This window comes from Scyliorhinus torazame, chromosome 4 (assembly GCF_047496885.1).
Source record: "Scyliorhinus torazame isolate Kashiwa2021f chromosome 4, sScyTor2.1, whole genome shotgun sequence".
Taxonomy (NCBI): domain Eukaryota; kingdom Metazoa; phylum Chordata; class Chondrichthyes; order Carcharhiniformes; family Scyliorhinidae; genus Scyliorhinus; species Scyliorhinus torazame.
In genome coordinates, this window is record NC_092710.1 from 258,177,837 (window position 1) to 258,322,015 (window position 144,179).

The window sequence follows — 144,179 nt, forward strand, 5'->3', positions numbered from 1 at the left end:
GTCCGCTCCCTCCACACCTTCAGGAAGACCAAGAATCCTCAGGTTGTTCCTCCTTGCATTGTTCTCCAGTGCCTCCAACCTTTCCACACATAGTTTCTGATGTGCCTCATGCATCTCCGTCTTCACCACCAGGCCCTGTATGTCGTCCTCATTCTCGGCTGCCTTTGCCTTCACGACCCGAAGCTCCCGCTCCTGGGTCTTTTGTTCCTCCTTTAGCCCTTTGATCGCCTGTAGTATTGGGGCCAACAGCTCTTTCTTCATTTCCTTTTTGAGCTCTTCCACACAGCATTTCAAGAACTCTTGTTTTTCAGGGCCCCATGTTAAACTGCCACCTTCCGACGCCATCTTGGTTTTTGCTTGCCTTCCTTGCCGCTGTTCTAAAGGATCCACTGCAATCCGGCCACTTTCTCCTCCTTTTTTCATCCGTATCCAGGGGGGATTCCCTTCTGGTTTACCGCACAGTGTTTTTAGCCGTCAAAATTGCCGTTGGGGCTCCTATCAAGAGCCCAAAAGTCCGTTTCACCGGGAGCTGCCGAAACGTGCAACTCAGCTGGTCATCGCCGCACCCGGAAGTCATTTGTATCAATTATGAGCACACCACCTTACAATACAGTGTGATTGGTAACCATCAGAAACTAACACCCTCAGATAACCACCATCAATCACCCTGCACTCTACCGAGATCTGCGAACCTCTGCCACCTTCTCTTCTCTTGTGCAACTCTGCATTGTGGTTTTAGACACACATCACATCGTCCCCAGAAGGCACCAAATTAAACACACATGCTGGCCACCTCAGATTCTGGGATAAAGGTATTATTATAGAGAGGAGGGGGAGGGGGTCAGTAAAGAGCACGAGCCAGCATCTGGTGGGTGGGATAAGGGGAAGAAGGAATCAGATATTGGGGAACAATAGCAGATGCTACCCTGATCTCTTTTCAGAATGTATTACGCACTCGCGGTATGCTGCTTGGGATTCTTCACCCTGGAATGGACATGAGGATACAAACAAATAGAAGAAAGGACCCGCATCAGGAAGATCGAATTAACATACCTTAGAGAAGGAACTAATGCAGCGCCTGGATGTGGAAACCGTGATCCAGCACCATAACAAAGGGATATATTAAGGGCTCTCACCTCCAAAAGTTTTTTTTGTATTTATCTGTAATTCCTATAATATATTTTGACATCAGAGCAGTCTAATTTTGCATTATATTTATGATGTCTACAGAATGTACATAAAGGATGTGCAGATTAGGTGGATTGGCCATGCTAAAGTACCCCTTAGTATCCAAACGTGTGCAGGCTAAATGGGGTAACAGGGATAGGGCAGGTGAGTGGGCCAAGGTAGGGTGCTCTTTCAAAGGGTCATCTTTCAGTGCAGGCTTGATGGGCCAAATGACCCCCTACTGCACTGCAGGGTTTCTATGTTGGGAAGAGATTAGGATTGTTTGCCTGAGATTCTGTACTCGGCAAGTGTTGTGTGATCTGGTTCACTGGATCAAGAGAAGGGATTGTTTGCCTGAATCTTAGGCCCAATACAGAATTGGCCACTTTAAAGCCACAGTCAGAACCACAGTCACGCCTGATGGGAAGTCAAACAGCTAAGCTCAATTACACTGGACAGAGCCAGACAGCCACGGCAAGTCTGGGCTTGTCCTATAAACTGGAGATTGGAAGATCGATCCATTTAAATGGAGCTATTGTTCTGGATTGTCCAGATGAAGCCAGACTTTCTGGTACCTAGATCACTTTATATGGGGTAAGATAATGGGCAAACAATGCACCCGAGGATGGACCTCTGGGGGGAGTTCCTGGTGTTCTGCAGAGTTGCAATCGGCAACTCTATTGTGTGTTAAGACCCCTGCCCAGCTGAAGGCTGGAGAATCTTCTGGAAGGGTAGGATAATAGGATACACAGATACTCTCCCCAGCGAAGACCCGACGCAGCGGAGAAGACTCAACGGTGGACTAAAGGATGGACTGAAGCAGTGTGTGAGATCCACCTTCACAGACAAGGGCCTCGAGATGACTGAGACTCAGAGGATTGGACCCCCAGCTCAATCCACTTCATTGGCAGGGGCAGTATTAGAATCTTAGGTATATTATAGTTGGGATAATTTGGTGGGGGGGGGGGGGGGGGGATGTTTTATTGGGTTTAAAAATAAACGGGTTGAATTGTGAATCTTGTGTTTTGTCCTTTGTTCATCTTGCAAATAAGGGTAACTGGGTAAAATGTTTGATTAATAAACTGGTCGAAAGTGTCTGATAATTTACTGACATTGCGCTGTTGGTGTTGCTCCACATCATGGTCCAGCCAACTGAGATAACTGACTCTCGTGATGTGAACTGACCTACTGTTTGCTACGCATCTTAAACCAAGCTTTTGGTGACTTGCCCCAAATACCACTTTGTGCAGCAGTGTCCAATTTTGCTTAATAAGCTGCTGTGAAGTGTCTTGGGCCGTTTGATGAGATTAAACGTTGCTATCTAAACACAAAGTGTTGTTGTATTGGCCATTTCATTCGGCTATTAAATTTCTAGAACAGCTGATTAGGCAAGGAAGGTTCTGAAGAAGTCAAATTCGACTCCAAACATTACCTCTAGAGTCCCCTCTCTCTCCACAGATGCTACCAGACCTGCTGACTATTTCCAGCTCTTGCTATTTTTATTTCAGATTTCCCGCATTGGCGGTATTTTGCTTTCATTACGTAAACGATCATGACGCGGTTTGGAAAGTCCACCCACTTGCTCCGGAGTTGTCCAAGATTGGGGCAACTCCCTGTTCCGAGGGGAGTGTGTCGAAACAGTAACCTTGAGGGACGTACAGAGAGAGCGGGGCGTCGGGCAGAATGTGCTGCCGCCGGGTCTGGGCGGTCGCTGAGGCGGCCTTGGAGCGGAGCTGAGATCCATGAAGCCGCGGAGAGACTGAAGGGAGCCAACCGCTGGATAAAATGTGGCGGAGCGGAGTTCCAGTGTCGAGTTTGCTCTTCTTCCTCTGCTGCTGGGACAAGCGTGCATTCCAGGCACTGGGTAAGTGTCCCATCCCAAACACAGCCCAACAGGGTGGGGTGGGGTGAGGGACACTCATCTCTCAGCACCCCCCCCCACAAAAAACCCAAGGTTGATGGATAAAACTGAGGAGGAAAAAGTGCCAGTAGGGGATTTCCAACAACCCATTCCCAATGACATCCTGTGCCTATTAATTAAGTGGGGGAGGGATTGTATCTCGGGATTGAGGCATTAAAATCAAGTTGGGAAAATTACGAGGGAGATTTTCTGCGGGCTTCAGTTGCCTTTCATACTGAAAATCAGGCCAGGCTGCTGTTCCCCTCATGTTAGCTCCTGTCTTTGTTTGGGGCCTCTTAATCTCTACACGTCACGTACAGTAAAGTGGGCAGTCACATCCTCTTTCGGCTGGTTTGCAGATCCTTTCTCCGCCGGGTTTGCAGATCCTTTCTCCGCCGGCTGGTGGGTTTTTATTTTGCCTGTGCGAAGGTAATCTGATCTGCACAATCTCCAGAGACCATTATTTACTTTATAATCTCAACAACGCAAAGCCCTTTTAGCATTTTAACGTCTCTCTCCCCCCCCCCCCCCCCCCCCCTGTTTATTGGAACTGCGTTTCGCTTCATCGTAGATAGCTGTAAGAAAGTTACTCGTCGGGTGGGGTCAGCAATCTTGGTAACAAAAGGAGCAATGTAAAATCAAATCAAAAATAACAATATCTTGAACAGCAATGCTGCTTCCCAAATGACAATTATGATAAAAACAATAAGAAGTCTTACAACACCAGGTTAAAGTCCAACAGATTTGTTTCGATGTCACTAGCTTTCGGAGCGCTGCTCCTTCCTCAGGTGAATGACGAGGTATGTTCCAGAAACAAACATATAGACAAATTCAAAGATGCCAGACAATGCGAGCATTAGCAGGTGATTAAATCTTTACAGATCCAGAGATTGGGTAACCCCAGGTTAAAAGGTGTGAATTATGTCAAGCCAGGACAGTTGGTAGGATTTCACAGGCCAGATGGTGGGGGATGAATGTAATGCGACATGAATCCCAGGTCCCGGTTGAGGCTGCACTCGTGTGTGCGGAACTTGGCTATAAGCTTCTGCTCGGAGATTCTGCGTTGTCGCGGGTCCTGCAGGCCGCCTTGGAGAACGCTTACCCGGAGATCAGAGGCTGAATGCCCTTGACTGCTGAAGTGTTCCCCGACTGTTCGCGCGATGTCAGTTCATTCGTTGTCGCAGCGTCTGCATGGTCTCGCCAATGTACCACGCTTCGGGACATCCTTTCCTGCAGCGTATGAGGTAGACAACGTTGGCCGAGTCGCACGAGTATGTACCGCGTACCTGGTGGGTGGTGTTCTCACGTGTAATGGTGGTATCCATGTCGACGATCTGGCACGTCTTGCAGAGATTGCCATGGCAGGGTTGTGTGGTGTCGTGGTCACTGTTCTGAAGGCTGGGTAGTTTGCTGCAAACAATGGTTTGTTTGAGGTTGCGCGGTTGTATGTTTCTGGAACATACCTCATCATTCACCTGAGGAAGGAGCAGCACTCCGAAAGCTAGTGACATCGAAACAAACCTGTTGGACTTTAACCTGGTGTTGTAAGACTTCTTACTGTGCTCACCCTAGTCCAACGCCGGCATCTCCACATGATGAAAAACAAGGCCATGGAATATTACAGCAACATTTTAAAAGGATCTTTATAAAAACGTGGATAATAGAGTCAGAGTGTTAATTTTTCACCAGTGTAATGTTGATAAGAACATTAAAAAAAAAAAAAGAAACAAGCCATCGAATGACCACCAAAATCGATTTGATCGGTTGAGGTCAGGAGCTGCCCGAGCCCTTAACGAGTGGCATGCAGCTTCTGAGCTGCAATTCACAGACCCCTGTTCTCAGGACTGGCACAAATAACGATATAGGCCCAAATCTCCCAGTCTCTGGATCATTGGAGATGGGGAGTACAGTGGGAGATGCATGTCACTGATGGGCTGATTTCCATTTCCTGGGACCCTCTGTTAACATTTCTGACCCCGAGCTCAGGGTGGAGACTTGAGCCAGATACACGGGACTTACCTACAAACTTAGCCTGGAAATGCTAAGTTTAATACCTTTTTCAGAGGTTAGCCAGCATTACTCAACTGAGCACCACAAACAACAACCCCCACCCTCCCCACCAATCATCCCTCTGAAGTGGCCCGACACCCCGCCCGATCATCGGATTAGCTCCCTGATCCTGACTACCCACCTCCCCATTCACTAAATTACTCACTAGCTGAACGGCCTGAACTTTTAAATGCTTACCTGAATACAGCAACTGTCGTCATGAAAAGGGAGCGTGTCGTCCATTCTTCTGTCTCTTGTGCCCAAAGGTCTTTGTTGGGGGTGGCTGCACTGACCCAGCGATGCATTAGCTGGCATCGGAAGTTACGGCTTAAAAGTCATCAATGGTTGAGCCACAGCAGTGCACGTGGGTAACATCTACCTACTCAGCATCGACCCTGGCTGAAGATTTGGACCCTTCTATTTTGTAGTACATTGGTGGGGGTATTTGGAACTCCACTTCTTAATGGAAATAGTAAATTGAAGGGTGAGCACCAAGATATGCAATGTATTTCTTCACAAGTATTGAATGCTTTTTGAATCCAGATGAGACCGACACTGCGTTTATAGTACTAAAAGGGTGGATGAATGCAGAACCCAATTTTGCCACATGGATAGTTGTACTTTTGGCAAAATAAAAGCAAAATACTGCAGATGTTGGAAATCTGAAACAAAAACAGACTGTTGGAAAAACAGGTCCAGTAGCAACTGTAGGGAAAGAAAACCGAGTTAATGTTCCAAGTCCACATGGCTCTTCAGAGCGTAAGAGAGGGAGAGATGTGTTGTATCCTGTATGCGGACTGGAACAATTGGAACAGAGTAGAAGGTCAGTGAATAGTGGCAGCTCAGAGAGATTTCAACAAAGATGTAGCAAAACTTAAAAACCAGCTACAGATAGCCTGGTGGGGGAGGGAAGGTTTATGCGTTGGGACAGAAAATACATTTGGGATATATCAGAACAGATGTGTTGGAAGCGGAGAAACTGGGAGAATCGGATGGAGTCCTTGCAGGAAGTAGGCTCGCAGGAGCTGTAGTTGAGGTGGCTGTGGGAGTTAGTGGGCTTGTAATTAATATTGGTGGTCCGCCTGTCACTGGAAATGGAGTCAGAGAGGTCAAGGAAATAAAGGGAAATGTTGGAGATGGACCATGTGAAGGAGAGAGGGGAATGGAAATTAGAATCATCCAGGTCCAGATGACAGCATGAAAGACCACTGATACAGATATCATTGTAATGGAAAAAGAGTTGCAGGAGTGGGCTTGAGTAGGACTGGAACAAGGTGTATTCCGCATAAAGGGAGAAATTGTTCAGTGACAGAACATTTTCAGCCAGGCAGAGGATGATGAGTGGTGGTGATGTTGGTGTTGGATGGGGATTGTTCAGGGCTCTGCTCAAGGAAGAAGCAGAGAGCCCTCCGACCCTCCTGGTGGGAAATAGAGGTGTAGAGGGATTGGACGTCTGTAGTGAACAGGATGTGGTTAGGGCCAGGAAACTGGAAATTGTTGATATGACTTAGGACATCAGATGATAAGTGTAGGTGGGAGGAGACTGGACAAGGGGAGAGAGGGCAGCACGCTAGCATTGTGGACAGCACAATTGCTTCACAGCTCCAGGGTCCCAGGTTTGATTCCTGGCTTGGGTCACTGTGCGGAGTCTGCACATACTCCCCGTGTGTGCGCGGGTTTCCTCCGGGTGCTCCGGTTTCCTCCCACAGTCCAAAGATGTGCAGGTTAGATGGATTGGCCATGCTAAATTGCCCTTAGTGTTGGGTGGGGTTACTGAGTTACGGGGATAGGGTGGAGGTGTGGACCTTGGGAGGGTGCTCTTTCCAAGAGCCGGTGCAGACTCGATGGGCTGAATGGCCTCCTTCTGCACTGTAAATTCTATGAAGCCAAGATAGGAAGAAGAGTTTGGTGGTGCAGGAAAAGGCTGATAATAGTGGGTCTACCTGGGCAGTCCTGTCTGTGGATTTTGGGAAGGAGGTAGAAGCAGGCTGTGTGGAGTTCAGGGAATATGAGGTTGGAAACTGTGGAGGGAAGATCTTCAGAGGTGATGAGGTCAGTGGCAGTTCTGGAAACAATTGCTTAATGTTTGGTGGTGGGGCCATGGTCCAGGGGAGATGGGAGGAAATGTCTGAAAGTTGTAGAGGTCAATACGTCAGAAAACAACTGCAGCAGGTTTGATCACAAGGTCAGGATTGGACTTAAGAGAACAGAGTAGAGCAAATCAGCGGGAGGCAGGTTAGAGTGGGTAAGAGGTAGAGAAATTGAGATGACCAATGAGAACTGTCAGCATGACAATGAAAAGATCAAGAGCAGGTAGGAGGCAAGATTTGGCAAAAGTGGCACTGACGGCCAGGTCAAGGTTGACTAAATGGAAAGAATGCAAAATAAATTCAATATCTCTGGCTGTTTTAAGAAAATTCAAACCTGTCTATATTATTCACTTACTATGTGAGCATATATTGTAAAATATGGATATTGACTTTCTTTTTAAGAAGAATGCAATTAGTTCAGTGTTACACATTCAAAATTGTTGATAAGTCACAGGTGTGGGTGTGGTGGTACCATTTTATTCACATATACAGATTTTGGGTGCTATTCAACAGACCTGAGTCTGCAGAGCGACACATTTAGCAGGGTGGTTCTTGGTGGCTGCAGCGCCGAGAAACACCCAGCTATCCAACGACACTTGCTACTTTTTTTGGCCTTGGGGAAATTCTCTCTGCCAAGCTGCACTTCGAGAGATTGGAGAGATCCTCTCCGATCGGGGCGCCATTTTGACTGACTGTCCTGATATTCTCCATGCCCCACCCCCTCCTCATTTTGCAGGTCCCTCTCACCCCCCAACCTTGGGGAGGCCCCACCCCCCTCTACCTGGCAAGGCCCTCCAGGGCCTGACCCTTGACAGTGCCAGTCTGGCACCAGGGCAATTCCACTGACACCCTGGCAGTGTCACTGGCAGGGTGCCCTGGTGGCAATGCCAGGGTGCCACCTGCCCTGTCCCCAACCACCTGGGGGTTTCCAGTGGCCAGGGATACCCGCCCAGTTATGCCTGGTTCACATTTTTGTGACGTCTCCTAGGCAAGGCTGGTGAACCCTGGGTCCTGTGTAAATATAGCGAACATATATTTAAATAAGTCTGATGAGTCATTTAAATATGAAGATCTGGATCTCCATTTAATCTTGCAAGGCGCTAAGCATCGTGAATATTGTGCGAGGCATCCCATGAGATTAACGTCCTCGTCCCAACACCAAGTCGGACACGGCAAGGTTGCTGAATCATGCCATTTAGTTGGAAATTCATTCAATATAGTCACAATATACATTTGAGATGTAGCTGTTTAATTACTGAACAAATCTACCATCATTGAGTATCTAAAGAGTGATTTGTATTTGTTGATGATTCAGTCAAATGGATTTGCATGCATCGATGAGAATGTTTAGCGTGGCCTCAACATGGTTTATAGTAAAAACTGATTCACCTGGCATTGTAACTTGACTGGCTGGACCTTGTGATGCTGTGCAGTTTTTCAATTGTGACAATTTTTGTTTCACTAACTTGCTTCAGTATTTCCGCAACATGCCTGCCAACGTTGGTACCTTGTGTTGCCCTATTATGTATTTTCTTTAATTTCCTTTTCTTTTCATGTACTTAATGATCTGTTGAGCTGTTTGCAGAAAAATACTTTTCACTGTACCTTGGTACACGTGACAATAAACAAATCCATCCAAAACAAGAGATCTAGTGGGATCTCGCAGGACTTCGCGATCTGAATCCTGCCCATTTTGGGCGGGATCGGCAATGAATATTAGACTGAGGCAGCTAGTCTCACTTTAATATGTCCTCCCCTGATCTACTGAGACACTGGGATCTAACTTCTTTGCCTCGGGTGAGCTCCATTCAGTACTGGGCCCTACAAACGGGAATCAGACGGAATGGCACTTTGGGGGGGGGGGGGGGGGGGGGGGGATCAGAGGCCCGCAGGTGGTTGCCCTCTGGGCAGGATGGCAGGATGCTGGTGTTGGGAACTCTGACACTGCCAGCTGGCAGGGGCACAGCTAGGCTGGCAGTGCCAGTCTGGCATATTTCCTGCATCAGAGATCAGGCCTGGGGTTGCCCTGCTCATGAGGTCGGGGGGGGGGGGGGGGGGTGCAGCGAGAGATCGTGACGTCCCGATCTGCTTCTACACTGGGTGGTTCTGGCGAGCGGAGCTCCACAGTGCAGGAAACGATACTAAGTATGGCCTTGGCGGGGTGTACCCCGCTGAAGTCCCGGATTGCAACAAAGACCCATTGGATAGCATGGCCTTTCTCGGCGCTGTGAGTGCCGGGAAACACCCAGCTAAACATGGATCTTTGTTGCAATGCGGTTAGGCCACGCGCAAGGTCACTGAAGCTGAGGTTACTTAGATAGATTGCTGACTGTTCTCCTTGGAGAAAAGAGGAGATTTGATGGTGGTATTTAAAATCACAAGGGCCCCGGACAGAATAGAGACGGGAGAAACTATTTCCATTGGTGGATGGATCAAGAGCCAGAGGGCACAGATTTAAGGTTGTGTGGCAAAATGGCGGATCTTATGAACATCTTCAGCGAGCAACTCGGATCTGGAATGTACTGCCCGACAGTTATATGGAAGTCGGTTCAATTGAGGTAGCACTGTCAGAAAAGGAAGAAATGTACCAGGTGATTGCTCCTGCAGTGAGAGTACCAGCTCAGACACTCCAGGCTGAATAGGGATGGGCAACAAATGCTGGCATCCCACAGTGCGTGAAAGAATAAATTTAAAAAGGAAGTGTCCCCCTTCGGTGTTGTGACTGTTCTAAGATTCATTCTGGAGCACTTCATAGCGTTGCTGGTTGCGACATTGATTAAAGGCGGAATGTTATTTCTTTCAGTTGTCTTGCTTATTTCGAAAAGCATATTTTACAGAGATATGAACGTCGATAGAATCTTACTCCAAAGAAAATTAATTCTGAGCAACACCTGAATTGCTAAAGAATTTCTAAAGAGGCCCCATCATAGAAACATTTCCATCAGTAAAGCTGGGATTTTTGTTGTGCAATAATCTTGAGTACAAGTGAGAGGTTGTCTGTTTTCAAAGGAAAGAAAAATAAGTCAGTCAGGTTTCCACTTGTAAGACAATATTCACTTCTATTATTTCCTCACTCCACTAATCTGATTTCTTACATAGGATCCAAAGCTTTTTTTTCCCTCATTCTTCGACCAACCCCTCCAGAATCCTGATTTGCCTACAAAACCGTGTCATTCAACAGCACGTCTTGATAGAATGTTCCGACCCCCAGTGCAAAGTATGACTGCATGTTCAGCTTTAATGCAACTGATTTTATCAGTTTTCCAAGTAGTCCGGACATAGAATTACAAGAAATCTGCAGCACGGAAGGAGGCCGTTCATTCCATAGTACCTGTGCTGGCTCTTTTGAAACAGCGACTCATTTAGTCTTGCACCCCAGTTTTTCATCCGTAATCCTGCAAAATAGTCCTTTTTTTCAAGTACCTGTCCAGTGGCCAAAGTTCCTATAACAGCTGATGCCACCACCCTTTCAGATTGTGCACAGTAGGTCTTAACAACCCTCTTATGAAAAACATGTCTTCATTTCTCCTCCAGTTCTTTCACCTTTTTAAATCTATAACCTCGTGTTAATGACCCACTTGCCACAAGAAATAGAGCAATCCCCTCATAATTTTGAATACCTCTATTCACTGTATTAGGTGACACCTTCAATCCCTCTACTATAAGAAGGACAAACCCAGCTCCTCCAAATAGTTCACGTACCTGAAGTCAGTCATCCCTGCTATCATCACCCAAGATTTTGGCAGCATTTGCCAAGGTGTGTTTCCCAGAATTGAAATCATACATCACCTGTGACCTAAAATCAGAGATTTCTTGAGGTTGACTTCCTTGTTTTAGTATTCACTGTCCTTATTTTCTTAACTGCCTTGTTAAGTTATAATGGATGCCACATCAAAGTGAACTACTAATCTAGAGACACGAGTTCAAATCCCACCACAGCAGCTGAGGAATTTAAATTCAATTAATTGAATATATCAGTAATGATGAGTGTGCAATTACTAAATTATCATTAAAACCCATCTGCTTCACTCGATACAGTCTGCCTATATGTGACTCTAGCAATGTGTTTGACTCTAACCTGCCCTCTGGTTTGCTAGACCATTTCATTCCATTGATTAGAAACTTAAGTGGATCAGCCACTTAAAAATTTTGTAAGAACAGATCAGAGGTTAGGAATTCTGTAGTGAGTGACTCTTCCTGACTCCCATAACTTGACCGCAAGACAATGTCAGGAGCATAACTCACCTTAATGAGTGCAGCTCAAACAACAGTGAAGTTTGACACAATTGGCAATAGACAAACTTGACAGAATCTTGATTGGCACCCCATTCACACTGGCTCCAGCACTGGCACGTCATGACTACCATGTATACCGTCTACAAATACACTGCAACAACTTGACGAGGCTTTTTTGATAGCACCTCAAACCTGTGACCTCTTCCATTCAGCAGGAAAAAGACAGCAGTCACACAGAGACACCACCACTCCCACCTGCAGGTTCTTCTCCTCGAGTCATGCAACGTCCTGATGTTGAAATCAGTCACTGTTCTTTCATCATTGCTGTGTCATAATTCTGGAACTATCTAGTGTACCCTCACCATACAAACTGGAGTGGTTCAAGAAGGCAGCTGAACACCACCTCTCACAAGCAATTAGAGATTATATCATAGAATCCCTACAGTGCAGAAGGAGGCCATTCGGCCCATCGAGTCTGAACCTACCCTCCAAAAGAGCACTCTACCTATGCCCTATCTACGCAACCCCTCGGCACCAAGGGGCAATCTAGCCTGGCCAATCAACCTAACCACATCTTTGGACAGTGGGAGGAAACCGGAACCTGTACAAACTCCTCACAGTCATCGAGGTCGGTATCACACCCGGGAACTGGCGCTGTGAGGCAGCAGTGCTAACCACTTGTGCCACCGTGCTGCCCTTGGGCAATATATGTTGGTGTTGTCAATGATGGCCACATACATCACACAAATGAAGAATTTTTAAAAAAATACTCTTCAAACATTTGTAAATAGATATCCCAGATCCTTTGCTCTTGCTAATCCCCTTCCAAACTAGTTGCAAACCCCTTCCCCCAAAAATCACCATTTAAATTTTAATGGCTCTCCATGTTGTTTCTCCAAAGTACATCACTTCTCACTTAATTATATAGATATGTAAATGCTGTGCGTTAGCCCACTTCACCTTGTGAAGTCTGCTTCGATCCTTTCCGATATTTCCTATATTGTCATGTATCCACGAACTTTGAAATTGAACTCTCTATACCATTTGTTTTTATATATAATCTTTATTTTGGCCCCTACGGGTCCTCACTGCAAGCATTTGTTTAGTATGAAAAATGTCTGTTCGCCACTACTCCTTGCTCCCTACCAATGTTACCGCTGTCCTTTTAATATCACACGCTCCTAATGCTGAGTATATCTGTTCTGTGATACTTGCTCTTTTATATTTACAATATCTACAATACTACATCAAAGAACTCCAATCAGGCTAAGGGAATTCCTAATTCAATGATCTCCTAATTTTCCACCACCGATATTAGATTGATTGGTGTGTAGTTACAATTTTAATCTTTCGCCCCTCCCTGTTTTTGAACAGATCCTCCAGACCTTTGACAGTACTCCTGTACACGTTTGAACTTGTTTGTGTAAAAATTGATGAACTTTCCCATGGCGGTGGCAACATATTGTCACAACAGTCAGGGTATGCCATTGCTGAATGTTGTCCAATGCAGTAGCCACCATCCATGTTACTGGACGGTGGTAGATATTTGCGGAATAAATAAACACGTGGAGTATATTTACCCATATTTTATGTTGGAAATTTTCTGCTACAATTTGTGCATGTAGCTAAAATAGTGTTGCTATAGGCATAACTGAGTTTCTATTGGATGTGGCTGCCGTTGGCAGTGCCACACTTTCTATGAGCTGAAACTTGCACATGTGGAGTCCTCCTGGGAATGGAGTCCCAAGTGTCAGGATTGCCAGCTGGAAGCAGTGGGTAGGTAGAGTGCTTGAATGTTTAAATTGGGACTCTAATCCCCCTTTCAGAACTCAGCTCACAATTCATCGCTGACTGCGTGTTGCATGTGCTGCACACACACTGCACAGTTTTTTCTGGAATTGCAATGGTCCTCAAGGTAACTGCTGCAAACTGCACAGTGGGTACCACTGTTGCTTCACAGCTCCAAGGTCCCAGGTTCGATTCCTGGCTTGAATCACTGTCTGTGCGGAGTCTGCACGTTCTCCCTGTGTCTGTGTGGGTTTCCTCCGGGTGCTCCGTTTTCCTCCCACAAGTCCCGAAAGATGTGCTGTTAGGTAATTTGGACATTCTGAATTCTACCTCAGTGTACCCGAACAGACGCCAGAATAGATTGATGACTCCAGCAGAGCAGAAAAAGCAAATGGCTAATATAGCATTTAAACCAGTGGCAACCAAACCGGTGGCATCCAAACCAAAAGGATGGGTTTTGCCGTAACAAGTCGCAAAACCAATGGCTCACGAGTTGAGGCTGGCAGCTCGAGAGGTGAAGCCAGTGGCTCATGGAATTAAACGAGCAGTTCCTGAGATGAAGCCAGTAGTTAGCCCATCCCACAGGCCTCCCCTCTCTCCAACGCCGATGTTGTCTCGATGACTAGGGAATCGGACCACTCTTCCTCTTCCTGACTGACATCGGGCACAAAAACAACATCAGGTTGCAGCCGGAACGTGGCGACTTTCTGCGAGTGGATTCTCACCCCACCACATTCTTCCTTATTTTTCTTTATCTCTTCTACCTGTTGGGTGAGAAATGTGAAACTACTGTCCTCTCCATCTGTGGAATTACTGATTGTAACTGGAATGATAAAAAAGTGCGCATTTATTTTGCGCCATTCAAATCAATGGATATTTTAAAGTACTTTACAGCCAATGAGGAACTTTTAAAGTGTAGTCACTGTTGTAATGTAGAAAACATGGCAACCGATTTGCACACTATAATGTGATGATCTGTTATTGTGGTATTGATTGAAAGATAAATATTGGCCAGAGACCCAGGCTAATGTTCTGCGTGCATCAGTTCAAATCCCACCATTGCAACTGGTAGAATTTGAATACAGTTAATAAATCTGGAGATAAAGTTAATATCATTGATGTTGATCATGAAACTATTGCCGATTTTCATAAAAACCCATCTGATTCACTAATGCCCTTTTAGGAAAGGAAATCTGCCGTCCTTACCTGGTCGGGCCTACATGTGACTCCAGACCCACAACAATATGGTTGACCCTTAACTGTCCTCTGAAATAATCTGGCGAGAGCAGTTCATGGGCAACAAATAATCTTTATTATCGTCGCAAGTAGGCTTACATTAACACTGCAATGAAGTTATAATGGAAAGCCACTAATTGCAACACTCTGGCGCCTGTTTGGGTACACTGAGGGAGAATTCCGAATGTCCAGTTCACCTAACAAGCACGTCTTTCGGGATATGTGGGAGGAAACCCACGCAGACACAGGGAGAACATGCAGACCCTGCACAGACAGTGACCCAAGCCAGAATCAAACCTGCTAACCGCTGTGCTGCCCGCTGGCCTGGCCAGCGATGACCACATCCCATGAAAGAATAAAGAAAAGAAAAAGATGCCAAGGATAACTCCCTGGCTCTTTGAAATTGTGCAGTGGGATGTTTTGCATCTGCCCGAGAAGGCCTACGGGCCTCAGTTTAGTGTCCCAATTGAAAGACAGCATCTTTGTGAGTGCAGTTCCTGGAATGTCCAGCTTGATCTTTATGCTCAAGTTCTGGATGGAACTTGAACATGGAACTTTCTGACTCAAGGGCAAGAGTGTTACCAACCGAGCCATGGCTGACAAGCAAAAGGTACACACTAGAACACACGAAATAGAAGCAGGAGTAGGCTCCTCAAGCCTGCCCAATACGATCATGGCTGATCTATGCCGGTCTCAACTCCTTTTCTGTGCCATTTCCCATAGCCCTCTATTCCTCGATCTGTCAAATATTTATCCACCTCCACTTTAAATACTTCCAATGATGCACCCTCCACCACCCTCCGGGGCAGAGAGTTCCAGAGATTCACCACCCACTGTGAGAAGAAATGTCTGTGCATCTCAGTTTTAAATCATCAGCCCTTTACCTTGTAGCTATGTCCCCTTGATTGAGACTCTCCCACCAGTGAAAACAACTCCCCTGTCAAACCCCCTCAGGATCTTGTATGTCTGAATAAGGTCAGCCCTCACTTTTCTAAACTCCCAAGGAATACAGGTCCAGACTATTTAATCTTTCTTGATAGGACAATCCTCTCATCCCAGGAATTAGCCTGGTGAATCTCCTTAGGATTGCCTCCAATATTACTATATCCTTTTTTGGGTAAGGGGAACAAAACTATAGGCAATGCCTCACCAATACCCTGTACAATTGCAACAAAATCTCCCTATTTTTAAACTCCAACCACTTTGCGATAGAGGCCAAAATGCTGTTTGCCATCTTAAGGACTTATTGGACCTGCCAGCTAGCTTTTTGTGATTCATGCACGAGAACACCTAGATCCCTCTACTTCACTCACCTAGAGTCTCTGTCCATTTGGATCATCTGCATTTTAATTCCTCCTACCGCTGTGCATGGCCACACTTCGCCACATTAAACTCCATTTGCCAGGTTTTCACCCAGTCACCCAATCTATATCCCGTTGCGGAATCACAATTTCCTCATCACAACATGCCCGTCACACCTATTTTCGTATCATCAGCAAATTTGGAAACCTTCCATTCTGTTCCTCCTTCCATTCTGTTCCTCCCTCTGGGTCATTAATGTAACTAGTGAACAATTCCGAGAACTGATTCCTGTGGTACATCTTTCCACTCCTAAAAGGACCCAGTTATTCCAACTTTGTTTTCTATGTGACAGCCAATTTTCAATCCACACTCGCATACTTTCTCCAGTTCCATGGGGTTTTTACTTTATGCACCAGCCTCCTACGCACAGCAGAGAAAGTGTGCATGCAGCAATGCAGCCAGATTTGACTTAGTCTCAAGCTGAAACTAAAATCAATTATTTAGAAAGCTGACAAAATTGGTAATGCCTTGTACATTGACAAAACTGTACATTATGACTTTCTGCTCCAGCACCGTACATGATGTATCACGCTGGAATATAGCAAATAGGAGCAAGTCAGTCAGCCTTGAGCCTGTTTCATTTGGATTACTGCTAATCTGTACCTCGCCTTCATTTACCTACATTTCATAGAATCATCGAATTTACAGTGCAGGAGGCCATTCGGCCCATCGAGTCTGCACCGGCCCTTACAAAGAGCACCCTACTGAAGCCCACGTATCTACCCTATCCCCGTAACCCAATAACCTCCACTTAATATTTTTTGGACACTTGAGGGCAATTTAGCATGGCCAATCCACCTAACCCGCACATCTTTGGACTGTGGGAGGAAACCGGACCACCCGGAGGAAACCCACGCAGACGCAGTGGGAACGTGCAGACTCCGCACAGACAGTGACCCAAGCGGGAATCGAACCTAGAAGCTCTGCTTCCCTTGATAACCTTGCCTAATTTTTAAAAAATCCATCTCAATCTTACAAATTTGAATTGACCCAGCCAGCGCCCATAGCTTTTTGCGGGAGGGAGTTCTCTGCCTCAACCACTTTTTCCTTCTGTAGGACACCAATAAAAAAACTGCCTCTTTGATCAAAACTTTTAGGCATCTACACCAATACCTTTGTAGCTTGGTGTAATTGTGCTTGATAATTATCCTTTGAAACACCTGGGCCTTTTAGGATGCTGAGTTCCAGATTGCAACAGTTTCTATTATGACAAGAGGTCCTAAATTATAACTGCGCATACACTTCGAAAGTAGTCCATTGGCTGTGAAGCATTTTAAGGATATCTGGTTCATGAAAAACGCTATGAAAATGAAAGCCTTTTCTCCCCGACAGAGATGTAAATTGTTGTGGGAAGTGGCTCAGGCTGTCAGTTAATGGATGAATGTTTGAAGTTTTGTAGTTTTAAGCATGCATACTGACTATGAGAGAAACTGGGTTTCGGGGACCACAAATAATCTAAACAGACAATTGATGAGTCATAAGTTATTTTATGAGTTTATTGAGAAACAATAATTAAGATCTGATGCAGCAAAATTAGACAGAAAAAGTATACCTCCCCTAACAATCGAAATTCCAGGCAGCAGGCAAGTACCTTCCAAACTCACAACCACTACCATCTAGAAGGGCAAGAACAGCAGGTACCTTGGAACATCACCACCTGGGGGTTCCCCCCCAAGTCACTTACCACCCTGACTTGGAAATATACCGCCGTTCCTTCTTGTCGCTGGGGCAACATGCTGGAACTCCCTCCCTAACAGCACTTTGGGTGCACCTACATCTCCGGGACTTCAGCGGTTCAAGAAGGCAGCTCACCATCACCTTCTGAAGGGCAACTAGGGACGGGCAATGAATGCTGGCCTAGCCAGTGACACCCACATCCCAAAAATGAATAAAAAATATTTTAAAATATGATGTGATTTCCTGTTGTCGTTTGCCAAGGGACCTAGTCCTGGATGGGAGAACTCTGCACAACATTTCAGATCAATGACCTTCCATCAGAAATGATTGTGCTCCAGTATCGTTCAGACTTGTCTCAACAACCTTGTGACTCACAGGCGAAAGTGTCTGCGGTACAGCTGATACCAAATGAGCAATACAGTAATGGTTGGAAATAGAATTTGCTTTTTTCTGTAGGTGTTTTACTGCAATATTTTCACTTTAACCGTAAAAGATAGAGATCTCTACAGGAATTGCAGCTATTACAAATTGTGACCTACATTAAAACAAATTTTTTAAATCAAAAGTTTTAACATTTAAAGTACACAACAGTATTAAGTAAAACCACCCCCCCCCCCAGTAAAAACAAACCCCATTTCTTATGGGAGTCTTCACTCGGCCACCCTGAGAGAAATTTTCACCTTTTCCCAGTGCAAGAACTCCATTAAATCTCCCAGCCACACTGAGGCACATGGTGGAGAGACGGACTTCCACCCCAACAGGACGCTCTTGCGAGCGATCAACGAGGCAAAGGCTAAAACATCTGCCCCCACTCCCGTCTGCAGCTCTGGCAAGTCCGACACCCCGAATATGGCCCCAGAGGACTAAGCTCTAAATCCACGTGCAAGACCACCGACATGGTGCTGAAGAACGACCTCCAAAATTTGTCCAACTTTGGGCAGGACCGGAATATATGTATGTGATTGGCAGGACCTCTCCCAAACCGCTCACCAATATCCTCCACACCCTCCTGCAACTGGCTCATCCTTGACTTTGTCGGATGAACCCTATGCACTACATTTATCAAACCCAGCCTCGCGCATGAGGTTGAGGCATTCACCCTCCGCACACACGCCTCACACCACAGCCTCACCTCCAGCGCCATCCCCAACACCACCTCCCATTTGGCCTTAACCCCCTCCAGAAATGCAATATCCTCCCCCAAAATTCTCCCATAGATCACCGAGATGATCTGTGGTTCCCTCTAGTGATAAGCATTATCATTAACTTGTTAACTCTTTACATCCCAGTCAATATACATATCATGACACTCACTTTTACCCAAATTCGACTTGTAGTCTGAAAAAGTCCCAAATCTCCTAAGCAGTACCATTATATTCCCCACTGAAGAACCCAGGTTGGAGATATACAGCAACAGATCATCCGCAAACAGGGACACCCGATCATCCGCAACCCCCTCACTATCTCCCTCCAATTATCTGAGCACTTCAGTGCTATGGCCAAGGACTCTATTGCCAGTGCAAACAGAAGACGGGACATGGGGCAGCCCTGTCTCGTTCCCCTATGCAATGGAAAGTACCCTGAATTAATCTCTCATGTGCGCACATACGACACCGGATCTTTATACAACAATTTCACCCTTTGCCACAAACTTCGGCCCAATCCCAAACCTCTCCAACACAGCAAACAAATAGCTCCACTCTAAATAATCAAACACCATCTCTGTACCCAGCCACTTCCAACCCCCTCCCTTCTGCCAGAGAAAGCACTACATTCAATAGATGCTGCACATTTGACAATAACTGTCTGCCCTTTATGAACCCCATTTGATCCTCCCCAATCACCTTCGGGAGGCACTCCTCCAACCTGAGCATTAGCACCTTCGCCAAAATCTTAGCATCCACGTTCAACAGAGATACTGGCCTATACGACCCACACTCCACCAGATCATCCTTTTATAAGCAGCAATGAAATGGATGCCTGTCCCATTGTCTCTGGCAGTGCCCCTTAGCCACCACGTCTTAAAACATCTCCACCAACAGCAGCGCCAGCTTATCCAGAAAACTTTATAAAACTCCAGGAAAGCATCCGGGCCTGGTGCCTTACCAGTCTGCATGTTTCCTATTGCCACCTGGAGTTCCACCCCCACGGGCTCCTGCAACCCTGCCCTCTCCTCCTCCCCTACTTTGGGACACTCCAACCGTCCCAAAAACTCCCTCATGTCTGACTCATCCTCCAGAGGTTCTGACTTATACAATTTCTTATAGAACTCCAACGCCTTGTTCACCTGCTCGGTGCCACCACCAGCTCCCCTGCCCCACCCCGGACCGAAAAATCTCTGGCCGCCACCTGCTGACCTCCACCCATCCTGCCTTCCCCATTTTAACCCCTGTAAGTACAGGAGCCCATTCCCACTGGTCAGCTCATATTCCTCCTTCAGCTCCTCTAAAATTGAAATACTGCCCCCCCACAAACAGGTCACCAAACCACTCAATCCTCGCCCGTTGCAACCCCCGAAATCCCGTGTCCAACCCCCCGGTGCAAATCTATGATTCCCACAAATCGGTGCCCAGACCGAGGCACCACCGCTGGGCTCATGGAGTACTTGGCAGGCGAGAACGGCAGAGGTATCGTCAACAATGTGCCCTTACAAGAGGCTGCCTCCATTCGCTCCCACGCCACACCCTCCCCCACCACCCACTTCCTAACCATGGCTATATTCAGTGCCCAAAAATAATTCATTATATTTGGCAAGGCAATCTCACCCACCCCCCCCCCCCTCCCGCTCACACCGTGTCCCCGTTCCAACAGCACCTTCTTTACCCGTGGGGGTTTCCCTGCCCACACAAACCCCGAAATCAGTGCATTACTTTTCCTGAAGAAATATTTTGGAATGAAAATTGGGAGGTTCTGGAAAACAAATAAGAGTCTTGAGAGTACCGTCATTTTCACTGTCTGCACCCACCCTACCAGTGATAACAAGGGCATGTCTCACATTTTAAAACTCCCCCTCATCTGTTCCACCAATTGCGCCAAATTCAATTAGTGCAGTTGTTCCCATCCCTGTGCCACCTGGCTGCCCAAATACCTGAAGCTTGCCCCCACCACCTTAAATGGCAGCTCGCCTGACCTCCTGTCCTGCCCCCTTGTCTGGATTGGAAAACCTTACTCTTCCCATGTTTAACTTGTATTCCCCCCCCCCCCCCCCCGGTACTATCCCTCTCCAATTTCCTGACGCTCTAAGTGCCATTGGCTCTATTGCCAAGGCAAAGAACAATGGGGAGAGTGGGCATCCCTGCTTGTCCCATGGTGAAGGCTGAAGTACCCCAAACTTACCCGATTCATCCATACCGTTCGCGACCGGAACCCTATACAACAACTGGACCCAATCCACAAACCCCTGCCTGAGCCGTCCCAGCACTTACCACAGGTACTCCCACTCCACCCGATTGAACGCCTTCTCCACTTCCATAGTGACCTCCACATCCTGTCCCTCCGGCGGCATCATTACCACATTTAATAGTAGCCTAACTTTCGCCGTCAGACACCCCCGGCACACAGTCCTCAATCCGCGAGGCCAAAATCTTTGCCAGCAATTTGGCATCAACGTTTAACAGCAATATCGGGCAGTAGGACCCACACTGCTCCGGGTCCTTATCCTTCTTCAGTATTGAGGATATCGAAGCCTGCAATAATGTAGGGGGAAGATCCCCCTTCTCCCTCACCATTATATGCCCCTAACAGCAGGAGTCCTAGATCCCCAGAAAATCTCTAAAATTCTACAGGAAATCCATCTGTGCAGCACGGTAGCACAGTGGTTGGCACTATTGCTTCACGCTCCAGGGCCCGAGGTTCGATTCCTGGCTTGGTCACTGTCTGTGCGGAGTCTGCATGTTTTCCCCAGGTCTGCGTGGGTTTCCTCCAGGTGCTCCGGTTTCCTTGCACAGTCCAAAGATGTGCAGGTTAGGTGGATTGGCCATGCTAAATTGTCCTTGGTAGCCAAAAAGGTTAGGTTTACAGGGTATGGGGATAGGGTGGAGGTGTGGGCTTAAGTAGGGTGCCGCTACCAGGTCCAATACTACTCGTCCCCTTCCCATCCTTCACCCTTGCAATCTCCCTCGCCGCCTCCTGGTTCCTAAGTTAGTGAGCCAGCATTCTGCTCCCCTTCTCCACATATTCACCCCCCTGGCCCTCTGCAACTGCCCTGCCTTCCCCGTGGACACCAATCCAAACTCCATCTGGAGCTTCTGCCACGCCTTAAACAATCCTGCCTCCGGGGCCTCTAAGTACCTTCTATCCACCATAGACTTTCGGCCACCAGCCATGCCATCGTTCCACCTTGTCCCTATGCGCCCGGATTGATATAAACCCCCCCCCCCCCCCCCCCGACCATTCGTGCCGGTCGAGACTTCACTCATCGTTAAGCTCCTCCTACCCTGGACACGACCGGTCCAAACTTGCCTCTATGACCATATTGAACCCCCACCCCCCTACCCCCTCTCCCTGCAGCAAGGCCATGTCCGCCTTCAAGCTCCTCAAATGCGCATGCACGTGCGAACGTTTGAGAGGCCCATTCAGCCCCCTCTCATTCTATGTGACCAACCAGGTCGGGGGCGCCCCGATCAACCATCGCCCTTCTTGGGCCAGACTGCGGCCCATGTCACATGGCCCCAAAGGCCCACCCTCGGATGTCCATCGTCCCCCCCCTCCTTTCTTACTGCGTCACGGCAACCTCACTTTAGTCAGCAGTACCCCCCCCCCCCCTCCCCCACTTAAACAAAGCACCACTCCCATCCCCCTCTATTACAGTAGCCACCGGTTCACCCCCCACGTGCTCCCATTAACTAGCCCGCCCAACTAGCCTGGCAGACCCCGCCTATGGCACCAAACCATGTACCCCCCCCGCTCGCACACCTCTGTAGCGTGAATAACAATGTAAATTAACAAAAAGATGCGCTCATCCTCCACGTTCCCCAAACATCCCACCACAAACATCTCCAAGAAGAGAGGTTCTCCCCTGACCAACAACCCAAAAAGCAATAAAGCAAAAAAGCAGAGAGAACTAACATCTTCTCACACTTACTCCAGAGTTCAGTGTCCTCACTCTCCTGCCAATTCATTGTCTCCGAAAAATAATGCTCATGGCCGTTTAAAATCACCCAGCAGCGGATGATATAGCACCCCGATCTTCACCCCCTTCTTAAGAAGGGCAACCTTGACTCTGTTGAACCCTGTTCTCCTCTTAGTCAGTTCCGCACCCAGGTCTTGGTACACCTGGAGCTCATTACCTTCCCAGGTTCACCTCCTCATCTGTGTGGCCCACCGCAAAATCTTCTGCTTGTCAAGGAATCTATGAAGCCCCGTCACCATCGCCCTCGGCAGCTCGTTCGCCTGCAGCTTCCTCGTCAGTGCCCTATGCACCCGGACGACCTCCAGGGGCCGGTCAAAGGCCCCCTCCCCCATCAGCACCTCCAGCATTTTGGCTACAGCATCCACTCCTTCGATACCCTCTGGCATCCCAACAATTCTTACATTTTGTCTCTAAAACCTCCACCTTCTTGCCGCTTCTGGGTCTCCCGCATCATCCCGATCTCGGCCGCCAACGAGATAAGGTGCTCCTCGTGCTACCCCATCGCCGCCTCCACTTTCTGGACAACCTGGCTGTGGGTCTCCAGCTTCTGCTCCACCCAAACGATCCCAGCTTTTAGCAGTTCTACCTCCTTAGCCAGGTCCTCCTGAGCTACCCCCTCTGCTGGCTGTACTTCTCATTCAAAAAGTCTACCAGCTGCTCCAAGACCATTGGGCTGGTAGGGCCAACCCTAAATCCAATGCCATCTTCACTTGTGGTGCACAAAGAATGTCTTGCTCCAACAGCTCCTTCCTTCTCACCTTCTGGTCCACAGATCCATCCACCATTACCACCAGTGGAGCTTTACTTGCCTCTACCACCTCTACACCATTTTCCACCAAAAAAACACCTCGAGCTGCCAAATGTGCGACCACTCACTCCATGGCCGCCACTAAAAGTCCCTTCTCCCCATACTCGTACACTGCCCCGTCACCCGCCTCAACTGCTGAACTGCTTTTCCTGTGGACAGAAGGTCAAACCTCGCCTGTAATTCCTTCCTCCTGTGTGGAGCATGGTCCGAGATAACAATCGCAGAGTATTCTGCCTACCTAATTCTAACCTACTTAACATAAAAAAAACAACCCTAAAACTTAAATGTCAGTGAGCTGCCTTCTTGAACCACCGAGGTCCCTGGGGTGACGTTACACCCAAATTGCTATTGGTTATATCTCACTACAGGAACTGGTTTGACAAAATTATACCTCTTCAAGGAATGAGCAGAACTGTGAGGATGTTTACGACCAGGTTTGCCAAATCTTATCTGAAATTTCAGAGCACTTTGCGTATGTATAAATGCCCAAAGTTGCTGTTAAAGTGAGGAGCCCTTATTGCAGCAGATACTGGAAATTGAGTCTGATAAATATCTGGAATTAAAAGTCGACTGATGACCATGAATCCATTGTCGATTTTTGTCAAATAAAACCCAGCTGGTTCACATAAAAAAAGTAAATTTGCAGGTCACACCATCTGCCTCCAAATCCACAGCAATGTGGTTGACTCTTCAATGCCTAGAAGCCTGAAAAGGAAAGAAACCGGATGGACCATCCAACATCGACCTAGGCACTGGAAACGATAACGGCAACCCAGTCCTGTCGGTCCTGCAAAGCCGTCCTTATTAACATCTAGGGCTTGTGTCAAAGAGCTGTCTCTCAGACCAGGCAAGCAACAACCTGACATTGTCATACTGACAGAATCACACCTTACAGATAATATCCCAGACACCACTTTCACCATTCCACCGGCAGGACAGATCTAGCAGAGGTGATGGCACAGTGGTATACAGTCGGGGCACAATTGCCCTGTGAGTCCGCAACATCGACTCTGGGGCCCCATGAGTCTCGTGGCTTCAGATGAAACATGGGCGAGGAAACCACATACCGTTCACCGTTGGCTGAAGAATCAGGGCTCCTCTTTGTCGAACACCACTTGGAGGGAGCACTGAGAGTGGCAAGGGCACAGAATGTACTTTGCATAGGGGACTTCAATGTCCACCACCAAGATTGGCCCAGTAGCACCACTGCTGACCGTGTCTGAAAGGCGATAACTGTTAGACTGCGCCTGCGACAGGTGGTGAGGGAACCGACATGAGAGAAAAACATACTAGACCTCATCCTCACCAACCTACCTGCCACAGATGCATTTGTCAATGACAGTATCATTAGGAGGGACCACCGTACAGTTCTTGTAGAGACAAAGTCCCGTCTTCACATTGAAGATACCCTCCATCGGGTTGTGTGGCACTACCACCGAGCTAAATTGAATAGACTTCAAACAGATCTAGCAACTCAACTGGGCATCCAGAGGCTCTGTGGGCCATCAACAGCAACAGAACTGTACTCAACCACAACTTGTAACCTCATGGCCTGGCATTTGACCGAATACAGCGTCAAGGAGCCCTTGCAAACTGGAGTCAACGGAATCAGGGGGGAAACTTTCCATTGGTTGGAGATATACCTAGCACAAAGAAAGATGGTTGTGGTTGTTGGAGGTCTGCCATCTCAATTACTGGACATCACTGCAGGAGTCCTCGGCCCAACCATCTTCAGTGGCTTCATCAATGACCTTCCTTCAAACATAAGATCAATGTGGGGATGTTCGTTGATGACTGTTGGTGACTGCACAAGGTTCAGCACCATTCGTGACCCCTCTGACACTGAAGCAGTCCATGTCCAAATGCAGCAAGACCTGAACAATATCCAGGCTTGGGATGACAAGTGGCAAGTAACAATCATGCCACACAAGTGCCAGGCAATGACCATCTCCTATAATCAAACCATTGACCCTTGACATTCAATGGCATTACCATCACTGAATCCCCCGCTATCAACATAGGGGTTACTATTGACCAGAAACTGAACTGGACTAGTCATATAAATACTGTGACTAGTCCAAGGCGAGTTTTGCAGTGAGTAACTTGCCACCTAGCTCCCCAAAGCGTGCCCACCAGGCACAAGTCACTTGCCTGGATGCGTGCAGCTCTAAAATCACTCAAGAAGCTCAGCAGCATCTTGTACAAAGCAGCCCCTTGATTGGCACCACTTCCACAAACATTCACTCCCTCCACCACCGACTCACTGTAGCAGCGGTGTGTACCATCTACAACAGTGTTTTTCAGACTTTTTTGCCCTGACCCACTTTTGCCAACCGGCAGACCTTTGCGAACCAAGCCAGCCAAATTTGGCGACCCACCACTTTCGCTTAGCTTCAATGTGACAGATGAACCTGCTTGGCCCTCACGATCTCACTTGCTTTGTTACTCAATGTTGCATTTCTGATAACTTCAGCTGACGGTTTCAGTTCTCACTGCATCCATTGAAAAAATCAAGAGGTTTGTCCCCAAACTCGCCATGCTTAGTCTTCAAATGCCTTTGAAGTTTTGAGGGTTTTAAACTTTCATTTGCCAGCACTTCCCTGCATATAACACACATGGGCTTTGCATCCTGATTTGCGCTGTCAGAATTCATAAACCCATATCTCAGATATTCATCTTTATGCTGCTTTGCTCCTGTTTTTAACTTCCTCATCATGGGTTGTTCACCAGAGGCCCTGGTATTCACACCAGCACTGCTGGCAGCTGCAAAATGGAGGAATCTCTCTTGTGCCCAGAACACGTGACGTCCGCGTATGGGGTACGCCACCTGCTCTCTGCCACCGCTCGACTCAAGCGATTTATGAAAATCTGGAGGAGGCGGCGCTCTGCCTCACTGGGCTCCTGGTCTGCGCACTGCTGAGGGGGCACGCATGCACGAAATGGCCGGCATTCTGAAAGCTGGTCGTGGCTGGCATTTAAAAAACAAAACCGTTGTGCTGTGGGCACTGCTTCCCACGATCAGAAATGCCGCAGCACATGACCCCGACACCCGCCTGCAACCCAGCCTCTGGTCGCAACCTGGGGTTTGAAAATGAATGATCTACAAGATGCACTGCAGGAACTCACCAAGCCTCCTTGGGCAGCAACTTCCAAACCCACAACCACTACCATCTAGAAGGGCAAGGGCAGCAGATACCTGGGAAAACCACCTCCTAACCCTAACCCCTTCAAGGCACTCACCATCTTAACTGGAAAATATATCTCCATCATCCCTTCAGTGTCACTGGGCCAAAATCCTGGAACTCGCTCCCTAATAGCACAGCGGGTGTACCTACACCACATAGCCTGCAGCGGTTCAGGAAGGCAGTTTACTACCACCACCTTCTCGAGTGTACTTGGGGATGGGCAACAAATGCTGACCTAGCAATGCCCACATCCCACAAAAATGATTTAAAAAAAAAAAAAAAAAAAAAAATTTTGCAGCACAGAAGGAGGCTTCTCAGCACTTAGTATTTCTGAAAAGCATGTTGCCAAATCTTTTTGTCTTGCAGTCACCAGGATAAATATAAGTTTGCCACATTTCAAACACTCACAGTTTATACCACAGCAGAAAGATTGCTGTGCAGTCAGCAAGTCAACTCTGATTGGCCCACATGTTGCCATGGAGAAAACAACACCGAAATATAATAGGCTTCCAAAATTCAATAGACGACACAATGCTTGAATAATGTTCTTTTTGTTTACGGAGGACAGATCCCTGCACATGAATAAATCTCACTTCTGGCCAATGTAAATGAGCCTCGTTACCAGCTCAATTAATCAGTTATTGGTTAATTGTCTTTATCGGTGGTTAGTTTGGCTATTAACACAGTCTGGATTTGCTCTCCTGCTTCCTTTGGGCCTCAGAAATTAGAGAAACAAGAGAGCTTATCCATCATTATGCTCATTCTTCACTAATCACTTTTATAATTTTCCATCTTCTGTTCTAATATTGCTAATAATCTCCTAATACAATCTCATTCCTCTCCTTGTGTTTGTATTCCTTTCTTCCTTCTTCTAAGCTATCTAAGTGTAACATCTTGCACTTCTGGCAGAACACTTTACCTGAAATGTGACCTTCTATCCTCTCTCCACAAATGTTGCCTGGCCTGCTGAACGTTTCCACCATCGTACAAGATGGGGATGAATTTAACTGCACATTGGTGTTGAATTTACTGTTGGTTAAAGTGGTGCTATTTGATCATGATTAATCTAAAACTCAACCTGCTTTAAACGTAGGCGGAATTTCTGCAGCATTGTTCATAGTTTCTGAGTAAGAAGTCTTACAACACAGGTTAAAGTCCAAAAGTTTATTTGGAATCACTAGCTTTACCCTGGTGTTGTAAGACTTCTTACTGTGCCTACCACCCCAGTCCAACGCAGGCATCTCCACAACATGGTTTCTGAGGAGGAAGTAGGGTGTATTCTTCCCGTAAGCAGTCAATGTACCATTGTTTTGTCTGTTGTCTTTATAAGAAAATATTTATAAGTGAGGTAGACTAGCCACATTTTTGTTATCAAGCATTTTTTATGTTTGTTTCGGCATATTATATTTTGATATGATTTTTTGCAGTGCAACTTCATTCTAGCGATGAAGTTCTTTGTATATTTTACTGCACCTGTAGAGATGTTGAGCAGCCCCCAACTGATTTTGGTGGAAATCGGCAGTATCAGAGATGGAGTGGATAAAGGGTTGAAAGCTCAATTCTGAATCATAGAATGGTTACTGTGCAGAAAGTGGTCATTCGGCCCGTCGTGTCCATGCCAGCTCCCTGCAAAAGCAACTCGGTTCAGTGAAGAATGAGCCAATACTTATCCGAAGGATGCCATACTTACATCCAGACTTGCTCACCTTGTTGAAACTACCATGGCACTCTGTGATTGTTTGTTTGTTTGTTTATTTTTATTTTTATTTTATTCGTTCTCGGGATGTGGAATGTTGCCCATCCCTAAATGCCCTTGAACTGAGTGGCTTGCTAGACCATTTCAGTGGGGGGATAGTTAAGAGTCAACCACATCACTGTGGTTCTGGAGTCACATGTAGGCCAGACCGTGCAAGGATGGCAGATTTTCTTCCCTGAAGGACATTAGTGAACCAGGTGGATTTTTTACGACAATCGGCAATGGTTTCATGGCCATCTTTATACTTTTCATTCCAGTTTTTAAAAAAATTCAAATATCACCATCTGCCATTGTGGGATTTGAACCCGGGACCCCAGAGCATTACTAGTTTCTGGATTACTAGTCTAGCGACAAAACCACTACACCACCGGCTCCCAACATTCAGTCAGGTGTCACTGGCAAAGGCAACACTTAATGTACATCCATGATTGTCCTTGAGAAGGAAGTGGTGAGTCACTTTCTTGAAATGCTGGAGTCTTTGTGGTGGAGGTACACCCATAGCAAGGGGGTTCCAGATTTTCACTCAGCAAATTTGAAGGATTGACAATCTATTTCCAAGTCAGGATGGTGTGTGACTTAGAAAGAAGCTTGCAGTTGTCTGGCAAGGCAGCAGAGATCAGTTGTCTGGGAGTCACAAGTGCTGCCAAAGAAGACTTCTAAATGCTGCAGTCATCTGCTGCATGGTGCAATCACAGTGTACCAGTGATGGAAGGAGTGAAGGGAATTGATAAAATGTCAGTCAGGTGGGTGGCATTGTCCCGGATGAGGTCCAGCACTTTCACAGTTGTTGGAACTGCACCCATCCAAGCAAGTGGAGAGTGGTTGGCAGATTTTGGGAGGTCAAATGGTGAGTCATTCATTGCAGAATATCTAGCATCTGACAGTCTCTTGTGGCCTCGGTATTTATGTGACTGTTCCAGTTGCGTTTCCCTCAGTAGGGTCATTCTCTATATGGGTGAATGATACAGTGGGGAGGCCCACTGAGTATATGTTAATGTATTTAAATGGGGTTCTCATCATTGCATGTCACAAACCCTGTTATGTCAAAGAAGAACAAAGAAAAGTACAGCATAGGAACAGTTGGACTCTGAAAACAGCGCGGGAGCTGAGTGAGCCGGGACTCTGAAAACAGCGCGGGAGCTGAGTGAGCCGGGACAGTGAAAACAGCGCGGGAGGTGAGGGAGCCAGGACAGTGAAAACAGTGCGGGAGCTGAGTGAGCCGGGACAGTGAAAACAGCGCGGGAGATTTAAAAAGCGCGGGAGCTGCGAGTCGGAGCGGAGATTTTAAAAGATCGCGGCCTAGTTTCGGGAGCCGTTCGGAGGATGAGGAGGAGCAGTCTCTGTCAGGGAGAGAACCTGAGAACATCTAAGACACTCAGAGGGTAAGAAGGTAAGTAAGTGATTTTTACTCATTTTTACTTTTATACCTTTTTCAAATTGTGTGTGTTGGGGGGGAAACTGAAGTGACATCACAGAAAAGCTGTGGCCTGAGTGGCTGGTTGGGAATCTACACTAAATTTAAAAATTAAGCATTGGTAACTAATTAAACATAATTACTTAATTATAATTTAGAGGGATATCTAAGCCAGAGATCGGAGAGTACTATATTTAGCTTTCGCATTTCTATTAGAAATCTAGTGCTAGGAAACAGATAGTTAACAGTAACTTTGAAAAATTTTTAAAATAAAAATTAATTTTAATTTTAATTAATTGACGCAATGTCAGTTAGAGGGGTGCAGTGCTCTGACTGTGAGATGTGGCAGGTCCGGGAGGCTTCCAGCGTCCCGGATGGCTTCATCTGCAGAAAGTGCACCCAACTGGAGCTCCTCACAGACCGCATGGTTCGGTTGGAGCAGCAATTGGATGCACTTAGGAGCATGCAGGTGGCGGAAAGCGTCATAGATCGCAGTTATGTAAATGTGGTCGCACCCAAGGTGCAGGCAGAGAAATGGGTGACTACCAGAAAGGGCAGGCAGTCAGTGCAGGAATCCCCTGTGGTTGTCCCCCTCTCGAACAGGTATACCCCTTAGGCTATCCCCCCCCGACAGTATCCAATCAGGGGAAAACAGCAGCAGCCAGAGCAGTGGCACCACGGCTGGCTCTGATGTTCAGAAGGGAGGGTCAAAGCGCAGAAGAGTAATAGTAATAGGGGACTCTATAGTCAGGGGCACAGATAGGTGCTTCTGTGGACGTGAAAGAGACTCCAGGATGGTATGTTGCCTCCCTGGTGCCAGGGTCCAGGATGTCTCCGAACGGGTAGAGGGCATCCTGAAGGGGGAGGGCAAACAGGCAGAGGTCGTTGTACATATTGGTACTAACGACATAGGCAGGAAGGGGCATGAGGTCCTGCAGCAGGAGTTCAGGGAGCTAGGCAGAAAGTTAAAAGACAGGACCTCGAGGGTTGTAATCTCGGGATTACTCCCTGTGCCACGTGCCAGTGAGGCTAGAAATAGGAAGATAGAGCAGCTAAACACGTGGCTAAACAGCTGGTGTAGGAGGGAGGATTTCCGTTATCTGGACCACTGGGAGCTCTTTCAGGGCAGATGTGACCTGTATAAGAAGGACGGGTTGCATCTAAACCGGAGAGGCATAAATATCCTGGCCGCGAGGCTTGCTAGTGTCACACGGGAGGGTTTAAACTAGTATGGCAGGGGGGTGGGCACGGGAGCAATAGGTCAGAAGGTGAGAGCATTGAGGGAGAACTAGGGAATAGGGACAGTGTGGCTCTGAGGCAGAGCAGACAGGGAGAGGTTGCTGAACACAGCGGGTCTGGTGGCCTGAAGTGCATATGTTTTAATGCAAGAAGTATTACGGGTAAGGCAGATGAACTTAGAGCTTGGATTAGTACTTGGAGCTATGATGTTGTTGCCGTTACAGAGACCTGGTTGAGGGAAGGGCTGGATTGGCAGCTAAACGTTCCAGGATTTAGATGTTTCAGGTGGGATAGAGGGGGATGTAAAAGGGGAGGCGGAGTTGCGCTACTGGTTCGGGAGACTATCACAGCTGTACTGCGGGAGGACACCTCAGAGGGCAGTGAGGCTATATGGGTAGAGATCAGGAATAAGAAGGGTGCAGTCACAATGTTGGGGGTTTACTACAGGCCTCCCAACAGCCAGAGGGAGATAGAGGAGCAGATAGGTAGACAGATTTTGGAAAAGAGTAAAAACAACAGGGTTGTGGTGATGGGAGACTTCAACTTCCCCAATATTGACTGGGACTCACTTAGTGCCTGGGGCTTAGACGGGGCGGAGTTTGTAAGGAGCATCCAGGAGGGCTTCTTAAAACAATATGTAGACAGTCCAACTCGGGAAGGGGCGGTACTGGACCTGGTATTGGGGAATGAGCCCGGCCAGGTGGTGGATGTTTCAGTAGGGGAGCATTTTGGTAACAGTGACCACAATTCAGTAAGTTTTAAAGTACTGGTGGACAAGGATAAGAGTGGTCCTAAGATGAATGTGCTAAATTGGGGGAAGGCTAATTATAACAATATTAGGCGGGAACTGAAGAACATAGATTGGGGGCGGATGTTTGAGGGCACATCAACATCTGACATGTGGGAGGCTTTCAAGTGGCAGTTGAAAGGAATTCAGGACCGGCATGTTCCTGTGAGGAAGAAGGATAAATACGGCAATTTTCGGGAACCTTGGATGACGAGAGATATTGTAGGCCTCGTCAAAAAGAAAAAGGAGGCATTTGTCAGGGCTAAAAGGCTGGGAACAGACGAAGCCTGCGTGGAATATAAGGAAAGTAGGAAGGAACTTAAGCAAGGAGTCAGGAGGGCTAGAAGGGGTCACGAAAAGTCATTGGCAAATAGGGTTAAGGAAAATCCCAAGGCTTTTTACACGTACATAAAAAGCAAGAGGGTAGCCAGGGAAAGGGTTGGCCCACTGAAGGATAGGCAAGGGAATCTATGTGTGGAGCCAGAGGAAATGGGCGAGGTACTAAATGAATACTTTGCATCAGTATTCACCAAAGAGAAGAAATTGGTAGATGTTGAGTCTGGAGAAGGGTGTGTAGATAGCCTGGGTCACATTGAGATCCAAAAAGACGAGGTGTTGGGTGTCTTAAAAAATATTAAGGTAGATAAGTCCCCAGGGCCTGATGGGATCTACCCCAGAATACTGAAGGAGGCAGGAGAGGATATTGCTGAGGCCTTGACAGAAATCTTTGGATCCTCGCTGTCTTCAGGGGATGTCCCGGAGGACTGGAGAATAGCCAATGTTGTTCCTCTGTTTAAGAAGGGTAGCAAGGATAATCCCGGGAACTACAGGCCGGTGAGCCTTACTTCAGTGGTAGGGAAATTACTGGAGAGAATTCTTTGAGACAGGATCTACTCCCATTTGGAAGCAAATGGACGTATTAGTGAGAGGCAGCATGGTTTTGTGAAGGGGAGGTCGTGTCTCACTAACTTGATAGAGTTTTTCGAGGGGGTCACTAAGATGATTGATGCAGGTAGGGCAGTGGATGTTGTCTATATGGACTTCAGTAAGGCTTTTGACAAGGTCCCTCATGGTAGACTAGTACAAAAAGTGAAGTCACACGGGATCAGGGGTGAGCTGGCAAGGTGGATACAGAACTGGCTAGGCCATAGAAGGCAGAGAGTAGCAATGGAAGGATGCTTTTCTAATTGGAGGGCTGTGACCAGTGGTGTTCCACAGGGATCAGTGCTGGGACCTTTGCTGTTTGTAGTATATATAAATGATTTGGCGGAAAATGTGACTGGTCTGATTAGTAAGTTTGCAGACGACACAAAGGTTGGTGGAATTGCGGATAGCGATGAGGACTGTCGGCGGATACAGCAGGATTTAGATTGTTTGGAGACTTGGGCGGAGAGATGGCAGATGGAGTTTAATCCGGACAAATGTGAGGTAATGCATTTTGGAAGGTCTAATGCAGGTAGGGAATATACAGTGAATTGTAGAACCCTCAAGAGTATTGAAAGTCAAAGAGATCTAGGAGTACAGGTCCACAGGTCATTGAAAGAGGCAACACAGGTGGAGAAGGTAGTCAAGAAGGAATACGGCATGCTTGCCTTCATTGGCCGGGGCATTGAGTATAAGAATTGGCAAGTCATGTTGCAGCTGTATAGAACCTTAGTTGGGCCACACTTGGAGTATAGTGTTCAATTCTGGTCGCCACACTACCAGAAGGATGTGGAGGCTTTAGAGAGGGTGCAGAAGAGATTTACCAGAATGTTGCCTGGTATGGAGGGCATTAGCTATGAGGAGCGGTTGAATAAACTCGGTTTGTTCTCACTGGAACGAAGGAGGTTGAGGGGAGTCCTGATCGAGGTATACAAAATTATGAGGGGCGTAGACAGAGTGGATAGTCAGAGGCTTTTCCCCAGGGTAGAGGGGTCAATTACTAGGGGGCATAGGTTTAAGGTGAGAGGGGCAAGGTTTAGAGTAGATGTACGAGGCAAGTTTTTTATGCAGAGGGTAGTGGGTGCCTGGAACTCGCTACCGGAGGAGGTGGTGGAAGCAGGGACGATAGTGACATTTAAGGGGCATCTTGACAAATACATGAATCGGATGGGAATAGAGGGATACGGACCCAGGAAGTGTAGAAGATTGTAGTTTAGTCGGGCAGCATGGTCGGCACGGGCTTGGAGGGCCGAAGGGCCTGTTCCTGTGCTGTACATTTCTTTGTTCTTTGTAGGCCCTTTGGCCCTCCAAGCCTGTGCCGATCATGATGCCCTAACTAAAAAAAAAAAAAACCTTCTGCCCTTACACAGTCCGTATCCCTCTATTTCCTCCCTATTCATGTGCCTATCCTGATGCCTCTTAAATGTTGCTAATATGTCTGCTTCCAACACATCCTCTGGCAGCCAGTTCTAGGCACCCACCACTCTGCGTGAAAAACTTACCCCGCAAACTTCCCTTAAACTTTCCCCCTTTCATCTTGACCCTATGCTTTGTAATTGACACTTCCATCCTTGGAAAAAGCCCCTGACTGTCCGCCATGTCTATGTCTCTTATCATTTTGTAGACTTTTATCAGATCTCCCCTCAGCCTCTGTCTTTCCAGTGAAATCAATCCTAGTTTATTCAACCTCTCCTCATAGCCAACACCCTCGAGACCAGGCAATATCCTCCTGAATCTTCTTTACACACTCAGGCAACTTACTGGTGAACATTCTTTGCACTCTCTCCAAAGCTTCCACGTCCTTTTGATAATGTGGTGACCAGTATGGCACGCCATACCAAATGCAGCCTAACCAAAGTTTTATATAGCTGCAACATGATTTCCCAACTCTTGTACTCAATGCCCCGGCTGATGAATGCAAGTATACCATTTGCCTTCCTAATCACCTTGGCCACCTATGCTGCCACTTTTAGGGAACTGTGGACCTGCACGCTCAGATCTCTCTATATAGAATCATCCAATTTACAGTTCAGAAGGAGGCCATTTGGCCCATCGAGTCTGCACTGGCCCTTGCAAAGAGCACCCTATTTAAACCCACACCTCCACCCTATCCCCGTAACCCAGTAGCCACACCAACCTTTTGGACACAAGGGCAATTTGGCATGGCCAATCCACATAACCTGCACTTCTTTGGACTGTGCGAGGAAACCGGAGCACCCGGAAGAAACCCACGCTGTCACAGAGAGAGTGCAAACTTCACAGTCAGCCGAGGCCAGAATTGAACCCGGGACCCTAGAGCTGTGAGGCTGCAGTGCTAACCACTGTGCCACCGTGCCGCTAATATGTTAATGTTCCTAAGGTTTCTGCCATTTACAGTATAATTCATAACCTAGATTTGATCCTCCAAAATGCATCACCTCTCATTTGTCCGGATTAAACTCCATGAACTGAAAAATGAAATGAAAATCCCTTATTGTCACGAGTAGGCTTCAATGAAGTTACTGTGAAAAGCCCCTAGTCGCCACATTCCGGCGCCTGTTCGGGGAGGCTGGTACGGGAATTGAACCGTGCTGCTGGCCTGCCTTGGTCTGCTTTAAAAGCCAGCGATTTAGCCCAGTGAGCTAAACCAGCCCCTGCAATTTGCCTCCGTCTGCCATTTCTGTGCCCAAGTCTCCAGTCTATCTATATCCTGTTGTATCTTTTGACAATCTCAGCACTATCAGTCACTGTTGGCCATTGCAGTGGGCGGTTAAGATTCAAGCAAATGGGCAGCACTGTGACGCAGTTAGTCCTGCTCCCTCACGGTGCCGAGGTTCCAGGTTCGATCCCGGCTCTGGGTCACTGTCTGTGTGGAGTTTGCACATTCTCCCCGTGTTTGCATGGTTTTTGCCCCCACAACCCAAAAAGATGTGCAGGCTAGGTGGATTGGCCACGCTAAATTTGCCCTTAATTGGGGAAAAAAGAATTGGATACTCTAAATTTAAAGAAAAAGATACAAGCAAATTGCTACGAGCCTCTAATCACACACAGGTCGGATCAGGTGAGGACGGCAGATTTCCTACCCTAGAGGACATTAGTGAACCAAATGGGGTTTTGCGACAAATTGCTACGGGCTTCTGATCACACATAGGTCGGATCGGGTGAGGACGGCAGATTTCCTACCCTAAAGGACATTAGTGAACCAAATGGAGTCTTGCGACAATCAAAGATAGTTACCGTGGTCACCAATTCTGAGAGAGGCTTTCAATTCCAGATTTATTAATTGAATTCAAAATCAACCAGATGTTGTGGTGGAATTTAAATCCGTGTCTCCAGAACATTAACCAAGATCTCTGAATTACTAGTCCAGTGATGTTACCACTACACCACCACCTCCCCTTGTAGAACTGAATACTCTGCAATCATTGGCAATCGGCCCCAATTCTGACCTTTTGTCAGAGAAGGAAAATGATTGATGAAGCAGGCAAAGATGGTTGGGCCCAGGAGACTAGCCTGTGGAACTCTTGCAGCCATGTTCTGGGATTTGACAAGATTGGCATCTAACAACCACTATAATCTTTGTGCTGAATATGATCCCAGCCAGTGACGTGTTTCCTTTCTGATTCCCAACTGACTTCAGTATTGCCAGGGCTCATTGATGCCATACTTGATCGTATGCTGCCTTGATGTTAAGGGCAGTAAGTCACACCTCACCCCAAGAATTCAACTGTTTTAACTATGTTTGGGCCGAGGTTGTAACGAGGTTTGGAGGTGGTGGAACTCAAGCTGAGTCTTTGCGAACAGGGTATTTATTGGTGAAAAGTGCCATCTGATTAGGGTGCTTTCCTGATGATTGAGGTTGGACTGATTGGGCGATAATTGGCCAGATTGCATTTGTCCTGCTTCCTGGAACAAATGGGCAGATCAAAATTCAGTGACTGTTTCCATCAATTTTGTCTGCTCCTCCATTTCCAAATCACTGTGAAAGGAGAGGCACAAATACATCCATTCTCATTGCTGGTTCCAGTTTTACAAATCCACTCGACTAAAATGAAAGACATTGCAGAAGAAAAGAGAAACAGTATTATCTAATTTCCATACAAATCAATGTTACTCCTGGTTCAAGTACAAAAGAACAGGAGTGCACCATTCAACCCCTTGGGACTGTCCCACCAATCAGTGAAATTATACCTGATCTGTATCCTAACTTCACCCAACTACTTTGGTTCCTGATCGGTTAATATCCAAGCTAGCAAAAATCTATTGACGTCAAATTTAAAATGAGTTACTGAACCAGTATCTACTGCTTTTACTGGAACAGAGTTTAACACTTATTCTACTCTCTGTGTAAGGTCTCTTTGAATGTCTCTGCTCTGATTTAAGAAATTGATAAGATAACTGAAAGGAATTGATGAGATAAAGATACAAAATCTGGAAAAGCACGATCAAGTCATCTCTTAACCTTTATTCCAGATACAAGTGCAGTTTGTAATCTCTCTTTATAACATAACCCTTGGAACCCTGATAACGTACTGGGGAATCTTCACTGCACTCATCCCAGTAAACATGGTGCTGAGAACTATGCAAACTACTCTAGCTGCAGTCTGAACAGGGCTTATTGTTGTAACAAAACATCTCCCTTTTAATATTCTAGCTCTCTTGTTATAAACCGTTAACCTTTTTAATTGGCCCTTGTATCTAACTGCTGCATGGACCCGAGACTCTATGGAGTGTCATTGTTCCTAGCTTTTCGACTACCCCTTTTGTTTTCTAATATGGACCTGTAACTTCCTCAGAGTGACAGTCTCCGGCAGATTGCCACTCTGGATGGATTTACCCCTGTCTCGCCCGGCCCCTCAAACTCAGGCTGGGTGAGGCAGGAACAGCGAAGAGCGATTCCTGCTGCATTGACATGGAGTAACTGGGATGCGCAGTGGGGAATGGACGGACCACGATATGGGGAGAGGGCATGGTCAGGGTAGATTGGGGGGTGTGGGGGCGTGGGAGATCAGGTCAGACCGGGAGGTGGGCTGTCGCTCGGTCTGAGTGTTTAAATAGTTACCCGAGTTAAAAGTTACATTTTTTTCTTCCTGAATTCTTCAGAGTAACAATCAGGGTTTAAATTTTTTTTTTTCATGGGATGGGCTGTCGCTGGGTGGGCTAGTATTTATTGTCCATCCCTGAGGGCAATTAAGAGTCAACCACATTGCTGTGGATGTGGAGTCACATGTAGACCAGGACAGCTAAGGATGACTGCTTTCCTTTCCTAAAGTACATTTGCAAACCAGATGGGTTTTCACGACAATCGACAATAGTTTCCTGGTTATCTTTAGGTTTTTATATCCAGATCTTTTATTGAATTCAAATTTCACCATCTGCCCTGGCAGGATTCAAACCCAGGTCCCCAGAACATTACTCTGGGTCTTTGGGATCACTAGGCTACTACCACTGGGTAAAACTGGCAGAACCATCCGAAGTTAGCGATTTAAATAACTTCTGTCGGATGGTTCCCAGCCAAGTTCAGGAGAAGTTAACGCTTCTGGGCTATTTCCAGTAAAATGCATACATAGGAACATCCTTGGGAATTCCCCAGCGCTTCATTGGGGTATCCCCTGTTTGTGACACTGGGGAACCAGGAAGCGTTGGGCCATTGTTATAAAATAAACTTATTGCACTACTAAGCAACACGGTAGCACATGTGGCTAGCACTGTGGCTTCACAGCACCAGGGTCCCAGCTTCGATTCCAGGCTTGGGTTGCTGTCTGTGCTGAGTCTGCACATTCTCCCCGTGTCTGCGTGGGTTTCCTCCGGGTGCTCTGGTTTCCTCCCACAGTCCAAAGATGTGCAGGTTAGATGGATTGGCCATGCTAATGTTTCCTTTAGTGTCCAAAAAAAATGGTTAGGAGGGGTTATTGGGTTATGGGGATAGGCTGGAAGTGAGGGTTCAAATGGTTTGGTGCAGACTTAATGGGCCGCATGGCCTCCTTCTTCACTGTATATTCTATGTATCTATGTAAGCACCAGGAGAGGCAAAGGCATATAGAAGACTGACAATAAAGGAATTGATTGGTCCATGTTTGTATGCAATATACCGTGGATTAATTCATTCATTGGTTTGGAATATTTATTTTGTGGTAGCTTTTGGTTTTGCTTTGATACTAAGCAGATACTGTAATGGTCAGTGATAGGCGGAGGATTGCTGGTGAATGGAAATTACAGTTGCATTTGCATAATTTCAGGATGAGGGAATAGCTATTTGGACTAGAGGGTTATGACCCCTTTGAATCTTCACCCCCAAAACTGCATTTTTTCAATGATTATATTCGAGGCTTCAGTGCGATACGATTTTGACTCCAAGAGAACTGAGCATTCTGGATATTGGGTGAGAAAACATAGAACATAGAACATTACAGCGCAGTACAGGCCCTTCGGCCCTCGATGTTGCGCCAAACCGTGAAATCACTCTAAAGCCCATCTACACTATTCCCTTATCATCCATATGTCAATCCAATTACCATTTGAATACTCTTGGTGTTGGCGAGTCCACTACTGTTGCAGGCAGGGCATTCCACACCCTTACTACTCTCTGAGTAAAGAACCTACCTCTGACGTCTGTCTTATATCTATCTCCCCTTGTGAATTTGTTTCTCTTCAGGCCGGATGAAATAATCAATCGAACATCAAGTTTCTTAATCGTATGTTTATTCTCGGCCGGTGCTAAACCCACTGTATCTCTGAGAGTTACAACAGTAAGCCAAAGTCAATACATCTAACAGCAGTTTATATACATTTTGATACTGTTTCATTGCTGAGGACAGCCCCCTCGCATTCTGTCTGTGCTTTCAGCTCAGTTATAATTATCCTTAAAGCTAGCAACCATTCCCAAGGCCGTTACTGCAATTTGTCCGGTACAAAAGCACAAGTGATTACAGCTTGCTGCAAAAAGCCTGTCTTGACATTCCTGCACACAAAGCTTTATCTAACATTTTGGTTTCCCATAAAGTTCCAATCCATCTTGAGCCAAAGTCTCATTCCCCCCTGTTATCATTTCATGATAACTTCTAATCCATAGCTACTCGTCTCAGTCTCTCCCATTCTATCTGTACTTCTATCATTTCCTTATGTTCCTCAGCACTTTCTTTTACCTCCATTAACTCTTCACGGCTCACTTCATGTTGCTGCATTAACTGTTGAGAAATTACTGCTGCACTGACACTTTTACACAAACATTTCATTGGGAAGCTAAGCATAATTATTACAAGTATTACAACTACCAGGATTATTAATCCATGCACCAGGTAAGACCCCCATAATCCGGCAAACAACCAATCTAACCACGCATCTCTTGATATTTCATGCAGTTTCTTAACCTCTGCGGATATGATCCACGAGGTGGGTGATGTTCTCCGAACTATCGGGGATGTAGGTGCAACATTCCGAACCGATCACGGCACAAGTCCCACCTTTGTTTGCAAGGAGGTAATCGAGGGCCATTCGGTTTTGTAGGGCAACGTTCTTATTGCCACCATTTCATTATTTATCTCAGTCAATGCTTCAGTGGTGTCGTTTGCTACCTCTTCCAGGATTTTTGCTATCTTCCTTATTTCCTTTATTGCAAGAGCTACCCCGATAGGGGGAAGCAGGATCCCAAAGTATTGTTGCGTTTCGGTTATTGCTCTGTTTTGTCGCTTCATCATTTGGTAATGGTCGCCTAAATTGGCGGGGTGGTGTATAAAGGGAACTACATGACCCAGATAACAGGATCCCGTCCAATTCTCTGGCAGCCAGGGATATGCCTTGTGGCCACAAAAAAAGTATTTCCCATTGTACGAAGTGAGTTTGTCCACATCAAACCCTTCAGACATCAGGGAGTACTTGAAGGTACCTGTCCCGTTAGCGTAGGGGACGTCCAGTGTACACCCATAAAACTGAGGAGACGTATATACAGGATAGACCTCGGATATGTTGGCCACCACAAATCTGTGCTCGCATTGACTAGCACCTACAAATATCCCTTTAACCACATTCCTTACTAAACATATTATTCCCAGTGGTCTTCCCATGTTTGTGGTATTAGTGAGGGTAAGAAACGGAGGCTGGTGGGATTTGTTATAACTTGGTTGGTACCACATCTCAAAGGTGTTCATTGGATAGCCCCCCCTCTTTCCAAGGTCTTGGGGATATGGGGAGAAACGATAAACTAGAAGCTGCCCCGCCATCTGGGTGTCTTACCATAGATGCAATTCTTATAGTCCTGCGGGATTGACGAGTACCATTCTGGTAAATATACCATTCTACTGTTTCTGACAGGTTAAGTGGAACAGGTCTGAGGGGGATCCCTCCCTTAGCATGGGTCGGGATATGTGTACATACCCAGCAACCAGAAACATTCATGTCCTTTGCGTACACATGACATATACAGATACGTGTTTACATGTAATTCCCCTTTTTTTTCGCAGCCTTACCCTCCCTTGGTCAACGCATCCCAAGGGTAAAGTCTTTTTTTTGTTTCTGCAGCTATAGTCCCATTTACAGTTGACCCGATGACAGGGTAGGTTGCCCTTGGTCACTCCACTGATGAGTATGGTCCGATTGCATCGTTGTACGTAGGCCGAACATCCGTCCGCAGGGGTCGCGTTCCAAGGTCCTTCTCCTGGGCCTTGACTGGTGCATTGTAAGGTGTCTCCTCGACAGAGGTGATGAGTCCGTCTTCCCTTGGGGCCACAGGTTCTTCGCTTGGCCTCTCCTCCCGTTTCCAAAAGTCCCAGCAGGGTTACGATAATAAGGCTGTCCTTCATCCCGTGAATGATGCTGAAATTATTACCTAGGGCTCGAAACAGAGGATTATTCTCTATTGCATTTTCACAACCTTACAATGGTGGACGTGGATCCAGGCATTTCTGCCTTTTACTTTTACAGCAGTGGGAGTAGTGAGTAGAACCTGGTGTGGTCCTTCCCATCGGGGTTCTAATCCTTTCCTAACCCAATTACGAATCAGAACATACTTCCCCGGATTAATAGTGACAGAACTGGATAAGGGAGGTATCTCCTCATAAGCAGCTCGTACCCGTGAATGGAGGCCTTTTAGTACTTTAGTCAAGGCTATCACATAGTTGGCCATTTCAGTGGTCATATGGTGAAACTGTACTTCCTTATGTTTCCCTTGATCCCAAGGAGTACGCAAGGGTCTTCCGTATAAAATTTCGGCGGGACTCAGTCGTGTCGTTCCAGCTGGGGTTGCACGTATTTGGAAGAGGGTAATAGGCAATAATTTGAGCCAAGTGGCTCCAGTCTCTGCCTGTAGTTTTGCCAGTTTCGTTTTTAATGTCTGATTAGCCCTTTCTACCATTCCCGCTGCTTGGGGTCGGTATGCGCAATGTAATTGTTGTTTTATTCCCAGCTGAGTACAAAATTCCTCATTGATCTGTCCCACAAAATGAGGTCCATTATCAGAGCTTAATCGATATGGAATCCCAAATCTAGGAACAATTTCTCGCATCAAAACTTTTACTACCGTGGAAGCTTTGTTATCTACAGTGGGGTAAGCTTCTATTCATTTGCTAAATACATCAACAATAACCAATACATGTTTATAACATTGGCATCTTTCCTACTCCATGTAATACATCTGGAGTGTCTCAAAGGGACCTTCCGGTAGTGGGGTTTTACCCATTTCACAAAGTATTGCTTTTCCAGGATTATAATGCTGACATACTAGGCAACGACTGCTAATGTTTTGCGCTATGTCCTGCAGTCTTGGATGCCACCAAGTCTTGAGCAATACATCACCCGTAGCTCGCGCACCACAATGTGTTGCAAAGTGAACACATTCAGTGACCCAGGCTGCTAATGCATCGGGCATACAAGGTTGCCCTGCCGGGGTGACCCACAATTTGTTTACAGGATCATAACAACATCCAAATTCTTCCCATAGTCTTTTTACACAGGCAGGAGCGTCCTCCTGTAACTGAATGACGTCAGTGATGGTCGGCATTGGTTTTTCAGAGGGAGACTGACCCTTAGAGCTTTTAGTCTAGCTCATCATTTTTGGTACCACCATGTCTTTTAAGCAAGAAGCCTCTTTGGCTTGGTGGTCCACCAGGGTATAGCGTACCCTGATAATCTATCCCCCCTTTCGCCGACGGAAGCACTGCCGTCGGTGAAAACAGTTAAGTCTGCATCGGGCAGGGGAGTGTCAGTGAGATCATCTCGCACGGAGGCTTCCTCTCTGAAGAGCGTCAGGGAATCATGGCCCGGCTGTGAGCATTCCGAGGGTGGTTCGGAGAGAAAACTTGCTGGATTGATAGTGGTGCAGTGGCGAAATTGGAGCTTGGGATTATTCAGGAGATAATACTCGTATTTGTTCTGCCGAGCCATGGTTAAATGTTGGGTTTGGAGCTGTCCGAGTAGAGCCGTGACAGAGTGGGAACTGTAAACCACAATGTCCTGCTGGAGGGTAAGGTTACCCGCCGACTGGAGGCTGTTGTAAATCGAAGCAAGGATCTGAGTGCAGGCGGGATAGCCAAGAAATGTCAACTTAAGAAAACTGTCATTATTCTGAATAATGCTTTATTAATTTTAAGAAATTAACATATCTTTTTAGTTGTGCTTTCTTTAGTAGAATCGACGAATTCATCTACAGAAAACCTATATGTTTAATAAGTTATTGTGTTTGATATTTAAAATAAATGTTTAAAATTAGCCTGGAAATTAAAACTTCAAACAATGTGGAAGCTGGTTTTAAAAAAAAACCCAAACAACTCTGATTAACAGAAAATCTATATTCCAGAAGAACAGATCGTTCAAGGACATTTGATAACGGGAATTTGGCAGCAATCCAACTTTTACTCCAAGTCCATTTGAGTGACAAATATTTTTTTTTAATTTTAGAGATGCGAATGGCATCATTCCAAGCTATACGCCTCTTTTTGTCTCTGCAAAAAAATTAACCCTTTCAACAAGCTTTTGTGTATAATCCAGAAGATGTCAAAGTGCAAAATGTTGCACTTTCATTCCCAATAACTCTAAAGAAGTTAAAAATTTGGCATTACATATCCAAAAAGAAATCAAAAAACTTGATCCACCCCAATTTATCTCTCCCTGGAATAAAATTTGTTGGTGGCTTGGACACACTGGAATGTCCACAATAAGAATAATCTTATTCTCCTGTGTAGCTGTATTCATCATTTACATAACATACCAATGTGCTAAGTGCATAAAAAACTATTCGCTAACCGCAGGGGACTAACTATTCAAATGATTCAAACTAACCCAACAGTACCCCCAATCGATGAATTTGAGCTGAAATACTATTATTGAAATGTTACTGATCAATCAACTGTTTGACTGTATTATTAACATATTGTATAATTTATTAATACTGAATCAGTAGTATCAAATTTGATTAACTTATTAATTATAATAATTATTTTGAAATGCCTGGTTGTTGGGCCCCGGGGGTTGGCAGGGTTGTATGCTATATTGGGAACTTGCCGGACGGGGAACTGGCACTGCGGCTGATAATCGTCTGGGTAATCAGGGAAATCCATCTCCGGTGCCCCCTCTTTTCCCGGGACTAACTCTTGATTCATCTGTGGGAATTGATTAGCATGGGTTTTAGAACGAGTGCGAGTCGCCGGACCTCCTTGCGACGGCGATGGCGGAGGTGGTGGTAGTGGCGGTGGGAGTGGTGGATAAAGGGCTTGAATGTAAGGTGGAGGCGGTCGTAGTGCCGGGGGAACGGTCGGTCGTCCCCTATATTGCCAATTTTCAGGGTCATCCTCATCATCTCCCTCGGTCAAGGCAAGGCCGGCCATTTGACCGCACGGTCCTGATTTAGAAATGGGGGTTTTTACAGACTTGGGTCTTTTTCTATGGTGGGCACATTCCTTTCTCAAAACCTCCGCAGTCTTAACAATTCCCCCTTCTGTTAATTCAATACCCAACTTTAACGCGTTAGCCTGCCAACTAGCCAATAAAGATGTATCTTTTAATTTTTGGCAGTACTCCCGCCATAACTCAATCAATTTATTAGCCGTGGAGCTACGGTTATGTCGCCAAATAATCTGCTGTGCCTCCATAACCGTGGGCAAATCTTTTGATCCTCCCAGGGGCCATTTTCCCTTTCCCAAATTCTTATGCAATTCCCCCGACAACTGCCACAGCTGCTTAGAAAGTTCCGGATACTGTTCACAAAGAGTCTGAAGAGCGCTTCCACTATCAGAGGTGCTATCCAGAGCATTACCCATTGTCTCCTATCCTCGGATGTTCCTTGTGGTTACCTACTTAATTTTGATAGCGATCCTAAATCGCTTATTCAATCAAGAATTTAAACGGGGTTATCCTGCCCCGTTACCCAATCAGGAGGCTTAGGCAATTGTTTGAGTGTTCCGACAGGGTACGCGATGGTGAAACCCTGTTTATTGTGGAGTTTAAGGCGTCATCCGCACCTAATGGGAAGTACTATAATTTGGACAGAGTTATCCGTTCTCCGCTGTAGCCAATAGTCAACCCGGAGTGTCGAACAAGTCAAGACACTGGTTGAGACAATCACTTGTGTTAAGGGCAACCTTTTATCGCGAAGGTATCAAGCAACCAGAAGGATCATCATCAGCCAAGCAACTTTCTTCAGCCGAGGGCCTCTAACCCTCGCGCACGGGCCTTCAACCCTAATTCGAAGAGGACTCTAACCCCATACGGGCCTCTAATCCTGTCTCTAATGGGTTTGCCGGACTGACCTGATCTCGTAAGAGTCTCTCCAGAAACAGACGGTAGGACTAGGTCGCGCTCGGTACTGCGGAGGGGGAAACCAAAGTGGTAACAAGGGTACTCACATTTGGGGGCCCGATCCCTCTTTCGCCTCCGGACACGATCTGTCAGTTACACCGACTGCTCCTGGCGAGGCTCGTTGGGATCCCTCCGCTGCCACCAAATGTGAATTTGTTTCTCTTCAGTCCGGATGAAATAATCAATCGAACACCAAGTTTCTTAATCGTATGTTTATTCTCGGCCGGTGCTAAAACCACTGTATCTCTGAGAGGTACAACAGTAAGCCAAAGTCAATACATCTAACAGCAGTTTATATACATTTTGACACTGTTTCATTGCTGAGGACAGCCCCCTCGCATTCTGTCTGTGCTTTCAGCTCAATTATAATTATCCTTAAAGCTAGCAACCATTCCCAAGGCCGTTACTGCAATTTGTCCGGTACAAAAGCAGAAGTGATTACAGCTTGCTACAAAAAGCCTGTCTTGACATTCCTGCACACAAAGCTTTATCTAACATTTTGTTTTCCCATAAAGTTCCAATCCATCTTGAGCCAAACTCTCACCCTCAATTTAAAGCTATGTCCCCTCGTGCTAGACATCATCATCCGAGGAAAAAGGCTCTCACTGTCCACCCTATCCAATCCTCTGATCATCTTGTATGCCTCAATTAAGTCACCTTTTAACCTTCTCTCTAATGAAAACAGCCTCAAGTCCCTCAGCCTTTCCTCATAAGATCTTCCCTCCATACCAGGCAACATTCTGGTAAATCTCCTCTGCACCCTTTCCAATGCTTCCACATTCTTCCTATAATGCCGCGACCAGAATTGCACGCAATACTCCAAATGCGGCCGCACCAGAGCTTTGTACAGCTACAACATGACCTCATGGCTCCGAAACTCAATCCCTCTACTAATAAAAGCTAACACAGTACAACTTCTTAACAACCCTCTCAACCTGAGTGGCAACTTTCAGGGATCTATGTACATGGACACCAAGATCTCTCTGCTCATCCACACTCCCAAGAATCTTACCATTAGCCCAGTACTCTGTCTTCCTGTTATTCCTTCAAAAATGAATCACCTCACACTTTTCTGCATTAAACTCCATTTGCCACCTCTCAGCCCAGCGCTGCAGCTTATCTACGTCCCGCTGTAACTTGTAACATCCTTCCGCACTGTCCACAACTCCACCGACTTCCGTGTCATCTGCAAATTTACTCACCCATCCTTCTACGCCCTCCTCCAGGTCACTTATAAAAATGACAAACAGCAGTGGCCCCAAAACAGATCCTTGTGGTACACCACTAGTAACTGGACTCCAGTCTGAACACTTCCCATCAACCACCACCCTTTGTCTTCTTCCAGCTAGCCAATTTCTGATCCAAACTGCTAAATCACCCTGAATCCCATGCCTCTGTATTTTCTGCAGTAGCCTACCATGGGGAACCTTATCAAAAGCTTTACTGAAATCCATATACACCACATCAACTGCTTTACCCTCATCCACCTGTTTGGTCACCCTCTCAAAGAACTCAATAAGTTTGTGAGGCACGACGTAACCTTCACGAAACCGTGTTGACTATGATCAAGATCAGCCACGATCGTATTAGGTGGCACAGTGTGCCACACGCGATACACCAGAGCAGATCATTGACATTTGGAAGCAATGCTTTTGCAGCCTAGGCTGCTCTGAATGAACCTTGACATGCTCAGCAGAGCGTGTATCTGGATTTGCAGTGGTTTTCTGCATGCACAACCTCACCACCTCAAGGCCACAACCCTCAGTCTCAGCCCTGGGTATATGATGAGAGCAGGACAAGGAAGAGAAAGAGGAGGAGGAACAGGAGAAAGGAGGTAGAAGAAGGGGAAGGAAGAAACAGCATGAAAACAAAAAGGCCCCTTTCTGACAACAACAGTAAGCTATACACCTCCGGGAGCTCTCCTCACCAAGATGGCATCAGGTGCAGCGAGCACCAGAAATGTCTGCACATATGTCACAAACTCCCTTTAGGTGGAAAGTTGGCACTGTGCCTAAATATTGGGAGCTCTAGAACTGAGTTTTGCAGCCTTTGTTCTTATTCAAAGCAAGTAACCTTTTAATTATTTTTGACCAGGGCATCCTGAACTTCATCCTCCAGAGAACCTCTCTATAACGTCTTCTGATTTCCATACTGTTTTGACGTGGGATGTCGTAGCCACATCTAGAGCCTCCAGGTTTAATGTTGAATTTCTTGAGTACAGGTAAGTTTTTATTTTGATTTTTATATGTATTTTAATTGAAAGACTAATATTCTGTGCTACAAACTAACAAAAACACCTGTTTTACAGATCTGGAAAATGGAAACCTTTTGAGCCTTGTTCAAATATTTCAATGCATCAATGTGATCTCAGTGAGGCTTTTATACCTGTAAAAAATGGGAATGGCTATTGCGCTAGAGTTAATGCTGTTACAAGTTCACAAAAGTCGAATTGTTCACACACTTACCGATTCACATTTGGCAATAATGGTAAGTGAGAAGTTAAAGGATAAAATAGAATAAAGCTTTCCGTACTTTTACCTTTATTTTGCTACTGTATAAGTTCCAATTCACAATGGCAAAATTTAACCCAAGCCCGGAAGGGTTGTTGGCTTTGAATGTTTTAAATTCCGCTTTGAATTCTCAATGTTTATAATTATTCTTCTGTGGAGTTTTTTCCTCTTAAATTTTCTATTAAAAGTGGTCGAGTAGAGCTATCCCACGTTTAGCAATCCAAATGTGTTCCTTAAAAAAAACACGCTAAACAAAATCACTTCCCCTGTAATAAAGACCGGTTATGTTCCTGACCTGTATCTTTTACATTAAAATCTTATTGGCAGTCCTTGGCCCAATAAACTTATTAACCCAATAACGTACCGACTCAAAATAACTATCTTTTAATTAATTTTAAATAATTGACTAACTTTTCCAACTTTCCTCCTGCTTGCCACCTCTCACTTCCAGCTTACCGCCTCTCCCGACTCACCAGAACATCAGCTCACCCACCCTTCGGCCTTTTGCTTCCCTCCCTGACCCTCCCACTCCATTTCCAACCATCCTGGTTGCCACGACCTCGACCGCTCCCTCTCGCTCCCGAGCACCCACGCCTGAGCCCTCGTCGTGAGCGGAGGGAGAGTCGGGGAGGAAGGCGAGCACTCAGGAGAGTTGGTGAATAGTGAGGATCGTAGAGGGAGGCAGCAGTGAGCAAGAGAGTCGAGGAAGGAGGTGGTAAGTAGGAGGGTTGGAGGAGGGAAACAGGAAGGGGGGAGGGAGGCAGGTAATGAGTGGCAGTTTCTTTAAAAAAAATTTCGGACGGAATTTACCACTGTTCACGCCAGTGGGATATTCAGGTTCCACCGGCACACGGGTTTCCCGGCGATGAGGTTTGCAGTCAATGGGAAATCCCTTGCCAAAGGCGGCACCAGAAAATCCCGCTGGTGGGCCATCTCTACTGCCAAAAAACATGTGAGTAAATCCATGCCGGTAAGTCCCGCAACTTTGTTTTAGAGCGGTTACTAGGGCATTGCTCCTGGGGGAAATGCCTAATTTCCCAACCATGCTGAAAGGGAAACAGACCATTGGAACGCACTTAAACTGGGAGACACCTGTTACCAAATTTCTGATTATAAAATAGTAAATGTGACCTAGTGTAACTTCAGTTTTTCTTTTCCCGACTTGTTCCTTGCAACTGAAGATTTAATCATCACCTGAATATAAATTGCACATTTATTTCCTGTCGTAGTTAACAAAGGGTTAAACAAAGGTTAACAAAGAGTTGGACTATTTTAATCGACCTGCGCATTCCAGCATGCTTTCTGTTCAAACGTAGTGAACTATTTCTTCCTGCTAGCAGATAGCATTAAAGGCTGAATGTAATTATTTTCCCCATTTTCCAGTGGTCATTCCTCGCATACAGCTTTAAGTACTTAGCATCAGCTAACTGTGATGCTGTATATCCTATCTAGACTTTTCTTGTGATGGGCCAGCATGAAGGCAGTTTGCAGGAAAGCTGCTGAATAGTGAGAAGGAGGCATGTTTTTTTTTTGTCCCTCCAATGCCAATTTGGCCTGAAATCCGGTAATGCGATGCAAACACACATCTAAGATTGCTGGGTTGATTTTCTACAGAATTATAGAGATGTCAATTTTTTAAAAATTAATGCCTTATTTAAATTGTGCCAGGTGAGGGCAATTACAGTGTTTGCAAAAGGCACTTGGCACAAGCTGCTGTTTTTAAAAATTATTTTATGGGACCTGAGCATCAATAGCATTGCTAACATATTTTGCCCATCCCCAAGTTTCATAGAATTTACAGTGCAGAAGGAGGCCATTCGGCCCATCGAGTCTGCACCGGCTCTTGGAAAGAGCATCCCACCCAAGGTCAACACCTCCACCCTATCCCAATAACCCAGTAACCCCACCCAACACTAAGAGCAATTTTGGACACTAAGGGCAATTTATCATAGCCAATCCACCTAACCTGCACATCTTTGGACTGTGGGATGAAACCGGAGCACCCGGAGGAAACCCACGCACACACGGGGAGGATGTGCAGACTCCGCACAGACAGTGACCCAAGCCGGAATCGAACCTGGGACCCTGGAGCAGTGAAGCAATTGTGCTATCCACAATGCTACCGTGCTGCCCAACAGTTTGAACCACACACTGAGCTGTGAAGCCGTGTGGGCTTTTCTCCGGGTGCTCCGGTTTCCTCCCACAGTCCAAAGATGTGCAGATTAGGTGGATTGGCCATGATAAATTGCCCTTCGTATCCAAAAACGTTAGGCGGGGTTACTGGGTTATGGCATAGAGTGAAGGCATGGTCTTAAGTAGGGTGCTCTTTCCAAGGGCTGGTGCAGACTCAATGGGCCGAATGACCTCCTGCACTGTAAATTCTATGATTCTATGAATAATAATCTTTATTAGTGTCACAAGTAGGCTTACATTAACACTGAAGCGAAGTTACTGTGAAACTCTCCTAGTCGCCACACTACGGTGCCTGTTCAGGTACACTGAGGGAGAATTCAGAATGTCCAATTCCCCTAACAAGCACCCCTTTCTGGATTTGTGGGAGGAAACTGGAGAACCCAGAGGAAACCCACACAGACACTGGAAGAAGGGTGTGTCAGCATTTTGGCCCACTGACTGCAAAGGAACAAAAGTTTAGTTCCAAGTCCGGATGTAGGGGGACTTGCAGGTGGTGCTGTTCCAATGTATCTTCTGCCATTCTCCGAAGTGGTAGGGATCACAGGTTTGGAAGGTGCTATCAAAGGACAGCTGGAAAGTTGCAATGCATTTTGAACACGGTACACACTGTTACTACTGTGCACCAGTGTTGGAGTTAATGAATGTTTTGCGTGGCTTTCTGATGAAGCAGGCTGCTTTGTCCCGGATGGTGCTGAGCTTCTTTAGTGTTGTAGGAGCAGCACTCATCCATGCAAGGAACGAACATTCCACCACACTCCAGAATTGTGTCTTGTAGATTGTGAAAAGGCTTTGGGAATCAGGCAGTGAATTACACGCAGCAGAATTCCAGGCCTCTGACCTGCTCTTGTGCACACAGTATTCATATGGCTGGTCCAGTTTATTGATCGTGGGGAATTCCACAATGGTAGTGCCATTGAATGTCGAGGGGCAGTGGTTAGATTCTCTCTTGTTGCAGATGTTCATTGCCTGGCACGCATGTGGTGCAAATGTCAATTGCCACTTACCAGACCACATTCACATGAACAGCTTTGTCTCTGAGAAGTTGCATATGGTACTGAATATTGTGCAATCATCAGAAAACAGCACTACTTCTGACCTTTTATAGGGAGGTCATTGATGAAGCAGCTGAAGATGGTTGGGCTTAGGGCACTATCCTGAGGAACTGCTGTAGTGATGTCCTGGGACTGAGATGATTGGTCTCCAACAACCACAATAATTTTCTTTTGTGCTAGGTATGTCTGGGGAGTTTCACGCAATTCCCATTACCGTGGTTTATTTTAAGGGCTCGGTGGTGTTCATGGTGTACCATCATGCAATCATATAGACATTGCAGTTAGGGCATAGAGAGGAGTGTGTTCGGAATAACTATCTCCATTGAGTCTGAAGCATGTAGACAAGCCCCAAATCTTATGCTAATCGCTGACAAAAAACAATCTTGCTCAAGGAAATCATGGACTGGTTGTTAAAGCGAATAGAAAATATACACTTGCAGAAGGGATACTTTTACTTTTTAAAAAAATATATTTTATTGAAATTTTTTTTCCCTGAGCAACATTTTTCCCGCTTACAAAACAAGCGAAACGATAACCGTAACAAAACAGAAATTTTAAAACTTTTTAACAATAATAATAATAATAATAATAATATACAAGTAACAAAACCTCGTACTCTATTGACCTATACTCAACTGAGCCTCCTTCCCCCCGGGTTGCTGCTGCTGGTCATCCGTCTTCCCTCTAACGTTCCCCTAGGTAGTCGAGAAATGGCTGCCACCGCCTGGTGAACCCTTGAGCTGATCCTCTCAGGGCAAACTTTATCTGCTCCAGTTTAATAAACCCCGCCATATCATTTACCCAGGCCTCCAGTCCGGGGGGGTTTCGCCTCCTTCCACATGAGTAGGATCCTGCGCCGGGCTACTAGGGACGCAAAGGCCACAACGTCGGCCTCTTTCGCCTCCTGCACTCCCGGCTCTTCCGCAACTCCAAATAGAGCTAACCCCCAGCCTGGTTTGACCCGGGCCTTCACCATCTGTGAAATCACTCCCGTCACTCCCTTCCAATACCCTTCCAGTGCCGGGCAGGCCCAAAACATATGTGCGTGGTTTGCCGGGCTCCCGCCACACCTCCCACATTTGTCCTCCACTCCAAAGAACCTGCTCAATCTTGCCCCCGTTATGTGTGCTCTATGTAGCACCTTAAATTGAATCAGGCTAAGCCTGGCGCATGAGGAAGAGGAATTTACCGTGCTTAGGGCATCAGCCCACATACCCTCCTCTATCTCCTCCCCTAATTCTTCTTCCCACTTTCTTTTTAGTTCGCCCACCGACTCCTCCCCCTCTTCCCTCATCTCACTATAAATCTCTGACACCTTGCCCTCTCCGACCCACACCCCTGAAAGCACCCTGTCCTGTATCCCCTGTGTCGGGAGCCGCGGAAATTCCCTCACCTGTTGTCTAGTAAACGCCCTCACCTGCATATATCTCAAGAAATTCCCCCGCGGTAACATACGTTTCCTCCAGTGCTCCCAAGCTCGCAAAATTCCCATCTATGAATAAATCTCCTACCTTCCTAATTCCCAACTGGTACCAGCTTTGAAATCCTCCATCCATTCTTCCTGAGGCGAACCTATGGTTGTTCCTGATAGGGGACCCCACCAGGGCTCCCCGCACCCCTCTCTTTCGCTTCCACTGTCCCCATATGTTCAGTGTTGCCGCCACCACTGGGTTCGTGGTGTACTTTTTCGGTGAGAACGGTAGCGGCGCCGTCACCAGCGCCTCTAGACTCGTCCCTTTACAGGACCTTCTCTCCAGCCTTTTCCACGCCGCTCCCTCACCCTCCATCATCAATCTACGTATCATTGCCACATTGGCGGCCCAATAATAATCTCCCAAGTTCGGTAGTGCCAGTCCTCCTCTATCCCTACTGCGCTGAAGGAACCCCCTCCTTACTCTCGGAACTTTCCCTGCCCACACAAAGCTCCTAATGCTCCTATCTATTTTATTGAAAAAGGTCCTGGTGATTAAAATAGGGAGACATTGAAATACAAATAAGAACCTCGGGAGGACCATCATCTTAATTGCTTGCACCCTGCCCGCCAGCGATAAAGGCTGCATGTCCCACCTCTTAAAGTCCTCCTCCATTTGTTCTACCAGCCGTGTCAGATTAAGTCTGTGCAAGGTTCCCCAGCTCCTAGCGATCTGAATCCCCAAGTATCGGAAGTTTCTTTCCACTTTCCTTAGCGGTAAGCCTTCTATCTCTCTACTCTGGTCCCCTGGATGTATCACATATAATTCACTCTTCCCCATGTTTAATCTATACCCCGAAAATTCCCCGAACCTCCTCAAGATTCGCATAACCTCTGTCATCCCCCCCGCTGGGTCCGACATGTATAGCAATAGGTCATCCGCGTATAACGAGACTCTGTGTTCTTCTCCCCCTCTAGACACCCCTCTCCATTTCCTGGAGTCTCTCAGCGCCATGGCCAGAGGTTCAATTGAAGCGCAAACAACAATGGAGACAGCGGGCATCCCTGTCTTGTTCCCCTATATAATCGGAAATACTCCGATCTATGTCGACCCTGTAACTACGCTTGCCGTCGGTGCCCCATATAGTAGTCTAACCCAGCGAATAAATCCGTTCCCAAACCCAAACCTCCTTAACACTTCCCATAAATACTCCCACTCCACCCTATCAAATGCCTTCTCTGCGTCCATTGCCGCCACTATCTCTGCCTCCCCCTCCACTGAGGGCATCATTATCACCCCTAATAGCCGTCGCACGTTAACATTCAATTGTCTCCCTTTTACGAACCCTGTCTGGTCTTCGTGCACCACCCCTGGGACACAGTCCTCTACCCTCGATGCCAGCACCTTTGCTAGCAGTTTGGCGTCCACGTTCAATAGTGAAATAGGTCTATAGGACCCACACTGCATCGGATCTTTGCCCCTCTTCAAAATTAGCGATATCGTCGCCTCCGACATTGTCGGGGGTAGTGTCCCCCCTTCCCTGGCCTCATTGAACATCCTCGCCAACAACGGGGCCAACAAGTCCACATATTTTCTGTAGAATTCCACTGGGAACCCGTCCGGCCCCGGGGCCTTCCCTGCTTGCATGCTTCCCAGTCCCTTAATAACCTCGTCCACCTCAATCGGCGCCCCCAGGCCTGCCACCGCCTGCTCCTCCACTTTCGGGAACCTCAACTGGTCCAGGAACTGCCGCATCCCCTCCTCTCCCCCTGGGGGCTGAGACCTATACAGTTCTTCATAAAAGGTTTTAAACACCTCATTTATCTTTCCTGCCCTTCGCACAGTGTCTCCCCTTTCATCCCTAATTCCTCCTATCTCCCTCGCTGCTGCTCTCTTTCGCAGTTGATGCGCCAACAGGCGACTAGCCTTTTCCCCATATTCATACCTCCTCCCCTGTGCCTTCCTCCACAGTACCTCCGCCTTTCTGGTGGTCAGAAGGTCAAACTCGGTCTGGAGTCGTCTCCTCTCCCTGTACAGCTCCTCCTCCGGGGTCTCTGCAAATTCCCTGTCCACCCTTAAAATCTCCCCCAGTAATCTATCCCTTTCCTTGGCCTCTGTTTTCCTTTTGTGGGCCCCAATAGAAATCAGCTCTCCTCTGACCACCGCTTTTAGTGCTTCCCAGACCACTCCCACAGGGACCTCGCCGTCGTCATTGACCTCCAGGTATCTCTCGATACACCCCCTCACTCTTGCACACACTCCCTCATCCGCCATCAGTCCCACATCTAATCGCCAGAGTGTTCTCTGCTCCCTGTCCTCTCCTACTTCCAGGTCCACCCAATGTGGGGCATGATCCGAAACCGCTATGGCTGAGTATTCAGCTTCTTCCACCCTAGAGATCAACAACCTTCCTCAAACAAAAAAATCTATCCGGGAGTACACTTTATGGACGTGGGAGAAGAAGGAATACTCCCTAGCCCTGGGTCTAAGAAATCGCATGGATCCACTCCCCCCATTTGGTCCATAAACCCCTTAAGTACCTTGGCCGCTGCCGGCCTTCTTCCAGTCCTTGAGCTGGATCTATCTAGCCCCGGGTCCAGCACCGTATTGACGTCCCCTCCTAAAATCAAATTTCCTGCCTCCAGGTCCGGAATACGCCCCAGCATCCGTCTCATGAACCTCGCATCGTCCCAATTTGGGGCATACACATTAACCAACACGACCTCCATTCCCTCCAGCCTACCACTCACCATTACATATCTACCTCCACTATCTGCTACGATGTTCTTTGCTTCAAATGCTACCCGTTTCCCCACCAAAATAGCCACCCCTCTGTTCTTTGCGTCCAGTCCTGAGTGGAACACCTGTCCCACCCATCCTTTCCTTAGCCTAACTTGGTCTGCCACCTTTAGGTGCGTCTCTTGGAGCATAACCACGTCTGCCCTTAGTCCTTTCAAATGCGCGAGCGCTCGGGCCCTTTTTATCGGTCAATTCAGGCCTCTCACGTTCCACGTGATCAGCCTCATGGGGGGCTACCTGCCCCCCTCCCGTGTCGACTAGTCATTACCTTCTCTAGGCCAGTCCCATATCCCGCTCCCGCTCGCTCCCCCAGCGTCGCATTCCGCCCCCGACCACCCTCTCTTTAGCCATTTCCTTTTGGATTTCCGCAGCAGCAACCCAGTTGTCCCCTTGCCCCCCCCCGCTAGATCCCTATCTAGCTTGATTGCTCCCCCCATATCACTTCCGTAAGTCAGCTGACTTCAACTGACCCCGGCTACTCCTGCTCGCTCCTCGGCCCCCCGGTGTGAGGGAACTCCCATCCGCCTTGCGCCTGTTTTCCCGCCTTATTCTTTCTGGCGCGGGAACATCCCTTTACCTGATCCGCCTCTTATGGCGCAGCTCCCTTTCCCCTCCCCCTCTCCTTCCCCATTCTCTGACTATGTCCCGCCTCTCCCCCCTCACCGGCGCCCACATTTCCCCAGTGTCCCCCCCCCTTCCCTGTTTACTTCTCGATTAACTTTCATCATCCCATTAACAAAAACAATAATAACAACAATAACAGTTCCCTGCAGCATCAGTCCCTCAGTTCCGGTCCAGTTTCTCTTCATTGATGAAGGACCATGCTTCCTCCGCCGTCTCGAAATAATAGTGTCTCTCCTGATGCGTGACCCATAGTCTTGCCGGCTGCAGCATCCCAAACTTCACCTTCCTTTTGTGCAAAACCTCTTTGGCTCGGTTGAAGCTCGCCCTCCTTCTCGCCACCTCCGCACTCCAATCCTGGTAGATCCTTACCACCGCATTCTCCCATCTGCTACTCCGCACCTTTTTAGCCCATCTCAGGACCTCTTCTCTGTCCTTAAGGCGGTAGAATCGCACGATTATCGCCCTCGGTGGTTCTCCCGCTTTTGGTCTTCTCGCCGGGATCCGATTTGCCCACTCCACCTCCATGGGGCCCGCAGGGGCCTCAGCACCCATCAGTGAGCTCAGCATCTTACTTGCGTACGCTCCACAGTCCACTCCTTCCACACCCTCCGGGAGACCTAGTATCCTGAGGTTCTTCCTTCGCGCTCCATTTTCAAGGGCCTCAATCCTATCAGCACACTTTTTATGAAGTGCCTCGTGCGTCTGAGTCTTGACCGCCAGGCCCAGGACCTCGTCCTCAATACCTAATACCTTCTGCTCCACCACGCGAAGTTCAGTCTCCTGGGTCTTTAAAGTCTCCTTAAGCCCCTCAATTGCCTGTAACAACGGGGTCATTACCTCCTTCTTCAGCAGGTCCACGCACCGTCTCACCACCTCGTCCTGCTCAGGCCCCCATGTCACCTGTGGTTTCTCCGCCGCCATTTTGCTCCACTCCCTCTGACCTTCTGGCTGCAGATCCTTCGGGCTGCAGCCGCCACCGCCGGTTTTTCCCTCCGTCGTTCGGGGGGGACTCCCTTCCCTCGCGCCTCGCACCGGGTTTTACGGCCGTCCAAGTCCTCGTTGGGGCTCTTAAAAGAGCCTGAAGTTCCGTCGGAGCTGGAGCCGCCGAAACGTGCGGCTAGCTCATCCCTGCCGCAACCGGAAGTCCACAGAAGGGATACTTTTACAAGGAGGAATTAGCTCAAACCTTTAGCAAGGAGCAATTAGCTCGAACCTTTAACACAGTTATCCTGCCTCTCAACATGAATTGTTTTATTGTTCTTGCAAAACATATTGTGATACTCGCTGTTTAATATTTATTAAACATTTCATGAGTGTGTGTTTATAATTGTAATTTTGATGTCTCTTACAGCCACTTTAGGTCCTCCTACTGTACACCTTACGGCTGATGAGAATAAATTAATAGTGGAATTAAATTACACAGTCCCTCATTCCACAACAAACAAGACTAAAAGGATTTTGAAGTATTTATCGTATAATATTTACTACTGGAATCCTGAAACTCCTGAGGCGGCAAGTTTTTAATGTTTGTTTAATGTAGCAGAACCAGGGTATTGAACTTGATGATCAGCCATGATCATAATGAATGGCCTCCTTCTGCTTCTATTTTTGATGTTTCTATGTTAGGTTATTTTCTTTCCTAATATTGCTACAAATAATATGGGTTGGTGTATATTAATTCAATGTACTTTTAGGGAAGAAAACCTACTGATCTAATTTGGTCTGGTCTATAACTGACTTAAATCCTACATCAATGTAGTTCACTTAACTACCTTTTGAAGTAGCCTAGCAAGTCACTCAAAGAATAACAAGAGTCAGATCACAGAGGTTCAAGACGGAGGTTAACTACCACCTTCCCAGAATAATCACTAATGTGCAATAAATGCTGAGCCAGCCAGAAACCTTGAGTGAGAATTTTTAAAACTTGTATAGCTGTACAAATTAATACTAAATTTTGAAAATGTTCTTCGTATCTACTTTAGAAATGCTATTGCAGTTAATTTTGCTCATGTTTGTATTTGCATGGTTCTTTAGAGAGTACCTTCCAAACCTACGACCGCTACCTTCTAGAAGGACCAGAGCAGCAGGCACCTGGGAACCCCACCACCAGGAGGTTCCCCTCCAAGTCACTCACCACCCTGACTTGGAAATATATCACCGTTCCTTCACTGTCGCTCGGGCAACATCCTGGAACTCCCTCCCTAACAGCACAGTGGGTGTACCTACACCTCAGGGACTGCAGCGGTCCAAGAAGGCAACTCACCACCACCTTCTGAAGGGCAACAAGCAAAGGACAATAAATGGTGGCCTAACTGGCAATGCCCACATCCCTAGAGGAATAAATAACTTTTTTAAATAGAATCATTTTTGTGGAAACTGTGATTAAGTTAAACAACTTCCACATACATTTCTCAATTAACATTCAACACTGCCTCATCTCAAGCCATGTAAACCATTGATTATATTAGCCTAGGCTATGGATCACACTGGGCTAAAAGAAACCCTGGTCACAATTTGAAATACAGCTGAAAAATTGAATTCCTTAGTTTGTAGATCGAATATTAACCATGCTTCAAAATTGTTGTAAACTCCCAACTGGTTCACTGTTGTCCTTTTTGGACAATGGGGGCGCTGCCCTTCTTGCTGGCTGTATGATCCATGTCAGCACTGGGTGCAGCTCAAACCAGGTGAGAAAGGTCGACTGTGAAGCCGGTGAGTTTCACACAGTTTCCTTGCCTGATCCAGTACCTTGTGTATTAGGAAAACTCCACGCAGGTGGTCTGTTATCCCTGCTAGTCTGACCTACATGTGACTGCAGTCACACACTTGTAGTTATTGCGTCATGATTCTTGCCGATCACTACAAAGTTGTCCTCCGTATTACCCAGGGACTGCTGCCCAAAAGTTGGGAGAATAGTCCTACAGACTAGATCATTAAAAGCCTGACATATCCGTGGCATTCACCTTGTCATGAAATTGTAGCACTCCAGCCCTGAGTCACAAGGTCATGGCTTCAAGTCTGACTGCACATCATCTAGGCTGAACGTTCTGTGCAGTGCTGAGGGAGTGAAGAGATACTGGGCCCGATCTAAGAGCCTCATCATGCCCGACTCAGGATGCGATGAAGTTGTTAAATCTCCGCGAAACTTCTCGCAAGATTTGCGACACTTGGTATGCCTCGCAAGATCTAATGAGATCTCATGAGACGTCATAATCTGGATCTTGCACTCGCTGGGTGGGATCCAGATTTACATAATTAAGTGAGCAGTTAGGTTTGCTTTAATATGTCGGCGCTTGATTCTGCTAAGGCCCGGATTGACGTGCGTGCCTGGGAGAACTCGCCATGGTACTGTTTAGCATTGGTCCACACGGCAGCACAATGGTTAGCATCGTTGCTTCACTGCTCCATTGTCCCAGGTTCGATTCCCGGCTTGGGACACTGTGCGGAGTCTGCATGTTCTCCCTGTGTCTATGTGGGTTTTCTCCGGGTGCTCTGGTTTCCTGCCACAGGTCCCGAAAGATGTGCTGTTAGGCGAATTGGATATTCTGAATTCTCCCTCATATACCCCAACAGGTGCCAGAATGCAGCGACTAGGGGCTTTTCACAGTAACTTCATTGCAGTGTAAATGTAAGCCTACTTGTGACAGTAAAGATTATTATTAGTATCACTGCACCTGGGGGCGGGTGGGCTCTCCCAGGCCTTCTGACGCTCCAGGTGGTTGGGCTCTGGGCAGGGTCACACCCTGGTACCCCATGCCATCTGGGCACCATGGCAGTGCCAGGCTGACCGTGCCAATGTGTCTGGGTGCCAGGTTGGCACTGGCTGCCATGCCCTTATGAGCTGGGTGAAGGGTGGCTCGAGACCCCTAACGTGTCTGTTGGGGGGAGTCTAGAAGATGCAATGGGAGTACAGAGATCAGGTTGGCATTTTAAAAAGATGCCCCAATCTCTTCCTGCACTGACAAGTTGAGCTCGTCAGTACAGGAAATTTAGTTAAGAGCGGTCTTGGCAGGGTGTTCCCTGCCAAGGCCGAAGAAAGACAGTGCAATTTGATAGCGGGGTCATTCTCGGTGCTGCGGGCACCAAGAAACACCCCACTAAACTAGCCTAAAACAGCCACTGTCTTTTGGCTGGAACCTAGCCTTTACTCCATTTCTCATGTGGACATAGAATATTCAATAGCTTTGTTGACGATGAAGAGGGAAGCTATCCAATATCCTAACCAAAATGTATCCTGTATCATTAAAACAAATTTATTGCATTGTTATTTGTGGAATCCTCCTGTGTGAAGAATAGAATAGACAGCTGTATTACTCTACTTTACTTTAATAATAATCATTATTATTATTATTGTCACAAGTAGACTTACATTAACACTGCAATGAAATTACTGTGAAAATTCCCTAGTCGCCACACTCCGGCACCTGTTCGAGTACACTGAGGGAGAATTCCGAATGTCCAATTCATCTAACAAGCACGTCTTTTGGTACTTGTTGGAGGAAACCCACGCACACTCTACATTAGTGTCTCCATGCCTGTGCTGTGCTTTAGGATGTCCTAATCGTGTAATGTGCTTTATAGATGTAAATTTGTTGATATGTTCTCTCTCTCTCTCTCTCCCTCTCTGTTGCCCATTTTCTCTCTCACTCCTATCTATCAACCATCATTCCTAACTATTAGCACCATGTACCCACCTTGATGGACAGTAATGTGCCAGGAGTCCTAAACAATGGATGAAATCTTGAGCCTGCACTCGCGGGATCGGCGATCAGGAGGAAAATCTCATTTTCCCTGTCCCTCGCTGGCAACATCCTACAAAGGACGTGAACTTCATTTTAATACATTTCTGTCCTTTAAAGACGGCATCTCAATCACTTTGGAGCCAGTTCCTGGCTCTGAGGCCCCAGAGTGACGGTGTAAACCAGCTCACTTTTCTTTTGGTAAAGAGGCTCTGGAGAATTACATGCCAGTGTCTTGCCTGAGCCTGATACTCTGCCATATTCTGGTAGGATTCCACCCAATGAGTTTTATATATTCAGATTAGATGAAGCCAATAAGACCTCCACCTCAAGAGATCACCACTTACTGGACCCCCCTCCCAAATCAAAATACTTGTTGAACAAGATATTGTGAAACATCAGTTCCTGTACATGTGCAATTATGTGGAACAAGAGCATTATCCCCATCTCTAATCAGAAAGACCTGTACAATGAGTGATGGTTTTCAAGGCCTGTTAAGTACCTGGAGCCGCGAGGTTTACAACGAACAAGCCACTTACACCAGGACACTTATTTACTGTACACTCCACGCGGTGCTGGTTAGTCTAAAGCTATTAACCAGAAAGTCAGTCTACTTGATTGTCTGATCATGTATTTAATTTGTTACAGATAACTGAATTCTGCAGAGAGAAGTATCCGTACAAGAAGATTACCGTACCGGTGGGAGTCACTTGTGTGTCTGCTGAAGTACGTATAGACATCTTAAAATTAAAGGGGAAGAGGTCACAAAAAAGATGTCTACCAATTCAATCAAGTAATCAAGCAGGTAATACAACTCGCTGTACACTTCTAATCTGATGTGATTTGTTGCTCAAATCCAAAAAAGTGCATCTTTCCGAATATGTACAGTTATGGAAATTGGCAGCAAAGTGCACTGTAGATATTTACTGTAAACGTTTATGGGATTTGTCAAATATATCAAACTACCCCAAATGAAATTGTTGTACTGAATATCTCTCTCCAATTAGTTCTATTTGGCAGTGCTGGTATTCTGAACAGTGCTGTTACAAGTAACTGCTCATGCCTCTTTTATTTTTAAATCTTGCTAAGACCGCTTTGAAGCTGTTATTTCAAATTTCATGTTTGCTATTTGCTGCTGATTGTACTGGCAAGCCTGCAAGAAGCCTCTCTGTCGCTTCTCAGATTCTCGTTCATATGCTGATCATAACTCTCAAAATGTTGCAGTTAGTAGGATTTGCCACCTTCCATACCATTTAACATCACCTGGCACCTATGGTGATTCAAGCAATGTTAGTTTTCAGTGGAATTTGATCAAATTTACTTCAGATTAGCTTTACATCTTATACATGTATGCCACACAAAATGAATGTCGCCATAGTCCACGGGGATCATAGGTTGCTCTCCCCTTTGAGAGAGCTGATTGGTGGTGAGGTTGAGAAGTCATGGCCTTCATGGATAACCTCCGCCGACACGGGCATTGAACCTGCGCTGTTGGTAATGCCCTGCATCATGAACCAGCCATCCAGCCAACTGAGCTAACCGTCCCCCTGACACATGTGGTGTAGTTTAATTACATGCTTGATGCATGACAAACTCCTAATTATGGTATTTGAAATGAAATGAAATGAAAATCGCTTATTGTCACAAGTAGGCTTCAAAATGAAGTTACTGTGAAAAGCCCCTAGTCGCCACATCCTGTTCGGGGAGGCTGTTACGGGATCTGGTAGGTCTGAAAGCAGGAAATGCCTCTTCACTCAATATGTTATCAATATATGAAATAGACTTTCAGGATGGAATTTCCTGGTCCCGCCATGACTGGGAGAGAGACAGAAAATGTGGCGGTGATTTAAATGTGTGTTGACTGCAGTGCCAGATGGATGTTGGAATTTAAGAGCCTTCTGGTATAAAGATGGGAACATATTCCTCCTCATCATTATTACCCTGTGAATAATATGGAACACTTGCAGGACATGGTAAGATGGTGAATGGCAATTTCAGAGACATCAGAATTATCCTGCATTATTTCCAACTTTTTCTACCTCCTAACAAAGATTGGATAATTTTCCAGTAAATTACCTCAGTATTTTGTCGCAAATTCCATAATGTTTTGTTCAGAACCTATTGCAATTCTTAGCTGCTAGTTATTTGGATAGCCAATCAACAGAAAATTAAAGTCTTTACAAATGCTTGTGACAATTACCACCATAAATCTCCCAGGATGGACCAAAGCAAATTGGCCAATATTTACTGGCACTGATGAATTCAAGTATTTTCCTGTGAATGGATCACCAAGTGGAGGCAGTGACGTAGTGGTATTGTCACTGGACTAGTAAACCAGAGACCCAGAGTAATGCTTCAGGGTCCCAGGTTCAAGTCCCGCCATGGCAGATGGTGAAATTTGAATAAAAATCTGAAATTAAACATCGAATCATGACCATGATACCATTGTCGTAAAAACAATTTGGTTCACTAATGCCCTTTAGGGAAGGAAATCTGCTGTTCTTACCTGGCATGGCCTACACATGACTGCAGACCCACAGCAATCTGGTTGACTCTTAACTGCCCCCTTAAGGGCAAGTAGGAAAGGGCATTAAATGCTGGCACAGCCAGCGACGCCCATGTCCCATGAGCGAATTTTTTAAAAAAACTGCATGAGGTGCTCCTTGCCCTCCTGCCAGCACACACACTGCCAGCACTCTCACTCCCACCCGTCATCTGCAGAGGGTTGAGGTTATCTTGCTTCAGCAGAGGAAGCTGCATCATCAATATATGATGTGAATGGCAGATTAGCTTGTCATAGAATTCAATTGAACTTAAAGCGCAGAAATATGCCATTCCGTTTATGCTTCCTTCCCCCACTACTTTTTTCAACCCTATTCCTTTCTCGTGTAGCTATGCAGGTATGTTAACAGACAACCACGATCTAAAGTAGTACGACCTTGGCTTAAACTTCCTTCAAAGGATGTCATAACTTGCTTAAATGTGTGCTTAGGTTTCCTCTTAACTTCATCTTTTCTTCCTGCCATCATTTAACACCTTGTTCCTGTAGCCTTGATGCAGGCTTGAGTTGCGGTCTCTTTTCAATCTCTGCAGACTTTCAAAATGTTGTTCCTTTTTCAAAGTCTCCCCATTCTTTTCAAATTTAACTGCCAGATTTATGGAATGAGGTTATTTGTGTCTGTGGGTGTTCTGAACTTCCTGAAACTTGCCAGTGATAGCAAGACAATAACAAGGTGGCAGTTGAACGGCTGAAGCAGCCTTGTAGGCTAAACTGCACTAAAGGAGTATTTGTCAACAACAGGGGCTTCTATCCCACATGTGAAGCTGGTGTGCAATCACTAAAAGATATTTCTGTATGCGTGCACAAGATTCATGGGAAATTGTAATGATGCTTTCATCCTGTAGCAGTTCAGGCTCCCTGACCTTTTTAGACCTGCCTCCGGATGAAACCTTCAATACAACTTCCCAGGAATGTGGCACACACATAAGGAGTGGCTGCTAGGAGATGATTGGCTGCTGAAAACAGTCACCACGCTGACCATTGAAGCAGTGCTGCAGTGAACCAGATGTGTGATCAACAAGACATCGGCATGCTGAAGATGTGCTTCAGATAGGTTTCAGTGTTCACTGTCAGAATCTTTAGAATAGCTGTGATGCACTGTGCTCTGCGCAACATGGCATAGCAGCGAACATGGCTGAGTAAATCGGGGCTATACACTCTCTGGTTTAGAAGAATGCAAAATTACCTCATTGAAATGTACCAAGATTTTGAAGGGGCGTGACGGGATAGACACCATTGTTATTTCAATGGCTGGCGAATCCAGAACATGAGACACAGTCTTGGGATAAAGGGTTAATCATTCAGGATTGTGATGAAGAAACATTTCTTCTCTCAAAGGGTACCATGTCTTTGAATTGCTCCACCACAAAGAGTTGTGAATGTTGCAGCGTGTTTTTAAGGCTCAGATAGCCAGATGTTGGAATGAAAGGATATGAAGAGAAGACAAGAAAGTGAAGTTAAGGCTAATGATAGCCATAACTGTGTTGGATGGTGGAGAAGGATTGAGGGGCTGTATGGTGAAGTCCTGCTCCAATTTCATATGACTCCGTTTTGTTGCAATTGCTTCAGGCTGGTCACTATAGACCGGAGAGCCTAACGTCAGTAGTAGGGATGTTGTTGGAGTCAATTATCATGCATCAGTCACTGAAAGTAAGCACGCAGATACAGCAGGCAGTAAAGAAGGCAAATGGTATGTTGGCTTTCATAGCAAGAGGATTTGAGAATCGGAATAGGGATGTTTTACTGCAATTGTGTCGGGCACTAGTGAGGCCACACCAGGAATATTGTGTGCAATTTTGGTGTCCGTATCTGAGGAAGGATGTTCTGGCTGTGGAGTGAGTGCAGCGAAGGTTTACCAGGCTGATTCCTGGGATGGTGGAACTGTCATAATGCGGGGAGAAAGTTGGTTCGGATTATATTCATTATAGAAAGAGTGAGCGGGGATCTCATCGAAACTAATAAAATTCGAACAGGATTAGGCAGGTTGGTTCAGAAAAAATGTTGCCGATGGTGGGGGAGTCCAGAACTAGGGGTCATCGTTTGAGGATAGGGGTAAACATTTTAGGACTGAGATGAGGAGACATTTCTTCACCTAGAGAATGGTGAATCTGTGGAATTCACTACCACAGAAAGTAGTTGTTGCCAAAATATTGTATAATTTCAAGAACGAATTGGATCTAGCTCTTCGGGATCAAGGGATATGGGGGGAGGCTGGATCAGGGTATTGAACTTGATTGGCCATGATCATAATTAATGGTGGAGCAGGCTCAAAGGGCCGAATGGCCGCCTCCTGCTTCTACTTTCCATGTATGGTCATTCATTTCTTTGACTTTCTCATCAGCTTCAGGTTTACCAGATTAATATATGGAATGGGTGGGCTGTCTTAGGTTGGACAGGCTGGGCTTGTATCTGCTGGAGTTCATAAGAGTAAGAGGCAACTTGATTGAATCATGTACGATCCGGAGGGTTTCTGATAGGGTGGATGTGGCGAGGATGTTTCCTCATGTGGAAGAATCTAGAACTGGGGTCGTCCATTGAAAATGGATATTATGCAAAATATGTTCTGAGGGTTGTGCGTCTTTGGAACGCACTTCCTGATAAGGCAGTGAAAGCAGAGCTGGATAGAAAGCAAGGGGTGATAGGTTACCGGGGCTAGGCGGAGTGAATATTTTCCGATCAGCCATGATCTTATTCAATGGTGGAGCAGGCTCAAGGGCTGAATTGGCCCTCTCCTGCTCCTTATTTGTGCATTTGTATGTTCTGCCTTCCATTTCCAGAGTTTCATTGTTTCACCATCAGACGTTCTCCAGTGATGCCCTCTCGATGACTGCCTCTGACTGCACAGCTCCCAACTTGCTACTTCCATTCCCGAAATTTCCATGTTGTTTTGTCTGCTACAAATGTCCTCTCTTCCCTTTCAGGGTCTTCAGTCTTCAATTCATCCACAGTTTCTGCGATTGAGTTTCCAAATCTCCATTTGCATTTTCTTATCCGAGTGGTTGGGATTGGCCTTCCACATCCACTAAGTTTGCTGCCACGATGCTTCTAATTTCTGCACATGTCTTTACTAACTCGAGCACGGTGCTGATGGCAATGACAAAAGACATTGCCCCCAGACTGTATCCTTGCCCATGTCCTCGTTTCTTGTTTAACCTTCGTTCAAATTCTTGTTGGACTCTTCTGTTACTGCTTGGAGTACTTGGCTACATCTGGCTTGTAATTCAATTCTCATTTTCTGCCATTGTGTCCAAGACAATTATGTTAGATACACTGGGCCTTTCTACTGTGACCAGTCCTTTTCCAGATATTCCCTGCATTTCTTCTAATGCCAAAACCCAGGAGATGACCCAGTCTGGGTTTTAGGCACATGAGTCAATCATAGAGTCATAGAATTTACAGTGCTGAAGGAGGCCTTTCGGCCCATCGAGTCTGCACCGGCCCTTGGAAAGAGCACCCCACCCAAGCCCACACCTCCACCCTATCCCCTTAACCCAGTAACCATACTTGACCTTTTTGGACACGAAGGGCAATTTAGCATGGCCAATCTGCCTAACCTGCACATCTTTGGACTGTGGGAGGAAACCGGAGCACCCAGAGGAAACCCATGCACACGTGGGGAGAAAGTGCAGACTCCGCACAGACAGAATTCCCAAGCCGGGAATTGAACTTGGGATCCTGGAGCTGTGGAGCAATTGTGCTAATCATTATGCTACCGTGCTGCCCATGCTACCGTGCTGGACTGGGAAGCCATAATTTGATCATCCCTTTCTGTGAGGTGAAAGGGTGGACAGTGGGACATCCATCACGAGCGGGGATGTACATCAAGTATTGAATCCACTGCCTTACTTCAAATCTTTGATAATATTTATTAGTGTCACAAGTAGGCTTACATTAACACTGCAATGAAGTTACTGTGAAAATCCCCTAGTCGCCACACTGCGGCGCTTGTTCGGGTACACTGAGGGAGAATTCAGAATGTCCAATTCACCTAACAAGCACGTCTTTCGGGACTTGTAGGAGGAAACCGGAGCACCCGGAGGAAACCCACGCAGACACTGGGAGAACGTGCAGACTCTGCACAGACTGTGACCCAAGGCGGGAATTGAACCTGGGACCCTGGCGCTGTGAAGCAACAGTTCTAACCGTGTCGCCCATATGTTCGGATTAGGAAAGGTTGCCTGATAGTGATTCCATAATTGGCCTTCAAACACATTCAGGGGTTACTAGTCTCCTGATTGCATTCCAGAGGCGTTTTAGGATGTTGCGATCAGAATCTGACCCATGATCCATGGCTTTCCACACTACCTCTTAAAAGACTTTTACCCGGAGCACCAATTTCACCTTTTGTCCCTCAGTCATTTTGCAAGTCTGTTACTTGTTCAGAAGCATCCCAGCCTCAACTGGAGTATCACATCTAGTTGTGGGCACCACATTTCAGGAAGGATGCAAAGGCATTAGTGCAGAAAAGAAGGATTCAGTTGTGTAGATAGATTAGAGAAGCTGGGGCTGTTCTCCTTGTAGTAGAAAAGTTTGTGCAGGGATTTCATCAAGGTATTCAAAAACATGAGGGGTCTGGATAGAGTAGATGAGGAGAAGATTTTCCCATTGGTGAAAGGATTGAGAACCAAAGGACACCGATTTAAGCTGATTGGCAAAAGAAGCATTGGTGACATGAGAGGAAAACTTGAATGCACTGCCTGAGTGTGGTGGAGGCATATTTGATCGTGGCTTTTGAAAGATAATTCTGTAGTTATCTAAAGAAGAAAGCTGTGCAGGGCTGTAGGGAAAAGGCAGTGGAGCGCAATGACATAACTTGCTCTTGCAGAAAGATAGCACAGACATGATGGGTGGAATGGCCTCCTGTGCTATAACTGTTCTACAATTCTATGTTCTATTGCAATTATACAGGTTTGCACATCCTCGCTCAGTTTAATCTGTTGGATATTCTGAGCTATCTTTTAATTGCAGAGTGTCAAATGGTACAGTGGCAGTTGCCACATTCTCCACTTGCATCTTCCTTTGTTACCTTAATCTGCATCATCATCTTTCAAGCCGTTGTTATCACAGTGCACATTCAGGTCACCCTGTTCTCCCTTATGTATGTCTATTCCCACACAACGTTTGTTATATCATTGTCGTCGTGTCTTTCCCATTGGACCTTCCTGTTCTCAAACCCATCATCAATACGTTAGTCAAATCTGTTTTCAACACACCACGTGATTGCCTCCCTTTCTAGCAGTTTTCTGGTCTTCCACTTGCTGCTTAAGGAGACTGGACAGCACCCAGTTCATCAGTTTTAATTTGATATTGTTTTATCAATTTCTTCTCTCCCCGTTCCGCCTCAAACTGCGTCAGCAGTTTAATCGTAGCCTGTAAATGATTTCAGATGGAGACTCGTAATGCTGATTTGTATTTACTTTAACTTCACAACCTCACACATCCTGTTCTTATTCATCGCTGCCATTTGCTTCTCTTCAAAACCATGAGGGGGGCTGGACTGTAGATGGGGAGAAACTGTTCCCCCTCGTAAAGGACCAAGAACGAGAGGGCACCGACTTAAGGCGATTTGCAAGAGAAGCAAAGGTGATGTGAGAAAAATCGTTTCCACATGATGAATGGTTCAGGTCTCGAATGTACTGCCTGATTATGTGGTGGAGGCAGGTTCAATTGAGGCATTCATGGGGGCATTGGATGATTACTTGAATAGAAAAAATATATTGGGGTATGGGGAAAAGGCAGCGAATTGCACTAAACCATAATGTTCGTTTGGAGAGCCAATGAAGACATGATGGGCCAAATGGCCTCTTTCTGCATCATACCAATTCTGTGATTCTAGTTATTCTCTAGGTTTGCTGCAGAATAATCAAGACTTTACAATTATACTCGTGTTACTCTGCTACCTGTCCTCAGACCTCTGCTCCTAAATTCTTGTCTGCATATTTCTCAATAATACTGGCCAAATCTTCTGTCGTGTTACCTAACCCCAGTATTCAACTTGTTACCAAGTGATTACCCACTAATTTATTTCACTTGGTCACAAACCTTTCCTTTTTATAATAGGAACGTTGCAAATGTAATACTTTCAAATTACCTAAGGGACTCTCCATTAATTCATTCCACTTAGTCACAAACCAGACCACTCATTGGAATTATACCTATCAATACAACTTTCATTTATTTTAGTACGTCAACTCGAGGCAAGCCAGGGACACCAATATGAAGGAATCTTCCATTCATTAGTTAAATGATTCCTCACGGTTCATTCTTGTTTATGTTGCCCAAATGTAAGGCACAAAAAGGCAGTAAATTATTATCATTATTTCTGTAGGAGCTTTTCCTCTGATTCCCTGTGAGGTATCCCAAGAAGGGCCCTCACTGTTCTCGGGCAGTCCTACTTATTCCTCCCACTAAAGTCCAGAATTTTCACCTGATGCTCCCTCTGTATAAACCTCCAGGCTGTAACATAATGGCGGTTTCCATGATGCAAAGGACCAGAATAGGGGACACTTTGGTTTCTTATCCATGGCCTTCCTACCTAGCAGAGAATGACTGGTTAGGAAGTATAACAGCAGATTCTAACAACACTGTAAAACCAGGATTAAGGCAGCTATGTAAGGTGACAGTCACGTTGTTATCCAAAGTCAGGATGAATGTGGTCATGTTGAGCTTGGACTATTTTGACTGGAGTGATTGACGTTACACAGTTTTTTGACAGTCTTCTGCTTTGTGGAACAATGGTCTCACTCCTGTAAGAGGAGTGCACAGAGGACACAAGCTTGGTGGACTCACAATTTTGTGTTCCCAGTCAGGCTGCTGTTATTCCACATTCTTACTCGGCTTGGAGAAAACATAGAATCCTATCATCATAGAAACTACAGGAAGCCATTCAACCCATCTCGTCTGTCCCAACCCTTTGCAAGAGCACTCTATCCATGTCCACTCTCCCGTCCACCCCGCCCTATCCCCATAAATTAACCTGCACATCTCTGGACACTAAGGGGCAATTTATCATGGCCAATCAACCTAACCTGCACAACTTTGAACTGTGGGAAGAAACCAGAGCACCTGGATGAAAGCCATGCAGACATGGGGAGAACGTACAAACTTCACACAACTGGTGACCCAAGACCGGAATTGAACCTGAGTCCCTGGCACTGTGAGGCAGCAGTGCTAACCATTGTGCCACCGTATAGCTGCAGCTTTTGCAATGTGTGTTGATTGCAGCATCAAGTGACTGATTGTGGGTCCTCGGTTAGTGCCATGTTGTCAGTGTTAATTGATGGCAGTATGGTAACATCCTACACACTCACTGGATACTTAACGCCTTACTGCAATGTCTTGTGATATTAACCACTCATGCTTGTATCGTCTATCCTTTCCGCGTTCTTGTTCAATGTGCTTGGAATGTTTGTCAGTGCTTTTGCACATTGTCTGATCCTGCTCAGTGAACCTCCTGTAATGAGAAGAGTAGATCTGAGTGAGTGTGATAGTATGCATTCACCTGAAAGTTATCCTCATCAAATGCATTCCATCTATGAGGTGCAGGCACGGGATTGGATTAACAATAATTGGCAGCAGTGGATGAATGGATGGAGATGTGAAGAAATGCAAAGAAAGAGAAGGATAAGTGGGTACACAAAGTACATGAATGAGAGCTGTACTATGATGGAGGGACTTGACAAAGCAGAATGAGGGGGTTGGTCTTGTGCACAGATTCCGATAGTGATGGACGTGTCACTAAGCTATACCCTTTCTTGTGGAGATGCCGGCGCTAGACTGGAGTGGACACAGTAAGACATCTCCCAACACCAGGTTAAAGTCCAGCAGATTTATTTGAAATTACAAACTTTTGGAGCGCTGCTCCTTCTTCAGGTGAAGTGGAGGCAGGTTCACGATCACAGCATATATAGGAGAGACGCAATTTCAAGATAATTACAGCTTGGCATGTGAAGAATGGTTGGAATGTGAGTCTTTACAGGTAAACAAGTCTTTACATGATCAAATAATGTGAGTGGAGTGAGTGATAATCACAGGTAATCGAGGTGTGAATTGTCTCAAGCCAAGACAGTTAGTAGGATTCTGCAAACCCGGGCCGTATGGTGGAGGTTACATGTAATGTGACTTGAACCCGAGATCCCGGTTGAGGCCATCCCCATGCTTGCGGAACTTGGCTAGTTTCTGCTCGGTGATTCTGTGTTGTCTTATGTCTTGAAAGCCGCCTTGGAGAATGTTTACCCGAAGATGCGAGATGGAATGACCTTGACTGCTGAAGTATTCCCTGACTGGAAGGGGACACTCCTACGCAGTGTCCGTTCATCCGTTGCCGTAGCATCTGCATGGTCTCGGTAATGTACCACGCCATCGTGACATCCTTTCCTGCAGCATACGAGGTAGACAACGTTGGCCAAGTCGCACGAGTATGTACCGTGTACCTGGTGGGTGGTGTTCTCACTTGTGATGACAGTGTCGATGTCGATGATCTGGCATGTCTTGTAGAGATTGCAATGGCAGCGGTTGAGTGGTGTTGAGGTCACTGTTCTCCTGAAGGCTGGGTAGTTTTGTACTCAATGGTCTGTTTGCGGTAAGGTGGTTGTTTGAAGGCAATTAGTGGAGGTGTGGGATGGCCTTGGCAAGATGTTCATTATGATCAATGACACGTCGAAGACTCCGAAGAAAATGTCGTAGTTTCTCCGCTCCATGCAAGTACTGGATGATGAAATGTATTCTGTCCCATGTTCATCTTCTGAGTAGGTCGGTATGGTTTTTCACTGTGGCGAGTCGGAACCGTTGATTGATGAATCGAGCACCATATCCTGTTTTTTCTAGGGCGTCTTTCAGCGTATATAGGTGTCTGTTGCATTCCTTCTCGTCTGAGCAGATCTGTGCATACGGTGGGGTCTTGTCCATAGGGGATGGCTTCTTTAACGTGTTTAGGGTGGAGCATCATGAGGTTATCAGTGGGCTTGCGGTAGAGTGAAGTGCTGAGGTGTCTGCGCTTGATGGAGATGCGTGTGTCCAAGAATACAACCACATCTGGAGAGTAGTCCATGGTGAGTCAGATGGTGGGATGGAACGTGTTGATGCCATCATGTAGTTGTTTCAGTGATTCTTTGCAATGAGTACAAAGGAAAAAAATGTCAACAATATACCTAGTGTATAGTATTGGTTGAAGAGGTCTTATTCGAACTTGTGCATGAAGATGTTGGCTTATTGAGGTGCGATAAGCCATGGCTGTTCTGTATGTCTGGATGAACAACTGGTTGTCGAAGGTGAGGACGTTATGGTTCAGAATGAAGCAGATAAGTTGTAGGATTGATTCTGGAGATTGGCAGTTGTCGGTTGTACTGAGGCTGTTGCATAAATGCCGTCGTCATGGGGGGTGCTGGTGTAGAGTGCTGAGATATCCATTGTGACGAGGAATGTTCCTGGTTCAACTGGTCCATGGGTACTGAGTTTCAGATGAGGAGGACCATGACAAACTCCTACAGAAGCTGAAAGACACCCTCCGAAGAATGGGATATGGCGCTCGACTCATCGATCAAGAATTGCGACGCGACACAGTGGAAAAAACGCCCTGACCTCCTCAGAAGACAAACACTTCCAGTAATTTTCCTGGAGTGGAGAAATTATGACATCTTCTTCTCAGCCTGTCAACAATGACGATGAACATCTCGTTGCGGCCATCCCCACACCTCCACTATTTGCCTTCATTCAACCGCCTAACCTCAAACAGACCATTGTTCACAGCAAATTACCTAGCCATCATGACACCACACAATCCCGCCGCAGTTACCTCAGCAAGACATGCTAGATCATCGACATGGGCACTACCATCACAAGTGAGAACACCACCCACCAGGTACACGGGACATACTCGTGCGCTCGGCCAATGTTGTCTATCTCATACTCTGCAGGAGAGAATGTCCTGAGGTGTGGTACATCGGCAAGACCATGCAATGGATGAACAGACACCATGCAAGAATCGCCAGGCAGGAGAGTTCCCTTCCAGTCGGAGAACACTTCAGCAGTTAAAGACATTCAGCCTCTGATCGTTGGGTAAACATTCTGCAAGGTGGCTTTGAAGACACACAACAATCGCCGAGCAGAAACTGGCAGCCAAGTTGCGCATGCATGAGATTGCCCTCAATCAGGATCATGCCAAATTATATGTACCCCCCACCATACTGCCCGGGTTTGCAGAATCCTCCTAACTGTCTTGGCTTGACACAATTCACGCCTCAATTACTTATGATTGTCACTCACTCCACTCACTTTGTTTACTGTAAAGACTCCAATTCCAACTATTCTTCACATTCCAGCCTGTAATTATCTTGCAATTGTGCCTCTCCTTTTTAAGCTGTGATTGTGAACCTGCCTCACTTCACCTGATGAAGGTGCAGCACTCAGAAAGCTTGTGATTTCAAATAAACTGGTTGGACTTTAACCTGGTGTTGTGAGACTTCTTAATGTGCTCACCATTCTTGACCTTGTTAATTACATTTTGAACTAATCTAGAAGTTCTCCTTTCCTGCTGCCACTGAGATGTGAGTCCTTCTGGAAGTTGAAGGAAGATGTGCGTCAGTTTCTGTAAGCAATAACAAACAAACCATCATGCTGGCAAAGAATGACCTTCGCATGGCCAACACTTGACCAACCATGTGAAGGCAAACATCGTTCATGAATGCCATGCAATATTTTGACAGATTCAAGGAAGTCGACAACCCCAAGGAACATTATTGCCCTGAATGAAGAGCAGAATTGCCCTTGGAAGGAAGAAGACAAAGAATCTGATGTGTACCCGGAGCCTGATTACCAGGATTATGGGGACCAGTATTATGAGTACTTTGATGAGAAGGAAGGCGAGGACTACTTGAGCACGATGTATCCAGTGAAAGATGAGAATTTGGAGAACTCCAGAGATGAGGTGGAATCTGAAGCTGTTTCCAAATCGCAACAAGCCAACACTGATCCCTCCAGAGGTATGTATACCCTATTGAGCAATGTGCTTAGTATGTTGCCTGATCAAAGGTTGTATTTTGTTTCCTGCACAGATATTTAGTCTTGTTGCCTAGCAGGTAAACTTCAGCTATTGAAGTAACTGTGTGAAGAACATTTTCCTTTCTTCATTCTTCATAATGAACTTCTGAAATGCATTCTTCATTTAAGTTTATGATTTCATTACAAATGATGAACAGATGAAATTCGCAAAGAATGAAAATGCCACGTTCAGTGCAACAAGCTAATGTACATTTATGTTGTGTTAATTCCTGTCTATGGCTGGCTCTTCATTTTTTCTCCCTCGTGTGCTTCATCTGATGCTAGTTCTTGATTGTGATGCAGTTTCTTTCCCCTCTGTCTGTGCCATCTACTCCTAAACATTTTTTTAAAAACAAGTTGCTCTTTAGAAATGTCAACATGTTAAATTGTGAAAATTACAAATGCTTCAATAAAATATTTTCTAAAAAAAAAAACAAGTTGCTCGATGTTCCCTGGGGATATAGAAACCTTTAACAGAATGAATCTCCTTTCTGAGAGCATGCTTCATCCACACCACTGCAGAAGAACATTCCTACTCTTTCTCCCCTGCGTGTGTACTTGGTTTGGAACCAGCGGAAGAACTGGGACAATGCCAACACTCTTATTAACCATTCGAGCTCAACTGAGTCAAATGCTGCCCAAGGTACATCTGCACTGCTCAACTTCAGCCACTGTACCTGAAAACCTTCAGAGCGGTCTGCCAGTTCACGGTCTGCTTCTAAAATAGGTGAAGGTGAAGTTGAACATTACCTCTGAGTATACATAGACAAAGCATTCAACATGCGTAATCCATGCAGAATAACATCAACAAAACCAATGATCCTGAGCTGAACTTCCAACTCCATATCCTCGCCAGCATACTTCACTTGTATAACATTGCGTGTCCATGCCCCTGCCCCAGCCCCCTGCTGAAACCCTCACCCAGGTCTTGGTTACCTCCAGACTTGATTATTTCAGTACGCACCTATCCAGCTTGCCATCTTCTATCCCCCATAAACCTGAGCTCATCGGAAACTGTTGCTTATATTCTAAACCTCACCCAGCATCCATCATGATCTGTCTCCTTGTTTCTCTCGCCTCCACCAATGTGTTCATCCAATTCTAGCCTCTCTTGTACATCATTTGCTTTCTTTGTTTCACTGTGGTCATGCTTCATCCATCCAGTCAATCTCTGGAATTAACTCCTTCAATTTCTCAATTTTTCTCTCCTTTGACCATGATTTTAGTTGCCTCTCCTGTCATAATATCTCCTTCCTTGACTAGCTGCCAGTTTTTGATGTGTTACGCTCCTGTGAAGGACTCTAAAATGTGACTCATTAAAATGCTGCATAAATGCAAGTTGTTGGTGATTTTAGAAAAGGCTGCATAACCTAAGATATGCAAACTCTATTTTATAACTCATCGCAAAACTTGTGTAACTGTACAGACAATACATAATGAGCAATTAAACGGGTATCAGTACATCAAAGAGCGTCGGAATGGTTTGTCAAGCGTAGATCATCTGACTAATGTAATTTTTTAGAGTAGGGTTTTTCAAATGGGAGGCATGGTAGCACAGTGGTTAGCACTGTTGCTTCACAGCTCCAGGGTCTCAGGTTCGATTCCCGGCTTGGGTAACTGTCTGTGTGGAGTCTGCACGTTCTGCCTGTGTCTGCGTAGGGTTTCCTGCCACAAGTCCCGAAAGATGTGCTGTTGTGTAATTTTGACATTTTGAACTCTCCCTCTATGTACCTGAACAGGCTCTGGAATGTGGCGACTCGGGGCTTTTCACAGTAACTTCATTGCAGTGTTGATGTATGCTTACTTGTGACAATAAAGATTATTATTATTAATAAACTGCGGGTCGAGTGCGGATGTCGGATGGGTTGTGGCGTTCCCAATTGCGGGGGAAACGCTGAACAGCCGCAACCGGCTTTTAAGTTGAGAATGTCGGCCGCAAGTTGCTTTTGAATGGAACAATGTGGCCTTCCGGCCAGAAGAGGCGAAAGAGAGTAGGTCACGTGCCCGGCAGCTACACTGACATCATGCTTTTGGTGCAAAATCATGGAGGAGAGATTCCATTTTCTAACTGCGAGCAACCAAGGCAACAGCTGTGAAGAATTGAAGATGGATCATTTTGCTATAAGGAAAAGATGGTCAGACACAAACATCTCTTTCTAGGTGTAGAAGAGATGTTTACAGTTGTCTTCATAAGGGTTTTAAATAATTAATCTGATTTCCCAGGCCAAAGGAAAGTTGAAAAGCTAGTAAACTGGGGAAGGTCTTAAAGTGTCCCCTGTATCCATTTACTTTTCAGATCAGGTTTGGGAATTGAAGTTAATTGGTTGGAATCTCTACCTCTGTTGCGTGTGCCAACCTCTGCATTGGTGACCGCTCTGTCCTCGGTCACCTCCATCACTTCCAGGGCCCGTTTCTCAAAGATGTGAGGATTCGCAGAGGTTAAGTTTAATTCTCCTCACTGTTCCTGCTTTTATCTGAGGTGTGAGATTTCTTGGGGGGCTTCCACTGACTTATGGCTATGTGACCCTCCAACTCTTACTCAAGATGCCACTGGAGCATGGCGACTCTTCTGCGAGCTCTCTCACCCAGACCGTTTTCTTTTATCTCTTATCACTTTTATCTCTTATCACCGTTCTGACTTACAAAAACTCTTACTCTGTTGATTATTCTTTTTTTGTCTATGTACGTACTGTGTACGTTCCCTCGGCCGCAGAAAAATACTTTTCACTGTATTTCGGTACATGAGACAATAAATCAAATCGCATCAATCAATCCTCTTGAGCTCCTCATTGTTGTGAGCAGGTCAAATCAAGCATGGGGTCTCACTGCTTTCTTACTCAGTGACTCCACAATTAGTCTTTGGACTCATCTACTGCTTAGTACCAACTGCTGGCAGCTTTCTCTCTCTGCCTGTTTCCAAGCTGTTCATAAAACTGCTTGTGTCTGTGAGAAAAAATGCAGCTAAATCCAACCAGCTCGCAATCTACCTCAATGGCAAAGTGTCATCCACTGGGCCGCATCCGGAGGACCTGTGAGTTGTTAATGCCGTACACATCCATCCATCCCGCCCACTGACCACATGTCCATTCTCAGCAAGTCTTCCAGCCAAGAGCGCCGGCACATCTGGGGTGGCTCCTCCCCTGCCTGCCATGACACCACCTCAGATGAGAGCTCCGAGGATGCCATGATCGACACATCACCGCTGTCATCCCCAACCTCCACCAGCGCAGATGCATGCACCTTGATGGGAAACATTAGTGGTGGTCAGGCTTCTGGGGCACAATCTGGTGAGCACCACACAACTCACCCAGCGAGTTGGCCATTCTGCTGAGGCTCTCAGCCACGGCTGTCACCGACTGCACGACGCCTTGGACACCTTCACTAATGCTGCTGAAGTCATGCGCCAGGCTCTCCACTGTGGTTGGCACTCTAGCAGTGTTTGCGGATCACTGAGGGTGCCAGGGACGTGGGGGTGGGGTAAGAGTGGGGCAGCACCATTGGGGGAGTGGAGCACTGTTGAACACCTATCGCACATTAAAAACCCTTCACGACAACCCGTATGATGCCTCCGTCACTTTGTTCCACAATGCAGGTCAACCCCTGAACCCGTGGCCCATCTCTCTTTGCATTCCACCCCCCCTTCACCGGACACACTGCATGCAGGTGATGGGTGTGAGTGACCACTCAGCAGACAGGAAGGGGTCAGATTATGACATAGATTGAGGAATGTCGGTGCTCAGCTCTCTGCGGGTTATCATTACCATCCTGCCTTCGACCGTGACCTGCTGACGGTGCCGACTCAGTTCCAGCACCCTGGAGTGATGTTACACATATCCTAGGAGGGTGGGAGTGGTGGTGGTGGTGGCGGGGGGAGAGAGGGGAGAAAGGTAGCGATGATGGACCAGGCCATATCCTAAGTGAAGCAGTTGAGATTGAGGTGGCCCTGCCCCTCTGGTGGTTCCTCCCTGGGTTCGTCCTCCAGCCCTGGCTGGTCCGGCGCCTAATCCTCGATCTCCTCCTCCTCGGAGGTGGGCACATGGTCTTCATTCCCAATCTCCAGCATGTTGTCCCGCTACTGTGCCAGGTTGTGGAGGATACAGCAGACCACCACCAAGCAGGCAACCCTTCAGGCCATGTGTTCAGGGCAGCACTAAAGCAGTCGAGGCATCGGAACTGCATTTTGAGCAATCCGATGCACCGCTCAATGGCGGCCCGGGTGGCTACATGGGCCTCATTGTATCGGGTCTCTGTTGTGGACTCCAGCCTCCATACTGGCATCATTAGCCAGGTCCTCAGCAGGGTACCCGTATCCCCCAAGAACCAGCAAGCCGCCCATCCTGGGGTGGTCCTCTAAGAGGCCGGGGATGTCTGACTGCCCCAGGATGGAGTGATCTGCATTTGGCGGTCACACACGAGCTGTATGTTCAGGTAGTGGAATTTCTTCCTGATAACATAGGGCACTCCCAGATGGCCCGGTGAGCGCAGGCAACATTCATGCAGTCTATCGGCCACTGGACCTGGGCCATCCCGATGATGGTGGAGAATCCTGCTGGCCAGGCATCTCGCTGGGCTTGATACGTGTCAAAGTTTATATAGTTTTCCGCTCGGGCAAGCAGGGCATCCAATACCTGTCGGATGCACCTGTGGGCTGTGGGCTGCGAGATGCCACAAGGCCCCTGCTCTAGCCCTGGAAGTATCCCGAGGCGTAGAAGCTCAGGGCTGTGGTGATCTTGACAGCCACTGTGAGCGTGTGTCGTCCTCATCCACGTGGTGCCAAGTCCGCGAGGACATGGCACAGGTGCTGCACCATCTCCTTATTAAGGCAGAGCCTCCTATGGCAGGCGCGGTTCATTATTTGTTCAAATGACCAGCGATGTCTGTACACCCTAGGCCGTCACAGGTCTTCCCCTTTGGGTTCCTCCCTGGCCTGATGGACGGCTGGGTCCTCAGGGTGTGGGGCGGGCCCTTGCATGTGGGCCGCTGCCTTCGAGCATCTGAAAAGCTGCTGCTGCGGCCGCCTCCAGCGCCTGGCCGCCCGGCCTACCAGCAGCACCACTAGGGCCTGTTCTGCAGGATCCAAAATACCATCAGGCCCCAGACACCCGCACATAGCTTCATCTGGACCAGGTGCTGGTCCCCTCCCTGTTGCACTCCCCCACCCTCTAGCCATGGACATGTCCCATCTCCTGGGTGTTCGGATGTTGGCTGCTGCGTGGGTGGTATTGCCTCCCGCAGTGTTCAGGCACAGTGTCCAGGCATCGCAGTCTGATTGGGATGCTAGGCAATGACTCCCACATGCTACATGACCTGCCCACCCATGGGAATCCACTTGGAATGTGTGAAGTGCTCACTTAACCACGATTGTCAATTCTCTATTAGCAATAGCCTTCAGCCGCACGGCCAGAGCCCTCAGAAGTCGTTGGGGTTTATGGGTGGTTAGTGGGAAGACAGGCCCACTCCCCTCGCGCTGAGGCGGCATGCTCAGTTTGCTTTGCCTGTGATCATAGATGGCTACTCAGCTCCTAGGCTCTCCACAGAAGCCCTTCCTCCAGATTCACTTTTTAAAAAAGGAGTGCTAATCAGCACCAGCGTGACCACTTGCTGGGGAGGCCGTTGGATATGGGGTCGCTCCAGTTGATTGTATAGTGCTTAAGTGGTGATAATTGGTTTCTCGCCATGCTGCGGCAGGATCCCTTGCCTAGGGAAGCGGGCCGGTTGCATCGCAAACTGTTTGCGCGGTTCTGGCTTTCGGCCTCTCGCTATTCGCTGGCTTGGTTTCACTCGGATGAGAGCATAACGAGGCCTGAGAATTGCTCCTATAAGTTGAATCGTGGAATGGACGTTCGAGGTTGTATGGCTTCTACTATTTCTATCAAACTGAATCATTTCCTTACTTATTTTCAGTTGGTTCATATTTAATGATCGTACGACATCTGAAATCCCATTTTCTGTTTGGGGAAATTGATATCTTTTTAAAATATTTTTTTATTATATTAAAGTTTTGCTAAGTTTTTCATAAATAATAATAATCCTAACGCAGCAAAATAGAGTGAACATTAACATAGTGCAAAAAGAGAATATACAATAGCAATTGACTAAACGTGACCCCACGTACCTCAGTCTTCCCACACCCTCCCAACGGAGCACTCACCCCCACTCCCCTACGGGTCGCTGCTGCTGTTTTAATTTTCCCTGCGAAGCCATCGGACGGTATTATGCCCCCGCTCAACAGCAGCAGCTCTGTACACTTGGCAAAATTATTTGCACACACAAGTAGGCATCTGTTTGTGGTGTTGTCGTCCCTTGCTTCTCCCAGACGGAGTTTGCTGCCGTTGTCGTCTCGTTCTGCTTCTGCGCAGTTCCGCTTCTGCGGCCCTCCCGTCTTCCCCGTTTTCTCTGTTCCTGTGGACGTTAAGTTTGTTAACGTTTCCCTGCCTCCCCCTCCCTGGCTCTCCTCTATTGTTCCGTCTTTTCCCTCGACCCCCCCGTGGCTCGCCTTTCCTGCCTCTTAGATTTAGCTGTCTGTGTCGTCGTCGTCGTCCCCCGCCCCCCTCCCTGTCTATCTCTCACTCTCATGCTTTGGCTACTCTCCCCTGTTTCTTGGCTACCTGGCTATTCTTCTGCTTGTTTGTTGGCCACAAACCGGTCCCGGAACAATTGGGTGAATGGCTCCCACGTTCTGTGGAAGCCGTCGTCTGACCCTCGGATGGCGAATTTGATTTTCTCCATTTGGAGAGATTCCGCGAGGTCGGACAGCCAGTCTGCAGCTTTGGGTGGTGCTGCTGACCGCCAGCTGAACAGGATTCTACGGCGGGCGATCAGGGAGGCAAAGGCAAGGGCGTCCGCCCTCTTCCCCAGGAATAGATCTGGCTGGTCTGAAACCCCGAAGACCGCCACTTTCGGGAATGGCTCCACCCTCACCCCCACCACCTTGGACATTGCCTCGAAGAAGGCTGTCCAGTATGCTACAAGTCTGGGGCAGGACCAGAACATGTGGGCGGGGTTGGCTGGGCATCCTTGGCACCGCTCACATCTATCCTCCACCTCCGGGAAGAACCTACTCATACGGGTTCTTGTTCAGTGGGCTCTATGTACCACTTTTAGTTGCGTCAGGCTGAGCCTTGCTGATTCCTCCAAGGGAATGCTTTCCATTGGAAGCCATTGTTTAATATAGTTTGGATTATAGAAAGGGGGCAGTTGAGTGTTAGATCCCAATAATTCATTTCATTTTATTAAATTGTGCAACTTGCCCTCAAAAATAGATACTTCACAATTGTTAGTGACACATTGGTTATGTTATTGATCCACATCTATTCATTCTTTGCCTATTAGCTCTTGCTGTTGCAATTTCTGGAGGAATTTGTGCTATCATTGGCGTGGGGCTGATTGCAACACTTTTAGTCTGTTACTTTGTGAAGAAGAAGCAAGCCGTACCCAAGTTTTTGGTGAGTTTGCACTTTTTTATCCTTGAGAAGACAACCAATTTAATTGTATTTAAACGTGAGTAAAGCCAAAATAACAGGAACAGAATATCATACACTGTGAATTGCTAATTCAGATTTTATTGACTGTTGTGCAAATGTGCCTTTAATGGTCCAGATAAATTAGTATCTTGTGCAATAAGATTATGCATGGACAGGCCATCTCAGAGCAGGCAGATTGCTGTAGGACCAGCAAAGTGGTTATAGGTCAGTGATTTTGGTTTATATGTAGACCGCAAGATTAAGAAGATTGTGAAGAATTTTTAACATTGGCTGTGTTACTGATGGTAAGGAAGAAAGCTGCAGAATGCAGGAAGATATCAATGGACTCGTCAGGTGGGCAGTAAAGTGGCAAGATTGAAGTAAATCCAGCGAAGTGTGAAGTGATGCATTTGGGACGGACAAACATGGCAAGGAAACGCAATAAATTGTAGGCTACTGTGAGGTGTAGTGGAATGGAGGGATCTTAGTGAGCATATCTACAAATCCTTGAAGTTAACAGGACAGGTAGATAAGGTGGTTAACATGATTGGTATTTCCAGCTGTACTTTATGCCCCATCTTTACTTTTGTTTGCCTAAATAAATCTTTGTTGTTTAATCTTCTAGGGATTCCTGAGGATGTTGTAGAAGGCTATGTAGAACTGTATAAAACACTAGTTAGGCTACAGCTAGAGTACTGCTACAAGGATACAGAAGCAAACTACTACAGTTGCTAATGATCTGAAATAAAAGCAGAAAATATTCAGCAGGACTGGAAGATGTAATGAAAGATCATCAACTTGAAACATTAATTCTATTTCTCTTCCCACAGATGCTGTAACATCTGTTGATTATTTCCAGCACTTTCTGTTTTTATTTCAGATTTCTGAGTGTTCCTTGGAACCAAAAACTTTATCTATGAGGAAAGATTGATTAGATTGGGATTGTTTCCTTTGAAACAAAGGGAGCTGGGGGTCGGAGGAGGTTGGATTTCATTGAGTAAAAATTAAGAGGGGCCTAGAGAGAACGGGAGTATGCATGAGTGAGAGAGCAGCCTGGAACCTACCCCTGAAAAGGATGATGGGGACAGAAGCACTCATCACAAGTACATTTGAAATGCGGTGTCCTACAAGGTGACCAAACAAGAGCTGGACAGTACAATTAAGTTGGAGAACACTTTTTTTCAGTTTGCACAGACAAAATGGGACTAATGATCACCCATGCTTTGAATTTTCTATATTTCTGTTTAAACTGAGATGGCATGATTAGAGGAAAACTAAAAACATGAGGTTAAGTTCATAGAGATCCGAAATGTAAATTAAGAAAATTTTGCAGTGGGGGTAGAGAATAAAATCAGAAGGACAATTTGCACATGGGGAAAGAATTAAGTAACGATAGAGAGAGTTTAACAAAATTAGAGAAGTGTTTTATTTTACAAATGCTGCAGATAACGTTATAATGCATATACTAAAATACATAGTTTGGTTAAAATACAGCAGATGAATGGCCAGTTTGTGTTGTAATTTCTAAATATTTGTAAATAATATGATAAGCATTTTATTTCAGAAGTACAATGTACTTTGAATGGAGGAGATGAATCTAACACCTTGTTGCCCAACTCACTTAAATGTAATGTTGTCATTGAATTTCTAGGTTCATCGCTTTATGGGTGGAAAACCATATACCAATGTAAACATGCAAACCGAGGAAAGCAACATAAGTGTAGTGACAGCATCGGAGAAGGTGTCTAATATTTGTGAAGTTGACCAGAGTGATCAGACACCAGTGGAAATGATGAAAGATTCTTCAGACATCGTTGTTGCTGACCCAGTCACTGTTGATCCGGATGACAGTAAACCAGTAAATGCTGACTTGAATGACTCGTACGCACCTAAAATTGATGTCAGTGAGACAGAGCAAAAGAGTGTTGGTGAGAACAATATTGAAGAAAGCAGTGATCTGGAGAAAACTCACGATTTGTGCAAGATTGATTCTGACATTGTAAAACAAATCTGTGCTGATAACTGGGGCTACGACAAACCTCAAGTTCCACTTGTGCTTTAAATAATTGTACAGATTCAGTGAACTAATATATGCTATCCTTATGCCACACACAATCCTGAACTGGAAATATATCACTGTGCGTCGCTGTCATTGGAAGAAATCTTGGGAACTTCCTCCCTAGGAACACTGTGGCTGGTCCTGCAGCAGTCCATATGCTAATACCACCTTCTCATGGGCAATTAAGGATGGGCAGTAAATTATGGCCTAGCCAATGAAGCACATGTCCCATGAACAAATACATTTTCAAAATCCTCCCTTGATGGTGCCTGGCATCTTGTTACTTATTACTAAGCATTATTCTCGCTGAACACATTGGGAAACTGTTTTGTAGCAAGACGGGTGTGATGCCTGTTCTAAACATTTTGAACCTTGCCAATGCTTGAGTGACAGCCTGTTTAGCAATGATAACTGACTATCCAGCATAACAATTGTAGATTAAAGGCTTAACACCCACAAAGAATTCAATGTAATTGAAAGCTCTGTTCTATAATTATGATTGAATGTTTTACTGTTTCGGGGGTTAGTCAACAGGGAATTTATTCCACCTAACAATCGCTTCTCGGCCTTTTGGCTAAGATGAGTGTGAGGTCAGGTGTAATGCCTGGATCTGATATGTCTCTCTTGTGGGGACCATGAATTGGATTCAATGTAGACCATAAGACATAGGAACAGAATTAGGCCACTCAGCCCATCGAGTCTGCTCCTCCATTTAAGCATGGCTAATATTTTCTCATACCCATTCTCCTGCCTTCTCCCCATAACCCCTGATCCCCTTATTAATCAAGAACCTATCTAACTCTGTCTTAAAGACAGAATTTGAATTGGTTTTTGGAGCAGGCAAGGAGCTAAATTAGGGGTTTGCCCCTGTCTACACTCTTAAGCTCTGGCTTTGTAACTCTGATAAAGTAATTTTTAAAAAAATAGTGCTGGATTTGGCTCAATGGCAGCGTCCTCACCTCCTAATACAGAAGGTTTTGGACTCGATTCCTACTTGGGGATTTGTATAGTACCTTAAACATAATGAAAAATCCAAAGGTGCTTCACAAGGGGTTTATCAAGCAATATTTGTCACTGAGCCACATTGTGCGATACTGGGCAAGTGACCAAAACCTTAGTGAGGTAAGTTTTTTAAGGAGTGTCTTTAAGGAAGAAAGAGAAGCTGCGAGGTTTTGGGAAGGAGTGTCAGAACTCAGGGCCTTGACAGTCAAAGATACAGCCAATTTTAAAATTGAGGTATTACTTAGCCTAGGAGCCAGCATACGTCAGCATGCATAGGGATGATGGGTGATTGGACTGGAGCATCAATCTTTTGGATGACAGGAGTTGACAAAGGATAGTACATGGGAGACTGCTAGGAATATGTTGGAGCCATAAGAGAAGAACTGATGTAAGGATAGTCAGGAACTGTTACAGAGGAGTAAGGTGATCTTGGTGATGGTGTGCATATGTGGTTTAAAAACTCACACCAAGCTCAAATATTACATCAAGATTATGAGGAGCACGGGGTCAATAACCAGGGAATGGACATAGTGGTGGAGACCAAAGACAATGGGCAGAATTCGAATAAAAATTTCTACGTGTCATTTTGGGTGAGTTTGCTGATCCCATCGGCTTTTTGGGTGAGATCCATACCGCTATTCAACCACATTTTGTGGGGCCTTGGGGAGTTTCCCCCTCAAATCAAGCCCACATTTAGAAAAGGTTTCATTACTGGGGAGCTGAGCTCGCCATCGAGACCTGCTCCTCCGAGATCAGGCCGACATTTTGAAAGGGTACCGGATCTCTAAGTGAGCTTGAAGGTCCCCTACATCCTCCCATCCATGGGCAATATCACCCCCACACACACGAGCATTACCCCACACCCTTGCAAGGGAGGACACTGTGCTGTGGGATCATTGAGGCCAATTCCTCCCTTCAGGCCTCCCCAACCCCCTTTTTAGACCCGACTCCCTTTGAGGCTTTTCATAACAACCCTTCATCCCCCCCACACCCTTCATACCCCCGGATATGCCCCCCCTAAGGCACAAAACTTTGGCAGTGGCATTCAGGCACCCTGGCACTGCCACCCAGGTTCCCCTGCCAGCCTGGCTGTGCCCCCTGGTCTCCATGGCAGTGCCAGACTGCCAGAGGGAGAGCCGGAGTTCCACCTGGCCTTGCCCTGACCACCCAGGGGTCTCCAATGGCCTAGGAAACCACCTCCCCCATCCCCAGATGCAGTTACGCCTGGTCCACATTTATGTGGAGATGTACCAAATAGCGTCCGATCGAGGCCTCGCTGGGGAGGCGGTTAGTTCCAGGGGGGAGCCCATTTAAATATGCTGATCTGGATCTTGCCCAATGAAGACACGATCCAGATTTCAACGTCTCCCAAAATTCAATCAAACCTTACAAGGCATCTCCAGCATCACCGCAAGAGGAACAGCCTCGCCACGACACCAAGTGTGGCAAGACGAGGCCTGAAAATATGGCCTTCTGGCTTCTGTCTTCCCAATACTTCACTGGAGTAAATTTCTGTTCATCCAGTACTGGATGTCAGGCAGGCAGTCTGATAATTTACAAAAATGAAGGAGTTGAGGAAAGTGATGGTGAGGTGGTTGACGGTGGTGTAGGTGGAGATGCTGGTGGAGTGGGTGTTGAGGGTGAGGGGGAGTGGGTGTTGACGGGGAGATGGAGTGGGTGGGGTGATGGGAAAGTGGTGGGGGTGACGGAGAGGTGGATTGGATGGGGGTGATGGAGAGGTGGAATGGGTGGGTGTGATGGGGAGGTGGAGTGGGTGGGGTGATGGGAAAGTGGTGGGGGTGACGGAGAGGTGGATTGGATGGGGGTGATAGGTGGAATGGGTGGGTGTGATGGGGAGGTGAAGTGGGTGAGGTTGATGGATAGGTGCAGTGGGTGGGTGTGATGGGAAAGTGGTGGGGGTGACAGTGGGTGGGGCTGATGGAGAGGTGCTGAGGGTGATGGGGAGGTAGAGTGGGTGTTGACAATGAGGAGGAGTGGGTGAGGACGGTGTGTATTAATGGAACCTGACGCTGTTTTTGGAAGGTAAAGCATGTAGATGAGAAATAATTTGTGTGTTTCCCACCCAGACCACCTAATCCCAGGTCGTTGGACACACCACAGGTGACAGTGCAGAAAGGGGAAGAAAACGTGTTGTCGGTGATTCTGGTGGCTGTTATATAAGAATGGCACAAAGTGAGTGCGGTTCCACCTAGCTGGGGAAGTGTTGGTGGAGGATAGCATCAACCTGTGGCAAACGCTGTAAACTGGTTGACGAGGGATAGTTTATCTTTGTCATAGCCACATAAGATGCTATTTGTGACTTTGATAAGAGCTGTTTTGGTGCCCGGAGTAGTAAGCTGGAGGGATTCAAACATGGATTTGCAGAAATGATGGGCACGGATCTGGGAGATGATGACACGTTCGAGACCTAGGATGAGGTGGCCTGGACGGGAAAGTCGGCAACAAGTTGGGTTGGACAGTTGAGGTTGCTGATCCGAAAGAGACAATGATGAATGTCTGGTGGAGCCCTTGGATAGATGCCAAGTGAGGCACAATATAAAGCTGTGAGCTGATTTAAGAAGAAGCCAAGCCTGAAACTGGCAGAAAATTCCCCTGTTGAACTTGCCAATATTTATCCCTCAACCAAGCTCACTAAAAATGATCAGATCATTATTACATTGATGCTAATGGGATCTCGCTGCTGCCTTTCCTGCTTACAGCAATGACTGCACGTCATTGGATATAAAACACTGTGGTTGTGAGAGGAGCTGTATAATAGTGTTATTCAAAAGTATGTTTAAAATAATTGTTTGGAAATGAAGAAAATAAATGATTGAGGTGTTTTCCATTTAGTATGTGCCATGAAGCATTCGGGGCGGCATGGTAACATAGTGGTTAGCATAAGACCATAAGACATAGGAGCGGAAGTAAGGCCATTCGGCCCATCAAGTCCACTCCACCATTCAATCATGGCTGATTTCAACTCCATTTACCCGCTCTCTCTCCATAGCCCTTAATTCCTTGAGAAATCAAGAATTTATCAACTTCTGTCTTAAAGACACTCAACGTCCTGGCCCCCACCGCCCTCTGTGGCAATGAATTCCACAGACCCACCACTCTCTGGCTGAAGAAATTTCTCCTCATCTCTGTTCTCAAGTGCCTCCCTTTTATTCTAAAGCTGAGCCCCCAGGTCCTAGTCTCCCCTGCTAATGGAAACAACTTCCCTACGTCCACCCTATCTAAGCCATTCATTATCTTGTAAGTTTCTATTAGATCTCCCCTCAACCTCCTAAACTCCAATGAATATAATCCCAGGATCCTCAGACGTTCATCGTATGTTAGGCCTACCATTCCTGGGATCATCCGTGTGAATCTCCGCTGGACCCGCTCCAGTGCCAGTATATTCTTCCTGAGGTGTGGGGCCACTAACAGGTTTGTCAGGCACGACCCCCTCTTACTAAATCCATGCTGACTTGTGCTAATCCGACCCTGCACTTCCAAGAAATTCTTAACAATGGATTCTAGAATCTTGCCAACAACCGAGGTTAGGCTAATTGGCCTATAATTTTCCATCTTTTTCCTTGTTCCCTTCTTGAACAGGGGGGTTACACAGCGATTTTCCAATCCTCTGGGACTTTCCCTGACTCCAGTGACTTTTGAAAGATCATAACTAATGCCTCCACTATTTCTTCAGCTATCTCCCTTAGACCTCTAGGATGTAGCCCATCTGGCCCGGAGATTAATCAATTTTTAGACCTCTTAGTTTCTCTAGCACTTTCTCCTTTGTGATGGCTACCATATTCAACTGTGCCCCCTGACTCTCCTGAATTGTTGGGATATTACTAATGTCTTCTACTATGAAGGCTGATGCAAAGTACTTATTCAGTTCCTCAGCTATTTCCTTGTCTCCCATCACTAGATTACCAGCGTCATTTTGGAGCGGCCCAATGTCTACTTTTGCCTCACGTTTTTAATGTATTTAAAGAAACTTTTACTATCATTCCTAATGTTACTGGCTAGTCTACCTTCATATTTGATTCTCTCCTTATTTCTCTCTTTGTTATCCTCTGTTTGTTTTTGTAGCCTTCCCAATCTTCTGACTTCCCACTACTCTTTGCCACATTATAGGCTTTCTCGTTTGCTTTGATGCATTCCCTAACTTCCTTTGTCAGCCATGGCTGCCTAATCCCCCCTCTGATAACCTTTCTTTTCTTTGGGATGAACCTCTGTACTGTGTCCTCAATTACTCCCAGAAACTCCTGCCATTGCTGTTCTACTGTCTTTCCCACTAGGCTCTGCTCCCAGTCGATTTTCGTCAGTTCCTCCCTCATGCCCCTGTAGTTACCTTTATTTAACTGTAACACCTTTACGTCTGATTCTACCTTCTTTCTTTCAAATTGGAGATTGAATTCTACCATATTATGATCACTGCCTCCTAAGTGTTCCCTTACTTTAAGATCTTTAATCAAGTCTGGCTCGTTACATAACACTAAGTCCAGAATATCCTGTTCCCTCGTGGGCTCCATCACAAGCTGTTCCAAAAAGCCCTCCTGTAAACATTCAATGAATTCCCTTTCCTTGGGTCCACTGGCAGCATTATTTACCCAGTCCACCTGCATATTGAAGTCCCCCATGATCACTGTGACCTTGCCTTTCTGACATGCACTTTCTATTTCGTGGTGCATTTTGTGCCCCTGGTCTTGACCACTGTTAAGAGGCCTGTACATAACTCCCATTATGGTTTTTTTGCCGTTTGATTCCTCAACTCTACCCACACAGACTCCACATCATCTGACCCTATGTCGTTTAGTGCTATTGATTTAATTTCATTCCTAATTAAAACAGCAACCCCGCCCCCTCTGCCCACCTCTCTGTCTTGTCGATAGGTTGTGAATCCCTGGATGTTTAAATGCCAGTCCTGAACCCCCTGCAACCACGTCTCTGTGATGCCTACCACATCATACCTGCCAGTCACAATCTGGGCCACAAGCTCATCTACCTTGTTCCGTACACTGCGCGCATTTAAATATAGCACCTTTAATTCTCTATTGACCGTCCCTTTTTGTTTTCTTAGTGTGGTGGACCTTGGTTTACTGAGCCTTTCCATACACTGTGTCATATTTTGTGGGATGGGGACTATCGTAACCTCTCCTGAGTTCTGTCTTTTCGTGCTTTTTTGTATTCCTAAGCAGCTACGCTTCCCACTGATTACCTCACCTCGTAGTTCCCTGACTTTCCCTTTCCCCCCCCCCAATCTCTAGTTTAAAGTCCTATTGATCACCCTATTTACTCTTTTTGCCAGAACACTGGCCCCAGCTTGGTTCAGGTGGAGACCATCCCAATGGTATAGGTCCCCCCTGTCCCAAAACTGATGCCAGTGTCCCATGAAAAGGAACCCCTCTTTCCCACACCACTCTTTCAGCCACGTGTTAACTTCCCTTATTCTTGCCTCCCTATGCCAATTTGCACGTGGCTCTGGCAGTAATCCGGAGATTATGACCCTCGAGGACCTGTTTTTTTATTTGAATCCTAGCTCTTTATAATCTCTAAACAGGTCTTCTTTCCTAGACTTGCCTATGTTGTTGGTACCGACATGGACCACAACAACTGGATCCTCCCCCTCCCTCTCCAGTATCCTTTCAAGCCGGTCAGAGATGTCCCGCACCCGAGAACCGGGCAGGCAACATACCATGCGGGACTCTATCCTGCTCACAAAGGATACTATCTATCCCCCTGATAATAGAATCCCCTGCAACTACAACTTGCCTATTTACTCCCTCCCCTTGAATGGCCTGCTGAACCATGGTGCCTTGGTCAGCTGACTCATCCTTCCTGCAGCCCTGTTCGCCATCCACACAGGGAGCAAGTGCCTCATACCTGTTGGACAGGGTCAAGGGCTGAGGCTCCTGAGTTCCTGACTGCTGGCTCCCTTTACCTGCCTGACTTGCAGTCACACCCTGCTGTCCCTGGCCACTGGCAGGATTTAAACTACTTACTCTGACAGGTGTGACTGCCTCCTGAAACACAGTGTCCAGGTAAGTCTCCCCCTCCCGGATGTGCCTCAGTGTTTGAAGCTCAGACTCCAGCTCATCAACTCTGAGCCGGAGCTCTTCGAGCAGCCAACACTTACTGCAGGTGTGGTCACTGCAGCTCGCAATGGGATCTGCCAGCTCCCACATCAAGCAGCTCAAGCACATCACTTGACCAGCCATCTCTAATTAATTAATTAGTTTAATTTAAGTTTACAAGTTTAGCTGTGTTTTTTTAAAATTTGGGGCAGATTTGCTATCAACCAATCAGATCACAGCTTCCCTCTGACTGGAAAACAGGAAGTTACTGTTAGGTTTTTATACTCACAGAGACTGCTCCTCCTCCTCCTCCGAACGGCTCCTGAATTTAGGCCCGAAGAAAGAGAGAGAACAAAACAATAGGGAAAAAGCTCCTTCTCCCACTCTGCACCGAATTACCTCACTGCGCCAAATTACAGCACCATGGTCCCAGATTCGATTCCCGCTTGGGTCACTGTCTGTGCAGAATCTGCACATTCTCCCCGTGTCTGCGTGGGATTCCTCTGGGTGCTTCGGTTTATTCCCAAAAGTCCCAAAAGACATGTTAGGTGAATTGGACATTGTGAATTCTTCCTCTGTGTACCCAAACAGGCACCAGGTGTGGCGAATAGGGGCATTTCTCAGTAACTTTATTGCAATGTTAATATAAGCCTACTTGTGACAATAATAAAGACGATTATTATTGGATATCATATAAAGCTGTTTTTTGTAATCTCTATTTTTTTTACAAATGTGCACTTGGATTTCAACATTGCATATTATGCAGCGATTTGCATGCATGACCATGACACAGTAAAAATTCCCAGAAATTTGCACAATGTTTGCAAGATTGAGTCATGATGATTACAGGAAAAGATCAGCAAATTCATCAAGGTTGCCCTGTAGTCAAGTTGTAATTAAGTACCATGATTCCCAATACTGCCACATGCCAACAATCACGTATTACATGCAAGGAGCAAAACCATCAGTTGAGGTAGCCTCAGGGTTGACCTTGCTCTTACTTTTGCATGAGGTTATGTGGGTTCGGATACTTAAGGAGAGTGAAATTTATTCACGTAGCACTGCTTCTACTGTGCAGTAGAAATATAATTCCACCTTAAAAGTGTGGGTGGGGCTCCACTGGCTGCTTCCCATGTCGGCTTTGTGATACCAGGTGACAGACGGTGTACGTAGGCGTGTCCGCTGTATGCATCCAAAGGGGATAAAAGCACAGACCTGAACGGGTTGAGGCAAAGCATAAATACTGAAGTTGGTCAATGAATGTACAGTAAATACCTACCATTCACTGCTGAAACAAAACATGTTAGCAAGCAGGGTATTCTGAGTGACTATTTAAAGCAGTGTTTTTAAAACTTTTTTTCCAACCAGCCAATCTTTGGGACCCAAGCTGGTCAATCTTCATGACACACGCCAGGTTCACTTACCTTTAATATGAAAGATGTGGGGCGTCATTCTCCGACCCCCCGCCGGGTCGCAGAATGCCCGTTGGCCGCCGTGAATCCCGCCCCCGCCGAAGTCTCCGAAGGGAGAAAAGTCGGCGGGGCGTTAATGGCGCCGCTGCCGCGGAGAATGTCACGGGTCTGCGCAAGGCAGCCGATTTTCGGCCTGCCGATATTCTCCCTCCCGGATGGGCCGAAGTCTCGTCGACGTGATGACCGTTCACGTCGACGTGAATCAAACCTCCTTTTCATCGGCGTGACCCGGTGCTCCAGGCTCACGCCGACCAGCGAGGAGGTGAGTGACGGCCTGGGGGGATGGCTCTGGGCAGGAAATGGCGTTGCCGCAGACTGATTGCGTGAGGAGAGGTGTGTCTCACCGCGTGGCACTGGCGGGGGACACCCTCTCCCCGTGTCCGTCAAGGTTACGGTGGCCCTGAACTTTTATGCAACGGGATCATTCCAGGCACCGAGTGGGGACCTGTCCGGCATATCGCAGACATCGGTGCATCGGTGCATCCGGGCAGTGACAGATGCCCTTTATGCCATGGCGCACCGCTACATCCGCTTCCCCGTGGACCGGGCCAGCCAAGATGCCCGGGCCGTGGGCTTCTCTGCCGTTGCCGGGTTCCCCATGGTCCAGGGCGCGATCGATGGGATGCACGTCGCCGTGCGGCCACCTGCAGATAACAGGGCCGTATTCACTAATAGGAAGGGGACCTATTCGATGAACGTACAGGTGGTCTGCGACCACCGCATGATGATCCTGCACGTCTGCGCCCGTCACCCAGGCAGTGTACACGACTCATTCGTGTTGTCGCGGTCATCCATCCCCGGCATGTACGAGGGACGCCATCCCCGGCTGAGGGGCTGGTTGCTGGGCAACAGGGGCTACCCATTGCGATCGTGGCTGATGACGCCTATACGGAGGCCACGCAATGAGGCGGAGAACCGCTACAATGATGCCCATGTAGCGACAAGGGGAGTGATCGAGAGGTGCTTTGGCGTGCTGAAGATGCGTTTCAGGTGCCTGGACCTCTCTGGGGGCGCCCTCCAGTATCGGTCAGATAGGGTCGGCCGCATCATTGTGGTGTGCTGCGTCCTCCAGCAGAGGGGCGATGTGCCGCAGGCAGAGGAGGGCGGACTGGAGGAGCAGCAGGAAGAGGCCCAGTCCTCCCCAGATGAGGGGGATGGGGGCAATGGTCAGGGCAGACGGGGTAGACACAGGCGGGTGGCTGTCCACCGTTACCGGCTGGCCCAGCGGGCACGGGACAGACTGATAGCCGCCCGCTTCACTGACTAGATGGGCGTGGGAATCGGGTAGTATGGCCACAGACCGCACACCATGGCAACAGCCGACCACCCACACCCCCCACCCATCCACCCACCCAGCACCCTCACCCCCCTCCCCAACCCCACACACCCCACCCGCATGCACACCACCCACCCCCCCCAATTGCCGATCCACCGGCGGCACAACGGGCCGGGCTCACCCAGTTGCGGGTGGACGCGTGTCTATCGCAGGCCATGGAGGATGATGACAACCCGCCCTGCGATGAGCTCCTGGCTCTACATCGTTGGACTATGTCTGACCCATGGCCACAGTACCACCATCCACCCGGACCATCCCTGCATGCGGCTGTGACACTGCAGCGCACGGTCCCGTCCTCTGCCCGGGGGATGTTGATGGCGGCCCAGGGAGAAGGGGGCAGACTCACCTGGGGCTGAGGTAAGACCACCCGTCACACACACATTTGCGCTCAACGTACATGACACGCCCGCACACTTTGGACAGAGCACAAAGGCAGCTTCTGTAGGTGTAACATTGACTTTAATAACCAAAGGAGTTCATGCACGTGCCCTAGCCCCTAAAACTCATCTGTGCCCTGCACCCGTGCCAACTTACTCGGTGTCTAATTGTTTGGCCTTACGGGCCCTTTGACTACGTCTACGTGGTTCCCCAGACGGTACAGCAGAACTGGAGGTGGACTCCTGTGATTCCTGCCCTCTGACACTGGATCCCTTTGGCAGCCGTTTCCTGGGGCGTCCTGGCCTAGATGGGCCAGGCTGCGGCCCGGGCGACTGGGATGGCGAGCTGCCAGCCTGTCCTGCCCGTTGCCCACCCGATGCACCTGGGACGGAATGGGGGGAGTCCGAGGTGTCGCGGTGTACCGGGACCTCCCCTACAGAGGGAGCCGGGACGGACCACACCACCTCCTCCTCCCTCGGGGTGCCCGATGGCCCCCAGGCCTCTACATGGGTGGGGGATGCGAACGGACTGGCCATCCGACGCGCCCCCGACATCTGGCGCTGCCAGTCCTGGAGGCCCGTGCTGGTATCGACAGGGGTCTGCAGGTTTGCAGCCATGGAGCCCAGGGGGTTGTCAAACCCTGTCTGTGACAGTGCGACGCCGGCTCGCACATGGCCACTGGCGCCGATGCCCTCAGCGATGGCCTGCTGAGACTGGGCCATGGCCTGCTGAGACTGGGCCATGGCCTGCAGAGACTGGGCCATGGCCTGCAGAGACTGGGCCATGGCCTGCTGAGACTGGGCTATGGCGTTGAGCGCCTCTGCCATCTGACGCTGGCACTGGCTCATGGCCTCCTGTGAGAGGGCAGCCATTTCCTGGGCCACAGACGCCGCCTGCACGGAAGGCCCCAGGCCTCGCAAACCGTTCCCCATGTCTGACACCGTCGCACCCATTGCCTCCACCGCGGACGCCACCCGTGCGGTGTCAGCCTGGGTGGCACGCATGACCGGGACCACTCCCAGCTCCTGGACGTGGGTGGACTCCTCCACCTGCGACCGCAGCCGCCGCAAGCCACCCGTCACCCTATTCGCTCGTCTCCGTGTCGGTGGTTGCATCCGATCTATGTGTGGGTGTGGTAACTGCAGGAACCCGTGATCCATCTGGGCGGCAGATGTTCGCTTGGCCTGGGCTGCCCTCCGACCGCCCGGTCCCTCTGCTGCTCCTACCTCCACCTGCTGTACCGGGACGGCTGTGTTGTGCGCACCAGTGAGTGTACCAGACGCCTCATCACTAAAGTGCCCAACCGTGGTGAGTGTTTCTGCGATGGTGGAGGGTGTTGGTGACAGCAGTGGCGTTGTGTCGTGCTCTTCGTCCCACTCTGACTCCATGGCACTTTGGGGCGGGGGTTCGTCTCCACCCATCACTGAGTCACTGTCCGGTATTTCGTCTTCCCGGGTAGGGGTGTCCTGGGTAGTGCTGTCCCGGGTAGTGCTGTCCCGGGTAGGGGTGTCCCGGGTAGGGGTGTCCTGGGTAGTGCTGTCCCGGGTAGTGGTGTCCCGGGTAGGGGTGTCCTGGATAGTGGTGTCCTGGGTAGTGGTGTCCTGGCTCGGATGTGACGGGGGCCTGTGGCTGCCCCCCTCATCGCTGGGTGGTCGCTCCCGCACGTGACGGGGGTGTCGTCTCCCTGTTGCTCCAGGTCTCTCCGTCTCCCGTGGTGTGCGAGGGGCATCCTGCGGGCGTCGCATGCTGGAGAGTCCGGGTCTCTCCGTCTCCCGTGGTCTCCGAGGGGCATCCTGCGGGCGTCGCATGCTGGAGGGTCCGGGTCTCTCCATCTCCTGTGGTCTCCGAGGGGCATCCTGCGGGCGGTGTGCATCTGCGGGGATGGGTGCCTGGACGTTTGGTCCTGCGATACACAATGAAGCATGCATGGTTAGACATCAGGCAGTGATCAGGTGATACGGGGGAGGGGGATATAGGGGAGGGGGGATATGGGGACGGGCTGTTGGTGGCTCACTTGCTCGTGGGCCCCCGACCTCTGCATCAGCAACCTCCCGGTCCTCAGGTCCGCCAGCCAGTTCCAGGGCCCTTTCCTCGTGTACGGTCAGTGGCCTCTCATCAGCGGGCCCTCCTGCAGTCCTCACATGCTCCCTATTGTGGTATGCGCGCTTCTCCTGTGGGGGGGGGGGGGCTGGTGGCAGGGGTAAAAGGCAACAGGGATAGGCAGGTATATGAATGCACGCCATCGGTTGCGCGTGCATTGCAGAGGTTAAGGTTAGGGCTGGATTCACTTGGGGATATGGGGGAGGGGGGATATGGGGAATATGGGGGAGGGGGATATGGGGGAGGGGGGATATGGGGGATATGGGAGATATGGGGGAGGGAGGATATGGGGGAGGGGGGATATGGGGGAGGGGGATATGGGGAGGGGGGATATGGGGGATATGGGGGAGGGGGGATATGGGGGAGGGGGATATGGGGGATATGGGGGAGGGGGGATATGGGGGATATGGGGATGGGGGGATATGGGGGGGATATGGGGGAGGGGGGATATGGGGGATATGGGGAGGGGGGATATGGGGGAGGGGGGATTTGGGGGATGGGGGTATGGGGGATATGGGGGAGGGGGGATATGGGGAGGGGGAATATGGGGGAGGGGGGGATATGGGGGAGGGGGGATATGGGGAGGGGGGATATGGGGGATATGGGGGAGGGGGGATGTGGGGGATATGGGGGGGGGGATATGGGTGAGGGGGGAGGGGGGATATGGGGGATATGGGGAGGGGTGATATGGGGGAGGGGGGATATGGGGATATGGGGGAGGGGGGATATGGGGGAGGGGGATATGGGGGGATATGGCGGATATGGGGGATGGGGGATATAGGGGATATGGGGAGGGGTGTTATGGGGGATATGGGGGAGGGGGGATATGGGGGAGGGGGGATATGGGGAGGGGGGATATGGGGGATATGGGGGAGGGGGGATATGGGGGATCTGGGGGGATATGGGGGAGGGGGATATGGGGAGGGGGATATGGGGGACGGGGGATATGGGGGAGGGGGGATATGGGGGAGGGGGGATATGGGGGATATGGGGAGGGGGGATATGGGGGATATGGGGGAGGGGGGATATGGGGGATGGGGGAGGGGGGATATGGGGGATATGGGGGAGGGGGGATATGGGGGAGGGGGGATATGGGGGATATGGGGGAGGGGGGATATGGGGGAGGGGGGATATGGGGGATATGGGGGAGGGGGATATGGGGGATATGGGGGAGGGGGGATATGGGGGAGGGGGATATGGGGGAGGGGGGATATGGGGAGGGGGGATATGGGGGATATGGGGGAGGGGGATATGGGGGAGGGGGATATGGGGGAGGGGGGATATGGGGGATGAGGGGGGATATGGGGGATGAGGGGGGATATGGGGGATATGGGGGAGGGGGATATGGGGAGGGGGGATATGGGGAGGCTCACCCTGCCTGCTCTGACGAGGTCGTTCACCTTCTTGTGGCACTGGGTGCCTGTCCGTGGTGTCAGGGCCACAGCGGTGACGGCCTCTGCCACTTCCCTCCACAGACGCCGGCTGTGGCGTGGGGCAACTCTGCGGCCGTGCCCAGGATACAGGGCGTCCCTCCTCTGCTCCACCGCGTCCAGGAGCGCCTCCACATCGCGTGACTCGAACCTCGGGGCTGAGCGACGGCCATCCATCCAGTCGGGTGTTGCGGTCGGGTGTTCTGGTCGGGTGGGGGGGACCTGCGTGGCCTTATGAGCCGTCACGCCGTGTAGCGCGTATGACGCTGCACGGCGTGAACCACTGCGCAAGCGCGGATCCCGTTACGTCGCTGCTAGCCCATTTTGGGCCGGAGACTATCGTCCCATTTTTATGACGTGACGCAAGTGGGATTTGCGCCGTTTTATGCGCCGATCGGCGGACTTTCCGCCGATAACGGAGAATTTTGCCCGTGAATGCTTGGCCCTCACAATCAGGGTATAAACTGGTTGGAGTCTTGGGCGGAGAAATGGCAGATGGAGTTTAATCTAGACAAGTGAGGAAATGCACTTTGGAAGGTCCAATGCATGTAGGAAATACACAGTAAATGGTAGAACTCTTGCGAGTACTGACAGACAGAGAGGTCTGGGCGCGCATGTCCACCGATCACTGAAAGTGACAACGCATGTGAATAAGGTGGTCAAGAAGACATAGGGCATGCTGGCCTTCATCGGTCGGGGCATTGAATATCAAAATTGGCAAGACATGTTGCACCTTAGGCCTCATTTGGAATATTGTGAGCAATTCTGGTCGCCACACTACCAGAAGGATTTGGATGCTTTGGAGAGGGTACAGAAGCGGTTTACTAGGATGTTGCCTGGCATGGAGGGCATTAGCTATGAGGAGAGGTTAGATAAATTCGATCTGTTTTCACTGGAACAATGGAGATTGAGAGGCGACCTGATAGAGGTCTGTGAATAGCATAGACAGAGTGGATCGTCAGATGCTCTTTCCTAGGGTAGGAGAGTCAAGTACAAGAGTACATAGGTTAAAAGTTGGGAAAAGTTTAAAACAGATGTTCTAGGCAAGACTTTTTACACAGAGGATGGTAAATATATGGAACGCGCTGCCTGGGGAGGTGGTGGGAGCAGGTACGATAGTGGCATTTAAGGGACATCTAGACAAATATATGAATAAGGTGGGAATGCAAGACAATGGACTCCGTAAGTGCAGACGGTTTTAGTTTAGGCAGGTACCATGATCGGCACAGGCTTGGAGGGCCGCAGGGCCTGTTCCTGTGCTGCACTGTTCTTTGTTCTTTAATCTCACTCCAATCAGGTTCACAGGAGGAGAGGGTAATGCCAGTTCCTTTGTGCCTTCTTCACCTTTGCGCAAACATCGAATATGTAGGTCTTCACAAAGGGTAATAGCAACAAAATGCTTGCTTTACGCAGCATTGGACACTCCTGGGATATGCTACTCTAAAATGCTGACAGCCTCACGGGGTTTTGGCATGTTTTTAATGTGCTGTCACAGGTCCGGTACAGCAATGTAGTCTTTTCATTGAGAGTCAGTTATAAGTGAATAATTGACTCTGGAGTCTCAACCTCAAAAGGAATTTTTCACCCTTCTCAGGGTTACTTTGGATGGCTTCTTCCCACCCCTTCCACTCCACCGGAAGCATGACCTCCTTCTTGGATTTAACTCCACAGAGTGAGGCCAGGGCAGCGTTGTTCAATTTGAGAGCCCCTTCTTCCCTTGCAGTGATGTGGGGGAAAAGCAATTATCCTACAGTGCAGTTGCTGCAAATTCCCTTAAATAGAGAACTCACCTTTAAATAGGTGAGTTTGCCTGGAATTCATGCTTTCTACAGATTGCTCCTCAGTCCCATAGACTGTGCAGGGGATTCCTGTACAGAAATGGACACCCAGGCTTTTTGGGGACAGTAACTTTCCAGACCGCAATCATGAATGAAGTGAGTAGACCGATTTTCTGTCTTATGCACCCCATTTCCGATGAACCACAGCCAAAAATCGGGTCAAATGAATTACACAGGATAGGTGTAGCGCACAAAGACTCCGAGAGACGAATAGAGTGAAGTCGATGAGGCTTTATTAAGCGTGACTGTTCCCCCGCAGTTCAGTAGTAGACTGCCTGCGGGGGAGGACTCCTGGTACTTATACTCCGCCTTCACGGCGGAGCTAGAGGTCAACGGCCAACCAGGACCCGGGATCTGTCAGCCAATGACATCACGGCTTCACAGTCCCACATGACCCCTAATGCATACTACCACATTCACCCCTTGTTAAAAATGAACCCGGCGGGGTGATGCTTCGCATGGTGGTAAGGGTTTAAAAGGCTGGCCCTGGGAGGAAAGCTTTTGCATGTTATTAATGTATGTACAAGGTTTTTTTTTGTTTCGAACTATTTACAGTAATCGTCAGGAAAAACAAAATGTTCTCGTTAAAAGTCCACATATTGTACTGTTAGATCGACGCCACGAGTCGGTCGGGCGGTCTGGTCGTCCGTGTCGATCGCCTCGGCCCCGGTGGTGGTGGTGGTGGTGCTTGTTCCGGTGTTGTCGTCTCCGGGAGCCTTACGGTTTCAGCTTGGGCTTCATTCCTGGTCGGGCCTGGGAGGAGGACCGATCCTCCTGGGAAGGGGGCGGTCGCGGGGTGCGGCGGTGGCAGGCAGGGGGGGGGGGGTTGGGTGATTGGTGTCGGGGGGGTGTGTGTGTTGCCGGCGGGCGCCAGATCTCGCAGGGAGACCGTGTCCTGTCGGCCGTCGGGGTACTCCACGTAAGCGTACTGCAGGTTCGCGTGAAGGAGGTGAACCCTTTCGACCAACGGGTCCGACTTGTGCGCCCGCACATGTTTTCGGAGCAAGATGGGCCCTGGGGCCGCCAGCCAGGTTGGCAGCGACGTTCCAGAGGAGGACGTCCTGGGGAAGACAAGGAGGCGCTCATGAGGCGTTTGGTTAGTGCTAGTACACAGTAGTGACCGGATGGAGTGGAGGGCGTCCGGGAGGACCTCCTGCCACCATGAAACTGGGAGGTCCCTGGACCGTAGGGCCAGTAGGACGGTCTTCCAGACTGTGCCGTTCTCCCTCTCTACTTGCCCGTTCCCCCGGGGGTTGTAGCTGGTCGTCCTGCTCGAGGCTATACCGTTGCTGAGCAGGAACTGGCGCAGCTCGTCACTCATGAAGGAGGACCCCCTGTCGCTGTGGACGTATGCGGGGCAACCGAACAGTGTGAATATGGTGTTCAGGGCTTTAATGACTGTGGCCGCGGTCATGTCAGAGCAGGGGATGGCGAATGGGAAGCGGGAGTACTCGTCCACCACATTAAGGAAGTATATGTTGCGGTCGGTGGAGGGGAGGGGTCCTTTGAAATCCAGCCTAAGGCGTTCAAAGGGGCGGGAAGCCTTAATCAGGTGCGCACCATCCGGCCTGAAAAAATGCGGTTTGCACTCTGCGCAGATGTGGCAGTTCCTTGTGACTGTACGGACCTCCTCTAAAGAGTATGGGAGGTTGTGGGACTTAATAAAGTGGTAGAACCGAGTGACCCCCGGGTGGCAGAGGTCCTCGTGGAGGGTTTGGAGGCGGTTAATTTGTGCGTTGGAACATGTGCCGCGGGATAGGGCATCGGACGGCTCGTTCAGCTTTCCGGGACGATACAAGATCTCGTAGTTGAAGGTGGAGAGCTCGATCCTCCACCTTAAGATCTTGTCGTTTTTGATTTTGCCCCGCTGTGCATTATCGAACATGAAGGCTACCAACCGTCAGTCCGTGAGGAGAGTGAATCTCCTGCCGGCCAGGTAATGCCTCCAATGTCGCACAGCTTCCACGATGGCTTGGGCTTCCTTTTCCACTGAGGAGTGGCGGATTTCTGAAGCGTGGAGGGTTCGGGAGAAAAAGGCCACGGGTCTGCCCGCTTGGTTAAGGGTGGCCGCTAGAGCTACGTCGGAGGCGTCGCTCTCGACCTGGAAGGGGAGGGACTCGTCGATGGCGCGCATCGTGGCCTTTGCGATATCCGCTTTGATGCGGCTGAAGGCCTGGCAAGCCTCTGTCGACAGAGGGAAGGTCGTGGTCTGTATTAGGGGGCGGGCCTTGTCTGCGTACTGGGGGACCCACTGGGCGTAGTATGAAAAGAACCCCAGGCAGCGTTTTAGGGCTTTTGAGCAGTGCGGGAGGGGAAATTCCATGAGGGCGCGCATACGTTCGGGGTCGGGGCCTATTATCCCATTGCGCACTACGTAGCCCAGGATGGCTAGCCGGTTTGTGCTAAAGACGCACTTGTCCTCGTTGTACGTGAGGTTCAAGGCTTTAGCGGTCTGGAGGAATTTTTGGAGGTTGGCGTCGTGGTCCTGCTGATCGTGGCCGCAGATGGTTACATTGTCGAGATACGGGAACGTGGCCCGTAACCCGTGTTGATCAACCATTCAGTCCATCTCTCGTTGGAAGACCGAGACCCCGTTTGTGACGCCAAATGGGACCCTTAGGAAATGGTATAATCGCCCGTCTGCCTCGAAGGCTGTGTACTTGCGGTCACTTGGGTGGATGGGGAGCTGATGGTAGGCGGACTTGAGGTCCACGGTGGAGAAGACCTTATATTGGGCAATCCGATTGACCATGTCGGATATGCGGGGGAGAGCGTACGCGTCTAGTTGTGTGTACCTGTTGATGGTCTGGCTATAGTCTATGACCATCCTTTGCTTCTCCCCTGTCTTTACTACTACCACCTGTGCTCTCCAGGGACTATTGCTGGCCTGGATTATGCCTTCCTTTAGTAGCCGCTGGACTTCGGACCGAATGAAGGTCCGGTCCTGGGCGCTGTACCGTCTGCTCCTAGTGGCGACGGGTTTGCAATCCGGGGTGAGGTTTGCAAACAAGGATGGGGGTTGCACCTTGAGGGTCGCGAGGCCGCAGATAGTGAGTGGGGGTATTGGGCCGCCGAATTTGAAGGTTAGGCTCTGTAGATTGCACTGGAAGTCTAATCCCAGTAATATGGGGGCGCAGAGTTGGGGAAGGACGTAGAGCCTGTCGTTTTTGAACTCCCTCCCTTGCACCGTTAGGGTAACTATGCAGAAGCCTTTGATCTGTACGGAGTGGGATCCTGCAGCTAGGGAAATCTTTTGTGCGCTGGGATGGATGGTCAAAGAACAGCGTCTTACCGTGTCGGGGTGGATAAAGCTCTCCGTGCTCCCGGAGTCGACTAGGCATGGTGTCTCGTGCCCGTTTATCAGCACCGTTGTCGTCGTCGTCTGGAGCGTCCGGGGCCGAGCTTGGTCCAGCGTCATTGAAGCCAGACGTGGTTGTAGTGGTTGAGCGTCTTCTTCGAACCCCGTGGAGCCGTCGACACTGGGGTCCGTTGTTGCCGTCCAAGATGGTGTCGGGGGTGAACAAGATGGCTGCCCCCATGCATCGCACATGGCTGGATGGTCACAAGATGGCGGTGGGGGTGGACAAAATGGCCACCCCCATGCGTCGCACAGGTCTGGGGTGGTCCAAGATGGCAGCGCCCTTCCTCCCCTCGTGGTGGCCGGGACCCAAAATGGCGGCGCCTGCGGGTCGCACATGGGGCGCTGGGGAGCGTTGGGAATATGCAGGACTCCCTCTTCTCTGGGGACAGCGGTGGCCGGGACCCAAAGTGGTAGCGCCGGCGGGTCATACATGGGGCGCGGGGGGGGGGGGGGGTTGGGAGGCATAAGCGGCGTGCAGGGCTCCCTGTTCTCCGGGGAGAGCGGTGGTCGTGACCCAGAGTGGTTGCGCCTGCGGGTCGTACATGGGGCGCTGGGGGGGTTGGGGAGCGTAAACGGCGTGCAGGGCTCCCTGTTCTCCTGGGAACGCGGCGACCTCCCGGGACCGGAACACAGCCGCGAAATGGCCCTTTTTCCCGCAGCTCTTACTGATCGCTGCGCGGGCCGGGCAGCGCTGCCGGTGGTGTTTCGCCTGGCCGCAGAAATAGCAGCGGGCTCCCCCGGTGCGACTTGGCGTTTGGACCGCGCAAGCCTGTGGGGTGTCCGGGGGTGGGGGGTGGGTTTGTCGCGACGGGTGCGTATGGAGCCCAATAGGCTGCCGCGCGGTCGGGGCCGTAGGCGCGGGTATTTCGCGCGGCCACGTCTAGGGAGGCTGCTAGGGCCCGTGCCTCTGAGAGTCCTAGCGACCCTTTTTCTAGAAGTCTTTGGCGGATTTGGGAGGAGTTCATACCTGCCACAAAAGCATCGCGCATTAACATGTCCGTGTGTTCATTTTCATTCACCGGCGGGCAGCTGCAGGCTCGTCCCAAAATTAGTAGCGCGGCGTAGAATTCATCTATCGATTCTCCGGGACTTTGCCGTCTCGTTGCGAGTTGATAGCGAGCGTAGATCTGGTTTACTGGGCGGACATATTGACTTTTTAGTGCTGCGAACGCCGTCTGGAAATCCTCTGCGTCTTCGATGAGAGAGAAAATCTCCGTGCTTAACCTCGAGTGCAGGACCTGTAGCTTTTGGTCTTCTGTGACCCGGCCGGTGGCCGTTCTGAGGTAGGCCTCGAAACAAGTCTGCCAGTGCTTGAAAGCTGCTGCTGCGTTCACTGCGTGGGGGCTGATCCTCAGGCATTCCGGGATGATCCTGAGCTCCATAGTCCTTTAGTCACGCTTAATAAATTGTAGCGCACAAAGACTCCGAGAGACGAATATGCACCCCATTTCCGATGAACCACAGCCAAAAATCAGGTCAAATGAATTACACAGGATAGGTGTAGCGCACAAAGACTCCGAGAGACGAATAGTGTGAAGTCGATGAGGCTTTATTAAGCGTGACTGTTCCCCCGCAGTTCAGTAGTAGACTGCCTGCGGGGGAGGACTCCTGGTACTTATACTCCGCCTTCAGGGCGGAGCTAGAGGTCAACGTCCAACCAGGACCCGGGATCTGTCAGCCAATGACATCACGGCTTCACAGTCCCACATGACCCCTAATGCTACTACCACAATAGGTTTTTGTAAATTCTAAAGGAATGTCAAATGAGTTGGATTTGCCAAGTTCTTACCTGAAAATTCAGTCAATCCTATTTGGGGTCGATGTCAGGTTTGTTCAAGTCATTTGTCAGATTTTCAAAGTTTTGTGGATTGGTTTGGGGGGCCTTGCAGTCTATCGGTTGTGTCCTAACTCTGATCAAGAGGCTCTAAGTTCAAATCCCATCCAAGATTTTTTGTTTACTCTTTTGTATAAATTTAGAATACCCAATTCATTTTTCCAATTAAGGGGCAATTTAGCGTGGCCAATCCACCTAGCTTGTACATCTTTTGGGTTGTGGGGGCGAAACCCACGCAAACACTGGGAGAATGTGCAAACTCCACATGGACAGTGACCCAGAGCAAGGATCGAACCTGGGACCTCGGCGTCCTGAGGTAGCAGGGCTAACCCACTGCATCACCGTGCTGCCCAAATCCCACCCAAGACTAGATGGCCACGGAAGACGCACATGTAGCACAGCCAACAGGTTGAATATCAGCCTGTATGTCTTTCCAATACACATATGGAAGGCAGTAAGAGCAGGAGAATTGTCTGATCCGCCAGAGCTCTAGATGGCAATGTTGAACCATTGCCAGTACCTTCTCAAGCATAACCATGGACCAACATGTGTAAGTCAATGTCGCCAATCCTCTTGGGAGTATAGCACCAAAAGAGATAGACTGGTTTATTCGCGCGGCTTTTCAACGTGTTTGAACTGTATAGCCACCAGAAGAACAGGTCCTCACCGTTTCCGGAGGTGAAGTTAAGCAGTACTAATCAGGCATCATTAACATCTATTGCTCACCCTCAAGAAATAAACCTTGATTTCTACCTTTGAGTTCAGATGGCCTGAGTATAGGGCGGACACTTCACAGAAAGAAATGGTGTGCCAAATGAAGACTCAATAGTCTGTGTGATTTAGCATGAGGGCTCCTCTCTCTTTCCATGTTCCTTTCTTCCCGATATTTAATCTTAATAATAGCTTATTATCACAAATGAAGGTACTGTGAAAAGCAATTAATTCATTTAATCTCATTAAGTAAATGGAAGATGTGAAGAAGTGATCGGGTCATTTGAAGTGTTATATTTGAAGAAAAACAGGGCAGTATCAAATCAGCTGTCTTTAGCAAATTTCCGAATTTTGTTGGCAGCATTGATATCAGCCCAGATCTTGTGATAGAAATAACGTGAGCTTATCAATGCTTATTGTTGTTAAGGAGGGGCTCAGCCAAGGACTATTGACATCTGCACAAGTGCATTCAAACACAGAATTTCAAAAGCTGCTGTCCACTTTGCTTCTTCAGATGCTTCTCTACACTGGTACTTCACTTCTGCATTCAAACACATGAAGGTGTGATGTTGCAGCATTTACCCATTAGATACTCACTCAACATGTAAAAAAAGATGGGACTTTTAACGGCATAGTGAGTTTGAATTTCTTGCAAAACTCTGGCACTGAAGAATTTACTGTGTGCATTTTGGTCTCCTCATTTAAGGAAGGATATATTTGCTTTGGAGGCGATACAGCGAAAGCTCATTAAATTGGTTCCTGGGTTGAGGGCCGTAGACGGCCATTTACAGCCTGATACAAAATGGTCAAGCAAAGAAAGAAGACTACTATGACCTGATGGAAAAATATAAAGTTGTGTCTATCAATTAACTGAGCAAGGATCTTGGTCAACAGAAGGTTGTCCTGTGACAAGAGGCTGAGCAAATTGGGCTTAGGTTCTCTGACGTTTAGAAGAATGAGTGGTGATCTCATTGAAACCTGTAACATTCTGAAGGGGCTTAATAGGGTGAACACTGAGGAACTGCATCCATTGGTTAGGGAATCTAAAAGACGGGGCACAATCTCAGGATAAGGGACCGATCATTTAGGACGGAGATGAGAAATGTCCTTATTCAAAGGTTGTGAATCTTTGAAACTCTCTACCCCGGAGGGTTGGATGTGGGCATTGCTGGGTATGCCAGCATTTATAGACCATCCCTAATTTACATTGAGAAGGTGATGGTGAGTTGCCTTCTTGAACTGCTGTAGTCCATGTGTTTCAGGTAAACCCACAGTGCTGTTTAGGAGAGAGTTCCAGGATGTTGCCCCAGCGCCAGTGAAGGAATGGCAATATATTTCCAAGTCAGGGTGGTGAGTGGTTTGGAGGAGAACCTCCAGGTTGGGGCGTTCCCTTGTGTTTGCTGCATTTGTCTTTGTAGATGGTAGTGGTTGTAGGTTTTGAAGGTGCTGCCTAAGGAGCCTTGGTGAATTCCTACAGTGCTACTGTGTATCAATGGCAGAGGGAGTGAGTATTTGTGGATGAGGTGCTAAACAAGTGGGTTGCATAGCTTTTATGGTGTCGAGCTTCTTGAGTGTTGATTGAGCAGCAGTCGTCCAGGCAAGTGAAGAATGTTCTATCACATCCCCAACTTGCACCTTGTAGATGATGGACTGGCTTTGGAGAGTCATGAGGTGAGTTGTTCATTGCAGGATTCCAAGGCTCTGACCTGCTCTTGTAGCCACAGTATTTATATGGCTAGTCCAGTTCAGTTTTGAGTCAATGGTAACCCCCAGAATGTTAATAGCCCTGTGTTGACTTCTTTATTTCTATATGAACCACAAGCTGTTTCTTATATTGACCGAATGACCACACAACCATTATATTAGTTCAAAAGACAGTTTATTAACAAACACACTTGTTCCCCCGACGATGTCGCAGGACACCATCTCCCTGATATTGAAACGGGACAAAGACCCGGAGGAATGTGCGTCCTATAGGCCGATCTCTCTGCTCAATGTAGATGCAAAATTACTGGGCAAGCTCTTGGCTGCTAGGATTGAGGACTGTGTGCCAGGCGTTATTATGGAAGATCAAACCGGGTTCGTCAAGGGCAGGCAGTTGGTGACCAACCTAAGAAAGCTGCTGAATGTGATCATGATGCCCCCGGAGAGTAGGGAGGTAGACGTAGTTGTGGCAATGGATGCCGCGAAGGCTTTTGACCGGGTTGAGTGGGACTATTTATGGGAGGTGTTGGGACGATTTGGGTTCGGGGAGGGCTTTATCGACTGGGTTAGGCTGCTGTACCAGGCTCCGGAGGCTAATGTAAGGACGTATAGGACGACATCTGACTATTTTAGACTGTACCGAGGGACAAGGCAGGGGTGCCCCCTCTCCCCACTGCTCTTTGCGCAAGCAACAGAGCCGCTGGCAGTTGCCCTGAGAGCTTCTAGGGGTTTGAGGGGGCTGGTACGGGGGGTGGGGGTGGGGAGGGGGGGTTGTGGACACAGAGTTTTGTTATACGCCGACGACCTCCTCTTATACATCACGGATCCAGTGGCTGGGATGGATGAAATCATGGGAATCCTGAGGGAATTCGGCCGGTTCTCGGGATATAAACTGAACATGGCAAAAAGTGAGTTGTTTGTAGTCCAGGCGAGGGGCCAGGAGGGTCGGTTGAGGGGGCTGCCGTTCAGGTTAGTAGGGGACAGTTTTAGATACTTAGGGATACAGGTAGCGCGGGACTGGGGTCAGTTGCACAAGTTGAACTTATCTCGGTTGGTGGAGCAAATGAGGGTCGAGTTCCGGAGGTGGGATGCGCACCCATTGACACAAGCGGGGAGAGTGCAGACGGTTAAAATGATGATCCTCCCGAGATTCCTGTTCGCATTCCAGTGTGTCCCCATTTTCATTCCACGGTCCTTTTTTAAGAAGGTCAATAAAATGATTATGAGATTTGTGTGGGCGAGAAAGTTCCCGCAGGTGAGGAGATTGATGCTCGAGAGGAACCGAGGGAAGGGGGGCTGGCGCTGCCAAACTTTAGTAATTACTACTGGGCGGCCAACATAGCTATGATAAGGAAGTGGATGGTGGGTGTGGGGTCGGTTTGGGGGCCGATGGAGGCCGCTTCGTGCAGGGGCACCAGTCTGGCAGCCCTGGTTACAGCGCCCCTGCCTCTCCCGCCAGCACGGTACTCCACCAGCCCTATAGTGGTGGCGACTTTGCGGATCTGGGGCCAATGGAGAAGGCATGTGGGGGAAGTGAGAGCATCAGTTTGGTCCCCAATTTGCGACAATCACCGGTTTGCCCCGGGGAATATGGACGGTGGGTTCCGAACATGGCGGAAGGCTGGGATTGAGAAAATGGGGGATCTGTTCTTGGAAGGGAGCTTCCCAAGCATGAGAGCGCTGGAGGATAAATTTGGGCTGGCGCGAGGGAATGATTTCAGGTACTTGCATGTGTGGGACTTTCTACGCAGACAGATTCCATCCTTCCCACGCCTGCCGCTTAGGGGGATCCAGGACAGGGTAGTGTCCAGTGGATGGGTGGGTGAGGGGAGGGTCTCGGATATATATAAAGAGCTTATAGGGGCAGAGGAGACGCAAACCGAGGAGCTGAAGCTTAAGTGGGAAGAGGAGCTCGGAGGTGAGATAGAAGAGGGCTTGTGGGCGGAGGCGTTGAGCAGGGTAAACGCAACCGCAACATGCGCTAGGCTCAGCCTGATTCAATTCAAGGTCGTCCACCGGGCCCACGTGACAGTGGCCCAGATGAGTAAATTCTTTGGATTGGAGGACAGGTGCGCCAGATGTGCGGGAGGACCAGCGAACCACGTCCACATGTTCTGGACCTCCAAAACTCAGGGGGTACTGGCAGGGATTCGCGGACGTTATGTCCCGGGTACTGAAAAAACGGTGGTGATGAATCCAGAGGTGGTAATTTTTGGGGTTCCGGAGGACCCGGGAGTCCAGGGGGAGAGAAAGGCAGATGTTTTGGCCTTTGCTTCCCTGGTAGCCCGGCGACGAATTCTACTGGCATGGAGGGACTCATAGAATCATAGAATTTACAGTGCAGAAGGAGGCCATTCAGCCCATCGAGTCTGCACCAGCTCTTTGAAAGAGCACCTTACCCAAGCCCAAATCTCCACCCTATCCCCAATACCCAGTAACCCCACCCAACACTAAGGGCAATTTTGGACACTAAGGGCAATTTATCATGGCCAATGCACCTAACCTGCACATCTTTGGACTGTGGGAGGAAACCGGAGCACCCGGAGGAAACCCACACACCCAAACTCCGCACAGACAGTGAACCAAGCTGGGAATCGAACCCGGGACCCTGGATCTGTGAGCAATTGTGCTAACCACCATGCTACCGAGCTGCCTCAAAGCCCCCGAAGTCGGAGACCTGGCTATCGGAAATGGCGAGTTTCCTCGGTCTGGAGAAAATGAGGTTCGCTCTGAGGGGGTCACTGTCAGAGTTCGCCCGGAGGTGGCAACCATTTATCGACTTCTTCGTGGAAAATTAACCGTCAGCAAGGGGGTGGGGAGCGGGAGGGAGGTTTGGGCAACGTAGATTAGGCGGGTCCTTGTGGGAGGAGAGCTGGCTTTTGCACTATGTTGATTGTTCTTTGCACACTGCCTCAATAAAATTGTTTATCAAAAAAAACAAACACACTTGTTCTATATGCAATGATTCACGCGGCTACGCACTAAACTAAACCTAATAACTAAGATGACCTTTACTTAACTTCGGGTTAACCAGCTCTGTGTGGGAGATCTGGGCGCGATTCTCCGACCCCCCACCGGGTCGGAGAATCGCCGGGGGCCGGCGTGAATATCGCCCCCGCTGTGTCGTGAATTCTCCGCCACCGGAGATTCGGTGGGGGCGGGAATCGCGCCGGTTGGTGGGAATCCCCCGGCGATTCTCTGGTCCGTGATGGGCCGAAGCCCCGCCGCTGTCAACCCACGCCAGGCGGCGTGGATTGAACCACCTTTGGGACAGCGGGACACGGCGGCGTGGGTGGGCTCCGGGGTCCTGGGGGGGACGCAGGGCGATCTGGCCCCGGGGGGTGCCCCCACGGTGGCCTGGCCCGCGATCGGGGCCCACCGATCCGCGGGCGGGCCTGTGCCGTGGGGGCACTCTTTTCCTTCCGCCTTCGCCATGGTCTCCACCATGGCGGAGGCGGAAGAGACCCCCTCCACTGCGCATGCGCGGGGATGCCGTGAGCGGCCGCTGACGCTCCCGCGTATGCGCTGTCCGGCAAAGTCAGTTTCGCGCCAGCTGGCATGGCGGAAATCAGTCCGGCTCAGGCCTAGCCCCTCAAGGTGAGGGCTCGGCCGCTCAAGATGCGGAGACTTCCGCACCTTTGGGACGGCGCGATGCCGGACTGATTCACGCCGTTTTTAGCGCCGGTCGGCGGACATCGCGCCGATATCGGAGAATCCCGCCCAAGGTCTTTATCTGTGTCCACATGGGTCAGTTGGAAGTCGTCAGGTTCGTCTTGGCTGGGCTCGTCCTTCAGGTAGCGATGGCGGATCCTTGAACTTGGCTGGTTGGTATGCTGCAATTGGTCCCACACAGGCCGGTCCAAAAGAGGCCGATCTCTAGTGCGCAGGGCTTCTTATCCTTCTTCTCTTTTGCGCCCTTTTGGGTGGTCCTATCTCTAGCTCCAATGGATCGATAGGGTTTCGATCACCCTCATTGATCCTGGCCAATTAGGGGGGGATACCTCAGTGGCTGGGCGGGTCCTAGCTATCATTGTCCCAGGCACATAGGCCTTTCCAAATAAGAGGAAGTAGTGCCGGTTAGTCTGCTACAGTTGCCGTTCCTTGATTCGAGTTCTATTGTCCTGGGGGAAATGGTGATTGACAAATTTATTTACAACACAAAAATGTTAAAACAGCAGCATCACATTCCTTCTTATCTTATTTCATCAGTACATTTGCACAAATGGCCCATTTTAGCAGCAATTGTTACAGTGGTTTCTAAGTTATACATTCTTATGATAGCTTTATTGAATTCCAAAGAAGGGGTTGAACTGTGTTTATAGGGGGCGGGAGGCTTTTGCCTTCCATTTAGAGTCGGAGTGTGAGGACGACGATGTGTATTATCACAATCAGGAGGAGGGCCTCCACTGTGTATGAGAGTGGGTTCCATTTTGCAATGTGTTCCCACCAGGCGGGGGTTTCGGTCTCGATCTCTAACGGTATCCTGACTGGAGGTGGTCTGTTGTGTGTTGGCATTTGAGACTGGCTTATGTCCTACTCTAATTATGTGTATGACCAAGTTACCTTTAGTGGGTGTCCCGGGGCAATTTTGTCTGATTCCGAATGTGTTCCCTGTACTTCGCTTTAAACATCCAATTTCAGGGCACCCTTCCCACAAATCTCCTTTCCCAGTTGTGCTGTTGTAACATTCTGATGTGATCCTGTTGGGCTTTCTATACCTTGTCCTTTGGTTATTACACCCAAATAGGATGCTTCTGTTGGGCTTGACCCAAAGTGTCCCGTCCTCACATTCCCCTGAATCTGGGGGTTTATACCACAAGCCGCCAGACTGTGGAGAGTCCTTGGTCTTTTGTGCTCGGAGTCCAGCGATTATCCATGTGAAGAATATGTGTCCTGGATTCATCCTGCGGTGTGTCTGTTCTCCGTGTAATCCTCGGGAATCAAGCACAGTGTCATGTCATTACCGTTGGTTAATATTTGTGTGTATTAGTCTTTCTCTCTTAGCTCCAATTGCCCTTTATGATTGTCAGCATGTGTGACTCCCCCATTTTGTTTTTAAAAAACAAATTTTGAGAGGTACTAATCCAAGTGCTGCATTGCAATCGTTCAAGTGTCTCACAGCTTGTGTGGTCGATGCTATGAGTGGGTGGATGCTTTCTTCGACCAGTCTCCATCTTTACTAACAACCATGGGAGGTTGAGGCTTTGCTTAACCCGCTGAATTTTAGGGCGGCCAGTTTCATAAGGTTTCGCCCCAGGGGCTCAGAGGTAGCCGCAGTTATCCACAACCATTGTTTTTAAGTGTAAATAGCTTTTGGAAGCGACCTGAAAGGGTCTAAAGAAAAGTGAAAGAAGTAAGGGTTTCGATTGTGGAGCGAAAGGAAGATTCAAGACCTGCCCAAATCAGTGTAGCGTGTAGTAAACCATTCCAGGGAGCGTGAAGGGAACATGAGGTGCGTGCAGGCCGCTGCAGGATAAGAATGGGTGGGATCCCCGGGTAGGGTGGGGGTTAGTGCCGTTACTCCACTACCCGAGCTTGATTTGACTGGATAATTCTGGGGCCCTCAGGTTGGGCGGGGATTAGTGCCGTTACTCCCTACCTGGGTGACCGAAATGAGCGGGAAGAATTTGTAGTCATGTGAGATCCAACAAGCGTACATTTAACGGCCATTGGTCAGTAGACTGCGTCTTATGTCTCTGTGAATAGAGTAACTATGACTGTACAAAGAAATCGGGTGTCAGGCCGACATGAATTAAAACCATGCATTGAAAAGGAAGATAAGGTAGAAAGAAGAAGACAGGCAGATAGAAATTAGAACACCTTAATTATTAGCTGGGGCGAAATTCTCCATTATCAGCGCAAAGTCCGCCGATCGGCGCAAAAAACGGCGCAAATCCGACCTGCAACACGCCGCCAAAAACGTCGCGAAGTCTCCGGCCCGAAATGGGCTAGCAGCGGCGTGACGGGATCCGCGCTTGCTCACGTGGTTCACGGCGTGCAGCGTCATACACGCCGCACGGCGTGATGGCTCATAAGGACGCGTTGCTCCCCCCCACCCGACTGGAACACCCGACCGGAACACCCGACCGGATGGCCGGCCGCCGCTCAGCCCCGAGGTTCCAGTCACGGGATGTGGAGGCGCTCCTGGACGCAGTGGAGCAGAGGAGGGAGGCCCTGTATCCGGGGCACGGCCGCAGAGTTGTCCCACGCCACAGCCGGCGTCTGTGGAGGGAGGTGGCAGAGGCCGTCACCGCTGCGGCCCTGACACCACGGACAGGCACCCAGTGCCACAAGAAGGTGAACGACCTCGTCAGAGCAGGCAGGGTGAGCCTCCCCCCCCCCTGCCCGATATCCATATCCCCCATATCCCCTCTCCCCCATATCCCCCATATCCCCCCTCCCCCATATCCCCCATATACCCCCTCCCCCATATCCCCCCACCCCCATATCCCCCATCCCCCATATCCCCCTCCCCCATATCCCCCCTCCCCCATATCTCCCTCCCCATATCCCCCATATACCCCTCCCCCATATCCCCCCTCCCCATATCCCCCATATCACCCCCTCCCCCATATCCCCCCTCCCCCATATCCCCCATATCCCCAAGTGAATCCAGCCCTAACCTTAACCTCTGCAATACACGCGCAACCGATGGCGTGCATTCATATACCTGTCTAACACTGTTGCCTTTTACCCCTGCCACCACCCCCCACAGGAGAAGCGCGCACACAACAATAGGGAGCATGTGAGGACTGGAGGAGGGCCCGCTGATGAGAGGCCACTGACCGAACACGAGAAAGGGCCCTGGAACTGGCTGGCGGACCTGAGGCCGGGAGGTTGCTGATGCAGAGGTCGGGGGCGTACTAGCAAGTGAGCCACCGACAGCCCGTCCCCATATCCCCCCTCCCCTATATCCCCCTCCCCCATATCACCTGATCACTGCCTGCGTGTCTAACCATGCATGCTTCATTGTGTATCGCAGGACCAAACGTCCAGGCACCCATCCCCGCAGATGCAGACCGCCCGCAGGATGCCCCTCGGAGGCCACGGGAGACGGAGAGACCCGGACCCTCCGGCATGCGACGCCCGCAGGATGCCCCTCGCACACCACGGGAGACGGAGAGATCCGGACCCTCCAGCATGCGACGCCCGCAGGATGCCCCTCGCACACCACGGGAGACGGAGAGACCCGGACCCTCCGGCATGTGATGCCCGCAGGATGCCCCTCGCACACCACGGGAGACGGAGAGACCCGGACCCTCCGGCATGCGACGCCCGCAGGATGTCCCTTGGAGACCACGGGAGACGGAGAGACCTGGAGCAACAGGGAGACGACGCCCCCGTCTCGTGCGGGTGCGACGACGCAGGCGTGTGCCACCCAGCGACGAGAGGGGCAGCCACAGGCCCCCGTGGACACCACTGCCCAGGACACCCCTACCCGGGACAGCACTACCCAGGAAAACGAAATACCGGACAGTGACACAGAGTGGATGGATGGAGACGAACTCCACCCCAAAGTGCCATGGACTCAGAGTGGGACGAAGAGCACGACACAAAGCCACTGCTGTCACCAACACCCTCCACCATCGCAGAAACATTCACCTCGGTTGGGCACTTTAGTGATGAGGCGTCTGGTACACGCACTGGTGCGCACAACACAGCCGTCCTGGTACAGCAGGCGGAGGTAGGAGCAGCAGAGGGGCCGGGCGGTCGGAGGGCAGCCCAGCCAAGCGAACATCTGCCGCCCAGATAGATCCCGGGTTCCTGGAGTTACCACACCCACCCATAGATCCGATGCAACCACCGAACCGGAGACGAGCGAAGAGGGTGACGGGCGGCTTGCGGTGGCTGCAGTCGCAGGTGGAGGAGTCCACCCGCATCCAGGAGCTGGGAGTGGTGCCGGTCATATGTGCCACCCAGGCCGACACCGCACGGGTGGCGTCCGCGGTGGAGGCAATGGGTGCGACGGTGTCAGACATGGGGAACGGTTTGCGAGGCCTGGGGCTTTCCGTGCAGGCGGCGTCTGTGGCCCAGGACATGGCTGCCCTCTCACAGGAGGCCATGAGCCAGTGCCAGCGCCAGATGGCAGAGGCGCTCAACGCCATGGCCCAGTCTCTGCAGGCCATGGCCCAGTCTCAGCAGGCCATAGCCCAGTCTCAGCAGGCCATAGCCCAGTCTCTGCAGGCCATCGCTGAGGGCATCGGCGCCATTGCCCATGTGCGAGCCGGCGTCGCACAGCCACAGACAGGGTTTGCCAATCCCCTGAGCTCCATGGCTGCAAACCTGCAGACCCCTGTCGATACCAGCACGGGCCTCCAGGACTGGCAGCGCCAGATGTCGGGGGGGCGTCGGATGGCCAGTCCGTTCGCATCCCCCACCCATGTAGAGGCCTGGGGGCCATCGGGCACCCCGAAGGAGGAGGAGGTGCTGTGGTCCGTCCCGGGTCCACCTGTAGGGGAGGTCCCGGAACACCGCGACACCTCGGACTCCCCCCCTTCCGTTCCAGGTGCATCGGGTGGGCAACGGGCAGGACAGGCTGGCAGCTCGCCATCCCAGTCGCCCGGGCCGCAGCCTGGCCCATCTAGGCCAGGACGCCCCAGGAAACGGCCGCCAAAGGGATCCCGTGTCAGAGGGCAGGAATCACAGGAGTCCACCTCCAGTTCTGCTGTACGTCTAGGGAACCACGTAGACGTAGGCATAGGGTCCGTAAGGCCAAACAATTAGACACTGAGTAAGTTGGCACGGGTGCAGGGCACAGATGAGTTTTAGGGGCTAGGGCACGTGCATGAACTCCTTTGGTTATTAAAGTCAATGTTACACCTACAGAAGCTGCCTTTGTGCTCTGTCCAAAGCGTGCGGGGGTGTCATGTACGTTGAGCGCAAGTATGTGTGTGAGGGGTGGTCTTACCTCAGCCCCAGGTGAGTCTGCCTCCTTCCCCCTGGGCCGCCATCAACATCCCCCCGGGCAGAGGACGGGACCGTGCGCTGCAGTGTCACAGCCGCATGCAGGGATGGTCCGGGTGGATGGTGGTACTGTGACCATGGGTCAGACATAGTCCAACTATGTGGAGCCAGGAGCTCATCGCAGGGCGGGTTGTCATCATCCTCCATGGCCTGCAATAGACACGCGTCCACCGGCAACTGTGTGAGCCCGGCCGTTGTGCCGCAGGTGGATCGGCAATGGGGGAGGGTGGTGTGCATGCGGGTGGGGTGGGTGGGGTTGGGGAGGGGGGTGAGGGTGCTGGGTGGGTGGATGGGTGGGGGGGTGCGGGTGGTCGGCTGTTGCCATGGTGTGCGGTCTGTGGCCATACTACCCGATTCCCACGCCCATCTAGTCAGTGAAGCGGGCGGCTATCAGCCTGTCCCGTGCCCGCTGGCCCAGCCGGTAACGTTGGACAGCCACCCGCCCGTGTCTAGCCCGTCTGCCCTGACCATTGCCCCCACCCCCCTCATCTGGGAGGACTGCGCCTCTTCCTGCTGCTCCTCCACTCGGCCCTCCTCTGCCTGCGACACATCGCCCCTCTGCTGGGCTATGTTGTGCAGGACGCAGCACACCACAATGATGCGGCCGACCCTATCTGACCGATACTGGAGGGCGCCCCCAGAGAGGTCCAGGCACCTGAAACGCATCTTCAGCACGCCAAAGCACCTCTCGATCACTCCCCTTGTCGCTACATGGGCATCATTGTAGCGGTTCTCCGCCTCATTGCGTGGCCTCCGTACAGGCGTCATCAGCCACGATCGCAATGGGTAGGCCCTGTCGCCCAGCAACCAGCCCCTCAGCCGGGGATGGCGTCCCTCGTACATGCCGGGGATGGATGACCGCGACAACTCGTATGAGTTGTGTGCACTGCCCGGGTAACGGGCGCAGACGTGCAGGATCATCATGCGGTGGTCGCAGACCACCTGTATGTTCATCGAATAGGTCCCCTTCCTATTGGTGAACACGGCCCTGTTATCTGCAGGTGGCCGCACGGCGACGTGCATCCCATCAATCGTGCCCTGGACCATGGGGAACCCGGCCACGACAGAGAAGCCCACGGCCCGGGCATCTTGGCTGGCCCGGTCCACAGGGAAGCGGATGTAGCGGTGCGCCATGGCATATAGGGCGTCTGTGACTGCCCAGATGCACCGATGCACCGATGTCTGCGATATGCCGGACAGGTCCCCACTTGGTGCCTGGAATGACCCGTTGCATAAAGGTTCAGGGCCACCGTAACCTTGACGGACACGGGGAGAGGGTGTCCCCCGCCAGTGCCACGCGGTGACAGGTGTGCCAACAGGTGGCAGATGTGTGCCACGGTTTCCCGCCTCATCCGGAGTCTCCTCCTGCATTCCCGGTCCGTGAGGTCCTGGTATGACTGCCGGGGCCAGTACACACGGGGCGCCCTCGGGTGCCTCCGTTGCCGTGGGGCCGCGACGTCCTCCTCCCCCTCCTCGTCCTGTCGGTCAGGTGTCCCTCCAGCCTGGGCGGCTGCCGCCTGCCCCTCTGCGGCAGCCTGCGCCGCCTCTCTGGCACGCTCCTCCTCCTCCTCCTCATCCAGGGCAACATAGACATTAGCAGCTGCCGCCACAGCGGCCAACATCGCTGGCTGATCAGAAAACATGACGGCCTGGTGGGGGGGGCGGGGGGGAACGATGACATGTCATCATTGCCCATACCCCCTCCTCCCCCCAGCCAGGTGGCATGGACCGCATGGGTCCAACTGTTGGAGGCTGGCACCTGGCCAGGTGGACCAACTCACTTGCCCTTGCACCCCCCCTCCCTGGCACGGACCCCCATCCCCCACCCCGGCCCTCCCCGGCACGGACCCCCCATCCTCCTCCCAGCACGGACCCCCCCATCCCCCTCCCCGGCACGGACCCCCCCATCCCCCTCCCCGGCACGGACCCTCCCATCCCCCTCCACGGCACGGACCCCCCATCCTCCTCCCCGGCACGGACCCCCCTATACCCCTCACTGGCACGGACCCCCCATCCCCCTCCCCGGCATGGACCCCACATCCTCCTCCCCGGCACGGACCCCCCTATACCCCTCACTGGCACGGACCCCCCATCCCCCTCCCCGGCACGGACCCCCCATCCCCCTCCCCGGCACGGACCACCCACCCCCCCTCCCCGGCCCTCCCCGGCACGTACCCCCCATCCTCCTCCCCGGCAGGGACCCCCCCACCCCCCCCCCCCCGGCATGGACCCCCCATCCGCCACCCCGGCCCTCCGCGGCACGGACCCCCCATCCTCCTCCCCGGCACGGACCCCCCATCCCCCTCCCCGGCACGGACCCCCCACCCCCCTCCCCGGCCCTTCCCGGCACGGACCCCCCATCCTCCTCCCCGGCAGGGACCCCCCCCCCCCCGGCACGGACTCCCCATCCCCCTCCCCGGCCCTCCGCGGCACGGACCCCCCATCCTCCTCCCCGGCACGGACCCCCCATCACCCTCCCCGGCACAGACCCCCCATCCTCCTCCCCGGCACGGACCCCCCATCCTCCTCCCCGGCCCTCCCCGGCACGGACCCCCCATCCTCCTCCCCGGCACGGACCCCCCATCCTCCTCCCCGGCCCCCCCCGGCACGGACCCCCCCAACCTCCTCCCCGGCACGGACCCCCCATCCTCCTCCCCGGTCCTCCCTGGCACGGACCCCCCATCCTCCTCCCCGGCACGGACCCCCCATCCTCCTCCCCGGCCCTCCCCGGCACGGACCCCCCCATCCTCCTCCCCGGCACGGACCCCCCATCCTCCTCCCCGGCCCTCCCCGGCACGGACCCCCCATCCTCCTCCCCGGCAGGGACCCCCCCCCCCCCCCCCGGCACGGACTCCCCATCCCCCTCCCCGGCCCTCCGCGGCACGGACCCCCCATCCTCCTCCCCGGCACGGACCCCCCATCCCCCTCCCCGGCACAGACCCCCCATCCTCCTCCCCGGCACGGACCCCCCATCCTCCTCCCCGGCCCTCCCTGGCACGGACCCCCCATCCTCCTCCCCGGCACGGACCCCCCATCCTCCTCCCCGGCCCTCCCCGGCACGGACCCCCCCATCCTCCTCCCCGGCACGGACCCCCCATCCTCCTCCCCGGCCCTCCCCGGCATGGACCCCCATCCCCCTTCCCCGGCACGGACCCCCCATCCTCCTCCCCGGCACGGACCCCCCCATCCTCCTCCCCGGCCCTCCCCGGCACTAACCCCCCCTCCCGGCACTCCCCTGGAGCCCAGCCCACTCTAACCACCCCCTCCGCCGCACACACACACACACACAACCCTAGACACACCTCTCCCCACACATTCAGACTGCGGCCACGCCATCGCCTGCCCAGCGGCCAACCCCCCAGGCCGTCACTCACCTCCACGCTGGTCGGCGTCAACCTGGAGCACAGGTTGACGCCGATGAAAAGGAGGTTTGATTTACGTCGACGTGAACGGTCATCACGTCGACGGGACTTCGGCCCATCTGAACGGGAGAATATCGGCAGGCCCAAAATCGGCTGCCTTGCGCCCACCCGTGCCATTCTCCGACGTCTGCGGCGCCATTAACGCCCCGCCGACTTTTCTCCCTTCGGAGACTTCGGCGGGCGGCGGGGGCAGAATTCACGGCGGCCAACGGCCATTCTCCGACCCGCTGGGGGGGTCGGAGAATGACGCCCCAGGTGTCCGTTTCTCATTATCTGGACGCTCCCGATATTTGCGTGCATCAATTGCGTTGAATCATTGCCCAAGAAGGGCTCAGTGCTTTCTTCTCCTGGTAGGCAGACTCGTGTCTGCAGATTTCAGGCATTAGTCACGTAGGCATGCGGATAGTCCGATTCGTCATGTCTTACCAACCTGCAGGAATTGTCACGGTGCCAAATAGGAGTTGCGGGGTAGTGGCGTGATAGAGGGTGGTCGGGAACTGTGTAGCCACCTGGGATGGCCATTTCCACAATACAAAATGGATGTTTGCAAAACTGCAGGGAACTATGGACAATGTTAAGAAAGCAAGCAGGCACAGAGCCTGTATGCATATTGAAGAAACAGCTCCCAAACGGGACTGAAACTGTAGGGCAATTAACATATTGATGGCCCATCTCCGGGAACAAAGGAAAGACACTCAAGCAACCGATCTAGCTCCAGACATCGCGGCGCCAGTTCCCCAAACCGAAAGCGTAAACAAAGCAAGGCCACCGGCCACCTAGGACACGCCCAGCCATCAGGGCACCCACCCCTTTATTGGTCAAGATCAATACGAGTGATCAAGAGACAGCCCAATTGATTGGGGCCAAGTTCAAGGCCCGCCCAAAAGCACGCGAAGCCCCTTCGGGTATAAGAAGAAGGCCCCGAGAGACAATCACTCTCTTGGAATCAAAGCAGAGAGACCCTTCCACCAGCTACGCTAGAAGAAAATAAGTCCAAGGTCAACGCTCGCTACCAGACGGACAACCTTAGCTGTTCTCCTGTACCCCTTCGAACCCAGCAGCCTCAGATCCAAACAACGGCCATTGTTCCTCTGACTGAGTGGGCACCCGACGCTAAGTATAGGTGTTAGTGTTAGTGATAGTTTAGTTTGTAGTATTTCGTGCATGAGTAGATATTACTGAATGTGTAAATAAATAGTACGAAGTCTTACAACACCAGGTTAAAGTCCAACAGGTTTGTTTCGATGTCACTAGCTTTCGGAGCGCTGCTCCTTCCTCAGGTGAATGAAGAGGTCTGTTCCAGAAACACATATATAGACAGATTCAAAGATGCCAAACAATGCTAGGAATGCGACCATTAGCAGGTGATTAAATCTTTACAGATCCAGAGATGGGGTAACCCCAGGTTAAAGAGGTGTGAATTGTATCAAGCCAGGACAGTTGGTAGGATTTTGCAGGCCAGATGGTGGGGGATGAATGTAATGCGACATGAATCCCAGGTCCCGGTTGAGGCCGCACTCATGTGTGCGGAACTTGGCTATAAGTTTCTGCTCGGCGATTCTGCGTTGTCGCGCGTCCTGAAGGCCGCCTTGGAGAACGCTTACCCGGAGATCAGAGGCTGAATGCCCTTGACTGCTGAAGTGTTCCCTGACTGGAAGGGAACATTCCTGCCTGGTGATTGTTGCGCGATGTCCGTTCATTCGTTGTTGCAGCGTCTGCATGGTCTCGCCAATGTACCATGCTTCGGGACATCCTTTCCTGCAGCGTATGAGGTAGACAACGTTGGCCGAGTCGCACGAGTATGTACCGCGTACCTGGTGGGTGGTGTTCTCACGTGTAATAGTGGTATCCATGTCGATGATCTGGCATGTCTTGCAGAGATTGCCATGGCAGGGTTGTGTGGTGTTGTGGTCACTGTTCTGAAGACTGGGTAGTTTGCTGCAAACAATGGTTCGTTTGAGGTTGCGCGGTTGTTTGAAGGCAAGTAGTGGGGGTGTGGGGATGACCTTGGCAAGATGTTCATCGTCATCAATGACGTGTTGAAGGCTGTGAAGAAGATGACGTAGTTTCTCCGCTCCGGGGAAGTACTGGACGACGAAGGGTATTCTGTCGGTTGTGTCCCATGTTTGTCTTCTGAGGAGGTTGGTGCGGTTTTTCGCTGTGGCGCGTTGGAACTGTCGCTCGATGAGTCGAGTGCCATATCCCGTTCGTACGAGGGCATCTTTCAACGTCTGTAGATGTCTGTTACGCTCCTCCTCGTCTGAGCAGATCCTGTGTATACGGAGCGCTTGTCCATAGGGGATGGCTTCTTTAATGTGTTTAGGGTGGAAGCTGGAGAAGTGGAGCATCATGAGGTTATCCGTGGGTTTGCGGTAAAGCGAAGTGCTGAGGTGACCGTCCTTGATGGAGACGAGTGTGTCCAAGAATGCAACTGATTTTGGAGAGTAGTCCATGGTGAGTCTGATGGTTGGATGGAACTTATTAATGTCATCGTGTAGTCGTTTCAGTGATTCTTCGCCGTGGGTCCAAAGGAAAAAAATGTCATCGATGTATCTGGTGTATAACGTCGGTTGAAGGTCCTGTGCGGTGAGTAGGTCCTGTTCAAACTTGTGCATGAAGATGTTGGCGTATTGGGGTGCGAATTTGGTCTGTTCTGTGCGTCTGGATGAAGAACTTGTTGTCGAAGGTGAAGACGTTGTGATCCAGAATGAAGCGGATGAGTTGCAGACAGTGGCCCCCCCTTTGTCTGCTGGTTTGATGACGATGCTGCGGTTGGTCTTGAGAGCGCGGATGGCATTGCGTTGTGCTTGGGTGACGTTCGGGGCTGTCTTGTGAATGCAACTGATGAACCCAAGCACAACGCAATGCCATCCGCGCTCTCAAGACCAACCGCAGCATCGTCATCAAACCAGCAGACAAAGGGGGGCCACTGTCGTACTGAACAGAACGGACTACTGCAAAGAAGTATACCGACAACTGCACAACCAAGAACACTACAGACAGTTACCCGCAGATCCGACCAAGGAACACATCCGCCAACTTAACAGACTGATCAAGACCTTGGATCCAGATCTTCAGAGCACCCTACGTGCTCTCATCCCACGTACTCCCCGCATTGGAGATCTCTACTGCCTCCCGAAAATACATAAGGCCAACACACCAGGCCGCCCTATCGTTTCAGGCAATGGGACCCTGTGTGAGAACCTCTCTGGCTACATCGAGGGCATCTTGAAACCCATCGTACAAGGTACACCCAGCTTCTGTCGCGACACGACGGACTTCCTACAGAAACTCAGCAACCATGGACCAGTTGAACCAGGAACATTCCTCGTCACAATGGACGCCTCGGCACTCTACACCAGCATCCCCCATGACGACGGCATTGCTGCAACAGCCTCAGTACTCAACACCGACAACTGCCAACCTCCAGACGCAATTCTGCAACTCATCCGCTTCATTCTGGATCACAACGTCTTCACCTTCGACAACAAGTTCTTCATCCAGACGCACAGAACAGCCATGGGGACCAAATTCTCACCCCAATACGCCAACATCTTTTAAAAAAAATATATTTTATTGAAATTTTTTTCCCTGAGCAACATTTTTCCCGCTTACAAAACAAGCGAAACGATAACAGTAACAAAACAGAAATTTTAAAACTTTTTAACAATAATAATAATAGTAGTAATAATATACAAGTAACAAAACCTCGTACTCTATTGACCTATACTCAACTGCCTGCCCCCCTCCCCCCTGGGTTGCTGCTGCTGGTCATCCGTCTTCCCTCTAACGTTCCCCTAGGTAGTCGAGAAACGGCTGCCACCGCCTGGTGAACCCTTGAGCCGATCCTCGCAGGGCAAACGTTATCTGCTCCAGTTTAATAAACCCCGCCATATCGTTTACCCAGGCCTCCAGTCCGGGGGGTTTCGCCTCCTTCCACATGAGTAGGATCCTGCGCCGGGCTACTAGGGACGCAAAGGCCACAACGTCGGCCTCTTTCGCCTCCTGCACTCCCGGCTCTTCCGCAACTCCAAATAGAGCTAACCCCCAGCCTGGTTTGACCCGGGCCTTCACCACCTGTGAAATCACTCCCGTCACTCCCTTCCAATACCCTTCCAGTGCCGGGCAGGCCCAAAACATATGTGCGTGGTTTGCCGGGCTCACGCCACACCTCCCACATTTGTCCTCCACTCCAAAGAACCTGCTCAATCTTGCCCCCGTTATGTGTGCTCTATGTAACACCTTAAATTGAATCAGGCTAAGCCTGGCGCATGAGGAAGAGGAATTTACCCTGCTTAGGGCATCAGCCCACATACCCTCCTCTATCTCCTCCCCTAATTCTTCTTCCCACTTTCTTTTTAGTTCGCCCACCGACTCCTCCCCCTCTTCCCTCATCTCTCTATAAATCTCTGACACCTTGCCCTCTCCGACCCACACCCCTGAAAGCACCCTGTCCTGTATCCCCTGTGTCGGGAGCCGCGGAAATTCCCTCACCTGTTGTCTAGTAAACGCCCTCACCTGCATATATCTCAAGAAATTCCCCCGGGGTAACTTATACTTTTCCTCCAGTGCTCCCAAGCTCACAAAAGTCCCATCTATGAATAAATCTCCCACCTTCCTAATTCCCAACTGGTACCAGCTCTGAAATCCTCCATCCATTCTTCCTGGGGCGAACCTATGGTTGTTCCTGATAGGGGACCCCACCAGGGCTCCCCGCACCCCTCTCTGTCGCCTCCACTGTCCCCATATGTTCAGTGTTGCCGCCACCACCGGGTTTGTGGTGTACTTTTTCGGTGAGAGCGGTAGCGGCGCCGTCACCAGCGCCTCTAGACTCGTCCCTTTACAGGACCTTCTCTCCAGCCTTTTCCACGCCGCTCCCTCACCCTCCATCATCCATCTACGTATCATTGCCACATTGGCGGCCCAATAATAATCTCCCAAATTCGGTAGTGCCAGTCCTCCTCTGTCCCTACTGCGCTGCAGGAACCCCCTCCTTACTCTCGGAACTTTCCCTGCCCACACAAAGCTCCTATCTATTTTATTAAAAAAGGTCCTGGTGATTAAAATAGGGAGACATTGAAATACAAATAAGAACCTCGGGAGGACCATCATCTTAATTGCCTGCACCCTGCCCGCCAGCGATAAAGGCTGCATGTCCCACCTCTTAAAGTCCTCCTCCATTTGTTCTACCAGCCGTGTCAGATTAAGTCTGTGCAAGGTTCCCCAGCTCCTAGCGATCTGAATCCCCAAGTATCGGAAGTTTCTTTCCACTTTCCTTAGCGGTAAGCCTTCTATCTCTCTACTCTGGTCCCCTGGATGTATCACATATAATTCACTCTTCCCCATGTTTAACCTATATCCCGAAAAATCCCCGAACCTCCTCAAGATTCGCATAACCTCTATCATCCCCCCCCCGCTGGGTCCGACACGTATAGCAATAGGTCATCCGCGTATAACGAAACTCGGTGTTCTTCTCCCCCTCTAGTCACCCCTCTCCATTTCCTGGAGTCTCTCAGCGCCATGGCCAGAGGTTCAATTGCCAGCGCAAACAACAATGGAGACAGCGGGCATCCCTGTCTTGTTCCCCTATATAATCGGAAATACTCCGATCTTTGTCGACCTGTAACTACGCTTGCCGTCGGTGCCCCATAAAGTAGTCTAACCCAGCGAATAAATCCGTTCCCAAACCCAAACCTCCTTAACACTTCCCATAAATACTCCCACTCCACCCTATCAAATGCCTTCTCTGCGTCCATTGCCGCCACTATCTCTGCCTCCCCCTCCACTGAGGGCATCATTATCACCCCTAATAGCCGTCGCACGTTAACATGCAATTGTCTCCCTTTTACGAACCGTCTGGTCTTCGTGCACCACCCCTGGGACACAGTCCTCTATCCTCGATGCCAGCACCTTTGCTAGCAGTTTGGCGTCCACGTTCAATAGTGAAATAGGTCCATAGGACCCACACTGCATCGGATCTTTGTCCCTCTTCCAAATTAGCGATATCGTCGCCTCCGACATTGTCGGGGGTAGTGTCCCCCCTTCCCTGGCCTCATTGAACGTCCTCGCCAACAACGGGGCCAACAAGTCCACATATTTTCTGTAGAATTCCACCAGGAACACGTCTGGCCCCGGGGCCTTCCCTGCTTGCATGCTTCCCAGTCCCTTAATAACCTCGTCCACCTCAATCGGCACCCCCAGGCCTGCCACCGCCTGCTCCTCCACTTTCGGGAACCTCAACTGGTCCAGGAACTGCCGCATCCCCTCCTCTCCCTCTGGGGGCTGAGACCTATACAGTTCTTCATAAAAGGTCTTAAACACCTCATTTATCTTTCCTGCCCTTCGCACGGTGTCTCCCCTTTCATCCCTAATTCCTCCTATCTCCCTCGCTGCTGCCCTCTTTCGCAGTTGGTGCGCCAACAGGCGACTAGCCTTTTCCCCATATTCATACCTCCTCCCCTGTGCCTTCCTCCACAGTACCTGCGCCTTTCTGGTGGTCAGAAGGTCAAACTCGGTCTGGAGTCGTCTCCTCTCCCTGTACAGCTCCTCCTCCGGGGTCTCTGCAAATTCCCTGTCCACCCTTAAAATCTCCCCCAGTAATCTATCCCTTTCCTTGGCCTCTGTTTTCCTTTTGTGGGCCCCAATAGAAATCAGCTCGCCTCTGACCACCACTTTTATTGCTTCCCAGACCACTCCCACAGGGACCTCGCCGTCGTCATTGACCTCCAGGTATCTCTCGATACACCCCCTCACTCTTGCACACACTCCCTCATCCGCCATCAGTCCCACATTCTCTGCTCCCTGTCCTCTCCTACTTCCAGATCCACCCAATGTGGGGCATGATCCGAAACCGCTATGGCTGAGTATTCAGCTTCTTCCACCCTAGAGATCAACGACCTTCCTAGAACAAAAAAATCTATCCGGGAGTACACTTTATGGACGTGGGAGAAGAAGGAATACTCCCTAGCCCTGGGTCTAAGAAATCGCCATGGGTCCACTCCCCCCATTTGGTCCATAAACCCCTTAAGTACCTTGGCCGCTGCCGGCCTTCTTCCAGTCCTTGAGCTGGATCTGTCTAGCCCCGGGTCCAGCACCGTATTGAAGTCCCCTCCTAAAATCAAATTTCCTGCCTCCAGGTCCGGAATACGCCCCAGCATCCGTCTCATGAACCCCGATACGCCAACATCTTCATGCACTAGTTTGAACAGGACCTACTCACCGCACAGGACCTTCAACCGACGTTATACACCAGATACATCGATTACATTTTTTCCTTTGGACCCACGGCGAAGAATCACTGAAACGACTACACGATGACATTAATCAGTCCCATCCAACCATCAGACTCACCATGGACTACTCTCCAAAATCAGTTGCATTCTTGGACACACTCGTCTCCATCAAGGACGCTCCGTATACACAGGATCTGCTCAGACGAGGAGGAGCATAACAGACATCTACAGACGTTGAAAGATGCCCTCGTATGAACGGGATATGGCGCTCGGCTCATCGAGCGACAGTTCCAACGTGCCACAGCGAAAAACCGGACCGACCTCCTCAGAAGACAAACATGGGACACAACCGACAGAATACCCTTCGTCGTCCAGTACTTCCCGGAGCGGAGAAACTACGACATCTTCTTCACAGCCTTCAACACGTCATCGATGACGATGAACATCTTGCCAAGGTCATCCCCACACCCCCACTACTTGCCTTCAAACAACCGCGCAACCTCAAACGAACCATTGTTTGCAGCAAACTACCCAGTCTTCAGAACAGTGACCACAACACCACACAACCCTGCCATGGCAATCTCTGCAAGACATGCCAGATCATCGACATGGATACCACTATTACACGTGAGAACACCACCCACCAGGTACGCGGTACATACTCGTGCGACTCGGCCAACGTTGTCTATCTCATACGCTGCAGGAAAGGATGTCCCGAAGCGTGGTACATTGGCGAGACCATGCAGACGCTGCGACAACGAATGAACGGACATCGCGCAACAATCACCAGGCAGGAATGTTCCCTTCCAGTCGGGGAACACTTCAGCAGTCAAGGGCATTCAGCCTCTGATCTCCGGGTAAGCGTTCTCCAAGGCGGCCTTCAGGACGCGCGACAACGCAGAATCGCCGAGCAGAAACTTATAGCCAAGTTCCGCACACATGAGTGCGGCCTCAACCGGGACCTGGGATTCATGTCGCATTACATTCATCCCCCACCATCTGGCCTGCAAAATCCTACCAACTGTCCTGGCTTGATACAATTCACATCTCTTTAACCTGGGGTTACCCCATCTCTGGATCTGTAAAGATTTAATCACCTGCTAATGGTCGCATTCCTAGCATTGTTTGGCATCTTTGAATTTGTCTGTATATGTGTTTCTGGAACATACCTCTTCATTCACCTGAGGAAGGAGCAGCGCTCCGAAAGCTAGTGACATCGAAACAAACCTGTTGGACTTTAACCTGGTGTTGTAAGACTCTGTACTGTGCTCACCCTAGTCCAACGCCGGCATCTCCACATCATAAATAAATAGTATTGGTTTTGAATTAACTAACTGGCGTATTGGCGCTTTGATCAGTATTCGGGTTTGAACCTTGTGGCGGTTTCGAAAGATACCTGGCGACTCTAAAGCAAACATAATTAGGATTAAGGAAGGCAACCATATTGACCGCCATATTCAGAGCCAACCAATGACAGGAACATTTACTGGCGACCTCTGATGGGACTCAACCTAGAAGTGGCCGAGTCACTCCGAGAGAACCCAAATTTGAATTGGAATCCACTTGGAAACAGAAAAACCACAAGTGTAAGAACGATACTGATCAAACCTCCAAGATTCTAAAGTGTGTCAATACATGCGTACTAACAGGGATATAAGGTAAACCTGAGAGATTTTGTTGCGTAAAACTGCCGGGAGTTTTGTAGGCCGGAAATTAGCATAAGCCATACCCATGTTTACATCACCACTTTATCACCCCCTAATCCAAATTCAGTAGAGAACCCAGAGATAGCGAGAAAAATGGCAATGAAGGCAATGGAACGCCTTATGAACCCCCAAGAATTCAAGGTCGCAGCGACCAGTAGAGTAGGACAGTCTCCCGTATGGGAAGAAGAGATCAGAAAATATCTCAAAGGGAAAGGATGGTCCCTTTGGAGTGAATTCTGCGCGAATGACGAAACAGGTCCCGGAAGTATAGAGCATACTTGGTGGGAGAACCTGACAGAGATCCATAGGAAGAGCTTAGGGAAAGCTCGCAAGCCGATGGCAATCGTGTCGTGCTTGGCACAATTGCGAGGCACAGAGGAGTTTGTGAGGATGCTCCATAGAGAGATTGAGGAGAGAGCCAAGAGTAGTGAGTGGATATGAGAGAGAGAACAAGGAACTGAAAGAGCAGTTAGCGGCGAGGGACAAGGAGGTGGCTGATGCCAAGTGGGCACACCAATCTTGTCTCGCCCATTTGAGCAGCTTTCAGTCCCAATATGACAAGGCGTACCAAGACACGCAACGTGCGGTGTTGGTAAGACAGGAAACCGAACAACAGGTTGAGCAGTTGCAGAAACAATGTAACGACTTGAAAGCAGCCCTACGAGCACTCCACACTTCCACGACGGAACAAAGGCAGAGCTCGGTAGAACTCGCAAAGTGCCGGAAGCAAATTGCGGAATTGCAATTTTTGCTTTCTGTTCAGAATGGGTTTCAGAGCACGTTTGGACCCCAGTTAGACCAGGAAAATGGCCCCCGATTGGCAGGAGTTAAACGAGACTGCCCACAGATATGTGCATGGCACATGTACACAGGACAAACCCCAGAAACGAAAAGCGCCCCAACCCCCGACTGCACAAGCAGAACACACCCCTATGAACCCTGTAACCACACAGCGCAGGGCCCCAGCAGAAGGAAACCCAGATTTCCTATAGACAACTCCGTTAACCGTGACCCAATTATGGGACGCGTGCGACAAGATTCCACCGTTCCTACCCACATTGGACCCCCACCAGTTCTTTGCAAGAGTAAAACAGTAGGCGACCATGTACGGCCTGGATGAAAAGGAGCAAGTGAAGCTCACAGTCTTAAGCCTCGACCCTTCAGTCGTGGCAGCCCTTCCCGACCCATAAAATGTAGGAGGACGCACACTCCAAGAAATGCACATAGCGATCCTAGATGCGATCGGCTATAACAAAGGAGACCCCGTAGAAGGCCTAAACAAGTGTAGGCAAAAGAAGACAGAGCACCCCACAGCGTTTGCTAGATGTTTGTGGATACATTTTACTACAGTGTTCGGAGAGTTAGCCCACGCCCATTTGTCCCCAGATAATATGGCCAAATGGACCCGCATCCTAGTCTCTCATGCGACAGAGGCAGGACAGAGAGCTTGCGCAAATTACGGCCCCTCAGACGAGGCCCACAATGAGAAATAGGTTTTAAAAAGATTGTCCCGCGACAGTCCATCCAAGGCAAAATAGCTTATGGAAAGGCAGAGGAAGAACAGGCAGGCATGCATCCACTTAGGATGCACCAGAACCCCGCATGGGTAAATGAGGGAAGAAACAGCCCACAGCAACCCAAATCCCAGGAGTGTTATAATTGCGGCCAATTAGGACACTATGCACGAGAATGCAATGCGCCCCAGAAGCAGCAGAGAAACCAGCAGACAGGCACCCTAAATAAGAATAGGGCAAAGCCAATTCACAGTATTAGCTCCCGTGCTGACGGTTTTCGGGCTCCCCAACTTGGGTCTGCGACACCCTTTGGGACAAATCCGGTAGTTGCAGGCACAGTCCGGGGACACCCCGTTGAATTCCTTTGGGACACAGGAGGTTCCCGCACCACGCTCAATTCCTCCACCATGTTTCAGCGAGACACATGGCCCACCATAGATACCATTACACTTAGCGGTTTTACAGGACATTTACAGCAGGGACACATCACAGCCCCTGTAGCAATCCAGATTGGGAACATTAAAACAAAACACCCCGTAGTTCTGGTCGATCTACCCCAGACAGCCAAACACATTTTAGGCATTGATATCATGAGCCCCCACAATCTCTCATTCGATCCAGTGAATAAATGTGTGTGGAGAATGGCAAAGGCAGCACGAGCCCCCGCCACGCTCACAGTTGGAGATTATGAAAATAGGACCAGCGCAGTGGGAGACTTCTGTTTCGACCCTCGAGCCATTAGTCAGGACAAACAAGTTAGGGCAGTCCTACAGCAACACAAAGCAACATTTGCACAGAACAAGCACAACTGTGGCAAGATCGCTGGCTTGGTGAATATTACAGGTCCCGACCCCAAAAGCAGTACGGTTTTCCCCAAGAGGCAGAGGGAGAAATCTCAAAAGTGATACAGAGTCTGCTTGATCAAGGCGTACTTCGATCAGTAGCCTCCACGAACAATGCCCCAATTTGGCCCATCAGGAAACCCGATGGATCATGGCGACTGACCATTGATGATCGGGAACTGAACAAAGTAACTCCAGTAGCAGCCCCCACCGTAGCCACGAGTCCCGAGACCATGCTCAAACAGGGACTACAGTTTTTTTAAAAATCAGTTTTGGACATCAGCAACGGCTTTTGGTCTATTCCATTGGATAAAGCGTGCCAATATAAATTCACATTCACATTCCAGGGACAACAATACACGTGGACGTGCCTGCCACAAGGCTTCCACAACTCCCCCTCCATTTTCCATCGACAGCTGGCAAATGGATTAGCTAAATTTTCCTGACCCGATTGTCTGGTCCAATATGTAGATGATCTGCTATTACAGACGTACACAAAGGGAGAGCACATTTCGCTTCTCACTGAACTATTAGGACTCCTATAACAAATTGGCTGCAAAGTGAACCCCAAGAAGGCCCAGATTTTACAGGAAAAAGTGATTTACTTAGGAACAGTAATCACACATGGCAAAACGGAGATCGAGCAGAAAAGAATCGACTTGATCGTCAAATTACCCCTGCCCCATAATGTCACAGCTCTCCGGTTATTTCTAGGACTGGTTGGCTACTGTAGAAACCACATCGACGGTTTTGCCACAAAGGCAGCCCCCCTGTCCGAGCTTCTCAAGAAACAAGCACCTTGGGAATGGCTTCCACAGCACATGGTGCCGTGGATGCTTTAAAGAGAGCCCTCAGCACAGCCCCCGCACTACAGGTCCCAGATCCACTTCCCCGTACGCAATTGAGGTTGCAACCACCTACCAAACCCTCTCGGCCGTGCTGCTCCAGGAAAGACATGACCGATTAGGCCTCGTGGCATCCGCCTCACGTGTATTAGATCCAGTCGAGCAAGAATTTTCTGCCTGCGAAAGGCACCTGCTTGCAGTTTTTTGGGCAGTACAATACTTCGCCTACATTACAGGACTCAACCCCATCACCATTCTAACTGAACACACCCCAACACAACTCCTACTTGATGGTAGACTTAAGGATGGCACAGTCAGCCAAATCCGTGCAGCCCGTTGGACCCTTCTCTTACAGGGATGGGACATAATGGTAAAGAGGACAAAGACCCACACTTTCCTCGCTGACAATTTACACTATGCAGGTACCCCACATGAGTGTGAAATCATCTCCACTAAGCACAATACAGGACCCTTTATACCTAAGTCAGCTCCCCCGAAAGCAAGTAATACACCCCAGAGACCCCAGCCCACAGACAGATGTGCACCCCTTAGAATTTATGTGGATAGCTCCTCCATAGTTTTAAACGGGAAAAGAATTACCGGTTGCTGCATTTACGTAGAGGACGCGCAGGGATGCGCCCTAGAAGAGATTTTGTTAAAATTGCCATGACATTTAGGCTCGCAGGCAGCAGAACTGGCAGCTATAGTGTACGTTGTTGAACACCCCGACTCGTTTCCGACCCCAGCCGACATATATCCTGACAGTTTATATGTCTGCAACAGTTTAACCGAATTCCTACCCCTGTGGGAAACGAGAGGATTTGTTTCTGCAGACGGAAAGCTCCTACCCTCAGCCCCATTACTCCGGCATATTCTGAAAACGGCCAAAGATAGAAAATATGGAATTATCAAAGTCCGTATCCATTATCGTTCTTCCCCCCCTGGTAACATTAAGGCAGACACCCTAGCAAAAGTAGGTTCCAGACACGGTCACCTTTGGAACCCCCCCCGAGAACGCCCCAGTACACGCAGTTCAGGTCTCACAGGCCAACATTCACGATTTAGCAAAGGCTCAAAAAGAAGATGAGAAGCTCAGGGAAGCTTTTAAAGGCAACTTCCCAGCCCCCTATGATAAGTTTAAAAACGCGTTAACTACACATGACGGTGTGATTTTAAAAGAAGGAATTTATGTAGTCCCCAGCCAAGACAGGAATCAGATTATTTGCCAATTCCATGACAACCACGGACATCAAGGCCACCCTAGATCACCGCAGACCTCTCTGCTGGTGGCCTGATTTAAAAGCCAATGTTACCCATTACATTGAGAATTGCTTAATCTGTGCCCAGAACAATCCGGACAGATATGCAAGAAAAGGTCAGCTAAGTCACACCCGCCCGTTGATGGCCCTTGAAGGACTTGCAAATCGACTATATCGGACACCCATCCCCCTGCAGAAATGGTTTTAAATATGTGTTGGTGGTCATCGACACCTTCAAAATGGGTGGAAGCTTTTCTGTCCAGAACAAACACAGCCAAAACAGCTAAAATCCTCACTCAGCGCATCTTTACAAGATGGGGACTCCCACGCAGTATAGAGTCTGATCAAGGCTGCCATTTTACAGGACGAGTGATGAAAAACGTCCTTACAATTTTTGGCATAAAACAAAAATTCCATATTGCCTACCACCCCCAATCAAGCGGCACAGTAGAAAGGATGAACAGAACTTTAAAAGCGACCCTTAGAAAAATGGTGCAACAACACAACAGCACCTGGGACACAGTTCTCCCATTTGCATTAATGTTCATTCGAAACACAGTATCCACGTCCACAGGATACACCCCCCACAACCTCATGACCGGACGCCCCATGAAAGGGAAAGAATATTTATTAGGACTTGATTTTGCCAGCCCCGCAGTCACCGCCCTCGCGCATGAGAAAGCAGTACAAGTTATAGAGAATGTGAAGGCTGCCCAGCTTGCAGCAGCTGTGAGACTTGGGACCCACAAGAAACAAAGCAAATTTTGCTTTGCTAAAACAGTACACGCCACCGAGTTTGTAGTAGGGCAGCAAGTCATGCTATCCCTATACAACCCCAGTTCCTTCCTTTCCCCCAAATTTGCCGGACCGTACTCCATCTCTGATCAAGTCAGCCCCTCTGTATATAAAATCACCTATCCGAATGGCAAGTCTGCGTGGTTTCACACAAACCAGCTCAAGGCTTATGGCTCGCAGAACAGCCATTCACACCACATCTCGCTTGCAGTAGCAGATGAGCACGCCCCGCCCGCGAACGACGTATTCCTATCCACCTCCAACCTGTCCAGCCGGCCTTCAGACTTGACTTTGACTCCACCCCCAGAGGCACGACCCCGCCTCTCCCTTCCTCCAACCAGCAGCGACAGTGATAGCGATAGCGACAGCCCCAGCACACCACGTTACGATTACACCCCTGCACCAGGCCCCACTCCCAGCGACTCCGACCATGATTCCAGTGACCCCTTTGAAATCACGTACGTTAAAGCCCCTGACCCAGACCCACCACCTGACGATTATGGATTAACCCTGAGCAGCTCCAACCTCGATACAAAATTCTAGCACCGAGACAATTTGTTCAGGCTCATCAGGAATGATAAGATGGACCCCAATTCGCCCCAAGCAGCTTTAGCAAACCTACTCCAGTCAAGAGTATGGCAGCCGGGAGAAGATGATGACTTAGAGTCTGACACCCACCAAACGAATCCCTTTGCGACTCTGTTCACTTTAGAGAAATGAGGTGTCCAGATGATGGCAAAAAGGAACCGATGGAGAGTTACAGTGTCCTTTCTGATGGAACCTGCACCATGTTTGTTATGTATGTTTGTTTGTTATTGTGAATGTTAAGTGTTGTTTGTTACCTCAAGATTTTCATGGCCCCACGCCACCACTCTTTTAATGCCCAATGGCAGTTAGAGGAACTAGTTTGTCCGCAGACAAGCGATCGTAACTGCTCTTCTGCTTTGAAGGTAGAAGTTAGCAACAAGTGCAACCCCCACGACGACAACAAATTCTTACCGTTCTTGCATTTCGTTCAGGCAGAAGAGAAACGGCACTGGTCCCTCCCTGCCTGAGGACCCCCATCTGGTCAGCTACGCTCGCGTAGAGCACATGCGGCACTGGTCGCCGTCCTACCCGGGGATTCCACTCATTCTTACCCGCCGTGGCCCACACGCACCCCATTTGGCACTTTTACTTCAAAACTCTTCTGTTTGTTTATGGCGACCCTTAGGTTGCTTTCCAAATGCTATTTACATCCTCAAACACTGGGATGGTACATCGCACAGGCTGCGAGACAGCTCGCGCTGTGTCAGTATTTTTCTTTCTCGGATGTCCTGTCCCAAATATTTGGTTTAAAAAAAAAATGAGGGAGTCACAGATGGTGACCAATTATAACGGGTAATTGGCATTAAAGGACAGACAGACAGACATATGCAATCTTAAACAAGATAATAACAGAAATTATGCTTGTGTCCACAGAACTCCGGAACCACAGAAGCCTCAGGAAGAAGAAGAAATAAGAAGAAAGATGAAGGCAACCATCATGCTCTACAGTTGGATCTTAGTGGGATCCCTCCAGTTGCGTGCGGACGCTAACCCCCCCCCCCCCCCCCCCACCCCCCGACCCCTACCACACAGGCCGTGAATGTTTCCCACCCCTGTCATACACTGTACCCCGAGATAGTAACCAATACACCGACCTGGTGTGACAAGTTCATCACCTGGTATTCCCTGTCCTACGTTGTGGAAGCACTGTTAGTACTGGCGATACTCTGCAGTGTCGTTCAGACCCTTAGGCTCAGGAAATGGCGGAGGAAAGCCTCCCGCACCCCGGTATACACCTTCAGATCCCCTATTTTCAGACTTCAACAAACCCCCCAACCCCTTTAAGTGAATTAAAGTACATTCGGGGTTTTTTTGTGTGGTAGTTGTTCTAATAAAAGAAATGTAAAACTCTGTGCTTGGCTCCCAAGCCGAGAAACCTGTGTTGCTACTATTGTACAGTTTAAAATGTTGTAAATTCTTTTGATTGATTGAGGATGTTTAGTTAAGGACAGTTAGAGGTTCCAGTTTTTTATTTTGTAATGCATGCCTGAATGTCATAGTGCCCTGTAGAATTTTATAATGATGTATGTACATAAAGTAATTTAGGTAAACGTTTCAATTCATAGGACAGAGTAGTGTAGAGCCTGTCATTGCTTATGGGTGCCCGACTTAGGAGGAGAACGAAGAAGAGATGCAGTAATTTGATCCTTCACACTTCGCGTTGAGGATCACAAGGAGGGTGTGTAGCCATCTGGGATGGCCACTTCCACAATACAAAATGGATGTTTGCAAAGACTGCAGGGAACTATGGACAATGTTAAGAAAGCAAGCAGGCACAGAGCCTGTATGCATATTGAAGAAACAGCTCCCAGATGGGACTGAAACTGTAGGGCAATTAAAACATTGATGGCCCATCTCCGGGAACAAAGGAAAGACACTCAAGCAACCGATCCGATCTAGCTCCAGACATCGTGGCGCCAGTTCCCCAAACCGAAAGCATAAACAAAGCAAGGCCACCGGCCACCTAGGACACGCCCAACCATCAGGGCACCCATCCCTTTATTGGTCAGGATCAATACGAGTGATCAAGATACGGCCCAATTGATTGGGGCCAAATTCAAGGCCCACCCAAAAGCGCGCGAAGCCCCTTCGGGTATAAGAAGAAGGCCCCGAGAGAGAATCGCTCTCTTGGAATTAGCTCTCAAAGTGGAGAGACCCTTCCATCAGCTACACCAGAAGAAGTAAGTCCAAGGTCAACGTTCACTACCAGACGGACAACCTTAGCTGTTCTCCTCTATCCCTTCGAACCCAGCAGCCTCAGATCCGAACAACGGCCATTGTTCCTCTGACTGAGTGGGCACCTGAAGCTAAGTATAGGCGTTAGCGTTAGAGATAGTTTTGTTTGTAGTATTTCGTGCATGAGTAGATATTACTGTGTGTGTAAATAAATAGTATTGACTTTGAACTAACTAACTGGTGTATTGGCTCTTTGATCAGTATTCGGGTTTGAACATTGTGGCGGTATCGAAAGATAACTGGCGACTCTAAAGCAAACATAATTAGGATTAAGGAAGGCCAGAAGACCAGAAGACATAGGAGTGGAAGTAAGGCCATTCGGCCCATTGAGTCCACTCCACCATTCAATCATGGCTGATCTCAACTCCATTGACCCGCTCTCTCTCCATAGCCCTTAATTCCTCGAGAAATCAAGAATTTATCAACTTCTGTCTTAAAGACACTCAACGTCCCAGCCTCCACCGCCCTCTGTGGCAATGAATTCCACAGACCCACCACTCTCTGGCTGAAGAAATGACTCCTCACCTCTGTTCTAAAGTGACTCCTTTTTATTCTAAGGCTGTGCCCCCTGGTCCTAGTCGCCCCTGCTAATTGAAACAACTTCCCTACATCCACCCTATCTAAGCCATTCATTATCTTGTAAGTTTCTATTAGATCTCCCCTCAACCTCCTAAACTCTAATGAATATAATCCCAGGATCCTCAGACGTTCATCATATGTTAGGCCGACCATTCCTGGGATCATCCGTGTGAATCTCCGCTGGACCCGCTCCAGTGCCAGTATGTCCTTCCTGAGGTGTGGGGCCCAAAACTGCTCACAGTATTCTAAATGGGGCCTAACTAATGCTTTATAAAGCTTCAGAAGTACATCCCTGCTTTTCTATTCCAAGCCTCTTGAGATAAATGACAACATTGCATTTGCTTTCTTAATTACGGACTCAACCTGCAAGTTTACCTTTAGAGAATCCTGGACTAGGACTCCCAAGTCCCTTTGCACTTCAGCATTATGAATTTTGTCACCGTTTAGAAAATAGTCCATGCCTCTATTCTTTTTTCCAAAGTGCAAGACCTCGCACTTGCCCACGTTGAATTTCATCAGCCATTTCTTGCACCACTCACCTAAACTGTCTAAATCTTTCTACAGCCTCCCCACCTCCTCCATACTACCTGCCCCTCCACCTATCTTTGTATCATCGGCAAACGTAGCCAGAATGCCCCCAGTCCCGTCATCTAGATCGTTAATATATAAAGAGAACAGCTCTGGCCCCAACACTGAACCCTGTGGGAGACCACTCGTCACCGGTTGCCATTCCGAAAAAGAACCTTTTATCCCAACTCTCTGCCTTCTGCCTGACAGCCAATCGTCAATCCATGTTGGTACCTTGCCTCGAATACCATGGGCCCTTATTTTACTCAGCAGTCTCCCGTGAGGCACCTTATCAAAGGCCTTTTGGAAGTCAAGATAGATAACATCCATTGGCTCTCCTTGGTCTAATCTATTTGTTATCCCTTCACAGAACTCTAACAGGTCTCCCCTTACTAAATCCATGCTGACTTGTCCTAATCCAACCCTGCACTTCCAAGAATTTAGAAATCTCATCCTTAACAATGGATTCTAGAATCTTGCCAACAACCGAGGTCAGGCCAATTGGCCTATAATTTTCCATCTTTTTCCTTGTTCCCTTCTTGAACAGGGGGGTTACACAGCGATTTTCCAATCCTCTGGGACTTTCCCTGACTCCAGTGACTTTTGAAAGATCATAACTAATGCCTCCACTATTTCTTCAGCTATCTCCCTTAGACCTCTAGGATGTAGCCCATCTGGCCCGGAGATTAATCAATTTTTAGACCTCTTAGTTTCTCTAGCACTTTCTCCTTTGTGATGGCTACCATATTCAACTCTGCCCCCTGACTCTCCTGAATTGTTGGGATATTACTCATGTCTTCTACTGTGAAGACTGATGCAAAGTACTTATTTAGTTCCTCAGCTATTTCCTCGTCTCCCATCACTAGATTACCAGCGTCATTTTGGAGCGGCCCAATGTCTACTTTTGCCTCACGTTTGTTTTTAATGTATTTAAAGAAACTTTTACTATCATTCCTAATGTTACTGGCTAGCCTACCTTCATATTTGATCCTCTCTTTCCTTATTTCTCTCTTTGTTATCCTCTGTTTGCTTTTGTAGACTTCCCAATCTTCTGACTTCCCACTACTCTTTGCCACATTATAGGCTTTCTCTTTTGCTTTGATGCATTCCCTAACTTCCTTTGTCAGCCATGGCTGCCTAATCCCCCCTCTGATAACCTTTCTTTTCTTTGGGATGAACCTCTGTACTGTGTCCTCAATTACTCCCAGAAACTCCTGCCATTGCTGTTCTACTGTCTTTCCCACTAGGCTCTGCTCCCAGTCGATTTTCGTCAGTTCCTCCCTCATGCCCCTGTAGTTTAACTGTAACACCTTTACATCTGATTCTACCTTCTTTCTTTCAAATTGGAGATTGAATTCTACCATATTATGATCACTGCCTCCTAAGTGTTCCCTTACTTTAAGATCTTTAATCAAGTCTGGCTCATTACATAACACTAAGTCCAGAATGGCCTGTTCCCTCGTGGGCTCCATCACAAGCTGTTCCAAAAAACCCTCCTGTAAACATTCAATGAATTCCCTTTCCTTGGGTCCACTGGCAGCATTATTTACCCAGTCCACCTGCATATTGAAGTCCCCCATGATCACTGTGACCTTGCCTTTCTGGCATGCACTTTCTATTTTGTGGTGCATTTTGTGCCCCCGGTCCTGACCACTGTTAGGAGGCCTGTACATAACTCCCATTATGGTTTTTTTGCCTTTCTGGTTCCTCAACTCTACCCACACAGACTCCACATCATCTGACCCTATGTCGTTTAGTGCTATTGATTTAATTTCATTCCTAATTAAAACAGCAACCCCGCCCCCTCTGCCCACCTCTCTGTCTTTTCGATAGGTTGTGAATCCCTGGATGTTTAAATGCCAGTCCTGAACCCCCTGCAACCACGTATCTGTGATGCCTACCACATCATACCTGCCAGTCACAATCTGGGCCACAAGCTCACAAGGCGACCATATTGACCGCCTTATTTAGAACCAGAGAAACAGAGCAACAACTGGTGAACTGGAAGTGGAAGCAGTGTTACTGGGGGGGAGGCAGAGGATCAGTCGGTGGGTGGGGACAGTCATTGAAGGGGTCGAAGAGATTCAAGGCGTCGTTCCGGTGGTTAGGGTAGCTGATGGCGGAAAGATCACGCCAGTTGTCAGGGATGTTAGTTAATTCCAGGAGGCTCTCATCAGAGTCAAGTGCGAGGTTGAAACCTGTGACTATGGGTGGAGTCGAGGGACAGGTGTCGTCATGAGGGAGGGAGGGTTGGAGTGGGCGTCGGGCTAAATCGTCCATGGGCAGAGCGTTATCCTCTCCCATTGCCAATGTTAAGTGGTGGGCGTGGCTACGCTGTGATCCGTCGACTTTGAGTTGGTTGATGTGGAACCAACCAGTCTTACCATTAGGGTACGCTATTTTGTACATGGAGGGGCTTATTTTGTCAGAAATGGAGTAGGGGCTTGCGAATTTAGGGGGTAGGAAGGAACTGGGGTTCTACAATGAGATCATAACTTGCTGGCCGACTGTGTACTCTATGGGGTGAACCTTTTTGTCGAAGCTGGCTTTACTCTGCTTCTTTCTAGTGCCTAGTCAGACAGCAGCAGCTAACCGTGCTGCTTTAATGTTCTCTGTGACTTGTTGAACTGCTTTTTCGTGGGTGAGAGCGGTTACTGCGGGATTTGCCAAATGGAGCGCTAATAAATATTCAATGCCTTTCATGGGTCTCCCTGTCATTAGGGTGTGGGGGGTGAAGCCTGTGGAACTGGAAACTGTGTTCCTGATAAACAGGAGAGCAAAGGGTAGTGTCCCAAGTGGTGTTGTTCTGCTGCACCGTTTTGCTAATGGTCGTTTTTAAAGTGCAGTTCATGCGTTCTACTATGCCGCAGAATTGGGGGTGGTATGTTATGTGGAATTTCAGTTAGATGCCGAAATAGTCATAACATTTTGTATTACCCTGCCGGTGAAGTGGGAACCTTGGTCTGACTCAATGCTGCATGGAAGACCCCAGCGCGTAAATATCTGTGGGGTCAAAATCTTAGCGGTGGCCTTTGCTGTGTTTGAACGAGTGGGGAATGCTTCGACCCATTTTGTAAATGTATCTATAACAACCAGCACATACTTGAAACCATTCCTGCAGGGGGGAGGGAACAATGTAATCGATCTGCAGATTTGTCCAGGGGCCTTCTACAGGTCGGGTGTGTCTTAATTGTCCCTTCTTTGCATAATGTTCTGGATTGTTCTGAGCGCAAATGAGGTAATTCTCAACATAATGTGTGATATCGCTTTTCAATTCGGGCCACCAACACAAAGGTCTTAAATGGGCAATGGTTGTGTCTGACGAATGTGATATAAAATAGTTACTTTAGAGATATTAGTTAATGTAATGTAGAAATAAGCCACTTTGATTCTGGTTAGTTCAGAGACAAAGGATGTTAGACCGTATGGGGAAAGCAGGAAGAGGTGTGTCTACGAGAGTGATGCTGGATTGATAGGGGCCAGAGGAAGGGATTGGAAGTGAGCCAATCAGAATAGATCAAACAAGTCAGGAGGGACATAGGATGACCTATGGGTGTCGAGTATGTGAAACTTGATGCCATTTGAATGTATCAGTACTGATCTCTTTGTCTGGGACATTCACTTAGTTCCCGGGGCTGCAGAGAGCAACATGTTATCTGTATCACTGTGGACTAGGTAGCTTGCAAGCTGAATAAAATAACTAATGTTATACCTGCAAATCCATCTCGACTTTTATTGAGGCCAGACTGACGGATAAAGAAATTTGGGATTCAACATGTCTATTACCTGATGTCCGTGTCCTTCATGGAATTGGTAGATTGACTGGTTTCTGTCTTGGGTGGGGACCACATAAATTCCACCCTTTAAAACTATTCCGTCCTGTATGTGAGTGTGTCCATCCATTTATCATAGGGGGCTGGGTGGGTTCCGTTCAGTGCCTGTTTAAGGGAGCAGTCTGCTTTCTGGGCTTGGGATAAATCTTCGATATTGGTTTGGGGAACCTGGATTGAATGCATCGGTTCGCCTTCGGGTGGTTGCCAGAAGTGACCATTGCGTGATCTTGCCTTGCGATTACCGGGTCTGGACGTGCAGTGATGGCTCTTTACTTTAATGATGCCGCAGGTGCGGCCGGTGGCTTCTTTAAGAATGTGTTTCAGTAAAGGGGAAGAGGGTTGGGGTTTTCCGTCGGTGGATATAAAACCTAGAGATTCCCATCGGGGAGGAATTCTGTTAAACTGTTGCAAACATACAAGACTTTAGACTTATACAAACATACAGACTTTAGAAAGGAGTCTGGATGATCAATTATATAGGCTGTGGCTGCGAGTTCTGCCGGGCAATTTTAAAGAGACCTCTTCTAGTGGGCGTCCCTGTGAATCCTCCATATAAATCCCGCATCCAGTGATTCTTACACCATCCTCAACAGTGGAGGAGCCATCTACATAGATTATTACTGTGTCCCCCGTGGCTCGGGAACTTTGCGTCTCACAGCCTGCACGTGGTTGTAGTGACTTGGGAACAAAGGGTCCTGTGTGGGGGTTGGCTGCAATTAGCTGGCATTCATGTGGGGTCCCTGCGTATTGCAAATTGTCTGCCAAAAATGTGTGGGTGTTGGTGCGTTTCACAGAAATATCCCTGCCTTGTAGTAGGATTGTCCAGCAAGCTGCTCTGATCTGGCTAACTGAACCATCTTTTAGTCTGCCCTCTAACAAAAGTTCTAAAACTCTAGAAGCATAGAGTACCGGTCCTAATCGGTCATGGCGTTCCTGTAGGAGCACAGCTGATAGGGTTCGGTCAGTGGTTGCTACTTCTATGGCATAGGGCAAGTCAGGGTCGGGGACTTGTAAAGTGGGAGCTGTGCCTAGGGTGCGTTTTAAATCGTCGATGGTGTCTGTGCTGTGGAAGTCAATTCCATGGGGTGTTCTTTTTCAGACGTTGCTCAGAGTGGGGCGGCCTTGATGGCAAAACCATCTATGTAATTCCTACAGTATCCCACTAAGCCTAGAAATGAACGGAGTGCACCTACATTACGGAGCAGGGGCAACTTCACAATGGAGTCAATTCGCTTCTGTTCAATCTCGCATTTGCCATGGATGATAATGGTTCCTAAGTAGAGTACCTTTCCCTCAGTATCTGTGCCTTTTTGGGGTTTACCTTACATCCGATGGACTGGAGCAGGGTTAGTAATTTGGCTGACAGAGCCACATGCTCTTCCTTGATGTCGGTTTGCAGGAGCAGGTCGTCGACATACTGAACTAGGCATTCGAGGTGGGAGAATCTGGAGAGACCAGCGGCTAGCTGTCTGTGGAAAGCGGAGGGGGAGTTGTGGAATCCTTGGGGGAGACACGTCCATGTGTACTGTTAGCCTTGAAAAGTGAACGCGAATTTATATTGGCAAGCTCGATCTAGACCAAAAATGGCGGAATGGACCAAAAACCATTGCTAATATCCAGCACGGTGAAATAATTTGTTTGCACTCCCTGCTTAAGCATGATCGCGGGACTCGTGGCAACGGTGGGAGCTGTTAGAGGGGTAACTTTATTTAGTTCGCGACAGTCAATTGTGAGTCACCATGAACAGTCTGGTTTCTTTACGGGCCAAATCGGGGCATTATTAGTGGAGGCTACAGGTCGAATGAGCCCTTGTTTTACCAGACTGCTAATGACTTTTTAAATTTCGCTCTCAGTCTGCTGTGGGAATCCGTACTGTTTCTGCGGTTTGGGGTCGGGACCTGAAATCATAACTGTGCCAGGAATCTGCCCATAATCGTGCTTGTGCTGGGCAAAAGCACCTTTGTGTGTGGCTAGTACCTGTTTAATGATGGCGTCTGTGCTAATTGCTGAAGGGTTAAACCAACAGTCCCCCACTGAGCAAATCCTATTTTCGTAATCTCCTACTGAGAGCATGGCGGGGGCTCTGGCTGTTTTGGACATCTGCCAGAAACACTTGTTTACGGGGTCGAAGGAGAGGTTATGAGAGTTCATTAAATCTATACCTAGGATGTGTTCTGCGGTGGGGGGGTAGGTCGACTAAAACAACAGGGTGTTTAGTGGTTACATTTCCCAGCTGGAAGGGTATAGGGGCTGTGATGTATCCCTCTTTCATGTGGCCTGTGAATCCACTGAGTGTAATGGTATCTGTGGTTGGCCAGGGTGTTTTTTGGAACAGGTTTGAGGAGTTTAGTGTGGTTTGGGACCCTATGTGTCCCAGAGAAAATCAACTGCATGTCCCAGGACTGTGCCTGTGACTACCGGTCAGCCAATATTATCCCAGCGCGTGTCACAGACCCATTTTGGAGACTCCGGATACCGTCAATCTAAGGAGTTAGAAGCGAGGTTGTCTGAGCGGGCGTTTACGCTATACATGGGGCGAGCATTGCCTTCTAGCTGTCGTGGCTGGCGATCGTGGTCTGGTCTATTGTTTCGGGGGGGGGGT

At 49.0% G+C, this 144,179-nt stretch overlaps 1 protein-coding gene across 2 annotated transcripts; it reads left to right on the forward strand.

The window, feature by feature from the left end:
* The first annotated feature begins 2,744 nt into the window (after positions 1–2,744).
* On the forward strand, positions 2,745–84,425 carry LOC140410892 (interferon gamma receptor 1-like). Of its 2 annotated transcripts, XM_072499663.1 has the most exons (8): positions 2,745–3,031; positions 47,609–47,735; positions 47,823–48,001; positions 57,456–57,616; positions 61,492–61,648; positions 74,107–74,382; positions 81,773–81,885; positions 83,555–84,425. In XM_072499663.1, the coding sequence occupies exons 1-8, from the start codon at positions 2,953–2,955 to the stop codon at positions 83,963–83,965; spliced, it is 1,503 nt and encodes a 500-aa protein (XP_072355764.1). In that variant the 5' UTR covers positions 2,745–2,952; the 3' UTR covers positions 83,966–84,425. The 2 variants fall into 2 exon arrangements, with proteins under 2 accessions (XP_072355764.1, XP_072355765.1); XM_072499664.1 differs by lacking the exon at positions 74,107–74,382 and having other exon boundaries at positions 2,747–3,031.
* The last annotated feature ends 59,754 nt before the right edge of the window (positions 84,426–144,179 follow it).

Excerpts from the sequence above, each read along its gene's own strand:
- LOC140410892 (XM_072499663.1), top strand. The coding sequence starts at position 2,953 with ATGTGGCGGAGCGGAGTTCCAGTGTCGAGTTTGCTCTTCTTCCTCTGC. Across the intron at positions 3,032-47,608 it reads GCGTGCATTCCAGGCACTGG|GGCATCCTGAACTTCATCCT; the intron begins GTAAGTGTCCCA and ends ATTTTTGACCAG. Across the intron at positions 81,886-83,554 it reads AAGCCGTACCCAAGTTTTTG|GTTCATCGCTTTATGGGTGG; the intron begins GTGAGTTTGCAC and ends TTGAATTTCTAG.